Source organism: Harpia harpyja, chromosome 1 (genome assembly GCF_026419915.1).
Source record: "Harpia harpyja isolate bHarHar1 chromosome 1, bHarHar1 primary haplotype, whole genome shotgun sequence".
NCBI lineage: Eukaryota > Metazoa > Chordata > Aves > Accipitriformes > Accipitridae > Harpia > Harpia harpyja.
The window spans coordinates 36013543-36155860 of record NC_068940.1 but is presented as its reverse complement, the minus strand read 5'-3'; the positions used below and the strand labels follow the sequence as shown (position 1 = coordinate 36155860).

Genomic DNA, 142318 nt, shown 5'->3' with positions numbered 1-142318 from the left:
ATAGCAGTGACAGATCTCTGGACACCCTGTTAGCACATAGTCTCTCCAGACAGTCCACACAAACCTCTCAAGCTGGCATTGCTTGGAGGAGGAAAGGCAGCATTGGCTCACATAAAGAAAATCTTTAGTAGTATTATGCCTACATATTGTTAATATATTGTGTTTAGACACATTTATTATGTATATACATAAAAATTAATTAATAACAACCAGTCCAGAAGACAAAGAGAATAGAGCACAGACTGGAAGTGACTGCAGTCAGGGGAAGCAGGAGGGGTTTGAAGGTTCACTCTGCCCCTCTGCAAACATTTTTTGGGTAGTGACACAATAATCTTCAGATAACTATGAATGAGGGAGCTCCTGAGGTCAGGCTTTATTGGTTTAGGTTTCTGGCACCTGCATCCTCTGAGGCACTGGCCTAGAAGACCAAGGTTACAAAACATCTTGAGAAGTTTCTAAGCAGTTAAAGTGCCTTTGGTAATTCAGCTGAAATTTAATTATTTCTACCATCAGAAGTTGTGTAAGACGATCAATAGATGTAACCTTTCCATGCCAACACCTTTTCTTGTCAAGACAATATTCAGGACAAATAAAAACTTAAAACGTCAGCTTGTTTTCTTGTGTTAAATGGGAAAATGTGCTATTCAGAAACACCTAACCATATGTTATTTTAAATACAAAGAAAGATATGTAAATAACCTTGTGTACTTGAACTCAAAAAAAAAAAAAAGGAAGGAACAAGAAATGGTATGAGACTAACTACTTGTCACTTCTGTTTTCCATAATAAGTGGATACAAGGTTTCATGAACCGTATTTGCTTTCCAAATATATTTTGCTTTCAAAATGAAGAAGATTCTGTTTCTAACAGAAAATAGTCCATATTCACACTCTGTAGTTTGACATTACTCGAAAAAACTGGCTCATATTGCAAATTTCAGAATCTAGAAAAGGGACTCTCTCTAACCCTGAAGAGCATTTAAGTCCCATTTTACTGTTGAAGGACAACATAAGGGCGGCAGTATGATTGTGCACATGCGGTTGGTTTAATAGATGGACACGGGCCTTTGCTACTCCTAGTTAGCCCTAAAGCCTAAGAAATAAGTAAAGATTGCCTCACTCTGTTCGAGAAGTTATTTGCAAAAAGCAATGCAGATAAAAGCACTGAAGCTGAATTTTTTACAACCGTAGGACAGTATCTTCCAAACACAAGGAGCAGAACAGGAAATCCTTGGACCAAATTAACAAGCCAAAAGTTAGACCTAACCGGTAATTAAAATTAAAGGATAGGTTCAGATAGCTCTTATCACTGTCTTTGAGAGAGAAGCAGTCTTATGGGAGCCCTCTTCTGCAGCTAGAAAGAGGAAAGCACCCACACCATGGCCTTTCCGACTGATTTCAGGAAAATCCCATATGCTGAAATGTGAACTGACAACCAAGTAAACACTTGTGGGACTTTCTTCCCCACCTTCTTTTTCCTCCTTCTTTTTTTTTTCCCCCTAAGATGGCTTAGTCAGCCAAGGATGTTTCCTTTGCAATCTTCACATGGGGCTACACGCAAATAGGCAGACTTGCAAGTAGACATCATTTTAAACAGCCTGAAACTAGTACTTCTGCAGATCTAGGAGTGGCTGGTGACAGGCACAGCATTTCTAGCATGTAAGGAGTGGCAACATCAGGGAAAAAAAGGTTCAATTTTCTGGTTGGGGTGGGGGGGTGGGTCTGTCCTTCTTGTATGAGTATTTTGTCTGCAAGGAAGCAACACTGGACTCCAAGTACAGCAAGAAATTGAAGTGCACTAAGCACCAGCAGAAAAATTTCTCCCAATATCCATCCACCCACAGCATCTGACAGCTCAGTAAAATCATCTTTAAAGCTTGCCAGTCTCCAAAGTCTTACAGTAATCTATAGTGCCAGGAATTAGGTCAGTCAGCAGCATTAGGTTATTAGGCTTTAAAAGGCCAAATGCACCCACTGCTCAGCCCCAGCACCGCAGGGCAATGAGATTTATGAAGGCAAGGGAGATGAGAAAGATATTCCAGGGATTGTTGGCACTGGTGAAGCTGAACAGCAGAATGCAGCTGGCTCAATCATGTCTGCTTGTCTTTCACTCTGTAAATGAGAGGACAAAACTGATACTGATTATCATTAGTCTAAAACACTTAAAATCTCTTGAATATGACAACATACCTGCAGGTGCTGGTAAGTGTTTTGCAATCAGGTCTGCTTTGTCTCCTTTTTACCCTTGGATGAGAAGGGAAATTGTATATAATGTCCAAAAGTTGAGTCCGTTTAAATTACCATGTTAACTGGCTGAAATTATAGAAACACTCATTTGAAAGCCACCTCATTGCAACCACTATTACATATTCCTTTTCCTCACTCAGCACAAAGGTTGGCAGGCCGCCTCTTCATTTGCAGTACTGATGCTTTTCACTCCAGCCAGGGTTGAAAGAAAATTCAGTGGGTCAGATCCTAAATGATGCAAACTGCTAGTGCTTCGCTTCAACAGGGTTTCAGTTGGTTGTATCAAGTGAGGACCTACTCTTCTAACATGAAAATCTCTTCCAGTAATCTGGTACAGACGTATGCAACTTCCACTGACCTCAGCTGATGCCAGATCCATTCTTGCCTCAGATCATAGTGAGCCTCAGACTATAAAGTAATGTTATTATCTAGGGATATAACTGTGAAGTGTATGAACTACAACTTCTTGGAAGGACACAATTGAAATCTTTCCAATTTTGCATCTGATATCTAATATTGCAAGTGATTCTGCAGTCTGTGAATGTGATAGTACTAAAAATGCTCTTAGAAAGCTGTTACCCTAAGTCATTCAAGAAAAGCACAGCATTTCAGTAGACAGCGCTTGATCATCTGAGTGTTTACAGCAGTGTCATTGTATGTCCTCTTTGACAGATTCTTGTGAGGCTTCTACTTCCAGTTTTGTTGGAGTTTGATAATCTCCAAGTAAAAAACAGTCCAAAACACACTTCCACTATTTATTATAACCAGTGATATCTTCATGATTTCAGTGAAAAATACTAAACAGTTTTTTTTCTTGAACTAAGTCAGTACTTGAGAGGTTTATGATCTACAAGTCATTTCATGAATAAGATATGAAGTTTAATTTATTGCATTTGTCAAGTATTCTATTATCAAAAACTAAAACTCTACTAAGGCAGCTCTTCAGCATAGAATAACTCTGCATGTCAGTAGAGAGCTAAATAACCATCATGAAGTGCCCAGATGATGAATTAAAGCACGTGTTTACAGATATTTCCAAATCAAAGCCTGTGAAGTAATGGACACTCCAGAATTCAAAATGGGCACAGAATTCAAACACCATGTACTTTGCTTTGCTAAGATAAAATATTTTATCTGTTAAGTCCTTTCCTGTAAAGAATAAAACTGAGGAGAGGTCTTCAAGAGTATTTCACTTACTATTTTGGCTACTTGGAATCGCAGGAGAATAGTAATTACCTGCTGCATGGGAGCAACCATCTGTTTATTATCCTCTAACTTCCTTTAAACTTTCCAAATTTGTCTGACACAAACTAGTGTTGAAAAAGACTTAAAATAAAGCAAAATTATGTGCATTTATTAGCTTGAATCTCATGACAAGTGTTAAACAAGCTTTTTCATTCAACAACCTCACAAGGGAATTCTCTCTAGAAAACTCCATTATCCACACTTAGCAGTAGATGTTACTTTCTCTTTACCTTTCCCTGAAGATTAAACCGTTTAACTAGTAAAGAAAAAACTGAGCAATAATAACATAAAAAAAAAAAAGAAAACCTTACAATATTAACTGCTTTGTAAAACATGACTGAGGTTTTTACCGAAGAAAATGGTTCATTTCTGCTGGTAGTTAAACTAGCCAAATCTTTTTCTTTGACTTCATCACAGCCAACATTTCATTAATTGTGCTGACATCCTCTTATTTACAGCTTTTTTTCATAGAAAGAGAGGGTTTTTAGGGTAAAATGATGAGATAATGAACATGAATGAAAGCCTCCTCAGTAAGAGACATCCTGATAGATCTAATTTCCACATTTTACCCATTTCATCTTTGTGGGTTTGGGGTGGGTTGCCCTGACATTTTAGAAGGGCTTCTCATGATCCTTCTAAGGATCCATCTGCCTGCAATGAAGCATACATAACATTCATTACCAATATTACAGGTTCATGGACTAGATAATAATTTTAAGTTTGGAAGCCTTAGGCAGTGAAGGACAGCCCTGGCATTGGCAGATAAATAAGGTGATGGCAAGTGTATATTAGAGGATACTGTTAAAGAAAAGAAATGGTCTGCTAGTTCACAGAGCTCTATGCTGCCCTGAAAGTACAGGGCAAAACCCTGACAAATCAAGGCTTATGCTGGTGATATGTGAAAACATGAACCTGAAGATAAACTGTCTCATCTTTTCAGGCAAAGAAAGGAATGGAAATTAGGTCTTGCAAATCCTGGATAAGAGCTCTAATCAGTAGCCCAGAATACAAAACAGCAAAGAGGCATTTTCCTTTGAACCCATTCTAAAAGGAGATGGCCACTGCCAAGTATTGTCAAATCTGGTCACAGGTATAGAGTGTAGTGAGGAGAGAGTACCTGCAGGTGTCTGTCCAGCTGGCTTACAGATCTTCATCAGGCTTAAGCACAAGGAGCTCTATCGGCCAAATCTGAGACATGCAGAAATCTTTAGTGTCTTGAAATCTTCAGGGTCAAAATGCTGGTGCTGATTGAGTTCAAATGCCTCCACGGTTAGGGAGGTATTTTCATAATGAAATTCAATGCTTATTTTTGCAATCTGGCCTTCAAGCTGCTAAAACTTTTCATTTTTATGGGTTTTTAAATTATTTTTATAGAAACACAGAAGGGTGTTTCCCTCAGTAAAAACTGTCTTAGGTCAGATTTGTTTAAAGAATTGGTTTTAACTGTAGCAGTCTACCCAAGTGCTGGTATTTGTGTACAGAACCAATACAAGTTTTGAACTCCAGGTGCATTTTGAAAGATTTCTATTGCTCAGCTAAGCGAGACGCTGAAGACCATCTCCACAATCCACCTCCAGTAAATCACTCTGGAGGCTGAAGAGCACCGCTATGCTCAGAATCATAGTATAGGAGGTTAAGTTCTCATAGTGAAACACAAAGTAAAACAAGCATAAAAATCAGCCCTTGCATCTATAAACTTTTGGGTGTGTGAAGACGCATCATAAGAAATATACTAACAAAAAATCAGAAAAAGAGAAGGGTAATTCTGGAGGCCAAAACCAGAGATTTTTACCACTTATTTGATTACAAATATGACAGTCTAACTGAATCAAAGTCATGCCAATTGGTGAAACACACAGATTCCTCTCCATCTACAAGGAACAGTACAGTTCAGGGATGTGGGGCTAGAAGCTGAAAGAATAAAATATGAGAAGGAGGCAATTTAATTATCAATGATCGCTGACACAGCAAGGGACTGAACTTAATGCTGCAAGAGATGTTTTTCCCTTCCCATGCACCTATTCTCCTCTGACCCATGGCCCCAGCTGCTGCCAACTTAAACATGGCATCAGGAACTACAGAGAATAGATGACAGTTGCATAGCAACTACAGGGACAGAAACCAACGACTTCTCTCATTTAGCACACCACAAGATTAAAAAACAATGTCGATAATTTCAACAGTGAGTTTGTTTTTTGAGTCCAGGGAATAAACAAGAACACAGCAGAAAGATGACACCGCTCCCTGGGTGTCAAATAAACATACTCTCACAACACTTGGAGAGAAGGCTATGAAATGTAACATTAATCATGGACTGCAGAGCCCAAGACAAAAGGTGAGAAGGGTATTTTCCTCATTGATTTAAAACAGATGACACTTTCTGTACTTTAACAGAGTTTCAATGAAACATTCAGATGTGCCGTGAGCTTACCAGCTCACCATGACCCAGCAAAGCCCAAAGAACCAACAACTTGGCTCATCCCACTCAACCTGCATGACTTCTATCATGGATCTCCTCTGAACAAGAGTCCTGAGCACATCCCAGGCAGCAGTTTAAAGTTTTCCCTTGAGGCCTTGGGTATAAGAGGTAGGAACAGCTATGCACAAGGCAAAATTTGGGGAGTACACACAGACGTCTCACATCTCTAACTTTCCAGTCTTCTCTTCACCAGGTTTTAGTGGAGGGAGGACCTAAAAGTATTATTTCATTTTATATGCCCTGGATTGCAACAATCGCCATGGCTCTGCTCCCCTACCCAAGACAAGTGGACTTCACTATCTAAGAGATTGAGGATATGAACGCCTACTGTCATTTTAGTACATTTTAATAAGTTGCCACTCCTCAGACGTAATGTAGCAATTGCCAGGACAGAAATGCACTGCAACACTGTGTTGGATGTTAAAGCAACCTGTCTATTTTGCACTGCAAAGGACACGATCACTAACTGTATCTCTGGAAATGAAGCAGGAACTGACAGCTGAGGGGTCACAATTTATATTTCATTGCAAAATATATTGCAAAATTTCAGACCACGTAGGTTTTCCAATGCTGAGCAGAGACATCCCCTTACACCTTTTGAAAATAAGGCCTAACATGTTGCTGTCTTTTGTGGAAGCACAGCTTCTTCCCATTTTTGCAAAGACATTAGAGTCAGTTGAGCTTGCAATCAGATACATGAGGCTCTAGCCCACTATTTTTAGCACTTAATGGCAAAGTTAATAGTGCCATTAATCCACTTTGGTATATAACATTCAATTTCCACTTCAAATTGCATCTCCGTGCAAATGGTAGCTTGATTCCTGCTGTCAGATACATTCAGAAATTCACAATGCAACATATTTAATGACTTATTCTCAGATGCAGCCTAGGGGTGGGGAAATCTGTAGTGGTTTTTTGAAACAGTGTGGCAACAAGGAATGGAGGATTCTGGAGTTGATATTTACAGGACTAATGCAGTATATTGCTGAGACTTAACCAAATGGGGAAGACAGGACTGGAATGTAAATGGCAAAGCACTCCTATGAATTAGTTTATATGTGGGTGCCTAAAATACAAGTACCCCTCCATCACCAGGTAATCCAGAGCCAAGCCCGGAAGGATGCTCTTCCTCCAGGATGAGCTCTCCTCCATGAATGGGAGCTCTGCCTTTGATCCTGTCCTCACCCCAAGAGGATACAACCTCCACCTGCCACTTCACAAGACAGTACCCAAGGACAGAGCTGGCAGGGAGGGAGATCTGTCCAGCCTTGCAAAGGTGGGCTCCTCCTCAGTTGGAAAGACAATGTTTACAAGGCCAGCGATAGTCATTATGTCTTGAAATCACTATCTTGAGTGCACTCCATCGGCTCGAGAAAGCTGGCAAGAAGCAACTGGGGCTCACTGCACAAAATAAAGATAGCCGCTCTAAGCTTAAATCCATAACTGCTACACTTGAACACAGGGAATATCTTTTCCCTGCCATGGGATTAGAGGCATGGGAGAGAGAGTTTGTTGGTTTATGTTACCTGCTTTCAACTACATCACTGTGAATTTAGGGAGAGACTTTGAAAGACCAATTAGGATCTTTAAAATGTTTCTGGACAATTTGGTGGGCAAGTCCCCAGCTATTTTTTCAGATCAAAATTACTGCACTGGATATCAGCCTTGTAAAGGTATCATCTGGAGTTTGAATTTGAGATTTGTTGCCTCTTGGTATTGAATTATGGGTGCATGATAATAATTCTGTGGGCTCAAAATGAAACTGGAGAATATTTGTGACTTTTTGAGCTAACAAACCTGTAATAGAAACCCCAAACATTGGTACACAAGACATTGTATGGCTTTGATTCTAAAGTACTTCTGCAAAAACATGAGTCATGAAGTACACAGACATCAGTGAGTGCTTGCAAAAAAATGAAACTAAGAAAATTCACTACAGAGATATAGTGTGAGTGAATAATGTGCAAGGGAAACCTACCTTATGTTTGCCTGTTAATATATGATAACTGAAAATCTCCCTGGTCCTGCACAGACTTAAGATCAGTACAATTCCAGTTAAGATCAGTCATGGTGGGCTCCTGTGAGAAAAAGCAGCTGCTGGGGAGAAGGATTACTTTTGAAAGAGTAAAGAAAGGAAAGGGCACATGGGAATTTGTTTCATTTCTCCAACAGAGATGTCTAGCCGGGCAGCTCTTCTAGTACAGGTGCCCAAGGGTGCATGGGCCTGCTGAAATGCTGGAGACAGACCCAGCAACACGCTGGGTCAGACCAACTCATTCCACAGCTCTGTGTTCACATGAACTGCCCATGAAGGTTACTAGACGAACCTTTGTTCAACTAGGTCTGATATCAGAGCAGTCCCATGTACCCAGCATCTACTCTTAGGAATAAAGGACTTTCCAGAGATTTAACGGATGATGAGAAAGTTCAAGAGCAGTTAGATCAGAAGGCTTCAGGCTATTGGAGATGCTACCAAGGAAACCAGACCAACATTAATTGTCCATTCTCATGAACTGGGCAATAGTATTAAAAAAGAAAATAAAAGAGGAAAGAGAGAAGAGAGAGGAAAGAGAGGAAAGAAAAAAGAAAAAAGGGAAAAAAGGGGGGAAAGGGGGGGAAAAGAGGGGGAAAAGGGGGAAAAGGGGGAAAAGGGGGGGAAAGGGGGGGAAGGGGGAGAAGGGGGGAAGGGGAGAAAGGGGGGAAAGGGGGCAAAAGGGGGGGAAGGGGGGAAAAAGGGGGGGAAAAGGGAGGAAAGGGGGAAAAAGGGAGGGAAAAGGGGGGGAAAGGGGGAAGGGGGGAAAGGTGGAGAAAGGGGGGGAAAGGGGGGGAAGGGGGAAAGGGGGGGAAAAGGGGGAAGGGGGAAAGGGGGGAAGGGGGGGAAAGGGGGGAATAGGGGAGGAATAGGGGGGAAAGGGGGGGAAGGGGGGGAAGGAGGGGAATAGGGGGGAAAAGGGGGGAAAGGGGGGAAAGGGGGAAAACAGGGGAAAAGGGGGAAAAAGGGGGGAAAAGGGGGGAAGGGGGAAAGGGGAAAAAGGGGGAAAAGGGGAAAAAGGGGGGAAAAGGGGGAAAAAGGGGGAAAAGGGGGGGAAGGGGGGGAAAGGGGGGGAAAGGGGGAAAAGGGGGGGAAAGGGGGGGAAAAAGGTTTAACTGAGGCAATTCAACTTGAAGAACTGTCCTTGAAACCAATGCTGTCAGAGATGGTTTGGAAATTGAATTCAGCTACAGATTAACTTCCATGTAACTGGTTTAATAAGCAGCTGAGCCTCTGGCCCTCCTGGGACGACCCTTCTCTGCCAATACAACATAGTACACTTCTGCAGACAGGGAGAAGGGGGGAAAAAAAAAAAAAAGATCAACTTGCAAGAGCTGGTTAAGCCTTTAGGCTGACTAAGATCCTTCAGCAGAGGTGGAGAGTCATGATGCAGAGAGAGTGTGGTGTGGAGACTCACACCTGCAATTTGCTTCACTTGTGAGCAAGGAATTTAGGAACCAAAATAAGCAAACGAATCCCAAACCATTTCTGGGCAAGGAATGAAATCCCTGGGAGCTTGTCTCTGATGAGACCAACGTTATATAGCTAACGGCAGCCTTTGGAGCACCTCAGCAACTATATCGCGGGCGTACGATTTGCACCCACATCCCATCTGTGGTACAGCTCACCCTCAGGTGGTTGTCTTTAATCGCGAGGTCCAAAGCCCAAGTGAGCCCAGGACGTCCTCAAGGGAGGCATTGCCTGGACTCAGCTCAGGGCTCAGCCAGCTCGTTCGAACCAGGCAAGAGGAGCTCTGGCTCTGGGCAGGAGAGGAGCAGAGGCCAGGAGAGCGTATGGGCACCCTGCCTGCCCCTGAACACCCACCCCCCTCAGGTGCCTGCCCTGCTCACTCCCACGGGCAGGACCCGGCTGCCGAGAACAGGCATAAAGTTTTGCTGGATGAAAATCCCTTTTTTCGGACGAATTTTAAGGCAAACCCATCCTATTCGCTATCTGCAGAGGGCGCCAGACCGTTTCGGATCTGCTGGTGGAGCCAGCGGTGGGGATGCGGTACCTGGTGTTTGCAGCTGTCAGTCAGAAAGGTGCTTGCTCTCTAGTGGCCAATGCTCTGCACGGAGGATGTAGTAGGAGTTGGTTTTTCTTTCATGCATGTATAAATCCCTTAGTTCTCTTTGCCTTTCTTGCCACTGAAATAGCAACAGATGCTTCGCTGAGCTGCAACATGCTGGCAACAAACCTGCACTAGCCCCAGCAGCGGATAGCAGATGAGAAAACTCCCTGCTTTTAATCATCAGGAGAGCTAGAACCAGCAATGTGCTGCTGCTGCTTTTTCCCTTCAGAGAAAATTCTTTGATGCCTGCAAGATTTGAAGCTTACTTTCTTATAAAGGAGAAGAGCAGCCTGTGATTCATGCAAAACTCACTATAAATGCTGATTTTTTTTATGTTTCTACTTGTAAAAGTGACTAAAGAAAAGTCCTGCTCGATTCCCTCCCATGTGCACAGCAACAACTTGGAAGGACTCCTTTTCCTTTTTCTTTTTTTTTTCCTCCCCTTCTTTTTTCTTTTTTTTAAACCTGTGCTCTATCAGTCCATAATCACTTGTGAATTCAACCCCTTTGCTGACAATGAATACCACACACTTTGCCTTTTCATTTCAGCCTGTGCTGCTTAATGTCACTGAAGACTTCAATGACTCAACTCTGAGCAACAGAAGCAGCGATGGATTTTGTGAGCAGGTCTTCATAAAAACTGAGGTCTTCTTGACTTTAGGGATCATCAGCCTCCTGGAAAACATCCTTGTCATTCTTGCAGTGCTGAAGAATGGAAACCTACATTCTCCCATGTATTTCTTCCTTTGTAGCTTGGCTGTGGCAGATATGTTAGTGAGCATGTCAAATGCCTTGGAGACTATCATGATTGCCATCCTGAGCAACGGCTATTTGATCATTGATGACCACTTTATTCAGCATATGGACAATGTTTTTGACTCAATGATTTGTATTTCTTTGGTAGCCTCAATTTGCAACCTCTTGGTTATAGCCATTGACAGGTACATAACTATTTTCTATGCTCTCCGTTACCACAGCATCATGACTGTGAAGAAAGCTTTAACCCTGATTGTGGTCATTTGGATTGCTTGTATCATCTGTGGCATCATATTCATTGCCTACTCGGAAAGCAAAACTGTCATTGTCTGTCTCATCACCATGTTCTTTACCATGCTCTTTCTCATGGCCTCCCTCTATGTTCACATGTTCTTGTTTGCACGCCTGCATGTTAAGCGGATTGCAGCCCTCCCAGTGGATGGGGTGCCCTACCAGCGTACCTGCATGAAGGGAGCTGTCACCATCACTATATTACTTGGTGTCTTCATTGTTTGCTGGGCACCTTTCTTCCTTCACCTCATTCTCATAATTTCTTGCCCAATGAATCCATACTGCATCTGCTACACTTCACACTTCAATACCTATCTGGTCTTGATAATGTGCAACTCAGTAATTGATCCACTCATTTATGCTTTCCGGAGTCTGGAGATGAGAAAGACTTTCAAAGAAATAGTGTGTTGCTGTTACGGCATAAGTGTGGGACAGTGCATGCTGTAAACATCTGGCTTTGTGTTGACAATAGAGAGGATACACACAATAGGTGTATAAATATATATTTATCTAGATACGTAGCAGCTCCACTTTAAAAGCAGTATCTGAAGGAAGGACACAGGAAAAAAATAACCTTCTACTTGATGCCTTGATTCACGCTTTTCAAAATGAAAACCAGATTCAACCAAATTATTTGAAATTATTTTAATAGTTATAACAGAAGGAAATCCAGAGTGGCTTAGAAAATAGCTTAAGAAACTTACTGGAAAAATTAATCCTGAAAGGGAATACTACCTTATAGAGACTGAAATAATATTCTCTCTACCATTCATTTGTACCTGTTGCTTTATCTCTGTGCCACTATCAACAAGTCAGTATTTCCTAAAAGATTCCATTAGTTACCTCTACGGAAAGCTATTCACTTGCAAGACAGATCCAAACACCAGCAGGTAACAGCATTGCTCTACGCTTACTCCTATGCCTCCACCTTTTATTGAAAGAATAGATTGATATTTATGCTGCTTGCTGTAAAGCAACCTGAGTAAAATTTTTGAAGGGTGAAAGTAAACATTCCTCTTGCGCTGAGATATTCTTTCAATAGAAATCGCTTAAGTGAAAAGGAACAGCTACTGTATCAGTGATAGTGCAACTTAAACAGCTACCTGGTAGAAGTGACTCTATGAAGAAGGCATTTACATTACTTATTGTGATACAGGAGTATTATATCCTCAAATTTTTAATTTTTTTTTAAACTGGAATGCACTGATTAATGTAGTGTTTTGTATGTTAATAAAATAAGTCACAGAAATCTCCTTTTGATAAATCGTCACCAATGAGACCCATTCTTAGAAAATTTTGAACACTACACAGATCTGAACATAATGAATAACTAAAATGCAAAATAGTTTGAATTTAGCTTTGTGTAAAAGCTGCATGGGGTCTTTAGAGATATCCATTTGGCTAAGTTAGTTACCTGAAAGAAATAAGATGCCTATGGCAGATACGACTTCTAAGCATTGAGAAATGTATGTCATGGGTCAGTCACTTTTTACTTAAAGAGCTTTACACTGAGTTCAGTGGATGGACACTCCTGCACTGGAAACAAGAAAGCACTATGCTGTCTGCAATCATTTTCAAACTCTTTGTGCAAGTTGGTGGCATGTAAAGCATGCAACTTCAGCTACAATAATTTAGGTTTTGCCTCTGCTTTTTATAGGAATAAACCATGTAAGTGGCCTTCAAATAGCATATTGTAACTGAGCGAAGGCTGCCATGATTTGTATATAATACAGCATACAGGCAGTATGACAGACCGTGCCAGACTAAGAAAACTCTAAGCCATTCTAAAGTGTATTTAGCACCTTTCTGGTATCTCACTTTTAGGAGGGGCAGCAACCCGAAACCCTCAGGGTTGTCTATTGCTTTCAAAAATCCAAAAGATCTCATTTGACTTCAGACTATTATTTTTTTTTTCCCCTCATTTGAGTGGAGTTGCTAGGTGGTTGTTATTTCTGGGGCTCCACTCTGTCAGTTTAGGAAGAGTTATCCAGACCAGAGTTTCCCAATCTACTCTGCCTCCAGTTCTGCCTTCACACACTAGTCCTGGTACAACCCAGGCTGATGGTGTTTCACGGCTACTGGCTCCAGAACCCAGCTCTGACTGTCTGTGGGGAAGACATGTCCCACAGTTTGCAAATACTGGCCCATGTCTGACTGTGTTTTATTCTCAGCATCCTACAACCTTATGGAGTGTATAATTTTCATGGGGCCAAGAACCATCTCTCCCTGTGCTCTAGCCACACTCTGCCCACCAGCCCAAACCAACCTCATGCTATTTCCCTTGCCCTCTGATCACACCCTAAATTACCTAACCGAGTTCTCATTTCCTCCCATAATCCCACCCTCCAGACTTCCACCTTCCCAACACTCCCACTGTTTCAACACTGACCTGATCTCATAACCCTTAATTTTAAAAAAACTAAACTAAAAAAAACCAGACCAAGGCCACCATGGAGCATGTGGCAGAACAGGCACAGATGAAAACTCTCCCATGTTTCAGGTAGAGACCAGAGAAAATCCCAACAACTGACAAGTAAGCTAAATCTGACTGCTTTCAGCCTTATCTGTCTCACAACTTACAGTTCGGCAGTACTAAGATCTGTTCTGTTGGTTCAGCCTGTCTTATTTCTGCAACACCTGATGTGGCGCATTAAGATGAACTGAAACAAATCAGCATAGGAAACCACACAAATGGCCTTTCGTGCTGTGGAAAGACTGTACCTACCTGTGGTGAAAAACTCTACCTGTTGTCAGTGTTACGTACCTTTATACACTCGAGCATGGTTTGCCATAATGTTCTGCCTCAGCTTATTGTGTATTTAGCTTTTATTGCACCTGATGTCCTAGTTATTTCTCTTTTTGAAAGTGATTTTAGATGAGACTGATTTATACTGTGCTTTGCCTTTAAGCAAAAAATACATCTGTTGAATAAAACAATCTGAAGACATCACTCAGCATTGTGTTTGCTTCTGTCAGAGCACCATGCCATGTCAAACCACAGTCCTGGTGGTCTGGGTCACAAAACTAGAAATAGAGTCTAACACTGGGCAGAAACCTCCTAATTCTACATGCTGTCCACAGAGCTACACAAAAAGGAGCAAAAAAGCCAGACTTCTCCATCCCACATGTAAACATCACAGAAAGAGAATCCATAAAATCCCACAAAGTTCTCTCATACTTTCTGGCACCAGCCAGTGAAGGTGCAGCTCCTCCCCACAGGTTATCCATGGGGATGGATGGTGGGTTTACCCAGCCCCAGTTCCAGATTCACAACTCGTAACTCACACTTTGGAAATCCATGGTGCAGCCTTCTGCATGGAGCCGGGATGGTAGCCATCACAAGCCTGTCTGTGATGGGAAGGGAAAGAAACAGTCTCCATGGGACTGAACCCCACAATAGGAGGTAGTAAATGAATACTAATAGCTACAGCTCCAGGTGTGAAATGGAATTGAAGGGAAGAACAGGACTGCGCTCTAAAGAAATATCACTGCAATCAGTTGCTGTAGGACAGATCTTTACACTCTACTGAGAAGGCAGTCCTGGAACAGGTGTTCAGCCATCCTCAGGCCTCAGGGACAGAGCTGAGGCTCAAGTCAAGACTCATCTAAGAGACACACAAGGACTGGAATGTCAGCAGAAGCCCCCCAAAACTGTATCATTTCCCAGCAGCAGTGCACCCTATAGATGTGTATATACAGCAGAACAAAGACATCACAGCACACACTGGTACGGGGCAGCAGTCCTTAACATATGCTAGTAACCAGAGCAACATTTCTATCTGCTGAGAATCTGCCCCTGTTTATAATTGCAGTGAAATGTGAACACTTTGATTTGTTACTATTAAGCTAATGTATAAGACAGTCATAAGAAGTGTTTCTTCCCTGGTAAGAGTGCTGGGCTGAACAAGATAATGGCAGTCTGAAATAATACCCTTTTCATCTGAAGGTGCCATTTATGTGGATTTAATGATTCAGTTTTTCTGCAAGAAAATCAGGCAGTTCATGAGCACTGTAGGATTATCTTTTGCTCAAAGACTTGTTAGAAAACCTTCATATATTCAGACAAATATTTGAATTTGCAGGGGCATGAGTTATCCCGCTAAGTCAACTCAACACAGCATATTCTGCAAATTACAGCCAGGTTTCTTCTTTCATATAAGATTCAGCACTATGCATGCAATTCCCATCAATAAGTGTCTAAATAGTTTATAATTGAAAGCATTTGTCTTAATGGATAAATAACAGAATTCTGCAGTCAGCCAAGGTCATCAGTAGGGCCATTAGTACAAATACCTTGACTACCTCTTCACTGAAATAAGATGTTTCTATTTGTTGAAGCCTAGTTTGGGACCAGGGTTAGCTGTTTGGTTTGGTAACTATACCTAAACCATTAACGTGATTTTGAAGCTCACCCACAAAGGAATATTGCTTCACAACATACACTGGAAATCCCTTCGCTGGGCAGCCCAGCGCCATCTCAGTTCCACACCTCTGAGACAGTATGAGAGAAACCAGGTAACATGGGCACTGAGACACCCAGCATGGGTACAGCAGATGCAACAGTTCCAGAACAGCTTGTTCCTTCCTGTCTCCACCATCCAAGAGTACAGGCAAGCTGCACTCAGGCTGACTAATATAAGATGATCCCTTCTGAATAAGGCATAGAAATTTGGACAGCATTCAGCGGGCTACAGGGTGCAGGGCAGGGGCAGGAGGGCTCACATAGCTTGTATTAGCAATCTGAAGGTCAGCTCCAGCTATCGCTGTAAATGTTGCTACCAAGTCACAACAGGGCTCTCTGGTGTTCCCTTTTCAGAAGAGCTCTGGGTACAGGCATGGATCTAACTTTTTATCACAACTATAACACAATGCCAGTGTTCAATAGGATTTCAGGTGGAAGGCAGAGGAAAGAAACAGCTTTCAAAGAACACTGCAAAGACTAATAAAAATTCCTGTCCATACATATCTCTGTGAAGAACATTCAGATGGTGCTGTTCTGCTCAGTTTTGAAGGTTAAAACTTAAAAAGTTAAAATACAGCCTTGTTTTTAAGCAGTTCAGTTAATAATGTACATTAAGCGGACAGAGGCATTGAGGAAGGAAGGTAAAGCAGATTCTTAAGGCCAGAGCTACGGGTGAAGCCTATTTACACAGTGGAAGCTCACTCAACTGGGAGCAGCGCAGCATCACAGCTGCACATTTCATTGTGTTCTTTCCTAAGCTTTCATGTAATGGGGTCACAGCTCAAGTCAGACTTTACACTGATGAATGAAAATAAGCTCTATCAGATTCACTCCAAAGAGAAAAACATAGCTTTTGATGCTTTAAATTTGCTTAGAAAAAAAGCATTTTTTATTCTTCTTGTTTAAAATTAATTTTTCCAGAAAGAACAAGCATAGGGAAGCTTGCTCCAAATCTGCTTTTCGTAACCATCCACAACCTTAATATCATCACAGTAATTATGTATTTCATAAGCAATTTAAATTGTAGCACAGGACTATGCTCATTCATCACTCTAATAATATACACGTGTTAGAGTCAACCTAAAATCACTGGGTAAGGTACCAAAACAGGACCTTGCTTCTGGCACCAGTGCTGATTTGAACAAAAGGCCTATTTCCATCACACTCATGGATTCAGTCCTATGCAAAGTAGCCTGAAACCTGCCTGATACAAGGAGGCTTGCATATCACAGGCGAGTTAAAAATGTCTCTGAAACAGAAACTATAAAAACTGGAACACAGTAAATTTGGTGTTTGTGCAATGCTATATTGCTCAGTGGGGCAGAAGTTCAGAAGTATATACTTTATTAGGAAGATTTGAACCAGGACTTTTAAGAGTTAAGATGAATTTATGCAATATTCACATCATTCTGAAAACACTAATGACAAAAGTAGATCTACTTGGTATTCTTACCTATTTAAATGACAGTGCACAAGAAAAGGACATACCTCCTTGTTCTGGGACAGTGATGGAAATCCTACTTATTATCTGCTGTTTTGCTGGTATGAATGTTCATAGTGTCACAGCTAAGCATCCGCCCTAAGCAGTTAAGAATTTCCAAGGGTTTTTTGGTCTTGTTTTACACTTTTCATTTCTTTAAGAAAAAAACACACACCTTTTATCTGAGGCTATTCCTCTCTTGTGATTATAAAGAAGGCACCACTAAAGTGAGATTTACTTAGAAAATCCATGATTCTACTCTGAAACCCTCTGCATTGGTAATAAACACAGTCAGTATTCACCTTTGAGCCTAACTGATGCAATTTTGGTTTGTTCTATATCTATTACTGATTCAAGGTCAGAAATGAACATTCTAGAAAAAAAATTAAAATATATAGATGAGTCCTCATTCACTGTAATGGGTATAATAAGCAGCACAACACTTTCAACACATTACTGATATGATCACTACAATGGTAAGGACACATATTGGGAATACCTGCAACTGAGCTACAAAGCCAGAGGCCAAACATGATGGACTTGAGACTACTCTGTATTAACATATAAATATTATAAACAGGTATTAATTGATGTAACAATGAATCTTGTTTAAATTAGCAGGATGAAGTCTTGCTTTTTAAAAACAAACACCCATACACAGAATAAGAAGCACTTCCAGCTATTCAAATTCACTAACTTAACTTGAATTAACATTTAAGCACAGGTAAACCTACAGACACCCTGAGAAATTAACATTTCTTTAGACTTACATATTTGCAGAGGTACAAGAAACTGTAGGTGAGGCAGAACAACTACAGACCTCCTGCCTACATGCACCTGCTATTACACATGTTCCCATTCAAGTTTGCTCACTCAACACAATCCCATTTTATACAAGCAGTTGAGTAGCAATTGCAGTGCCTCTCCACCTTCAAAAGCTGCGCTACTAGAACAACCTACCCCAAAGGGGCCATTATACTGAGTGCGTTGATAATCGAAGCAGTGAAAAGGTGCAGCTGGGAGAATCAGTCAAGACACTTATTTCCTGTGATGAGAAAAAGCAGTGAGGGCCTATTAGCACTCATTTCATTAGGGGTTCATATTACACCTTAACAGAGTTTTGCATGAGTGTTGGGTGTGTATGACTTAAAGCTGCTTAAATGCACACTGAGAAAAGCATCCAAGTGTGATTCAGAATAACTGCATTAAGAAACAGAGTACTTCCTCTGCCATTAGCATACAGCTGTGAGGGTCATCTCAGGGCTTCTTCAGCTCAAAGTGTATTTAACTCTTTTTCTCATTTTATAATACCTTATTGCATGGTGGTGAGTATTCCCAAAGGCTAATGTTGCAGGCAACGAAGCTCCTCTTCAGCAGTCACTGAAGAGGATGAGACTCTTCTACTCACTGTCTAGAATAGTCAAATTAGGCCACTGCTTCACCATATCTATGCCAGGAACAACTTTCTTCTTCAGCTACAGCAGGAGCTGACAGGGACTGCTAAACCTTAGCACACTAAATGTTTTCACCTAATTCCTAGTTTTGTCAAGGTGAGTGGTCATGCAAAATTCTATATTCAGGAAAAAAAAAGAGAAGGAGCAAGATTTTTTGAAATAACTTGCTTGGGGAGCTAAGGAGTCTTTTTATCTCCACCTCAGTGAAAGACAGTGAATTTCTATCCAACCTTGTAGACCTTGACCTTCCCAAATTTGAAATGAAATAGTGAAAAATTTACAAAGTCGCATTTTTATGAAATGTGTATATGATGGAAAGGGTCAGGCAGAGGCATCTCTATCCCTTCCAGTTATGCCATCACCTCTGAGATCATAGAGAAAAACTGGTTCCGGGATTGCCCAAACGCTGGGAGACCTGGAGCTATAGCACTGCCAGTAGGCAGGAGTCCCAACATGCAGTAAGCTTATTCCACGAGTCGTTGCAATTCAGATTTTCATCACCACCAGGATCAACACCTCTAAGAAAACATTAGGCAAAAAAGAGAGGCAAGAGAAAGCTGGATGGGAAATTGAAGTCTGAACAGCTGTGCAAAACAGCTACTGGAGGCATGTAGTGGTGTTCGAGACACGGGAGAGGGCAAGATCTGAGGATGGATTTCTTTGGTGCCTATCAGCAGATAAGAACCATTAACTGTGAAATCAAGAGTCTTCAGCTAATTAGTACAGACTTCACCTGTATCATTGTTACTGTCTTATTTCACAAAGCCTACATGCTACTCCTCTCTTCAGCCTTTAAGAACAAAGCACCTCTTCACAAAACACTTGTCTCTCAAAATGAGGCTGAATTTATACTTCATTTTGGCAAAACACAACACCAATCCTTGTAGCCTTTTATTGCCTGCCGCTTCATTGAAGTCAATTACATGATACCTGTGAAAAGATTTGCCTTAAGTAATCTTAAAATTGTACAGCATGTACTTGGAAATGTGCTCTAAATCAAGGACTCTAAATTTAAAGTTCTTAAGTGGTATATGGACAGCAAATAAAGATAATCTTTTGTTTTCAGATTTCTCTGCAGGAAAGCAATTTAGGTAGACTTGGCAATTCAAAACTTCTGATAAGACAAATCAGGAGGCAGGAACAAACATGAGGCATGCAGTAAACTTATCTTCATACACAAGAAAGCAATTAATGGATTTGCATATACAGCTTGACATACAAAAATTAAACCAAACACTGTACTACTGTCATAATAAAGTGTACTGCATTATATTTTTATGTTTATGTAATAGACCATCTATTTAATCAGAAAGACATGTTATGTAACACAAAGGTTCTTCTTTAACATATAAAGATGCTCCTAAACTTAAAAGAAAGTGTTGTTATGTAGACTCTGTTACTAGATTTCCAGGTTTGCAGCCAGGTATGAGGCGGGGGGCCTTAGTTCTTGCCTTTGTGACTATACAGCTTTTCATTTCCTTCTGAGTCAAGAATGTGTAGTCAGTAGCTGTGATCATGTATTCCACAAAAGCTATCACAGGCACCATTAACCAGCTTCATATTCCTCATTTGAGAAACCAGCTATCACAACTCTAGTACAATTCCAGTAATGAAAAGCATTTGCATAGAGTTATGAAAGTCTAATGATTAAACAAGCTTTAAAGGGTATTAAATATCCAGTTTTTCTAAGAGATCATTGGCAAAGTAAATCAACATACGATTTAATTTATGGTGATGAGCCATGTAAATTGCATAAAGTTTGGGGGAGCAAAGAAGAAATTTTGGGTAGGCCTGGCACAAGCTTTTGGATGTCCAAACAGATTGGGTGTATGTTAACAAATGTGTTTGGGTGGGGTTTTGGGGGCGGGGCGGGGGGGGCATGTTGTTTAGTTTTATTGTGATTCACAAGGGAAAACTGTTTAGCCTAGGAAAAGATTGGGGGTTTAAGAAAAAGGTATTCGCCAACCCGGTTGGTCCTGACATTTTTCATTCAGGAGTCAGAGCATAGGGAGACAGAGGCCACAGGTCTTCCCATTTTAAACAGATATGCATGAGCCCAGCCTGTTTCCTCTGAAAGGCACAAGTGTCTTTCTCAGTACCAAAACTGTGAAAGCAGGTGTTACTTAAAAGCACAAAACAAGTGAGAATACCAACTCCTGCATTATGCAATGACCTGAACATTCAGTTCCAGGGGAGGGGAATAGCAAAGAGGGGCAGAGTGTCCATCAGCAGACACCAAAGCAGTCTTAAAACAGATTTTTTTAAGCAGAATCAACTACAATTCTCTAAAATCAACTTTCCTCTCTCAAGTTTGTTTAAGGTTATGGGGACACCATGCTGCTCCCTGTGACATCTATCACAGCAGGCAGTCACAAACAAAATCTGACAAGAAGACGCTCTTTTGGTCATTTGATTGCTATTCTGTGCCTCCTTGCCAGCCATGCCACAGTGTTTACAACCCTGTGCATCAAATGCACTCTCTCAGCTATTACCCTTCTCCTCTGTACTGACGGCTATTGTTACTCAAATGATAGCTGAACAGACAAATAAATCACCCCATTTCCTAAGTGCTATTTGGCACTACTTCCCTGTTTAATGCCATGCGTAGCAAATGGGAACTTCAGAGGATGAAGTCTAAACAAAAAAAATCAATAATCCATGTATACAACTACAGCAAACCTGCCATTTTTATAAATAAACCTGTAACTGTGTGGCTAGAGTTCATATGCTGGTGTGTCAGTACTGCGCGTGCAAAAAAAGCAGGTGTGTGCACAGGATAAACTGAGAAACTTCCTATAGGCTAATACACTTTGGACAGTACAGAAGTAAACATTTAAAATCAACTTAGGTAAATGCAATTAGTCAATAAGACACCATATTGGGTTATTTATGAAATCAAAGAAGTTCCCATTGATTCAAATCAGGCTAGATGAAGCAGAAAAAAAATGCACTTAGAATGTTAAATTTGGAAGCATGTATTTGTATACTTTGTGGTTTAGCCCCAGCCGGCAACTAAGACCCACACAGCCACTCGCTCACTCCCTCCGGTGGGATAGGGGAGAGAATCAGAAGGGTAAAAGTGAGAAAACTCGTGGGTTGCGATAAAGACAGTTTAAGAGGTAAAGCAAAAGCCACGCACGCAAGCACAGCAAACCAAGGAATCCATTCACCACTTCCCATGGGCAGGCAGGTGTTCAGCCATCTCCAGGAAAGCAGGGCTCCATCACACCTAATGGTGACTTGGGAAGACAAACGCCACCACTCCAAGCGTCCCCCCCTTCCTTCTTCTTCCCCCAGTTTTCTATTCTGAGGATGACGTCCTATGGTCTGGAATATCCCTTGGGTCAGTTGGGGTCAGCTGTCCCAGCCAGGTGCCCTCCCAACTCCTTGTGCCCCCCCAGCCTCCTCGCTGGTGGGGGGGGCGAGAGAAGCAGAAAAGCCCTTGTCTTTGTGTAAGCACTGCTCAGCAGTAACGAAAACATCCCTGTGTTATCAACACTGTTTTTAGCACAAATCCAAAACATAGCCTCATACTAGCTACTGTGAAGAAAATTAACTCTCTCCCAGCCAAAACCAGCACAGTATACAAAGTGACAGTTGCATATTTCGATAGTAAAAAGCTTTTACTAATGAGCAATTGTTCTCTTCTGCTAAAAGCCTGGGCTTTTTTCTTTCGACTAAACAGGCTAAGTTGAAACTGAAATCATATACAAGCATATACAACTGAAAGCATACACAAGTTGACTTGTGGGTGTAGTGACAATGCAAACATTGTTTCCACCACTGATTCATATAATTTAGCCTTATTATGGATGATCTGGCATGCAATTTGATAATTCTATCATATTGTTATTGCCTAAAATGCACATATTCTTTTGTTGTTAAAAAACATATATTAAAATTTTAAACCAGATATGTCATAAATTGTTACAAAGTTAATAACTACAAAAACCTAAATTTTAAATCAAAAGCTAGAAGGAATGGGAATGACATTGGAAACAAAAGCAAATTTTCATAGGGCAGTGACTTTCTATCAAAAGAAAAAAGATTGTAAATTTTTTTTCCAGAATTTCTACAAGTAGGTAGTAATTAGTTACAAAATCTATTGAAATGAAATCACACATACATGGAATCAGATGGGGCACACCTAAGTTACCAAATATTCTTTTTAAAAATGAATTTGCTAAGTGGAAAACATGTTCTCAGAGTTTCAATTCATTGTTTTCTTCTCTCATCTCATATAATATTAATTCAAACTGTTTGAGGTTAGATTTCTACCACCTCTGATTATTTATTTTGTAGTGTCACTAGGAGCTGACATGTCACTATGACTTCACATTGTAAAGATTTTTTTCTCTTGTATTAAAATACCTACTTTGCTGACTGATGAAAAACTATGCACTTAGCAGTTTCATATATTTCCAAAGGCAATTGTATAAATGAGACAAGGGAACACTTGCCTCCACCCAGTTCTGCTAGCAAGGAGACTTTATATTATTTTATCCAGGAACAACAGCTTCCAGCTGGCTTGATGAGAATTAGTCCTAACCTCTGCTGACTCCCAAATGGACAGAAGGAGAAAACCTCCAAGAGATACATGAAAATTTTGACCTGTAGCTTTGCCTCTCTATTTAGGTATTCTTAAATTGTGTTAGCTAAACACATATTGTACTTGTAAGGGTTAAATGACAATTAAGCCAATAATATCCTTTAAAATTTAAAGCCTACAAAATACAGACATTTAAGGCAACCAAGATCAAATAACAATGTTACTTAGAGTGAAATATCCACAATCTAAATTCCATACAAGTACAGTGAAAATCAATGCTCTCTCTGTTAATGAGACAGGGTAATCAAAATGGAACTAATTATTTCTCAGATATACTAGAAGTTAAATATCATTTTTTGACCTAAGTGCAGCTCCTTGCCAGAATCTAAGAGTAGTGAAATTACTGACAGTCTGCACGTATGAGAAATATTCAAAACCAGCTCAATTATTATCTGAAAAGCAATATGTGAAGAGTTATGGAATATTGTACCGGACACTTTTGATTTGCTTTGCTTAAGGAAAACTAGAGTACGAGGCTTTGTTTTTCCCTTGTTGCTGGCTAACAGACCAGAATACTGCTTAATTGGTACCGTTGGCAGAAGCATCTTTTGCTTACTTCCTTGCTGTTGCCCCCTCTTAAACAAACAGGATTTCTTATTTAGCCACCAAAATATGCTGCTTAAAAGTTTTCATGTTTGAGGGTTCTGTAAAGCTTAGGGAAGAGATTGGAAAAGATGTAGGGGACCATTTCTTAATTAATGTCAAATACTGAAGCTAGGAAAGTTGGCAGGGAGGATATTTAGTTCAGGGAACAGTATTTTCCAGATTGTAACAGCCAAGAGACAGCTCAGGGAACAGAATTTTCTGGGATAGCTGGAGTTATGTGACAGTTTTGTGTTTTGTTTTCTTAAACGCTGTCCCTTTGGTAGCTCTCCTTAATTAAAAATTATTCTGATATACTGAAGTAATACTTTACTTCTAATGTGACAGTTACTCCCAATTTGTTGTATAATTACTAATCAGAAAAGGCAAATCGCTTCCTAGGCATATGCACAAATATTGCTATTTAGAAAATTAATTCACTGATATGCTACCCACTTTCTTGTTTTATTGGAAGCTGGTAAGAGCAGAACATTCAACACAAGGTTTTAACATTACTTTTCCTGAAGAGATAAGTATATTAAGACAACTCTGTAAATGGTGAGTGAAAGCTCTCCATGATCAAAACCACCACATCAAAGAACTTGGAGCAATCAGATTTTCTGAATAAAGGAAAAGATGGAACTAAGAATACAGTTCCTACGTTGATACAGCAATGAATACAAGATCATTAAGCCAGCTGAATAATGAATGAGCATGTGTTAAAAGCAAAAAGTATTTTCTGTAAGGGACGAAAAGTCTAGAAACATATCTTAATGAGAAATTGTCATTACAAAATATGTATTTGTTTGAAAAATATTGCTTAGTATGATCATGTTAATGTTGTAATAAATTCATTTTCAAAAATCTTTTTGTTTACAGAGTGAATCCAACAGTGCCTTGCCCATTGTGTCGGCACCTCTGTAATCAGACCCACATTGGCTATACCTTCGTGGTGTCTATGTAGCTAAAATGTGTACTTTCACATCCCACAATTAGTAGTTCACAGTAAAAAATAGCAGTTTGTTAAGAACTTTCCCATCATCATGAATTATATATGTATATTTATATATATATCTGTGCATTTATATATGTATATGTACAAGCCATATATTCATTTTCCTTATGAAGGCACACTTTCAATCAGTCACTGACAATTCATAGAAAATCTGGAATTAACTGGTTTTTGCAGTCATGTTTGTTCTTTGCATGTATGAAAGTGTTATTTGTTTGTGTTCTTTTAGTAAGAATTTAAGCATCCTCTGTTCTGCTGCCTGTCTTACATCTAGCTAGTTCAAATTAAAATCCGAAAAACAAATGAGATCCACAGATTTACAATGGTCATTTTAAGACAAACTGGCACAAAGCAATCTACAATTTACTTAGAAAGATTAACACTACCTACTTCTTGTGGGAAGCTTAAATCTCAACGGTTCTCTTCTAGACCCTCTGTCAACTTAATCCAACTGCCCTTTCAATTTTTATCATCTTACTTTGTGGAACTACAAAATACAACTGTTCTAATTGAGAAATTAGAAAACAAAAGCAATTCCTTTTTTTACTCTCCCTTTTAGTTCCTCTGTGTATTTAAAGGCATGCTGGGGCCAAATTTCTTCAGAGAGCTGGGAACACTGAGTTCTGGAAGAGTATAGGATCTTGACCATAAGCACCACAGAATGTGAACTGCTAAGCGTCCCCTGTGCAAATCCAGCCGAAGTTTGATTGCAAATCTAACTCAGCAGTCAGCATTTCTGAAGAGCTCAACATCCTATTTTGGCATAACAAAAAAGTGACAAGCCTTTCAAGCAGCTTGGCACTGCTCCACAGCAGAGAGCAAACCTGCAGTTTAAGCTCAGCGGGGTGACTTGGGCAAGCCAGAGAAGGATGATCTAGCTTTCGGTACGCACTGCATCTGAAGAAGGTTTGCACATCTTTTCCCCAGATTGTCAGAAATCAGGCCATTCACAGATGGCCACCACAAGCAGGTTGATGCTGCGAGCAGCTTGCTGTGCCACACCATGGGCAGGATCAGAGGCACTCAGCAAAAGCACTATCTTGCAGGAGTGCCTGAATTCAAACAAACAGATCTAATCAGCAGTTCAGACAGGGCTGCCTTCTCCACCTGGCCAGAAGTGTTTATAGACAAAAACAATATGCTAGTGTTTCCCTGACATTCATGCTAATAAACTGTGGAAGGAAATCAGCATTAGGAAGCCAAACAACATATAATTGCCATAGACGAGTACTGCAAAACAGCCAATTTGTCTGTGATTCAAATGAAAAATTACTATTACTCTGCCTTCATTTGCTAACTTCTGTATCAGAACCTGTTATTAATCATATTCCCAGTCCAGACTCCAGGAATAATACAGTTTAGTACCCAGCAGGAAGTGGGTATGTTGACATCATAACCAAAGTGTATATATTTTGGTTGAATAATTACTGTCTTTCAAGGGAGGAAGGTTATGGAGCCACCGTGAATCTAGCTGACAAAAAACTCAGTTTTAAACAATTAGACACCACCATGGGAAGACTTATTCAAGTGGAAAAAGATAATCATTGGATGCAACAGTGTACATTAAATGACAATTAGAGAAGTGTCTATTAAAATCTATTTAAAAAAAAAAAACAAACAAATAAACCACAAACTCAAGACAAACTACAAATCAATTACCTCTTACTGTCAAGCACATGAAAATTAAGGCTTTCTTGACACCACACTGTGAGATACTGGCAGGGTCTTTTTCTATTCTGTATAAGTAAATGCTTCAAGCCCTGACTCATTACACTGGCCAGCTTCAGACCTCCAAATAACCTTCAACAACAGTAACAAAAATGCTTGAGAATGTCACCTAATCCCAATAGGGTGAATTATTAATCAAGGGGAAAATCCTAATGATCAAAAATCCTCTCCAGAAAAATTATGATGGTCAGTGCTCTTGTGCCTTGCTGTCAGGGGCCTCTCCATCCCATGGCCAAAGAATCTTGTTCAACAAGTTATTTCTGAAAACTCAGTCTGGGGCTGCTCCTTTGCCTGAATTTGGGATTGACCTGCTCTGCTACAGAGCGAGGCAGTCAGCTGCCTGCCTTCGCACTCTGCCCACACTGAGCAGCACAGCAACTTCCACAAAGAAAAGGAAACTCTACCTACAAACAAGTTAGGCTCCAGCGGTGACATGGACTCACATCGTTTAACCACCTGCGACTGTCCAAGACAGCAAAAGACAGGAGCAAGAGTTTAGAGTGACACATAAAACTAGGGTGCCATGATTCAAACCAGGTGATGCTACAGCATCGGGAGTCTTGCCATTTAGACTTTGCTGAGCCAGATTTTTCAAAAGAGATCAGCTCCCATCTAAGCATCTAAACAGCAAGTTCACTACTAAAAATGTCACTGCTCCCAAAAACTGTCAGTGTGCTTTCCAGAGGGCTCAGCCTGCTGACTGCTTCTGTAAGTCTCACTGGCAGAAGAACCCTCCCAAAAATACTGACCAGTGGGAGTGGGACCAGCTAGAAGACACAACAGCAGTACAGGTGGCCCATTTCCCTATAGACTTTTTTGAATTTTGCTGATAAAATGCAAGTATCTACAACTGTTTTCTCAGAATAAAACTAAACTGCCTGCAGCTGATTGCCAAGTATGTTGAAGGAAGTGTCCATGGAGAATGAATGAGAGCAAAGACATTTTCAATGCATCAGCATTTCTTATCAGTAATTCCTTTTCATGCAGCTTTTACTCTCTTGGTTGATACAAATTGTACCTTTCCTGTACTTTCTTCAGGAAGCAACGATTTGTGCATTGGCTGTCTCCTGGCTGCTCTCGTTTATAACATGCTGCCATAATTCCAGATTCGTGCTTCTAATTCCACTGTTTGTGTTAGAAAATGTGTTACTTTTTGACAACAGATGATCATCTTCTCTCTGTGGTGCTCCTGCAAAGTAAAAAAAAAAACAGATGTGAGGCTCACGGTGTTGTTTCTGAACAATGGGAAGAGGTCATCCAAGCTCACTCCAATTTACTCAGACTGCACCAACCTGATAACACTCTTGTCTCAGAGATGCTGTTAAAGGTTTGCCATGATGCACTTGAAAGGGATTTTTTTTCTCCGGATAATTAAAGGAAGAAAGACTGGAAAGATACTGCCATTTCTGTAGACAAAACCAGACTTTGTACACTGTTTTCCAAATGATATGATACTTTTTAAAATAAACAATACAGAAGGACTTTGTGATTACTGCTACCAACCAGTAAAGCCTGAGAATAGTGTAGAGCGGGGAGACCAGCAGAACTGTCAAGTGGATGTGCAGGATCTGACCTTCAGGACACTGGTAATTTAAAAGAGGAAGGCCTGTGTCATAGCTGGTGAATATTTCACGCTGAATTTGTTGTAAGAGACCTGTTTTCCTCAATATCTTGTTCCATCTGCCATTGCAGAACAATGGCAGGAGCTACAATGCATTCAGGGGTTTGGAGGGGGGAGGTGGGTTTGGGGGTTTTTTGTGGTTTTGGGTGGGTGGGTATTCTGCAACACTCCTAATGACATCACTTGGTAGACTGATCAGTTAAAGATCAGCCCAATTTGATTATCAGTTTTCCATAAGGGTTCAAGACAGCTCACTTTGAGAAGAGCTGCAGGAGAGTTCCTGTTGCAGTAACTAGAGCAAACGGAGAGGCACAAAGCAACAGGCCTCTCTAGCCCCTTCAGAAACTGAGGAATTAACCATTTCCCTGCCCCTTCCCAAGGCTTTTGATTGTCTTTGACATCATGAACTGCACCCTGACAGCTGTCGTTCCATTGGTTTATATCCTACTTAGAAAGCACGACTGTTCCCAGTCTACCATTAATGGTGCAGCTCATGTCAAAGATGCGGCTCATGTCAGAGCTCGTGTCATGCCATGATGCAGCTCATGTCAAAGACCAGCAGTTTCATATCAGGACTGGATACAGTTATAATGTAGATAGGGACAGTTGCAGGCTACAGATCATGAATGAGCATGAAAAGCACATACACTCCCTTGTAGTAGACTTCTTAATGCTTCCCTTTCTTCTCACTCTGTTTCCTTCTCACCCAGGAGATAAATTCATGTTTTATGAAGATATTTCTATGCTACAGGGATAAGGACATAACTACAGAGTAGAATAGTCAGGAGAGGCCAAAAATTCAAAGAACCATGAAGACTTGGTTCCCTTCTTTTCTAGGACCTACTGAAGCAAAATCCCGGAGTGTTTGTTTGATTTTAACACCTCTACTATCAGTGGCAAAGATGTTTCTCCCAGCAGTTTCAGCAGTAGGAGGTAATTGAAGGACATAATATAGCACAGTGTTTTCAAGGAAAACTTGTTTTCAGATACCTGCTGAGCACCATAAATACATTCATTCTGGTTATGCTGACGCAGTCAGTAAAGCACAGACCTCCAGCAGGGACTGTTCTGCTCACTGACAGGTGCTGAGGATGCAGCATCTTTGAACATAACTCAAAGCAAACATTTCTGGTTTCCTGCAGAAAAACTTGGTTTGGAGTGTCCACTCGGTGCCAGATTACACAGTTCATTACCAGCATGCAGGAAATAGAAACAAGCAAAGAAAAATCATTTGTGTAGATTGTTTTTCATTATGGTGAAAACATGATTCATCATGGCAGTTTCAAGTCAAGCACTACTTCAATAATCATGGAAAAACTAAAGGTGGGTAAATATTTGCAGCCATTCAGTTCTGTTGCACAGCACAAGTAATTGACCTCCACAACAAGAAAATCGGGTGAGTATTCGCACTGCCAGGTGCACATAAAATGTACTGAAGACATTCCAGCCTGACCAACTCTGGATGACCTCGTTCATACCGTGCCAGAGCTCAGTTTTGGTGGAGTTTTGGAACGTGTCCGGACCTATTCTGCAGACTACATCTAGGCAGTATGTGCATCATTCTATACCAAAGAAAAAGAGAGGTGGTTACATGTTTCCTATTGCTCTGAAAACCTTCCAGCTTATCTTGCATCAGCAGAGGCCTCAACAAAAAAATGGCCTTGTCACTTATGTGAGTCTCCTCCTTTGAGGACTTGAGAGAGAGAACCAGGAGGAGTCCTTGTCCTTGTTCTCTTCCAGTGACAAGCCCACTCACTATAAAGTGACACTATAGTGTACCACTTTACTGTATCAAGACATGGTACTTAAAATGTTAGCCACCAAAACTGAGGAATTTCTGTTATTTTGCTCAGGGTTTTTACTATCTAATCTACAGTCCTTAAGTACAGCTTTCTGATGTCCTTCAGAAGCATGAATACATTCTAAGAAAACAGCCTTTTTCTGTTTTGAGCATCTAAAGATAAATAATTTTTCATGTAAAAGTCAAGTGCTAGGCCTTCCCAATGTCTTTTAGATGAATGGAAACGTTCCAGAAAATAACGCTTTTTGTTTCCTGTGCAGATGACGTAGATGTTATGGCAGACTGCAATCTAAGCCACTTGCAGTAACCATTTATTGCTTTAATTTTTTCCATTATATGTAATTTGGGACTCCTGGCCAGGGAAGTAGGGAGTGCATGGACAACCAACATAGCTAAAAGCTTTGCAATTAGCCCAGTACGTAGTTCAGTGCAATTAACATTAGAATGAGTTTGGATATATAGTTTTTTAAGCCAGCTAATGAAACAGCATGCAGTACTTCACTTCTAAAATAATTTAAGCTTTACAACAGTCTCAAAATTCCCATTGCAATGGGGAACTCTGAAGTAGGTTTCTTTCTGCTAGCATCAGTGCAATTATAGTTGCCCTGAAACTGCCACAGCAAGTGTGGGGAGAAGAATGTGGACCTTTGATTTTCTATTTGAAACCAAGGTCAAGTTATGAGGCCTTTTCTCCCTCTAAAAGCCTCAGGATATTAGGAATTTTTACAAGAGAAGTGAAGTAATAATATGGAGACTTGTTAATCCTCTGACCCACTACCCTGCGCCACCCACAGAGATAAAAGTCTTAAGAAGAAAAGAGGTTAATACATGCCAAGGTGGAACATATGTACACACTTCTTCTGGGCACTCCTACCTGAGGTTTTCTTCAAGATGGTTCTGCATCCAGGGTGCTAGCCACTGCTGGCAAGACAGCAAAGCTCCTTGTACAACATGTGGGAAAATCAGATCTCTAAACAGGACTGTAGATTATTCTACAGGAGCCCTGCAGTTTCTAAACTCAAATAGAAATGATCAGACCATCCTTTTTCTCTTACTGAGGCTAACCAGTCCTGCTAAAAGCAACAAAAGTTATCAGCAAAGCTTATCAGCAAAGCATCTAAAAGCAATGCTAGATACTGTTTAAATATTTTGCATTAATGAGGGGGGAAAAATAAGTTTCATTAAATGTCATGGCCCAGTTAGAAAAATGAAGCAATACACAAAGATACAACAAAACTCATACTGCCTGCTGCAATAGCTCATAAAAGAATGTGCTGTGTCCTGATTCTGAGCATAACACGGAATCTGTGTGCATTTGTATAAACTGCCTTTTTTCCAACTTGTCACAGTATCCATTATTCTTTTTTGCAATACAATTGATCACTTAGCTGCAGCTGATGCTCTGCCTTTATGTGCTGTCCCCTGGCTGCTGCAGCCTTCTCTTTTCCCCACAGAGCATCCTTAATTAAATTACTCTGCATTGTATCCAGACTGCAAAGAGATGGGGAGCTAGAGCTAGTGCACAGCTCGCGTTCAAGCAAGGAGGAAGCCAGAAACAAAGACTGGCTTGTCTGGAGAATGGTGCAACCCCCATGCAGTAGTGGGAGAAGACAGCCTACAACCACAGAGTACCTGGCTATAACTAACCTGGAAGCAGGACCAGACTCAAGATATCCAGCCTAAACCAAAAAACTCTTTGTTTATCTGAAGCTTTTTTTTCATATACAAGCAATGCAGTATTTAATCCATTTATTGATTTATTTAACACATTATTGTTGCTGGTAGTTAACCCTTAAGCTAGTGGTTCACCGAGAATGAAGAAGTTAATTGCTAAATACATTTTTCCTCCTTTTTTCCTACTGCATGTGCAAAGGTCAGACATGGAGTGTGGAAGGGAAAGCCAGTGTAGCTGTGTCACTTTTCCATAGTATATTGCTAGTGGGTGCTCCAGACATCAGAGCCAAAAAGAAGAGAGCCCTGGCAAAGCTCGGAAGCAATCAGCAATGTTTGAAGCATTTTGTTGGTGTTACAAAGCAGAGTAGCACCAACCCAGTACAACAGTAACACATAAAGCCACTGCCCTTTAAATCTGCAGTACCATCACAGGTAGACCACCCAGCATCACCTCTGGTAATCTGCCTCCAGTTAATAGCACATGAAGCTCTATACGGCCCAAACAGCAGTTATGTACAAGAGCTGTCCTTTACCCATAACCATGTCTGCAAAGCTTTAGCTTAACAAGTACAATCATAGTACTTACAGTCTAACTAGAAGATGTGCAATGTGGGAAGGTGATTGGGTACAGTCCAAGCAAGTGACCAAGTGAGCTCTAATGCTCAGCCACAATTCCCATAATTCCTAATTTGTTCTTTAGATTGCTGTACTGCCATTTTTTTATTATTACTTAGTAAACAAAATGTTAATGAGCCTTATAAATGGATCTGGAAACGAAGAGCTGAGTTACCTCTTTAGATAAGACAAACACACTATGTATTGATTGGAGAGTCTTCTGGCACTCAGCTTCATTCTTTGTTCCCTACCGACCACATGGAGCCCTTATTCATATGACGAGAACAGGATAAGAACTAGCAGGAGTGCCTTGTCAGCCTCGCCACTTCTGTGGCAAGAGCCCACCACCAAGAGCTCTAGTTAATTCTGAAGGAACTTGTGCAATCTTTCCCATTATTTAGGAAATGGCCTCCCGAATATGTCAAGTGCCTCCTTCAGGAGACACAGCCATTACCAACTAGAACATCAGTCTCAGGAAATGACATACATAATGGAAAATAAAAATCCTTGGAAAAGAATTTTTCCAGACTTGGTAAGGACCTGCTGGAAAAAGGCAGCTAATCAGGGTGACTGTTAGCACAAGCAAGTTCAAGTCTGCTAGTTCAACCCACTTATTGGGCTTCTGGATGCAAAGCTGAACTGATTTGCATTGATTTCCATTAACTTAAACTGCTTGAGTAATGCCCAAATTCACTCAGGAATTTCAGTTCTATGACTTAAAATATCCTGTCCCATTCTCTTCTGTCGCGTCCTAAAGTTGGAGCGACTCAGGTTCGTGGATTTCCTTTGTCAGAATTAAGGTGAAACGACACCAGGGGAGTTCAAACAACAATCAACATTTATTCAACCTAGCTAACCTTGCCCAAGTACATGTGAACTTATCAATATGAACCTTGCAACATGTCATTAAGCTGCTGTTTGAGAAGAGAGGGGAGGTGTAGAAGAAGAAACATGAAATGTATCAGGAGGAGAGCCCTCCCGTTGAGTCACGAGGTTCAGAGCGGACCCCCTTGCTTTCTGGACTCCTTCTCAAAGAGGAGCCCAGGGGCGGCTAGATCCACTCCTAGTGTCAGACTTGGTCAACGGTTTATGTTTAAAAGGATGAGGTGTAGGGACTGTGGAAAAGAGAGAAGGAAAAGAGGGAGAGAGAGAAAGAGAGAAAGAAAGAAAGAAAGAAAGAAAGAAAGAAAGAAAGAAAGAAAGAAAGAAAGAAAGAGAGAAGGAAAGGGTTTCACCAGTCCTGGGTCCAGCATTGGTCCAGCCAGTGTAGAGATCCAGTTCCGGAGGGCGCGCACTGAGGACTCGTTCTCCCTTCTTTTATACTGTGTTAGTCGATGGTCTCGACATGTGCAGTCCCATTCCCGGGGTTCTCTGGAATCGGTTGGAGAGCTTTGGGGGGGGGTTCATCGCAGAGTTGCCTCTCTTTTTCTGCTGGCATGACCGCTTAAGATAGAAGCACAGTCCCATCCTCCGTGGGGCCTCCTCCTCCAAGCGCATATGCTGTGCTCCTTCTCCTGGTCACTTAAGATAAGGAATTGCGGCTTTGGAGAAGCGCAGTCCCACCCTCCAGGGGGGCCCTCTCCTCCGGCCACATTATCCTGTTCACAAAACTCCAGCATTTTTACAGAGGCCGTTTTCTCCACCAAAGTTCTTTAATGAATGTTTGAGACATTGAATGTGTCAGACCGTCACATCTTCCTCCTCCCAGTTTCCAATAACTCTGCCCTTGTGAAGAATAGCACTGTATTGCTTGAACTTCAGTGGGAGGCTTCTCAGAGTGGGACAGCTATGTAGATTTAAAAGGTTTCTGAATGAAATAAATCAGAATGAAGGAGATAAATGAGAATGAACTCATCAGTTTAATCAAAATAATAATTTAGCCACATTACAATTCAGACAGAAATAATGCCCAATATGTGAAGCAGTATATAATTAGACCTACTTTGAAGTAATATTGATGTTTCTAACAATCCAGTTAACATAACTGCATAGTCATTGATGTACGTAAATTTAATGGTTCTATCCTCATTAATGAATTTTGAGAGGAAATGAAAAATATGTTAACATTAATGATATACAAGGTAAAATATATAGCATTGACTGCACTTTTACCAGCCTACATCAGAGCAGACACACAGATCCAAGCGAGATCAGTCAATTCTTGCATATCTCAGCAACAGAGCTTTAGGACTCTTGCCTAACCTAGGAAAATGAATGGGGTTTGGCTGTCATTTGCACTGAGTGGAGTCTGAACTACCTGTTAATGGTTTAAGATTCCTGCTGAAGCCTGAATACGGTCAGGATTTCACATCAAACACCGCTGCTGGTTTTCAGGGAAGATAGGATTAGATCTACAGAATATGATGTTTACAAAGGGTGTTTTAAAATGCAATAAAAGAAATCCTGCATATTTTTAAAGAGCAGGGGAGAATAGAGGAGAAATAAATTCATCAGACCTAAGATGAATTTACCATACATGTAAAATAAACTTCACAATCTGATCATCCCATAACATTCATCACAATGAAAAAAAAAAAAAACAAAATAATTAAGCCAATGCACATATCAGATTCTGAATCAAGCAATTTTGCTGGACTAAGTCTAGAATTGAAATGATCTTGTCTGTGTATGACTAAAGGTTACTGCTCTCACAGTTCAAATGGAAAAATGTATTCATCAAAAACATATCTGTTAGCTTCACCATAGTAAGCACTCTGTGAATCCAAAGAAGTTTCTTAGGAATAAGTAATACTGAAGGCTTACCCAGAAACTGGATAGCTGCCAATTTTCAGAAACAATTACTCAATTTGCTAGCAAACATGTCTTCCTTCAGTGCTTTGAAAGGAGAGGCTTGGTTGTACTCACACTAACGTCTATGTTTGCAGCTCTATATACTTAGGTGTTTTTAATTTTCTGGTAACTTGCCTTGATATAATTTTAGAGATTCTATTAAATATTTTATATAGCAACCCATTACAAGTCAATCTCCAACATAACATACTATTATTTCATAAACATCTTCTTCTTCAGCTCAAAAGCATTTCACTAAAGCTCTAAAAGCACTGACAATGACAATACACTGTGTTGTGCATCACCATGGTAATGCTTCAGAAAATAGCTTTGATTTGGGGTCAGAAAGATCAAACATTGTAATAGATTGAAAGTACAGAGTTCATCTTGATACAACCTAAAACTATCATGCTCTAACTATCATGTTCTCAGTTCTTGAGATTTGCGCAGAAGGTAAGATATAGACAAGAAGAATGCAGATAGATGCTAAAGGGATTTAGACCTTCAGTAAACAGGACACATTCAGAAAGTCTAGGAGTAGGGTTAAGGTCCAGTTTCCCACAGCCAGGCTTTTGAAGTTTGAGCCAACCTGTATCAAAAGGCAGGATTATACTTCAAAATAAGAAATTCTTATGGTTCATCTGTTGCTTCATGTAACACTTAATCCTTCACTTAATCCTTAAACTATCCAGCTGGACTACTCTTAAGTTGTTACAGTAAAATCTATCCTACAGCTAAGTATACTGAGGTAACTGAGATCAAGCATTTCTCTCAAGATAGTGAAACCTGCAAGAGAACTTTGATGCGTAAACCTGTAAGCTCCCTGTGAAGAGCACTGGCCTGAGCCCTGAGGATCTGCCATACTGCAAGTGGATAGCTTACAGAGATGCTCTATGTATGGAGCTGGCACAGCACTAGCTTCATGTTGTGTTTTAGCTAATAAGCCCTGACCCTGGGCTAGGATAGCTAGATCACCCAGCATTCAGGCAGCTTCATGTCCTGCCAGCTCAGAAAAGCCTGGTGCAAATGATCCTGCACTTGCAGTTGGAGGGTTAACATAACCAGAGCTACCTCACATCTATCTGCTCCTGCCAGTGTTGATATGTTGATATGTCTTCAGTCCAGCATCCAGAATCCCACACTTGTACCTGCAGAATAGCTTTAGGATTGGATCTTCTGTAGGGCTGCCCTGCTCAACACCCAATCTCAATAACAAAGCCAAGCCTTTATCACTTAATACGCCTCCAGCCCCCACCTGGTTTATCAGACAACATGGCAAGGTTTTCAAAGGACATTCTTTCAGTGGGTACAATCTCTGCCCACAATTCAAATGGCAAAAGTAAATAGTGTAGTGCCACCTAATTAGGCATCTCAGTTTGAGGACTGCTCATGATACATGTTTTCACTCACTGTAAATCCATACAGGATGATGATTTATTTTGTCAGTTTTCCTGTGCTGGTGCTTCTAGTCTCATTAGCTGCAACTCAAATTTGGGTGATTCACTGTCTTTACTACAGATCTATAGTGTATCCCAAGCAAGCTGCTTAGCTTTATTTGCTTCTCCATCTATACAAGAGGGTTGAAGATTTTACCCATCTTTCAGAATTATAGGTGGGAAAGGCTATTAAGTGTTGGTAATAAGCAACATTACTTTGTGTCGTGGTTTAACCCCAGCCAGCAACTAAACACCACGCAGCCGCTCACTCACTCCCCCCCACCCAGTGGGATGGGGGAGAAAATCAGGAAAAGAAGCAAAACCCGTGGGTTGAGATAAGAACGGTTTAATAGAACAGAAAAGAAGAAACTAATAATGATAATGATAACACCAATATAATGACAACAGCAATAATGAAAGGATTGGAATGTACAAATGATGCGCAGTGCAATTGCTCACCACCCGCCGACCGACACCCAGCCAGTCCCCGAGCGGCGAATCCCTGCCCCCCCACTTCCCCGTTCCTATACTGGATGGGACGTCACATGGTATGGAATACACCGTTGGCCAGTTTGGGTCAGGTGCCCTGGCTGTGTCCTGTGCCAACTTCTTGTGCCCCTCCAGCTTTCTCACTGGCTGGGCATGAGAAGCTGAAAAATCCTTGACATTAGTTTAAACACTACTGAGCAACAACTGAAAACATCAGTGTTATCAACATTCTTTGCTCTGAACTCAAAACATAGCACTGTACCAGCTACTAGGAAGACAGTTAACTCTATCCCAGCTGAAACCAGGACACTTTGGGAGAGGGCTGTGAAATGGTGTTTGCTTTGGATGTGAAAGTCATCTTCCTCCCTCAGAAAATAACATGTTGTATTTGAAACTTCTGCTGATCAGTGCATTTTTCATTTTTAAAAAAGGGCAGGTTTGGGCTCAAAATAAAACGAAGTGTTTCTTGATCAGGAGCAGTCTTGTTTTGCACAGTTTGCTCAGCATCCCCCTTTCCTCTCGGTCGCACTGGTGAGCTTCTCCACCTGGTGGAATAGAGGAGAGTGACGACTATGTCTGCCTGCAGTACAGGAAAGCTGGAGTTTTTCTTTCTAACATTCAAGATTTGACAGAGAACAACTACACCATTATTATCACAAGTTGTTTATCTGGCTACCTTCCAGATTAATTGAGGGAAACACAACATAAAAGACTAGTGTATCTTGCAGACCTTTCCATTAAGGAATTAATTTAATCTTGCTGCCAAATTAGCTATACAATTATATGGTAATACATCTCATCATTAGAGGACTGCCGAGTTATTTGTACAACTGAAATGACATGATGCCCGATGTTCTGTGCACATACTGACTGCAGCACTGAGTCATTTAGCAGCTATTCTGTTTTCATTCTGCTCACCCACTCGTGTCACCTCTTGACTCAGTCCTCTCTGGATAGCCCCTGGCTGTTGTAAACAGCCCTGCTGTGGCCTGGGCAGAGCCTGGATGTAGTTTCTGGTCCCTGGAGTGCACTGTCCTGAGCAGATTCCAGTCTGAACACTTCTGCAATTCAGCCCTCCAAATTCTCAAACCCACATAGATCTCCCCCAAGTTTTCAGCTGCACAGTTAATCTCAGCCCTAGAAAAGCGTAACAGCAAGAAAGTAGGTGTTTTAGTAGAGGGGGTCAGTTGAGAAGTTTTGTATGTTGTTTTGTTGTGGGTTGTTTTGTTTCTTTAAAATCACAGATACTTTCTAAAAAGGAAAGTACAAAAAAAAAGCCCTGTTGGTGGGGTCGGGGGGGGTGGAAGAACTCCAGAGAATATTTCTTTCTTCTTTCCTCCTCATCTCTTAGGTTAACTTCACCCCTTGATTCATAGAAACGGTCACCTTTTAAAGTTTAGTGAAATTCCCTTCTGCCTTCTCTCTCCAAGGCCATGGACTGATCTCTCTTCATGGGAAGGATCCCTCTTCAAAATCTCTTCTGATTCTTCCCTGCCACATCCAGGGCACCAAAATTCAGTGTGCCCCAGCATTAAAGAGGCTGTTGTTTTGTACAGACAGGCTGGTAATCAAGGAGTCGCTGGCATAAATTTCTCTCTAGTTAGTCATGCAAGTGATTTTTAAGCACTTTTCCAGAACTGGCAACCTGCTGAGGTCAGTTTTGTCATCCTAGGGTACAAAAGTACAGGCAGCACAGAAAATGGGAGAAGGGTACAAAAAATGGATGTGGAAGAGGCAGGGAGTCATCATTCTACAGTTATATCCTACTTGTGTATTCTTTCATGGCTGTTAAACTTAAAAAACAGCAAATATGTGAAGTGAGAAGAATCTTCTGTTTGTTGGTTTGGTACTGGGGTAGCCACCCTTAGAGAGCTAGTGCAAGTTTTCATCAATGCAGGATGAAAATCAAACACAATAGACAAAGAAGCAAATGATCTACAAGTGATACAAGGGAGAATTCATCAGTAATATTTAACTTCAGTTTGAGGGTTATTCAGAGCCAGAATATGTAAAAGAGCAATGTCAAATTCCTGGGGAAAAAGCATTATATTAAAATAAACACTGGTTCTTCCAAAAGCTTATAAAGTTTCTCATCAATGTATTCCTTTATAAATACAAAAATAACTAAGATGATAAGAATTACCTTCAGCAGTATGTGAAGCTAGGAAGAAGAAGGAGTTTTAAGAGCACTTTCCAGACTACATTCTCATTTAGATACATCAAGTGAGACATGAAACTTCTCATCCATTAATGTCAGCTCTGTAACATGAAGAGATGATTTATTTATTAATACTCTGTAAGACTATGACTTCTTCACAGAAAAGCTAGGACTTAATATGAGCTTTGCTGTGAAGAGAGTTGCAGGATCAGACACTCAACTTGTTTCCTCCCTCAAGATATTTTAGGTGCACAGAATATGTAAACAATTTCTTTGCCTTACTTATTCCATTATAAATGAGTGGCTGTCTGATTTCTGACAGGATGGGAAAGCTGACAAATCCATTAAATAAAACATGTCTATCTAAAGCCAAAAGTGAAAGAAAGTGAGAAATCCTTGAAAATAAATGTCAGGGTCCAAAGCCACATAAAGTCTAGTAATTTCCAGTTAAAGCTGTTGCACCAGTGCACAGATTTTGCTAACTGCCCTCAGCACTCAGGCTACTAGCTCTCTCTGCTTCTTGGTTTATCGAATGTTGAAACCCAAGAGATTTTACAAAACTTAAGTTCTAACATTGAACATCAGAAGATGCTCCATGCCATTTTAATCAGGATACAACTGATGAAACAGAAACAACATTTAAAATCAATAGATGTCAAGCCATGTTAGGTGGCATCTGCTCATTTTAAACATTAAAACAAGTCCAAGAAATGTTCATTCCATAATTACTATATTTAAATGGAAAAAAGAGGAAAAGTTAGATTAAAACTAACAGCCAGATATACCAGCCTTAGCCTGCTATTTTGCATCTGTTAACAACAAAGCTGGAAAGCCCACCTAAATGCATGGTAAATCAGAATTTCCTTCTGCTTTGCTTCCACTGAGCAGTACAAAGCAGCCAGATTCATTTGATTTTGAAAGCATTCAATTAACTTAAAATACTGCTCATTTCTACATGAAGTTCTCTCTCTCTACTAGGAGGTTGGTTTTTTGGCTTCAACTCACTGTGTTTAAATAATTTCAACTAAAGTCAGATTATCTGATAATGGATGAATCACCTCTAGGTCATTAGCAACTATATCTCCTAAAGTTTGCATTGAACTCCAAGTGAATTTTAAAGGAAATTGATGTTTTCTCCTTCACCTTCTGGGCCTGCTGGTAACAAGAGTGTGTGTGTTTAAGCCAGGACCTCAACAGATAAAACACAGCGTGAAAGTGGCAGCTGTTCTGTAGAGGCTTGAGTCAAAAGCCTGAAGGTACAGTCAGGCTTCTGAGGCTCAGCCACTACCAGATAATTAGTCTTTCATTAAAGCTCAGGATCTGCATGTTGAATTAATTCCCTGAAGCAGCTGGCCAGCAAGAAACTGTCCCACATCCCCTTGTTAAAGCAGCAGGTTGAAAGCAACTCAGCACTATGAACAGCCCAGAGTGCACATTATAAAGCCAACTTGTTTTTTTAAATAAGAATAAAATTTCATATGAATGAGGAAGCAACTAAGTTCAAAATATTTTACAACAGTGGACAAGTATTGTTTCTTTTTTTACAGAGCCCCAAATACTGCTATAAAGTACTTGCTCACCAATATAATTATTTTTATCTTACGTACTTTAAGAAATGTGCAAAAAGTCACCAAATTCTTCTGAGGTACAATGAAACACCTGCCTGAGAGCACACAGTAGTCTTACACTATGGTTTGAGAAAGTGAGGGAAAAATCTGAATCCTTTTGAAATCAGAAGACAAATCTGTTAACCAGACTTTTCCTCATAGTCACACACAAAAAACCCAGTATTCATTACAGGCTATTCATCTAGTTTTGTTTTCTAGTTGCCAAGGATCTTAACCTGTGAGCATGGAAATGTGCAATCTTCAGGTCCTTTCATATTAAGGAAGATATGGGGATGGTAATGTTACAAATTCTGTAATATTTATTAAATGTACAAATATTTGTTTAGAAGAGAAAAATATTTGGCAGTGTTCCATGATCTTCAACAAATTTACAGAAAGTTGAGTATCTTCCCTGCTGAACATTCCTGTACCCTACTAATATATAAATGCTCCAACTGCAGAAGAAAAATATAAAGTTGGCACCTCGTAGTCTACACCAGGAAACAACAAGCTGGACAAGGTGGGTTTTTTTAATGATCATTAAGTATTTTACCTAATAACAAAGGTTCCTTCCTTCATTTGGAGCATTTCTAACTACAAAAATAAAAGCAGGCAATACGGGTCCTAATTTGTGAGCACATATGGTTGCTGCCTCAGAAATGCAATTCAGATGTTGATAACAACAAGTTAAACGTAATGTAGGTTCCGGAGGAAATTATTCCAAATTTTATCTTCAGTCAGTTCCATTTAGAAGATTTCAGGAAATTATTTTTAAGCATTTTTTTTAAGCTCCAGTGGCTTATGCAAGAGCTCCTATTGTTAACCTAGATGGAAACTATTTTTCCAGCTAGCATTTTACATCATTTAAAAAAAGAATCTATTGCTGAGCATGAATACACAGCTTAGAGTTTCAATTTGATTGGTATTGTCCACTGAAGTACATCCTGTGAGCTGATTATCACCTCATTCCTCTAAATAAAGATCTGAAAAGTCCCAAGGATTTTTAAGCATCTCTTGCAGCAAATGATGAGTTTGCCACAAGGTCAGGCCCTAATTGCCCTGCTGGCAGCCCTTACAGAGGCAAATGTTAGCATGTGCTTCAAGGGTCACATTTTTATATCTCTTCCACAGTAAAAGGGAAACTTTCTGAAATGAGTGAATTTTCCCTGACCCAGTTCCAGTCTGATGGAGGTGCCCAATGCAGAACAGTCCAAACGAGCAGGCAGGAGATGCTGCCTGCGTGGCTGGTGCGTGGAAGCTGGGCATAGCCAAAGCTGCACCTCTGCAGAAGCAGTCCTGGACCTGCACCCTTTGGTACCTGAGGAGAACATCCTATTCCAAGGGAACTAGCTGTAAGAGAATGGGGTATCATAAACTTAAGACTATTTCTTTCCAATCTCACATGTGTACAGTTGCTTGTAGGTGGCTCAGAAAATGTATTAGGTATGGTATTGATCTGGGGCCTATCAGCTCCTAAAAATTAGTGTCTGCCAATGGCGTGTGAGAAAGTCTATTCAGGTATCGCAGCTGGATGGACACTGTCACTAATAGTAAAAGACAGCTGACCTGGTTCATAATTAACATTCCTAGTTTCTATTAGTTTCATCATATCCGGCACTGATGACGATACTGCACTGGAGCAACAGTGATCCAATTCAAAATGACACTGACAAGGCATTTTTCAGATGTTGAATTAATCATTTACATTTTCTGTTAGCCACTATACCCTGGCAGCCTGTAACAAGATTCTGCTTCTCGAATTGATTCTGCCCCCTGTTCCCACCCTCTTCTTTCCCTTCCTTGCACCCTGCGGTTACCCACTGTAAAAGCAGAGTTACTCAGAAGGACTGCACAGGCTGGTTTTCCCCCTTTCTGTTCGCTGTCAGTTTATGTGCTGGTTTATTATTCTAGGATATCTGTGAGTGCTGAATGCCCTAGTTTGTTATTCCAGTGCCATCTCCTCAACTTCAAAAAAGACCAAAAAGTTCATCTTTTCTTTTCCTCCTAAATTCCTGACTTCATTCTCATAACAAAAAAGAAGAAAATAATCTGAACTAAGCCCGAGCTCTTTCTGTTCACTGCGAATTAAATACTAATATCAAATACTGGCTTAGGAAAGACTGCAGTGTTCATCAATACAGTTCCTCTGCACATAAAGTGAAGATAGAGCAGAATTATAAATGTTCATATAACTTCCGTCTGCACAGTGTTCACTTGTCACAAGTAATTATAAATACTTCACCCCTAGCAAAAGCAGAATTAAACAACTCTGTGCACCATTGTGTCAGTGTGTGAACTGCTTCACACTAGCCTTTAGGATCAATTATTTTGGCATAAAAATCTACAAAGGATGTGTTCATTTTTCTTTCATTCTTTAAATAGCTTTTAATGCTATTCCCATGGAAACTGCTTACAACCACATGCCTAATGTTTGTGGGTTCAAGCATTATCCAGGAACAATTCCAGATCAAAAAGGCTGCATCAAAAAGCTGAATTCATATGGACCGTTACCAGGAATTGATAAACACTGATGTTTATTTACTTCATGAGTCAGTACAAAACAGAACTGCTTAACCAAGTGAAGTTTTTAGCAGACAATGTGTATCGTTAGATCTTTTTCTCCAGTACAGTTACTTTGCCTGCAATCCTGTCAGAGGCAGCTGAAGGCTTTTCTAATAACAGGCAAAATTAGGTTTTGTAACCTCAAGGATGAGAAATACCTTATTTTCAGGCCAGCAAAATTCGGTTTCACTTTGGCAGCAGAACAGCTTCCCCAAAACCATAGTCTCTTGGTTAGCTGTGGTGCATGTTGCATCCACTAAAAATCTGACACTTCACAAACAACTAAAAAAAAGCAGGTAGCACCACAGAATGCTGGTTGTTTCTGATTATTAGCAAAACCTTCAGATTTTCAAGGGTTCAGTATGTCTGACCCCCAATTAGAAGTGAAATGGTCTACCAATTTATTATTTTTCTTAATTATCTTGACAGTATTTCTAGAAGGCAAGTCACCTATTAGTATGTGGGGGATGATGTACCATGGAAACCACTTTGGGGTTTCCACAGGACTGGATCTGCTGTTATGGCAGACTGGTAATTAAGGCACAGATCACTCTCTGATTTATGTCAGTTTTATACTATTGCAACATTATTCATCCAGCTAAAAAAGAGTGTTGTAAGGTTGCGTTTCTTTAGGAGCTTTTGGAATCAGGTTATTTTTTAAAACTCATCCAGGCTTCTGGAATAAGAGGATCTGTTAATAAACAGCTTTTCTTCTAACCTTTCCCTTTTGGGGTTTTTTTGTTTGTTTGTTTCTTTTCTTTGAACGCTTAATAACCTTTGTACAACATCCAAGATCCTTATTTTTTTCCAATTTTTCAGGTCTCCTTTCTGATTACCCATTTAAATTCACATTGCTATATATCCTTGTTCTTCTCTCCCATTTTACAAACTCTGGGTTTACAACAGTGTAATTAAGAATTTGCCCCAGTAAGCTCAGAGAGAAGGAGTAATAAACAGATAAACTTGCTAAATCCCTGAATAATAAGTGAATTCTCATGTACTATACCATAGGATAACAAATAATGAAGAATGTCTTACTCATTATTAGTGTGAAATAATGAATAATGGGAAGTAATACAGCAGAACGGCTTTCCTCCCTCTTTCCCTAGTGCTGAGGATACCTGCTGAGCCCTCCTTCCTCCAGACTTGCTACTGTAGCAGATTTTATACAGTGGTTCTTGAAAGCATATTTTGGCAACTGGTTGCACATCTGAAGAACAAGTAAAGAACCTTCTGCAGCAGTTAAGAATATTCAGCAATTTAGTCAATACCTGTCCCTATTCCCAGCAGATATGCTCATACTTGGCAGCGGCTCCAAGTTTTATTAGAAGTCAGGTAACCACATTAGCATACCATCGGGCCTGAAATAATACAGTTTTTTCTCAGCAGAGCTCATTAACTCAGCACAGAACAGTTACATGACTTCTGGTTATCTCAGAGCCGAAGCAGATTGAGCTCCTATCAGTAAAATGTGCTGTAGGCCTTCTCAATAAAAAAAATCCCACTCTGTTTTCTGCCCCCATGCAGGATGAGGTGCAGCAAGCCTTTTTCCTGATGAGAACTAGGGAGTGATGAATGAGGACTGGCTGGGGACTCAGTTTACCTAATAGACCTCCTCAATGGCCCACAACATCTACTCCCTCTTTGTTCCAAGGGAGTTGGCTGCATGACTCCTACTGAAGTAACCACTTTGCAATAGCAAGTTTTCACACATGGTTTAAACTGAGTCATAAATGCATTGCACAAGCCAGCTCCCAAAACTAGCCCAGCTGCGAAAAGTCAGCAGTGCCATCCATTGACTAAACTTTGTAAGGCATGTGCTTGACAGGGGAGAAATATCTAACAGTGAACAAGCAATATCCCTCCATTCCGCCTTCTTGCTATTGCAGATAATTTGCCAAAGAAAGTCTTTATATGTTGAACTCTGATCTCAAACAAGTTCCTACAATAGCTGCTCTCAAGCAACAGCTGCTAGACGTGTTAAAAGACTTCACTCATACAGACAGAATATCCGCGTTCGCGCTTGTTGACTCATGATGGATGGGTGCTTGTGCCAGCTAACTAGTGTCACAAGAAGAGCATGACAAGTTGCAGGGTGATCACATGCCCAGAGTCAAAGAACAGGCTCTTTTCTTTTCTCCTACTGAGATCATATAACAAGCACGACCATAGTGCAAGATCAGAACCAGGTACAGTAACATGACGCCAGTAATACGGCTAGTAACAGGGTGATCACATGCCCAGAGCCCAAGAAAAGGCTCCTTATTTTGTAAGATCTCAAAGTTGACAACCCTATACAGAATTACTCTCTTTATAAGCGGTCCTACTTTACCCAACCACACTTGAAAATATGACACAAATCTTTTGTAAGTGATAGGTTAGATGCAACTGTGGTTTGTAATCTACAATGCTCTCTAGCTATGGGCTCATATTACAAGCTACTCTCTTCTATTAAATGCTTGTATCAATGCAAGTAGTATTATTATTTAAGGTTTGGTCATTCAAAGTAGTTACAATTTTGGGTGTATCTCAAATTCTGCCTGAAAAGAAGAGCAGAAGACACCAAATGAAGGCACAGTCTCCTCCTGCACCTGCTCCTCTTCTGGTCTCAGGAAAATTACTGATGCAATTCTTCTGATGCAAGAACAGACATAAGGTACAAGCATGGGGACCTTATCTGCAAAAGGCTCTCTTGTTGCACTGCTCCTAGGTGCTGGCTCTGCAGAGCAGACAGAAGTTAAGGACCACCTTGGCCCCTTTACCCATGCCTTTAAGGAAGTTTACAGGTTTTTTTTCCTTACGGCCAATCACATCAGAACCTCTTGGCAAATTAAAGGTGTATATTCAAAAGCTGCAAGGTAAACCCACTTGCATGTATTATAGTACAGACTGGGTGCGTCACTCACTTTGAAAGGATGTGTCCCAGTGCAGCAGCATAACCAGCTGAAAGATGTGGTAACAATTTCCAGTAACCTCATACAAATAAGGGCTAATGACTGTGTTTAGTAATTCACATCAGCCTTTTCTGAGTACACTGCAGATTGAATATTGCATTGCACTGAGTTGTTTGGCCAGAATCCTATTATGGCATTATGCAGTGAGAGGTAGAAAAGAGGGAATCTGGCCTTGACTGTTACTTGTTTCAGCCAAATAGGCTGACAAATTGTTTTATAGCAATATTGGTAAGGAGTAAAGGGCAGGAAAATTTGCACTTGAGAATCTGAGTCATGGGCTGCTACAACAGAATGTTATCAACTATTTACATAGCTTTTAAGCCTGAAGGGGAAGAGGACAACCTGCTTTTTTATTTGTGAAAACAATTTGAAATTGCTGAACATTTAGAAAAACAAACACAAAACATGTCTCTCGCCTAATTTTTCCTAAGTTCTCATGAAGCTAAATTATGATCAGTACAGCAGTGAGACAAATGGAAAAATAAAAGCTAAAGGAGTCTATGTGGATTTGAAAGTCCATGGGAATCAGAAGAGTGTCATGGAGTCTCTCAAAACAGATGAGGCAGCTACTCAAAATGAGATTTATTCTCATCAAAATTGTTTAGCAGTCCAAAAAACATTAGTAACAGGTTTGGATGCTTGTCAAACAGAACCAATACTACACAGCCAGCTTCAGAATTCCCAAGCTTTAGAACGATGACCCAAAATGCGCAATCACTCACCCAATAAGGTGAGGGCTGTCAACCTCAAGGAGTTTCCTTAGCCAGCAGCCCAGCCTAAGGGGAGACTCCCCAACTGCAGACCCACTGCTCGGAGGAGGACCGACTCAATTTGCCCTCCGACGGGACTCCATTTATAACTTAGTCGAATCTGATCTGTGGTCACATATGGTCAGTGGTTTAGAAACATCTCTCGACCGAGGTGCTTCATTGGCTGTGGGCTTTGTCTGTCAACCGAAGGGCCTTGCCTTTCCTATCCCTCGACCGAGGTGTGTACGTGACCATAGTCTCCATGCAGCAGGGCAGCTTGACCCCCAAACCGCAGCTTCTAGAACTCTTTCCTTTCAGCGGTCAAGGAGTTTTGGTCTTTATCAGGGCAGGTACACCTGCCACAAAGAGGTGTAAAACAGCTTGAGGAGGCAAAGCAGTTTAAACATTCAGCTTCCAAATTTGGCCCCATAATTTTTCACTTCACAAAACACCACTTTACCCATTTTAATAGCAGCAGACTTTAAAAAGAATTCACTAAATAGCACTATTTTGCATCCCTCTCTGTGTTATAGTCATCAGCACAAGACACTGCACTTTTGCTGGGCTACTTGACTTCATCTGTTTTAAAAGTTTGATAGCTTTTTTCCACAGGTACAGGTCTAAAGCAGACACCTCTTCTCAGAGTGGGTTGCACTGAATGATAAATTAAATAGCCATCTGAAATCTTATCCAAATACCAAATCCCAGTTACCTGAATGAATTGTTTGCACTTCACTGCAAAATAAATATCAATCTAAGGGTAGAAGATGGTAACTTCTTCACAGACATGAGGAATGGAAACTTTGCTGGATACCAAAAAATGTGACTTGAGTTAAATGTTAAAGCCTGTCTTCCAAACTGTGAATGGGTACGTGATAACATCTCAAGAACTAGCAGTGGGCACAGCAATTATTGCTGCTTCAAATGTAACCCAGGTTAATAGTTACTGAAAGGTGACTTCTATGAAGTAAGTGTGTGTCCTCAGTGCAGCATTATTACGCAGAGCTAGGGCAAAAAGGCCAAGAGCTGTTTGGACGTGGAGACTGAGTTACCCTCCACATTAGGGTGAAACACGTTAGTGGGTGCCAAGGAAGCTGCTTCTGCTGCCACTCCCTGTAGTTTATCTGTTCTGTGAAAAAATAACTTTCTTGCTTTGCTGGGGCTATCAATCCTGCACCTAGCAGGAGACATCAGATGTGATTTTCACTGACACATCCAAATGGCTATACAGCACACCATCCAACTGAAAAAACATCTCATCAGAAGATTACTGGAGAGGACTCTTGTGGCAAGAATTGCTTGCTGACTTGTATCAACTAAGACACAAAGATCCTGAAAGAACTATGCTTCCTCCATGAGAAAGAGAGGGACCTTCATTGCTCGACGGCAACAGTCTGCTCACTCACATGCATGCCAAGGACGGGCACGTGAAATCAGCAGCAGGTCACATAAATACAAGCAATATGGATGTTTTCACTTCTTTTTTCTTCTATTTTTACTTTACACCCCTTTTTCTCAACAAGACTACAGGGTCAAAGAGCAAGACCTGCTTAGTAGGTGAAATTCATCTTTGTGCAGAGGCTCCCACAAGTCAACACATAAATTGCCAGATTAGCTTTTGGAAGGATTTGGGTTGAAGCCATACCTCCCCTTCCTCAGACAACCAGAGCTCTGCAGTGGAAGTTCCCACACTTCTCCAGGGCACTGAAATGACACAGGGCCACACAGTCCCATTCTTCAAGGACTTGCAGGTAAATAAAGCAAGTAATTCCTTCTTTGTTGTCCTGTTTGGAGATTTTTCTCACCCTAAATTCCTCTCACAGACAAAAATATCTGGACTGGCTTCCTTTGGATTTAGCTATCCTAGCAGTGCAGTCTTCTCCCATTTGAATACAAGATACCAAGTTTTAATGATTTTCCACTGGTTTTGCTTGAGAAGGAAGATGTCCCTGAAAGTTACCTGCATGTACTCGAGCATTCATGACACAGAAATTTCCTACTAAGCATGTTTATAAACTGCACATGGATTCCTCAAATAATAAACAGGCATTGTGTTATACTTTGCACAGATACACATTTTAATTTCAAGGAAATAAAATTTCCTGATATTCTTTTCCTTATATCATTTTAATTCATGTTCATCTTATCAACTACCCACATTATCTCATCTTCATAATTTAGGCACCCTTGGAACATGATGTGAAAAAGCCAATGTACTAAAGAACTAGGCCACTTAAAACTAGTTCACATGCCATGCCCTTAATTTACTATAATATAAAAAAATTTACTTTAGCTTCTTTTCTGAATGAGGTTCATGATCAGTTCCCAACTTCTCTCATTATATTTATGTACATAGCATTACTACATTTGTAATAATACTAGATGATACAGCTTCCATCACGCATAAGCAATTGCATCCCCCTCTCATACAGGAACCAATTCCTACTTGTCCATCAGAAGGCATTATATTTTGGAACTATCAATCACATTCACGATCCCTGAATTATTTGTAGATTAAATGATTTGCAAAACTTGCAATGAATTTGCTCTCATGGAGTTTATAAAACTTAGAAGACTTCTAAGATTTCTTCATTATCAAAACATCACTGTAGTTTGACTAAGACGTTATTAAAAGTAAGCTGTTACTGAATTACTAATCACGTGTCCTTACAAATGAACTTAACTCCTGAACTAGCTCATTGCAGAGTCCCACAAGCATCAATGGCAGTACTTAGCTTGCACTCTTGGCAAACCCCAGATTGAACAATTCTGCAACATGGATTTCTAGTTGCAGAAATTGCATGTTATAGCATACTTCAGTTCTGTCACTGTTTCTACAGCGCTGTAAAATGAAGACAGATTTTGACTTCAAAAAGTCAAATTATGGAAGGGAAAGTGTTATGTAAGGGGTTTATAATAGATATCTTGATAAAGGGTATCCCCTATGCTACTTCATTATAAATGCTCTGATAAAAGCATGACAAACATTTCTGACAAATTACATGAGAATGGTCATTATGGAAAAGCCTTTGCCTCATGGGAATCCAATTGCATCTTCTGGCGACATTTTACTTACTGCCTCTTTGGCAGTCTCTCATCTTAATTCCCAGCTTTACTCTTACTGATGATAAACAGTAACTATGCAATAATAACATGAATAACACAAAACCAGAGCAGCAGTATCTGGCTATTGGAAAATTACAAAAGGAAAAGAATAGTAAATCTACATAGCAACAGGCTGAGAGATGAAGCAGTGGTTCAGACAGGACACAAATGCAGTGAATCAAGTGCATCATCAATCTAAGTCTATTTTTAAATAATAGATGCCTAAGCCATCTTGATTTGGGGTTCACATCTCGACATGCTCTTATTTCAGGACTGCTGAACACGCTTTTGAGGTCTGTAAATATTTTAGCATTTTGTAGCATCCACTTTTTCAGTTTATCTTATATTTAGCATAGATACCAAAACATTTAGATACATGAGTGCTTGTGAGAAAATGCATGACGGAGAAAGAAGTACATTTATATAAGATAAATTATTAAAGTTTTGCTTGGAAAATGGACACGTTTTAAAGACTGATATTCTAATTATCAAAGAGCAATAGGACAATTTGAGTTAATTTTCGAAAAATGAAAATTACTAGTCAGTCCTGCTGACTAACAATAGCAATCATCTCAATTTACATGAAAGATAAATGCACTGTATGAGTGTAATAGAGAAATTCAGTAACCAAAAAGTGAATCTCTCCTTCACATTCAACTGCTATTGCGCCCACTCTGGTGGATACAACGTCACATCTTCCCATGGGATCTAGCATGTTAACAGCTAGTAAATACAAGTTCAAGGCAGTTCTTTGTTAGGTCTAAAAGTCTTGTTCTCCCACTCGCCCCACAAATTACGTTAGCAAATGTGACACCCATCTACAAGAAGGGCTGGAAAGAGGATCCGGGGAACTACGGGCCTGTCAGTCTGACCTGGGTGCTGGGAAAGGTTATGGAGCAGATCACCTTGAGTGTCACCATGTGGCACACACAGGACAACCAGGTGATCAGGCCCAGTCAGCATGGGTTTATGAAAGGCAGGTCCTGCTTCACTAACCTGATCTCCTTCTATGACGGGGTGACCCACTTAGTGGATGAGGGAAAGGCTGTGGAAGTTGTCTACCTAGACTTTAGTAAAGCCTTTGACACTGTTTCCCACAGCATTCTCCTGGAGAAACTGGCTGCTCATGGCTTGGATTGGGTGCACTTTTCACTGGGTAAAAACTGGCTGGATGGCCAGGCCCAAAGAGTGGTGGTAAATAGAGTTAAATCCAGTTGGCTACTGGTCACAAGTGATGTTCCCCAGGGCTCAGTATTGGGGTCAGTTCTGTTTAATATCCTTATCAATGATTTGGAGAAGGGGATCGAGTGTACCCTCAGTAAGTTTGCAGTCGACACCAAGTTGGGTGGGAGTGTTGATCTGCTTGAGGGTAGGAAGGCTCTACAGAGGGATCTGGACAGGCTGGATCGATGGGCCAAGGCCAATTGTATGAGGTTCAACAAGGCTCAGTGCCAGGTCCTGCACTTGGGTCACAACAACCCCATGCAATGCTACAGGCTTGGGGAAGAGTGGCTGGAAAGCTGCCTGGCAGAAAAGGATCTGGGGGAGCTGGTCGACAGCTGGCTGAATATGAGCCAGCAGTGTGCCCAGGTGGCCAAGAAGGCCAACGGCATCCTGGCTTGTATCAGAAATAGTGTGGCCAGCAGGACTAGGGAAGCGATCGTTCCCCTGTACTCGGCACTGGTGAGGCCGCACCTTGAATACTGCATTCGGTCTTGGACCCCTCACTACAAGAAAGCCATTGAGATTCTAGATGTCCTGGCAATGCCTGAAGATTTCAGGCAGTAAATAACAACTTGGTGGAACTTGCAAATGGAAGATGGCCCCAAGTCCTACTGTTGCAGGCAAGGAGAGGTAAATATAGTGATATGCAAGGAGTAAACATTGTTGTACATATTACAGAGACACCTGCATATCCAGGATAACACATATGTGTGTCTGTGTGGAAGCATTTTCTTGAGCTGTCTTTGAAAGTTGTACCTTCTCCCCTTTGTGTTAGTTACAGTGAGCAGGATAGAGCTAATGTCTTTTTCCCTGCACTTGTAAACTATCTTCACATGAAGGTATCTTAAGCCCGGGTGTTTGCTTGTTTTTCAATAAGCATATATCATTTGTTGCTTATCATATTGTTCCTTCCTGCTTCTAAGCAATATCTCCCATGGAGATTTTGGAGACAGCAGACAGCCAGACTGTACATATAAAACTGCCAACCCTAATGCTTTTATGCCTCATTAACTGACCTCCTGCTCTTTTCTGCACTTGCCCAAGATTTCTAGATGTCCAGTAGCAGCATAACACATACACCACAGAAGAGCAGCTCTGTGATCTCTACCACGCAATGGCTCTAATGGGTCTGCCAGACAAACACAGGGAAGTGTCCAGTGTATATGTGCAGAGCCCTGTGGTGGTCCATGCCAGTGGAACTTGACTGACAACTTCTTTACTGAGATCAGAATTAACTCCTGGGATTTTTTATAATGCAGAAAAAAATTGACAAAATTGTAGTGTGCTATGATTAGAGCATTGCCATGTTAGTATCATCTGTCTACTCAGGTGGTGCTGGTCTATAGTCACAGAAAACACATTAACAAATTGCTTTGGAACAGTAATAAACATAATAAATATGTGAAACTGTGTTCCGAGAAACTATTCTTCTACAAAGCATTCAGAGAGAGACTAGGCTTATGAAGCAAGAACTAAAGGAAGTGTAAAACACTAGAACTGGCAGTGCTGTTTTTTATGCCCAGAACAGACTCTATTTTAATGCATGTAAAGCTGTCCCCCTCTCTTCCTCCAAGATACTCCTTGAAACCCATCTGTTCTGTCGTGCACTGCACTTAACAAGAGCCACCCACCACGCCGTTTCAGCATTGTACCACTCAGTGTTGTCCTGTGCAGTTCCAGCTTGTGCTCCTAAACTGCAAGCTCTTCTGGAGGGAAAAACCTCCTATTTATCTGACATAATTCTGCTATTGTACTCAGCCCTGCATGCTTACATCACTGTAAAAACAACAACGTGCCTGAAGAGGAAAGGCTTAGCAACTAGGAAAAGAAAAGTATTTCATTGCTGGAACTTAGCGTTCAGACACATTGTTTCAGTACGTTAATATAGTTAGTGCAATATCTACCCTTTGCCCCGCAATGAGCAGCCTTGTCTGTGATGGGAAGAAGCCACCATTTCAGAAAACTGCAGCGATTGCAGTTATGAAAAGCCTTGACATTGTGCAGGATAGTGGTCAACTTGCAGATATTAAACCATGTTCGGTAGCAGTAACACTGAATGGTTGAAACACCACAAAAGGTCTGGAAATCACCACAGCTATGCACTGATCCTGAAAATTACCCAGCGTGGACAGATCTTGCTCATCAACCAAAACCCTACTGGTCGAAATAGGTTGAAATAACGAATCCCAGAGCTCCACAAGGCACTGGGATTCACCTGCAAGGAATATCCCCCACACATGCCCAACATCTACAATTCTCCCACAGTGATGTTATACTTCAATGGTATTTTTAATTCCTACTTTTCCTGTTGTGGTTTTAATAGAGAAACAAGGCTATAAGTGTGAGACCTTCTCAGTGTTGGTTGGAAGGCCTCTTCTGGTCTTGGAGACGCTATGAACCCTTTGGGACTGGAAAAACTCTGCGTTTGCACTCTGCCCTGCACCATGAAATCTTGGCAAATTACTAGAGCTCCACAAAATAAAGTCAGTAATTAAGTAAACAGCCTGTACTGTAAGCCCGTGCACCAGAACTGCAGCAGCCATGACATTCTAACCACCTCTCCGCTTCAACGTACACTCTGAAAAACGACAGCCATCACCTTCCCTCCGCGCTGACAGGCCTAAATACCGCCGAGGACACTGAAAAGGCAATTCTCCCCTCTTAGCGAGCTACCTGGAAGGCCACACCATAAAGCTGCTGTGGACACGCTCCTACAGCTCCTTCCAAAAGAGCGCTGGAGGGGGTTTAGCCCGCCAAGAAGAGGCAGGGGACTGCCTCATACCGTCCCAAGTGGCAACACACGGCCCTTAGAGACTTTTTTCCCCTCACACCAAAAGCGCGCACCGCTCGCTCCCCCTCAGCAGCCAGCGACACCTGCAACCGCCCTCCAGCAAAAAACCGCCAACCCGCCCGGCGGCGGGCGCCCTCCTCCTTAAAGGGGCAGCGTCCTTAAGGACGCTGCCCCTTTAAGGAGGAGGGCGCCCGCCGCTGGGCGGGGTTGGTGTTCGGCTTGTCAGGCCTGGTCGCCCGCCCCGCTCGGTGCGCAGAGTTGTGGCTGCGCTGTTATCGCGCCGTTGCTATGTACCGCCTGGTGCGCCTGGGCCCGCTGCGGCCGCCGGCCGTTCCGCGCAGCCCCCCGCGCCCGCTCCCCGCCGTCCCCCGCGCCTTGGGCTGCGGTCCCCGCCTCGATCGGGTTGGCCTCAGCCCGCCGCTGCCCCTGGTAACGCTGCGATCCGCCGCCGGTAGCTCCGCCAAGGTAGGTAGGTGGGCGGGGGGGGGGATGTCTGGCAGCCCCCCGTGAGGTACCGAGCTGTGTGAGGGGGCAGCGCGGCCTCAGGGCCCGCCTCTGGAGGGAGATGTCTTGGTGGGGAGCGGATGGTAGCTTTGGTTAAAGCCCAAGTGGTCCTGTTCTGGAAGTGTTTTCCAGCTTTTGGGGGTATGTTCAAGATCAGGGGTTCGGCTGGCCTGTACTGCCCCCGGGGAGGGGGGGGGGGGCATGTTTTCCCTGGGGGCTGCAGAGTTTGAGCACTTCGGGTGAGTCGTGAAGGATTAAAAAGAAGGGGGTTTCAGTAATTCGCGCAGACACCGAGAAGCCCGAGTGTTCAGGTGGCGGTGGCTGAAAGGGTTTTCTAAAAGTGCCGGGGGTTTCAGCCCCTGCAAATGGCAGCGGGTGGCAGGCTGGCGGAATGCCTGCAGAGTCTGACTCTGCGCCTTTTCGTTAGCCGAGAGATAAAATACGAACGTGCACCCTCTTAATTACGTGTTTCGCTGTGCTTTCACCGTTCAGTTGATTTTTGCGGAGATGGGAGGGAAACATTTTTCTGAATTTGTATCACTCATTGTTTTGTATTTGAATTGACTCAGGAAGAAGAGCAACTGATGGCCTTACACATAACTGTTGTTTACACTGTAGTAGATTATTAAATCGTGTTTATGTTGGGTTTCTGTAGGAGACAGGGACCTGCTTTCCAGCTGCTTGTGCCAAGATTGTGAACATGAGCTTTCCATACAAAGCCTCATTTACATCTTAATTTCTACATCTTAATTTGCAGGTTAATTTCTGTAGCCTCATTGCAAAGCATAACGTGATGTTTCAGGTTTGTTTTCATGCCTTAGTTCATCCAGAAGCTGAGTCTTTGCCTAAATTATGGGAATAAAATTGGCTTTCTAGCAGAAATATTGTAGCAGCATTATATGGAAAACAGGTAGTTTTCTTTGCCAAGTTGTACGTTATTCAGGACATGACCGTACTGATAGTCCAAATAATATCTGCTGAAGTGGTACTTTTTTTAACATCTTCCTTCGATACCATTCAGAAATTGCCTGGCATGTGAGCCTGAGAGCATGAGTGAATTAAAATGTACTTGGATGGTGAGAACAAGGTACTTTTCAATCCTTATGCTCCATCTTGCAAGCATGGCTGTAAGACCCAGAGTTCCTCTGAGGCTTATGTATCTCTGTAGGCTGTCAGCTCCTGTTTTCATGGCAGCTATCTGAAGAAAATCTTCATGTTTGGCTCCTTAAATAGATAATGATCATCTTTGTTTGGATGAAAATTTCACTATAAGCTATTAAATCTTAAAATACCATTCAAACCATGCTTGGCTTTTAAGAAAATCACACCGTTGAATAAATGACTATTCTTGACTAAGCATGTGATGTTGATTGCATTGTTAGGACAGCTTCTGGCAGAAGGTATTACGAGCCAATTTTGTTCAGTTTATTCAACTCGTTCCATTCAATAACTCAGTATTTAAATTTTACAGACTGGGAGTTAAAACAGAATTCTTCCTTCCTCCCCCCAAACTCCCCTTTCCTATAACAAAACTGAAGAGTAGGAGAATGAGTACTGAAACATGGTGAAGTAGCAGCAATGTAGTACAGCTATGTATGGAATCTGAGTACATCCAGTGGCTGAAAGTAATTAGATTAAGCAAAAGAATGGATTCATAGTTAGATAATGTGCTTGCTTAAAAAAATATATATTTGAACATTTTTTCCTCATTTACCTTCTAGTATTAAAACTGCTTGGTTTAAGCAATAAAGGATTTCTTTTTCTACTGGCATTTTTCTTTCTTAGTCAAGTTTCAGTTTCTATTCAACTATGGCTTTGGCTCATGAGCCAAAAAAAAAATTTTAAAAAAATCTAACTTTATCCATTATGTTTGAAAATTTTAAAAATACAAGAATCAGAGTAAGTTTAGCTACACGATTCCCTAAATATGTATTTATGGATCAGCATGATTTCCTGTCAAAATGAAATGCAGAGTAACACAAATTTTGATTAAAAAAGAGAAAAACAGCAGCAAACATAGGGTTTGGGGGTTTTGAGGGGGTGGTATGGTTGGTATGGTTGGTCTGGTTAAAATCACTGATTAAAGCGAGTTCATCCTACCATGAGTGTTGTAAGAGGAGCCTGTCTTGTATCCTAATTTACAATCTCAGCAAGCCCAAAGATTAATCAAAAGTATTTATCTTCTAATTTGTGTGCCTTGAAACCAATCCACGGTAGGACAAAGTGGTGCCAGGCACTCAGTAGCTGTACCTGTCCTGTGGGCAGCAGCGGCCTTTAGTGTGGCTGTCATATTGTCATGACTGCTGCTGAATTCAGCTGAAAAGAAAGGACTCTTCTAATCTTTCCTGACAGCCGCTCACTAATTAGAGAAAAATCCTGAGGTCTTTGTGGAAACATTTTCTTTTTCCAGTTAGTATTTCTTCTATGGCAAGTATGAGGAGGTATCCAACGGCTGTCTTGTTACTAGCAGCGTATATGCCCTTCTTTGCCGGCATTGCGCTATCAGATTGCTTTGGGGTATATTTTAGTATGAAGTTCTGCATTTTAAATTTAGTGAGATAAAAAGCTATCAATAAATTTTACTGTGACAAACATTTTCAGTGAAGTTAGGCTATTTACACCAGCACTGGCATGTCTGTATAGTTACTGTCTATACTGTGGCAACAGTATTGTTTGTTGCTGTCAACAGTAGCAGTTCCCTGGTTCTTCCTTTTTTCAGCTGATCTACAGAGGGTGATTTACAGGAACTTAAATGTTGGACCTCTTATATCAGTAAGTTGTTAGTAAGCCAGCATCAGTGTGGTATCATGTAGGCTTCCAGTGCCATCAGCTGCTTAGCCCTTGACCAAAAGCTCTTATAAGAATGCACTGTACAAAGCTGAGCAGTGGGTGTAAGCAAAGATCTCTTTGGCACCTCAGTGTCACCTCTCAAGCAACTGTGTGGGTGTGCCTTGGCACACATTTGGATCAGATGGAAGACTGGGACTACGGTAACTCTTTTTAATGATGAAACTTGCATTGTGTAAGAACTTGCACCAAGCTCAGTGCATCCCTTTGATATGAATAGTTGGGAAAAGGGAGTTTGCATGGGCTCTGCCACAGGCATCTGCTATCATGATGTGAAAGAGCAAAAGCATGTTACTATCTTCCCAAAGCATGCTGAACAGCACTGTATGCAAGCCACTTCTTTCATTATTTCAGATTGGCTCAACTGACTGGAATATGATATTGTGCTTAATGCTAATAAATATTTTTAATTGTTTTCTTTTTAGGATGCAGGTGGTTCCCCCGAAAAGGCAGTCACGGATCCCAGTGGTGAAAACAAGAAACTCAACAAATCCCAGCAGCTGAAACAAGTTTTTAAAGAATACGGTGCTGTAGGGGTTTCATTCCATGTTGGAATTTCATTAGTATCTCTAGGAATTTTCTACCTGGCTGTGTCAAGGTGAGGTTTGCACAGTTGTCTGTAGCCTCTAGGTAATGGTTTAGCCAAGAAAAATATCTTACCATTGTGCTTATTTCTGGAAGGAGACATGTACTCTATGCCTGTTTCATCTATACACAGTAATCTTCTGAATTTTGGGCGTAGATGGATCCATTTATAATGGAGATTAGACCCATGCCTGATGAGGTATGAGAGAAGATAGATGTACATGGTCTTCTTGCATAGGTTCACGATCCATGGTGGTCAGGTGAAAACAGCAGAGTAGAGACTGCACCAGAGTAACTAACCAAATGAGAGAATTTATTTTTGTTCTGCAGAGATATCTTTTCTTCTCAAACAGTAGTATGGTCTGCAGAGATAGAGCCATACAAAAGTGCTGGAGCTTAGAGATAAATTTGTTTTTCTTCATGTTGAACTCACTTTCTGTAGTTGAACTGCAGAAGGCAATGGCCACTAAAACAGGATTAGATTAAAAAAAGAAAACACTAGATAACCGTATAGGAGTCAGGTGGGAAATTGTGTATGTAGCTTCTGGTGGGAATGCATCAGTTATAAATATGTCTGTTGAGCATGAGGTATTTCAACTGAGGAGATGAGGAAACACATTGTTTCTCAAAACATTCCCTGCCCCTTACTTTTGCCTTCAGTGGGGATATGTGAATGCCCGATTTCTCTAATTTACTACATCATGGCACAGGGTGACAATGAAAATTTTTTCCTTCAGGTATGATTTAACTCCCAGTTACAAGATATTATACTGGCAAGTGAAGGGGGTTGCGGCAACAACTTACTTTGGAAAATTACTCCAAACATAGGAACCTTGATGAAAGCTGCTATGTCTGTAGAAAATTAAAATATTGATGGATTTGGTAGATAATGCTTATTTGAGATCCATAATACTTCCTTCGCTTGCTAGATTTTAGATAAGATACTTGTCATTTTAGCAGCTTTATACTCCTCTGTTAGAACACTCTAAGCCTAACAACAGGTACCTTATTTGGTTTGGGTTGATCTATATGTGATAAATTTCATCAAGACACAGAGTAGGCTTTATTGTAAATTTTGGGAAGATGAATTTCCAACACAAATTCACAAATTTCTAACTTTTTTAAAATTCAAAAGTAAAGAAATAGATTATTTTATCTCCGAAGGTTGAGCATGGAGCCGAGTATTCTCCATGCACATGCTGCAGCTATACAGCTGTAAAACTAAGAACAGACTTGACTTCACAGGGAACTTGTCAATTTAAGTAAAAAAATGTGCATCTGAAAATATTGCATGTGTTGTTGCTACAGAAGTAACTTAAACTGTTACTGCTGAAATAATTAATTGTTTTTATTATTTAACATCTAATTTGAACATAAATTCCAGAGTTGGAAGTGTGCCATGTTAAATTCCCTGAAAAAAATAGCACTGTATATTTTTTAGCATGCAACCTTGAAATAAACTAAAGAAATCTTGTTTTCTTTTTCCCTAGTGGTGTGGATATGACTGCAGTTCTCTTCAAACTTGGTTTCAGTGAGTCATCATTACAATCTAAAATGGCTGCTGGTACAAGCACATTTGTGCTGGCATATGCAGTTCACAAATTGTTTGCTCCAGTACGAATCAGCATCACTGTGGTTTCTGTGCCATTTATTGTCCGATACTGCCGGAAGATTGGTTTCTTCAAACCTCCTGCCCCAAATCCATGATTTCTTACTGTTTTTTACTCTTTTTAAATGCTCTATATCCATGTAGCTTTTTGGATTGCTAAAGTTTTTTAAAAGACTTACTTGGATTCATGTTAATGCTGACCTCCTCTTGGATTTCTTACTTGTTCTTTCAGGTAAATGTTACACTGTGAAAAGTGCTGTCCTCCTTTCCCTTTTGCCACCTCTTCTTTAGAAAAACCTGTTAAAATGGTATCTGGTTTCCACTGCAAGTGGTAATATAAATGCTTAACAATGAGCAGTCTCTTTAGAACACACAGTTCTGGGTCTTTATAATCTAGCTTTTTGGGCCTTAACATTTCTCTTGTCAAAATAGAGTGGCCATGTTAGTTTATTACTGTGTAGTTGGGAAACAGACTAAGATTCTCTTCCTAATAGTCTGTGGAATAAACAATATCCTACTGTATGAATAGTTCTTTTGGTAAGTGTGTATACTGGAATCTAAGGTGGTAGGTGAGTGTTTCTTTGTTATAAAAGGCATGTATTAGAGTCCAGTCTTGCAGCACCACACACATGCTGAACTAACCTAAGTGGCAGTACCTGTATGCTTACTTATTACACGGTGATAATTGTTTTAGCCAGAATAGGTGATGCACCATTCTGAAACTACAGCTCCTTTGTGGTACTTCCATGTTTCAAGATTTTATTGTTTGCAAGTGTGCTTTATTTATAGGCTAGGAACTGGCCTTACTGAAGTCCTCTTTTTTTTTTTTTTTATGCCTATAGACTCAGAAGGAATCCTGAGTCTACTGAAATCAGTGTAACCAGAATTACCTCCTATGTGAACATATTCCAAAGACCATCAAGTCAGAGGCAAGGTATCTGTGGGTTTTTAATCTATTGAGATCTGGCTTTGTACTGGAGACTTTTTTTTTTTTTTAATCTGAAAACTAACCCTAGCAGCTTTCTGCTCCTGTGGATGAAACTCAAATCTGCACCTGAAGTCCAGACATTACAATTCATAGCTTCTCAAGAACAATTCTTATGCTTTTGTCTGACAGACTGTTGAACGTACCAGTTAGAGGTGCTTTCCATTTCCTTATTTGGACACTGTTCCTATTAGAATGTAGTTGCATATGCATTATATTCACATACCACCTTTCAGTTAACCTAAAGACTGGATCCCAAAACTAGGTAGTCAATGTAACATTCTGTGGTAAACCTAAGTTTCAGACTTAGGACTGTGCTTCTGTGAGATAGCTCAAGCCAGATCTATCAGTCTTTTGGACCTGTTCCTCCTTCTAGGTCTGCTCTTTGTATGTTGTCTTGCTCTGTCTTTGTGCTTACGTTTACCCCAAGGTGGCTCTGACAGATCTGTTCATGCAGGAATCTGATTAAAGTAAAATAGCAGGAAATTACCCTGGTGATGACAGTAATTTTTTTTTTTTTCCCCTGAAATATAGTGAATTGAGAGGAAGGAATCATGTGGTTAGGATGAGAGTTGGCTGAGGGAGGGAAAGAGGAGCAAGTAATTTCTGTTGTTACAAGCAACCTATTAACTCTACTCAGCCATAACATTAAATTGCACCTTAACTCCTTTCCCATTCAGGAAGTCCAATCCATAGGCTGGTTGGATGCACTGAGGATTCTCAGGCTCACTAGTGAGCAAGCAGCACTTGTGCTCTAGGAAGATGAGTCACAGCCACATACATCCTTGTACCTCTGTATTATTGCTACCCCTTGGTTAATCAGAGGTTTTCTCTAAGACAGGGAAAACTGGAAGAGGGGTAGTTTACCTCCTCTGCTCTGTGGAAGCAAGCAGATACTAGAGATTGCCACCTGAAAACAAAGAACCCATTGGTAAGGGCTTGGTCTCAGGGGGCTGTGCTGTTAGCACAGATGAGGGTTTAGCATCTTAAGATGGAAACAGTTGCAGCAGTGAGTAGGTACACATGCAAGATAGAGGCTTGATGTATAATGCAAACACAGCCATACGTGACATATGTAAAGATGCATTATATAGTTAAACACTGCTCAAAATACTGACCTTAGGAGCAGGGCATACTGAGAATCAGCCTTGCAGTGTGGCCTGCTTCCATGAGCTATAAGCTGTGTCACTAACAGAGCTTATATCCTGCACAGCTGCTTGGCTTGCTTGTTAAAATATGGAGCCAACATTCTGCTGCTTCATGTACCCATGTGTGCAGAAGGAATGGCTGTCAAGCTCATTTTGACTAGCTGCTTATTAAAAAAAAAAAAAAAAACCCACACAACATACTGGACTTCACCCATTTCATGCCTGCTTTGCAGTATGGCTGCTGAAACTGGCAGCTTGTCCTAGCTTCAGCTTGCTGCTATCTAAGCCAGCTCCAATAAGAGCACAAGTTTCAAATCAGCTTGTCCCTCAAGGAAGCTCTGCCTTTACCCTTGACTGATCTGTGTTATTATACCTGTTACATGGATGGAAGCTTATTGCTGAGTGTTTGATAGGTAAAAACTGCACACAGTTGAAGGGTTACCACATTATGACAACACGCAACCAATACTACTGTAGCTTTCTGGGACCTGCTACATTCTAGAACAGCTAGAGTCTTTGAAATTTCAAGTGGGCAGTCAGTATTTATTAAGTGTAAGTTTTACTTGGGCTTTTTTTTTTTCTGTTCACAGAAGCCTGTGGGTTTTTTCTACATGCCCTCTCTCTTTGCATCAGTTTAGGGCAAGTTCTGTTACCAAGGCTAACAAAAGAATTCCAGAATAGTCACAAGGCATCCTTGTTTTCTTCATTAATCAGTCATTTCCAATAAGTATGTTTTGTCCTGAAGTTGATAGAAAATTAATATTCAAGCTTTTTCTTTTTCAAAAAAATCTTTCTGTAAAGCAGGAATCATTTAAAGCAAATGCACCTAAATGTTATTAAAAGTCACCAGCACTAACTAGAGATTTTCTTGCAGTAAAGAAACAGAGCTTCATTTAAATTATGACCAGAATTGAGATTACCTATTAAGATAAATATGGTTGTATAAACTACTGGCAATTTATTTAGATGAAGTTTTTTGCAAATTATGTTTTAAATTAATTTGAGAATATATTTTGAATTCTAGAATCCTTGCTTGTAAAAGGATCATTTTTTAAAGTGGTTTGTAAAATAGTGAAGATGACCTTAAAGTCTTATAATGAAAATAAAGTAAATTGCTTTCTCTTAGTTTGCTTGAAGTGTTTTACTGGAAGAATAGTTGGTTTGTATGTTTTGGTGGCGAGTTGCCTGACCCTTGCTACCTTTTAGGGAATAACACCTTACAACACCAGACATTAACATTAGTTCCTGTTACATATCCTGTTTGATAACAATACTTTCCAGACCTTTCTCTTAGAAGTGCTTTCAGACCATGTTGTCTTTGAATAACTGCATAAAAAAAAAAAAGGAAGAAAGCAGCAGGCCTAGGTTTCAAGGGTTGTAGAAAACCCATAAGGTAAGTAGCAACACATTTGGTACTTACCTTGTAATCCTGTGTTGTGACTGCAGAATTGTAAGTGACCACACATACTTTGTAGTACCAGCACTTTGAGCAAGAACTTTATACCAGCATCGTTTTTGACAGAGGTGGGAAGCAAACTTATTTTGTGATCACAGATGAGGAGTCAAGCTGTACTGATGGTAAAGACAAGTAGTTAGAGAGACAGCCAGTGGAAGGATAATGCCATAAGGAATGTTACCATGCTGGTGGCAGTATATAACAAGTCTTTATTTTAAAAGTTGAGTGCTCACATTTAAGACAAAATAGAGACAAAAATAATGCACACATCATTTTTAGGACACTTAGAGAAATGCATTCACCTTACTCAGTTTCAGATTACACCACAGTTATGATACCCTTAGCAGCCCAGTAAGTTAGGAGGCAGGTATCTCCAGGATATTGCACTGTCCAATAAGGTAGAACGACAACTTCCTCTTGTTGTTAGAACAATGAACCATTACCAGGACAGACCACATCATAAGAGCTTTGAACAGCTTAATACTTACATCAACAAACCTGGCCCACATGCAACTGGATTTCAAGTATATTAAGTATTCCACAACCTCCAGCTAGAAGTCAAATAATTTTACATTGCAATTAGAGTTTAAGGAGACGGCCAATCCAAAGATTTGCATTCCAATTGCCATTAGATTCCAAGACCTGCTTTTCATATCGTAAGTATTACAGTAGTCACAGTACAAGACTCCTCTTGTTGATCCCTGCTATGACTATGTTCTGGATGGGGCAGCAACATCACTCTTTCTGCTGTTGGGCATCTTTGTAGAGTTTGCTGTAATCCAGGGATGAAGTAGTACATCCTTCAGGGGCAGTCGACAGAATGGGTTATGCTTCAGAAGCTTTGAAATTAAATCCCTTGCACCTTCTGTTACAAATGGAGGAAACTTGAATTCCACCTAAGGAAAAGGAAGAACACTAAAGATAATGCAAAAGTTCTTTGGTAATAACCAAGTCAGAGAGACAAAGGGCTCTACCTTCCAAGGTAGATCTGGAAAGGAAAGCTGTGTCAGCCTTGTGGGCTATGCACCTTACACCTATCGAGATGAGATTAAGTAATTCCATCATAATCCTGAAGAAAACAAGGTTCTCACTACTTGTAGAAGTTAAGATAATGTATTTTTCAATGTACTTCAAACAAGATTAGCTTGCTGGAACTTTTCTAGGGTATGCAGCAGGAAGAGTTCAGCTTATGTATTTTTAGTAATACCTTAAATGTTAAATATACATTTTATAAATTAGAAAAGGAAAGATGTGGAGAAGAGCAGTTGCTTTATGAAAGAGGTAGAAGTTCAGATGCAGGCAGAAACAGGGTAGAACCAAGGAAGTAAGGCAAGGTATCTTAAGGTCTCAGTCATTCTACTGAATGACTGAAGACAGTTTTAAGGATCTAGTTTTATATATATCATTGTGTCTTGCTACATTTCTAGATATGATACATGCCCTTTTTCAAAATGACCATTTGTTAAACTTTAAGACAATAGAACTGAAAGGCAGAACAATTCAACTATTCCAAATAAGTGTTGGCACATACCTTGGAAATAGCTCTGTAGGTTTCCTGATATGTTTCTGCTTCAAAAGGTGGTTTCCCTACAAGGAATTCATAGCACAGAACTCCCAGGCTCCAAATATCCACCTTTTCATCATGTGTTCTTCCCTCAATCATTTCAGGAGGCAAATAGTCAAGTGTCCCACAGAGAGTTGTTCTCCTGAAGAAAAGTCTAAGTTAATCATTTACTGATTATGGCAATTGTAAGATCCATTTCAAGAGCCAGACAGAAACTAATGCTGGCAATCATCTGTACCTCAGTGCAGTCTACCCTGGATAGAGTCAGCACCACCAGAATACCTGGTAAAGAAGTTCCAGCAGTAAGTTTTCTACTTTTGCTTTAAAGCATCTCAGTCACTGCATTCAGTCTTATCCTTCCTTTTTTCATCCCACTTGCTAGATCAATAGTCTTCCTTTGTCAGGTGCAATTCAGACTAATTGAGGAAACGTCTTAAGTATATTGCTAGTGTGATGTTTGAACACAAGTGCTGGTCTGTCATCTCAGGGACCAATATAACCCTACAACAGTACACCAGCCTTCTTCACTTGTTTCAGGTTCAGCAAGTTTTGAACTATACAAGTTGAAAAAAAGAGGGTAATAACACTCCCTCTCTGCTACACCAGTTGACTATAAGACCTTTGCTGCAGTGACCCTGTTCTTAAAGAATTTTCTCCCAGTATTTTAGGAAGTTCACATCTACCTCCATTCCACAATTGTAAGTGTGACAAGAAAGCTAACATTTTCACTATGGAAGTATTTCACTGTGTAAGATACATATTGCATTCTCACCTAGAAGATGGAGCATGCACAGACCATCCAAAGTCAGCAATTTTTAATTCTCCGTTTGAGCCAAGCAGCAAGTTTTCTGGTTTGATGTCTCGGTGAATCACACTCTTTGAATGACAGTATGATAGGGCATCTGCTAATTCTGTTATGTACTGTATTTAGAAAGAGAACAAATCTTTAAAGACATTGTCACTCTAGCTTATCTGGCTACAGTATAACCTTTTCTAGGCATAATAGAAGTTTAAGTTAAAGCCATTATTCCTTAAACCCTTGTAGTCTGGCAATACAGACTCTGCCTGAAGCGACCAAGCACTTACAATATTAAGCAATGCTGAACATGGTTATATTCATGCTGTGCAGTAATTTGTCTTCCCAACTTATTCCTTGTTACAAGTGCACAAGCAAACTAGCATCTAAGGAATCTCAGTTTCACAGAACTTTAACTGAAGAGCTAGCTTTATGCTGCAGATATTCCAGATAAGAAGAGCAAATAATGTATAAGAAGCTAGAACAACCTACAGTAGCAGTTCTTTGCTCATCAAACTTGGTAAGCTTCTGAAGTTCTTTGTAGACTTCTCCACGAGGTGCATATTCTAGAATAAGGTAGACTCTTGTAACATCATGGAAGTAGCCATATAATCTGAGAATGTTGGGGTGCCTGCAAAAAGATTTAAATACTCTTCTGAACAAGATATTTGTCCATGTAACTTTAATTTCCCTTTCCTGCCTCCACCCTTTCAAGGCAAGCATGGGAACTTCAACATCTTGTAAGTGTTCCTTCAGCTCACAACACATACATTAAGAGAGTTTCACAGCAGATAGATGGTGTTTATCAAAGCAGCAGCTTAGACTCCCTACTAGCAAGCAGCTAGCCAAGAGTTTGGCTAATTATCTTCTTGAACACACCTTTCTATAGCAGCTGGAAGAGTAGATTACCATTGAAGGCACCAATTCCTACAAGTTTTGGAATTTAAGCTTAAACACTTTAAACAATTTCTGCAAAAACTATTTTCTTCAGCAAGCTAGGCTTATTTTCCAAGAAGCAGAAAACCAGAAACAAGCTCAGACCCTTGAGAAATTGCAGTTACCCATGTAAATCCAAGCAGCAGACAAGGGGGTTTTTGTAATAGGAAGAGTTGTTAACAGAGGTTACTTCATTGCAAGGTAGACAAAGAGAAATCTTGGTCCAGAAAGGGAAGAATCCTAATTAGCAATTCCAAGGTGTCATGTGTTTAAAAAGACACTTTTCTTCAACAGGTTTTGTTATCATAAACAAGGTTACTTTGTTTATTTGAACACAAACAAAGCAAAGAGTGTAATTGGTCACTAAACTTTACCTAAGATGAGACTGTATTTCAACTTCTCTTCGTAGTTGATGTTCTACACCAGCTTCCTCAAGCTGTGTTTTAAAGAGCACTTTCAGCGCGAGAATAAATTTGCTCTGCTTTTCACGTGCCAGGTACACATTTCCAAATTTTCCTTTCCCCAGAGGACGACCAATTTCAAAGTCATCAAGAGACCATTGCCTTCTGCAAGAGGAAAGAGAAAGTTACAAAAGCGAGATACTTGTGTGGGCTTTGACTCCTACGTTTACAGTCTCTAATGTTTCTGTTCAATAGATACTTGGTAATCTGAACTAGATTTTGTTCTTTAAGACAACACCAAGAGAATAAAATATGCATTGAGACTTTTCAAAAGAAAGTTCTGAAAGCTAGTCTCTTCCTTCCTAAAACTTATGCACAGAGATACTAACATCAACCACACTACTACAAAACTGAGACTCCCTATACCAAGCCAGGCTCATTTCAATACACTCAATACAGACCTATTACTAGTGCATGTCAGAACTGTTTAAGGTAGCCATACTACAAACCTAACTTCCTCCTTAGTTAGACTCCAGTCTCTTGCACACGTGAAGGAGGCTTTGTTTTCAAGTGTACACCTTGTGACTGGAGCAGTGGCTATCAGTGTTCTCTCACGGGAAGAGCTATTACTCATTTAGCAAAAGTTTTCTTTAGATTACAGGAAGTCCTTGTTCCTGAGAATTATCAGGTCAAAGTAAGCTTTCCTGGAGTTTCATGTTGTCTCTGTGAAGTGTAGGGCCACTGGTCTCCGCAACCAAGGTGCTCAAGCAGCCTTCTGCTTAGCTGTAGCTTAGTTGCAGCACGAAGTCCTAGAAGTTAAAAACAAGCCTACTGCAACAGGACTCAGCCAGAACAATTTAGGCATAAAACTTACTTTTTAGTCTCTTCATTTTTCTTTTTAGCCGTCTCTTCATTTTTCTTTTTAGAGGTGCTTTCTGCTTCAGAATTTTTTGCTATGTATAGAGAAATAGATCAGCTTTATGAACCAGACCCATGAACACAATACAAAAATTCACATGAGAGCAAATCTAACCTCTGTGCAGTATCTGAAACAGAATACATTCAATGACATTTTAAACAACCTAGCATAACTTACTATTGGCAAAGCAGCATAGCAGTTATCAGTGCTATCAAAATGTAATTTTAAAAGCTTTCTTAAAAAAACCATTAAGCTTCCCCCCCCAAAATACAGTGTTCTTCTATACAAGAGATTAACATGAATACAGGAAAAACTGTGATGTATGAGTGCCAATTACATTAACTCACAACTGACTAGTGAGCATCTGGAAATTTTTAAACACCCATATAGGCTCTAAATGGGTAATCCTGGCAACAAGGATAGTGCAGTAACATCTATGCTGAAGTATATGCTGCTACTCTCTGTCAGGGCACAACCAAGTACTTCTCTACAGGACTGTCCCACATCATCAACATCAGCTTTAGGTTTTCTGCACTGCACTCTGCTTCATAGAATAGAAGCATCCCAAGTGTCACAACTGTATAAATACATGTACATCATCTTCAGAATTACCAGGTGCTGGAGCCTGTTGAGGTTTTTCATTATGCTTGCTTGGAACTTGAGGCCTAGCAGTCGCTTGGACCAGAAATTTTGGTCGGGGGTGCTGCGTTGTCTGGTTATTAGACAGTTTTTGGTTTGACTGTACAGATTGTTGTGATTGCACAGGAACTCGCTGGGCAAAGTTTGAAGGACACAGAACACGTTGTGCTTGAACTCTGCTGTTCAGCAACCGGCTCTGGGCAGAATGCTGAGGCACAGGGACACGTTTTGGGCCATCACCAATGGGATTAGCAATCTTCAAAAAGAAAAGATTATGTATTAATTGTAGAATAGCATTATGGCCCCATTCAGTAGAGCAGGAAAAAAAACACAAAGCACATTAACAGGAGATGTTAAGGTATTCTGATCTTATGTTTTATGAATGAAAACATTCTTAAATTTCTACATTGACAAAAAAAAGCTAGCAGTTTTGTACAACAGCATACTTATTTATAGCTAGCAGAGCTTTTCCACACACATCTGAAGAACAACAACCAAAGGTATTAGGACAGCAGATCTTTACTATAAAAACATACACTGCTTTGAGTCATTGCTTCCTTTATTGCGCTTCATCTTGATATACCTTGCACTGCAACAGGAGTTCAATGGAAAAATGCAAGTTTATTTAGTAAGGTTCAGCAATCTGCTTTTAATCTTTTGTTTCCAGCAAGGGAAGGTAGTTGAGGCTTATATTTAAGAAATTCTTAGTTGTTCTGGGATACTTTGCCTATAGTTAAGTTCAAATGCTAATAATTAGCTTCTCACATTTTTGACCCTCTAATGACACCTATGCAACAATTGAGACTTTTTTCTTCCCCTAGATATTATTTAGTCTTCTGGTTCAGTTCACTGAAAATAATGTACTCACAGCTTGATTAAAAATAAGCTTTGCTTATGCTATTCTGAAGCTTTACCAGGACTTACTTGGTTTTAAGTTAAGATAGTGAGAATGTGCCTGTGTTTCTATATAGAAAAAATATGAAATCAGGGTGATCTCGAATACTACTGCATGGGCATGTCAACAGCAATATTAACACAGTGCTTGCTTTTGGGAGCCATATCTGGAATAAGCTGACTACACACATTTGCTCTCTCTTTAAAGGATGTTATACTTGAAATACAACGAGGATTTCCCAATTCAGGTATAACATACTAATATCAGCTATTAAAAAAAAAAAAGTAAGCCCTGGCCACTGTTCTCTCCAAGGGAAAGCTACTGAAAGACAAAACTGGCAATTGTTTCCTGCACATTGGTTCAAGACGGTTTTTCCCCTTTTTGCTATTTAGTACAGCTAGTAATTATCACAGGCGGTTTGAAACCTGCAGCTCTTGCGTGATCGGGAGACACACACCCACCAGCCTAATAAGTCATTTACCTTCGCAGCGCGACCAGGGTATCCAGAATGGTTCTCTTTCATATTCTTGTCCATAGTGCCCGAGAAGATCAGCTACATACAGCTTGGCCTGCGGATGGGACACAGCGAACAGGGGTCAGTCCCGCAAAAACCACTACGCCCTGGACCTCTTCTTCAAAACCGTCCCTACCCCCCAATTCGAAGGCCAGCAGGCCCGGAGGCAGGGCCCGCCGCATCCCACCGCCTCACGCCCCTGTCCCGCAACAGCCGGCCAGCCTGCCCACGCCGCATCCCACCGCCCGGTCCGGTCCGGTCCGGTCCGGTCCGGTCCCGTCCCGTCCCGTCCCCGACCACCTCCGGCCGGCAGCATCCCACAGGCCGCGGCCCTGCCCGCGGAGCCCGCCCGCTCACCCCCGGCCTCCGCTCCGTCCGGCCGACCGCGGCTGTTTGAATTCAAACCGCCCTCCCTTAAATACCCTTTAAACTACCGCCTCTCGCCATTGGCCCCTCTCCCGCCGTTCGCGCGCGCTGATTGGCTGCTTTTCAACCGGCCCGCCCGCCGATTGGCTCTCCGCACGCTCCGCTCGTTGCGAGGCCGAGCCTCGTCGCCGTCGGCCTCTGGGGCGCATGCGCAACGGCAGCCTGCTGCGTATCCCGAGTAGGGCCAACCCGCCCGCCCCCAGGGCGGTGTTTGCGCTACATGCGTATTTTACGTACCGTCTCTCCGCCGCTGCCTCCTTCCGTACTCCAACTGCGTGGATCGGCGCCCCGCTTACACACTTTTCTCCGCAAAGTCCCTGCCTGGCCGGGTCTTCCGTTACGCAAATCGCGTACGCCCAGACCACCCACCTGTGGCAACGCTACAACTACCATCCTTCCCTCGCAGCCGCCGAGGCCTCGGAGCGCGCCGCCGCCGGCGGGGAAGGGCGCCAGGTTAGTCCCGCATCCTGCGAGGCACCAGCCTCTTCCCTCTCCTCCTCCGCACACGCACCCGCCGACCCGGGCCCCGAGCGAGGGAGAGGCGGTGCTGCCACCTCGCGTGGAGCCGAGCGCGAGTGGAGCCGGGGGCCATTGTGTCCTAGCCGGCGAGGTAGGTGCCCCGGGTGGCAGGCGGCGGCCCCGAGGAGCGGGAGGACGGGCGGAGGGGCGAAGCAGGCCTCTGCCTCGCGCTCGCCCGCACGCGTGGCCCAGGGCGGCGCTCCACGTGCCCTCGGCTCTCGAGGACGAGCGCGAAGGGGACGCCGGCCCCAGCACAGCGCGCCGGGGGACGCCTGGCCCGAGGTACCTTCGCCGGCCCGCGGACCCCTCGTGTCGCAGCAGCCGCGACCCCGCGGCAGCTTCCAAAACCGCGCAGGTTCTCGAGGAGACGCCGAGCGGCGGCGGGACGGCGCCAGCGGAGGACGATCTGTGAGTGCGGTTCGTGAGCGGCAGCGTGAGAGGAGCGGGAGGCCGCCGTGCTGTCTCGGTTGCCAGCTGCCTGAGTGGTCCTGCTCACGCCCGTGAGGGGGACCTCGGCCGCTGAGTGACAAGCGGCAGCCGAAACTCGGTTCAGTACTTCGGGCCTCTGAAGAACCGTGTTTGAAGGCAACTTTTAACTGTCTCTGCGGTGCTGAAAACAAGTGCGAAGGCGACCCTGGTGTGTGTGTTGGTGTTTACAAGTGATACAGGATAGGTAAAAAGAAGATGTCAGGTCGTCGTGTCGCTGCAGCATGTGACAGACGTCAGCTGCCACGGGGCATGGGTAGCATGGCATCCCCCCTCCTTGACCCGCGTCCACTTCGACTGCCGTTTCTTGAGGCTGACGTGAGTAGGGCTTTTGGGAGGGTGGTGGTGCGCTCTCGGGACAGGCTCTCAGCCTGCCAAGAGACCGTGCGGTCTGGCAGTGCGAGATGCTTGCGACTGTGCTGCCTGAGCGGCTGAAATCGCCGGGGAGGCCTGCAGCGCTGAGCGGCAGCGCCAGCAACTTGTTATTTCACAGCCCGTTCACCTCCCCGTGTTTGGGGATCCCGGTGTCTCAGCGGAAGCAGCGTTTCGGAGCTTTGCAGCTGGGACACAAAAGAACCCCGGTCCTTGTCCCGTCCCGTCCCCCCTCCCCGCCTCCATCAGCCGCCCTCCTGCAGGGAGCCGGCCCCCCGCAGCTCCCCGGGCTGCTCAGCCAGCGGGGCCTGCCGCCCGCATCCCCGCCCTGAGCGCGGCTCTGCCGGCCTCGGCCAAGGCCCCGACCGCCCCGGAAGGGGGAGAGGGACCCCCGGACGCGGCGGCGGGCCGCCCTGCCTCCCCGCTCCGCCCGGCCCAGCCCGCCGCGCCCCCCCCCCCCCCCCCGCCCCTGCGCCTCCCGGCCGCTCGGGGGCTTCCTCGGCGCGTCATCCGTCACGTGACGCATCGGGGCCTGCCAGGGCCCGGGCGCGGGCGCGGGGTGTCACGGTCATGTGATGCTGCCATTCTCTCCTTCAAGAGTCGCCTCCAATCGATTTGCGGGCGCTCGATGCAGCAGCCTTCGCGGAGGAGCATTCTTCGGTCCCGGCCGCCGCCGCCGCCTCCTCCCCTACCGCCGCCGCCAATCGATGCGCTCAGGGCTCCGGTCGCCATTTTAGGGGGAGAGCGAGGGAGGCAGAAGGAAGGGTCGGTAGGTATCGGGGCCGCTCCGCGCTGTCCCTCCGCTGTGGGCTCTGCTGCCCGGGCCGGGTCTCGCCCTCGGCAGGTCCCGCCCGAAGGTGCCTGTCCCCCGCCCCCGGCGTTCGAAGCCCGCTTTCTGTGACCGCCGTGCTGCGGCTAAGCACTCCCCGCCCTCATTCAGTCCCTTTCCCCCACGCCCCCTCCCTGCCCGGTTATTGGTCTTGCAGCCCGGGGCTGGGAGAGGGTGTACAGGCGGGTGACCGGCATCTGCCGGACGAGGGGAGGATGCGGTCTGCCCGGATGGAAGGGAGGGAGCGGGTTTGGGCTGTGTGAGGGCGGCCAGCCGTTTGACTTCTCGGCACGTTTTATCTTCATCGCCTCCCTGGTGCCCAGGTCTGCCCGCTCTAGCGAGGCTGAGGGAAAGATACGGGCAGAATCATTTTGCTAACTAATGGCGCGTTATTTCGGTCTTTGTTGCTCCTTAATACAGTTCACGTTTTATTTATTGGCGAGGTTTTCATTTCGACAGCAAACAAGTGCAACAGGTTTTTCCTTTTCTTTTTTTTTTTTTAATCCTTTCATTTCTGTGTCTGTGACTTGTACCTAAAATATGGTAGTATTTGGTGTCTGCGCTGAAATGCGGCAGGATGTGTTTGTTTTGAAGGTTGCGGTTGTTTCATGCAACTCTTGTATGTGATTTTTCTTCTTTTTTTCAGGCCCCTCCAAGGCATTCCTTGCTCACAATGTATAGAACAAAAGTCAGTTTGAAAGATCGTCAGCAACTTTATAAACTGATAATTAGTCAGCTGCTATATGATGGATACATAAATATTGCCAACGGCTTGATAAATGAGATAAAACCGCAGTCAGTCTGTGCACCATCTGAACAACTGCTGCACCTAATTAAGTTAGGTAAGCTGGAAGAAAAAGCTAACATAAAAGTCTAGTTTCTAAATCCCTAGCTTAATTCCTTGTGAATTAAGAGGTTAGTGTTACTGAAAAGACATCTTTTATGAAAAGGTTATGTCTAGTAATAGCATAGGACTTTGTATATTTAGATACAGCCTTTTACCTCCGTGGCTTTTTTTGAAGGGCATTCTGGATCTGTGTTTCAGTCTTTAGTATGCATTAAAAGCAAAAGAGATAACTGAGTGTTGTCAAAATCTGTTTGTTTGAACTTCTGTGACACGTTAGAATACATGCTCAGGGTCCTGGGTGACTGGCAACCATCTAAAAACAGGCTACAGTAAACGGAATCATGGAGTCCACAGACCTAATAGAAAATTGACCCACACAGTTCTCTGCCAACTTTAGAAATGTTTTCTATATAATTCTTCCTGACAGTATTGGAAAGGGAGCAAGCCCTTCCATTGGCAATCTTCGCTAGCCTTTATATATCAGTCTCAAGAAAATAAGCTGCACGGTCTAGGGTCTCAGCAGAGGTATCTTCTGTTCTCTCTCTGTGTATCTTTCTCTCTGAAAGTACATCTGTGCCGCAGTATGTAGTCAAAATACTTGAGCTGCTGTTGAAACAAGCTAAGTTACTGGAAGAGGTCTACCCATAACATCATGTATTGTAACTGAACTGGTTCTGCTGCCTGAACTAGTTGAGTTCCAAGGGTATAAATATGTGAAGCCTTGTGTCTGTCTGAAATAAGAATGCCAGACTTGCAATTTGTAGATGAAAGCAACAAAAACTTTTCCCTTGCATTTGATCGGTTGCTGATCACAGTTGGGCACATATCTGAAAATTCTTGTGTCTCCCTTGTTACCACTTCCAGTGCTGAACTGTCTTTGTTCTGTAGATGCATCCTGGAAATAAAAAAAAAATTAAAAATCTGTAGAGTGGGTGTGAAGAGGAGTAAAAACTTTCATTTGCGATGCTGGGATAGTTGTTTGTGGAGTAGGTTTTTTTTTCCTTCAATGCAATAAAACAGAAAGGAAAAGAATTGGTAAATCCTTCAGTTTTTTACTTTAAATCTCATGTAATAGTGTTGGGGCTTGTTTCTGCCTCTAAAAAGCTGACTAGAGGCCTGTTGATGGCTTCAATAACTGATTGTCAGTGCATTTCTTAGTACTTAACATTGTACAATATTTGTTGGCTGTATTTCCACAGTTAATTTTAAGAGCTTTATTCTGCTCTGGTGTAGCCAAAGTACCTCTCATTTCTCACAAGAAGTACTGCTGTATAACTAAATCTGCTCTGCTAGCTTAGCTTTGTTCAACAGGGGCTGCCTCTCTTAAAATCTGACTCATAGCTGTTACGGAAGCCTGTAGCATAGATCTGGCCACAGCCTATCTGTCTAAGAAGGTTAACCTGGTTTAAGTGCATCAAATTCTCTCTTTTCAGGAATGGAGAACGATGACAGTGCTGTTCAATATGCAATTGGACGGTCAGATACGGTAGCTCCAGGCACAGGAATTGACTTGGAATTTGATGCAGATGTACAGACCATGTCTCCTGAGGCTTCTGAATATGAGACTTGTTATGTCACATCTCATAAAGGACCATGTCGTGTAGCTACATATAGCAGAGACGGACAGTTAATAGCTACAGGATCTGCTGATGCCTCAATAAAAATTCTTGATACAGAGAGAATGTTGGCCAAAAGTGCTATGCCTATTGAGGTAAAACTTGAATAATAACCACTTTGTGAATTCTTGAGGTGCTGTCTGTTTCATGCCATGTCTGTGCCTTGTGGCTGGCTCAGTGGGTTGGACTAAATATCTGTCTCGCCATATTTGCTACTCCCAACAGTGGCTCATAAAGTACCCTTGAAGAAAAGGAAAAAGAAATAGGGCAAGTATACCTGTGTAACTTCTGGCAGCAGTCTAGAGAATTGTGCCAGAATTTGCTTCTACTAGTTGCTGATAATTGCTATATTGTATGAACACAGTTTATTTTTGAGCCCACTTATACTTTTGGCCCCTACAGCCTCCAGTTTCAGAACTGTTGCACAGAATACATATTTATTTGCTTCATTTTTTCTCCAATACAGTTATTGGGTAGCAATTTAAAAGTGGGGGGGGGGGGGGTGTTGCAGAGAGTGTACACCAAACTCTTGGCAGTATCCTGCGTGAGTAAAAGCTGCAGTTTTCCCAGTTGGTACGGCTTCTCTTAATTCTTATAGCAATACAGTATTTTGATTTGGACTGTTTACGAAGGTGATACATTTTCTTGCACCAGTTCTCTGCTACAGAAACTAGTTTGTCCTTGAGCAAGTCAGCTGACCTTCGTAAAGATACAGGGATCTTATAACAATATATAATTGGCCTTCAAATAATTAAGAGAATAGTGATTATGTGCCTAGTCACGTGTCAGAAAGGTAGCTGTTGTTTGGCCACTCTGGCAAGCATAAAACTTACTTTTCCTGTCAAAAGCATGTTCTGCTTTCTAACACTCTAAATTGTTGAATCTTCTTTGTAGGTCATGATGAATGAGACAGCACAGCAAAACATGGAAAATCACCCTGTTATTCGGACTCTGTATGATCATGTGGATGAAGTTACGTGTTTAGCTTTTCATCCAACAGAACAGATCCTAGCATCTGGTTCAAGGGACTACACACTTAAATTGTTTGATTATTCAAAACCTTCTGCCAAAAGAGCCTTCAAATATATACAGGTTAGATACAATATCAGTTCAGAGCAACCAAAGCATGAATGTATAAGTACTGAGGTATCAGTGAGCTGAATTGTGTCTGAGTTTATAAGTGGTTAGGTATGTAGGAGTATGCAGCTACAAAATTTGCAGACATGACGGTAATTAGGTGTTAAAAGAGTTTGTGTGTAATGGATATTTATACTCTTTGAATCTAGTGCCTGTCTGCTGTTGGTTAATCTAGACCAAATCTAATATGGGTAACTTTGAAGTCCATTATATTATCTTCGTTTTGGAGGAGAGTTCGGGATTATGTGGTGGTGGGCTTTGGGGCGTGTGCCTGGCTGACAAAGCCTCCTGTCACTTGTGCGATATGCCAAAAGTGAGCAGGCACTGCAAGCTGCTCTAGGACAAGAACTGCGATACATTTAAAGGTAGCCTGTCATTTTAATCCTATAGGAAGCATTTTCTATTTTGCAAAAACAGAACACATTGTGCTAACTGATAGTTTAACTAGTTTTTTAGCACTTTAATGCCACCAGAATTGACACTCCCATTTCAGATTTTTTTTCTTTCTTACACCAATTATGTATTTTTGATCAAACAGGAAGCAGAGATGTTGCGCTCAATTTCTTTTCACCCTTCTGGAGATTTCATACTTGTTGGTACCCAGCACCCTACTTTACGACTGTATGATATCAATACTTTCCAGTGTTTTGTGTCTTGCAATCCTCAAGATCAGCACACTGATGCTATATGTTCAGTAAATTACAACGCAAGTGCAAACATGTATGTGACAGGAAGTAAGGATGGATGCATCAAACTGTGGGATGGTGTTTCAAATCGCTGTATCACTACTTTTGAGAAGGCACATGATGGAGCTGAAGTCTGTTCTGCTATTTTTTCCAAAAATTCAAAGTACATCTTGTCAAGTGGAAAAGACTCTGTAGCTAAACTATGGGAGATATCCACTGGTCGCACACTGGTCAAATACACAGGTATGTGGCAGGTGACCTTCCAAGTACCTTCTTTTTCAGGTACCGACCCACGGCAGGGGTGGTAATGCTGTCAGAAGAATAGTAATTCTTAAAGGCAATGGCAGACTGCTGCTTTGAGGATAAATTGCCCCAAATGTTTGAAAACACTTGATGTAGACTAATTCCAGAAGAGAAGCTGTGATTCTTGTATGTCAGTCACTGTAAACGTATTTAGTCTGAGTAGATTTTGGAGACTTTTCTGACATCATTACTTCATTGCTTTGGAGGGAAGTTACCCCTAAATTAGGGAAAAGTAAAAGGGAACACTGCCCTAAGGATTAGGACATTTGTGCGGAGGGTTTTGTTCTCTAGTTCTAATTCAGTGTGTTTTAGAAACAGTGATTATTAAAACAAGACAGCATCATCACTTTTCTTACTGGTGATCATTTTGATTTTGTGACTTCTCTATTTATTGCTAGACTAGGGGCACAGTTTAAACTGGAAGGGTCAAAACTAACACCTAATGCATTTCTGGCTAGAGTAGGCCACTTTCTTGCAGAGTACCCACCCAGGCAGGGGGAACTGAACATACTTTGGGGCAGTTGTTTTAACCATTAGACTCTTGTGCAAAAGATGGCTCTAGTAAGCCATGGCAATATTCTGAAAAATAGCTACAGCTGGTTTGTTTTTTTTTTTTTTTTTTTTTTTTTTTTTTTTTTTTTTTAAGGATGCAGTTGTGTGCAAGGTAGTCATACTCAGAGCATGCTGACAATGCCATGCTTTGATCTCAGCAGGACTTAAGAAGTGGTGAAGGATGTAGAAGCTTTGCATATGATAGCAGCTGTGATGGGGGAAGTTTTCAGGTCTAAGCAGTAGTGTGCTTAAGCGTTAGGAGTCATAGCATAAAAGAGGCGAGAATGTTGAAAATTTTGCATATCGGTTTTTGGGATGTGTATGGTCCTTTTTTGTACGCTAGCTCTATTTTGCTCTCAACCAGCAGGGTGCAGCATCTCCTTGATAAACTTTGGCACACACCTGCATCCTACCCGGTATTTTGCATTGCAAAGTAAAGGACTATATGTGAAACACACATTTTTATTTGAAGGGTATGGAGGGAAGGTGTGGCCAAGGCAGGTCATACAATGTGCCTTATGATATATACCTTAAAACCAAAAGTTGCCATTGATAATGAGAATCTGTGTATTCTACTCTCTGTGGTCTTTCCCCTTGGTTACAGCTGTAAGGCTCATACAAAAAATAGAAGGCAAAAGTGCTCTTAAAGTTAAGTGATTGCACTCATACTTAGTGGCTGGACTTGACTGACATGAAGTAGTTAATCTTTCTGTCCTCTAAGAAATTTTAGAATATACCGTGTATATAACTACAAAAGAATATTCATTACTGATTAACCTGTCGTTATGTGGAAGTGGTAGACTAACTGAGAAAATAAGGCTCCTTTGTAGACTGCAGAAATTGATACTTATGGAAGGTTTACTCTTAGGTCATTGGAAACTTCCTAAAACTGATCCTATTTGGGTTAATATTTTGCTGCATATATTTAGGAGCTGGTTTGAGTGGACGACAAGTACACAGGACACAAGCTGTCTTCAACCACACGGAAGATTATGTGCTGCTTCCAGATGAAAGGACCATAAGTCTCTGCTGCTGGGATTCAAGAACTGCTGAACGGAGAAATCTTCTTTCTCTTGGGCACAACAGCATTGTCCGTTGTATTGTCCATTCTCCTACCAATCCTGGCTTCATGACCTGCAGTGATGACTACAGGGCTAGATTTTGGTACAGAAGGTCAACGACAGACTAAGGACAGCTTTATAAAACAGTGATTATCCAGATTCGTTATATCATCATGTATTGATTGTACTGCCAACAGATGCCTAGATGAAAGCCGTGCTGTGTCTGTTCTTTAATTCTGTCAAACATGGCAGAAAAATATCAAAATACTGAGACTAAGTTGTGCCCCACGCTAATTTTTTTATTAGTGTGTGTGGCATTAATTTTTGTAAGTCATCTCTAATTGTACTCAAGGAGTGTGGGGGGGAGAATAAAATGATCCTTGCAAGAAGGATTAAACTTGTTCTCCTGTCTTTCTAAATCCCGCAAAAGTTAATGTGACTGTATCTTGCTCAAACTGGGCAGTATGAGCCAGTTTTGCTCTGCATTGTATCTGTGCAATCCCACTGAAGTCTGTTTAAAGAATGGATTACACAAGTAACAGCAGAACTTGGCAAATATTTTAATGAAGCCTTAAGCTGCCTTCAGTTCTGATTCATTCTTTGTAAAGCTCTGGTTTGTATCTTTTAGTCTGGGGGTTTTTTGGTGGATTTTTTTTTTTTTTTTTAATTGGCCAAGTGGACTTTCAATTCTGAGCCAGTCTTGTGCCATAAGAATTTGAAACAGAATTTTAAATTGTTTGGATGAATTCTTGAAATCATGTTCTAGTTCTGGTATTAAAGCTCAGACTTGAAATCTCTTCTTTTGAATTTATCTTAACATGTGGGACTTCAAAGTAAATTCACAGTATTTTCAAGGAATATACACATTGCAGTTGTAAAATATGACAGTGCTGCAGCATGTGAAAATGACAATAATTTTGCCATAGAGACCTTTAGTATCTTCTCAAAGACAGAAACTGTTGTGCATATTAATTTTTGTATAAGTACCTCAGAAATGTCACTTGGCTTCATTTTATTGAGAAATTTTCATTCTATGTCTGTTACGCAGCACTTGAATTACATTCTTTTTTTTTTTTTTTAATTATTCAAAAACCCAGACTCACTGTTTCTTTTCCCCATTATCTCTAATAGTCTGGTTTTCCCAGACCTCATCCTATTGAACAGAAGTACAGATGATTAAGAAACTCTGTGCTTTTAACCCTTCAAGTTTGAAAATCCACTACTTATTTCTACAGATAGTTGCCTGTGCAAAGTTTTAAATGTGTTCATTCAAGCATCCTTGTACAGTGCTCTTGGACTTCACGTTTGTGAGGCTTCCTTTAGTCAAAATTTCAGCACTTGCTTTCATGAGGATTTTTAAATGTCAGATTGTTCTTACTGCTGCATTAACTTTCCATTACCACTGATGAAGTGTCTTGTCAAGGGCTGATGAGGGTACAGGTTTTCTCTGTATTTAAATAAAGATTACCTTTTAAAAAGTTATTTAATATATAAAGAAGGAAATGTATTAGTTTTCTATATAACAAAGGAAAAATGAATATTGGAAGGCTGTATCTTTGGGGACATGTTAAAGCTTGATGGATTCGTTTGTTGTGTTACATCTGAATTGGATACAACTATAGATTTACAGTGTAGAATGTGGGATGGTTTTTTAAAAGAGGTAGAGAATGAAATTTAATTTTCTCTTAAAAGCTGCTGCTATGCAAAATATTTCTTGGCTTAGCAATCCTCTTTGCCCCTCCTCTGCCTCCCTTCAAGTTTCTAAAACTTTTGAAACATGGAGGCATGAGATAGCAGTTCTGGTGCCTTTTTTGGTGGAGAAACAAGGAGAACCAGAGCTTGGTGGGAGGCAAAAGGGAAGTCCTGACACACAGTTATTAATGCGTGCTGTACTTGCTCAGCAGCAATAGCCCTCTGCTATTACAGCCAGCCTGCTAAATGGATAGCAGTAGCAATTTTTTTTTGAGTGCTGCATTTGTTCCAGTTCTGTTAAAGAAGCTGTCCATAAGTAACACATTTGCTACTAGTGTTTGGACTCTTCTATTTCTGAAACACTATTTTGGTGTTTATGTATTAAACCGCTGCTGTGGTTGATAAGTTTGCAGCATGCTAGCCTTCACCTCGAGCTTCCTTAATTCTGTGGTCTTAACTTGCGGTGTAGAAATAGAGTTTTATTCTGATAACACAAAAACATCCTGACATTGGGACCTTTCTTTCTTTTCATGTTGCTTGAGGCCAGAAGTTTGGAGTTTTTCTGTTCAAAAAATAAGGGCTGGAAGAAACTTAACTCATGCTATTTAGGTAGATGATGCAACCCCAGAGTGAAATAGTTCAGTACTACACTATCCCAGTGGTACTCTGGTAGGTAAAGGTGGTTGATGGGGGAAAATGAGAGGGGGCAAGGCTGCTATACAGCATTCAGAGCAAGAACGCGTGGAAGTACAGCAGGGAGGAGCCATAGCTGTGTCTTGAAGAACAATATGTTGTGCACACACGTAGTCATCCTGTTAGATCTGCATTTGATTGAAGGGGAATACATCTTTTCACTGTGCAGGTCTGGAAGAATCTAAACTAAACTTTCTTCATGTGATCATGCTTACTGCTAGTCAGAGAAACGTCACACCTAGAAGCTGTATTCAATCAATTAAAATTCCAGTGCAGCCGCTTGCCCTTCACAAGTTTTGCAGTCTGTACCTCTTGGTAGCTACATCCCAGTGAGCTGCTCCACTCAGAGAAGCACTGTCATACTCAGGATTTATCACCTCAAGAAAGTCTCCATCACCTAAAGGTCTGTTATACCTGTCTGGCATGTAACCTGCTCCCGCCTCTCCTCGGAAGAAGCTATCATGGAAATGTGGCAAGGTGATGCCAGAGCTAACGCATTAGGCCAACAAGCCATGCCGATGTGAAAGCAAAGCACAGTTATGGGTTTGTATCTTCTGGCCTTAGCGTTCCTTGGCATGCTGACTTGGCAGTAATTGACGCTAGGGAAAGTCTTTCCTAATAGGCCATTTCTGGAATGAGGGTTGTTTGCCACCCATTGGAACAGATTTCAAACTTTCTACTTAAGAGGGGGTACTGGTCTGGGATAAATATTTCCTGGACACACAGGCTGTCTTTCCACCAGAGCTGCCCTGTGAGACTGAATCCCAGGAAGCACTGAAGTGCAATAAAGGAAAAGTAGTTTTGAAGTTCAGGTTAGGAAATTCTCTGTGTGGCTGTAAGGGACCCTTCAAACATGCTGCAGCATAACTGCTCTACTCTCTAGGTAGGATATTGTGGGGCAGGAGCCGAAGCCCACGCATTTCCTTGCGTACACATTTAAGCCTTGGTGCAGCCGGGAGGAGTCTTTCACACAGCATTCACCCCCAGGTGTGGATGGTAATACATAAGGTTTTTGCAAAGCCCCTTTATAACAAAAAATTGTATTGGTGCCTTAAAAGTTGAGACAACTTTGAAAGGTGTGAAAAATGTTGGCTTCAAAATCCCGAACTGATATGATTGTGGCAGTCTTATTTCTGTCAAGCATTGTGCAGCCCCTTGTGGTACGTAGTATTCTTGTATTCATTACATTTCTAAAAGAGGAAATACAGGAACATGTAGCAAAACAGAAGGGTGAGACTTCTGACTGCGGTTAATTGCGACAAGTTGGTGACAGAGAGATCAAGGAAAATTCCACTTGCAGACAGACTTTTTTTCTCACTTTTATATGCTAACAGGGTTTTTCTGTTTTGCATTCTGTTCTTTCTAATCTTATCTGTTGTCACAGAAATTATCGTTCCTGAGAATCTTTTCTACAAAATCCTAAATGCTTTTAGGGGTAGAGCAAAACTGAAGTCTCTTCGTCGTGCCGTAACTACCTGTATTGCTCAAAGTGACGCTGCTGGTGAATGACAACAATGGATAAAAACATAAGAATCAACAGAACTGCAAAGGTATGTCTGTTTTTTTGAGTACAGCATATAAACAATTAAGAAAAAAGGGTCCTAGAGTAGGGTTTGATGGTTGAATTCAGCCTGATGCTTGGTGATGTTGGAAATGTTTGGTATTCTTGAGGTGGATGGAAGTCGTCTTACGATGCTTATGTACCTAATGTCTCCCTGCGCTTTTTGTTGCGACAAAACTATTAACTGGAAGAAATGTTGTCTTGGGGAGGACTCTGAATAAGGCAGAATTCCCAAATAACAAATAAAAAATATGTAACTTCGAGGTTCCACCTGTCTTACTGCTATCCTGTAGTAACATTAGAAGACACGGTTATATTGTCAGAGACTTTCAGTGATAGTCCAGGTGACCTGTTGCATGATAGATAATTTCCCTACATTACACACAAAACAAAAGAAATTCTGAAGGACTATATTTGTTTCTTTTGAAAGACTGGAACTAATCTATAAGGTTTTTTACACTTTTTTTTGTATTCATATTGTATCTAGTGTAATTTTATATATATACATAGAGAAAATAACCTGCTGTAGCAATAAGAGTTAGAGAATGCTGAAGTCTTGATTCAAAGTCAGTGCCTTGGTTGTCCTACTGTCTGCAAGTGTAATAGGCAGTGTAAGGGAATTATTATTTTCATCCAGGGTAATGATCTCAGTGTTTACTGTAAATAAACTGCCTCCTGGAAATCTGATACAAAATATAGTGGGGGAAAAAACCTTAGTACTAGCTCGATGAGTCACCCTTTTGCACTCAAAATTTTCCATTGAGGCATGGAAAGATAAGAGGACTATTTTTCACATTAAGTCATCAGAAATTGATGAAGGACATTTTAAATTTCTATACAGAGAAGAGAGTTTCTATTTCTAGGTATGATATTTTCAGTTTTCTTAAATGGATTGCCAATGGCTAAATAAATGTAGTGGTAGCAAGCTGATTTCCCATTCTGCTGTGAGATCTTTAGACACAGCCATAGCATGCCCAGTCAAATTCAGCTGAGTAACAACTGAAAGTCAAATTTATTTCTTCTATATAATTTATGAACTGTTTATAAGGTTCCTACTACCCTGGCAGTACTGTTTATTACAGTATTTGAATGTTATACTTAATATGAAAATACTAAGGATGTGGTTTTTCTACTATCAACTGGACTTCTTGAAGCACCATGTGCCAACCATCAGTAGCTTTACTGTGACAGGTAACGCTTTGCAATTATCACTGTGCCACAATTATTCTACCTTCACAAGGAAAACCGTTTCTGAAAATGAATTCAGTATAGCAGTGCAGCCAAAGAGATGATTTTACTTCTTTCTTGTTGCATATACACCTGTGGCATAGTCTGCACAGGAAACGTTGCATGTCTTGGTGCAATCTAAAACAGTTAACACGACGGGCTGCGCTTGGGAAATAGTTCTCGTACTGTTTGATAACATTTTCTGTGCTGTTGCCAGAGAAAAAATAGGAGCGTTTTTTTAAACACATTAAGCTGATCTGAAGTTTGTCTCTCCTTCCAAAATGCCCATCTTGTCCACAAGCAAGTGCGTGAAGAACGACTCGAGATTTGTTTCTGTGAGCTCTGCACCTGGGGATGCCTGCACCTACAGCCCCGTGGCTCTAGGGTGCCTGCTGTCACCACCCAGTCTCCATCTCAAACACTCTGGGAGCAAATAGTGGGTTTCAAAATAGGATTTGCCAGAGCAAGGAGTTACTTGAACAGCCAAGCGGAAATACTGGAGAGAACGATGAAGTCTCCATTTTCCTGGGTCTCAGACAATAACTGTGGGGCTATTCTCAGGGATACAGTTGGGTGGAAGTGGACTCGATGCCCAGCTTTCCTTAAGAGGTAAAACTTTAGTTCTGTCATGCACAAAATGGTCTTGACCCAGGGAATTTTCACCTCAAGTAATTTATTGCCAGTTAACACAAACTTTTAATCACTGGTTCGGGTGATTGCAAAAGAATAAACCATGAACAATTAAGCAAGCACTTAAGTAAACACCTTTCCTCCCCCTTCCTATTCTCAACTTGTCTTATTTTTGTGGGGGGTACACTTAGTCCGCCCCAGTTCCTTCAAGGAGGTGACGGCAGCACAGGAGGTTGGGGCTGGGGGAAAAGCTCTCTGGCTGCCGCTGCTGCTCCTCTGTGATTATTGCCCCTTTTCCTCCACTTTTCTGTGCCTCTGTCCTTGCCCTGGGGTGGGACACCCACGGCCACAGCCCCTTGGGGGGTCCCTGCCCCAGCGTGGGTCACCCAGGGTCTGCGAAGGGTGTCCCTGCCCCGGCATGGCAGGGATCCTGTCTGGGATTAATTCAAGAGAACATTTAATTGTATTTGAAAGTAGCTTCGTGGCCACAAGTTGTGGCTTTGTTACTTGTATTTCTGGATCATTTCAAATGCTGGTAGCACCTGAAAAATTCCAGGGTAGTAAGTGAATGGCTGTTCTCTATCTTCTGTGTGGAGTGTTGAAACCAGTAAAACTGCTGGTTGTAAAAGAGGAAGAGAAGAGAAGAGAAGAGAAGAGAAGAGAAGAGAAGAGAAGAGAAGAGAAGAGAAGAGAAGAGAAGAGAAGAGAAGAGAAGAGAAGAGAAGAGAAGAGAAGAGAAGAGAAGAGAAGAGAAGAGAAGGAAAAAGAAAAACCCTGCAGGCATTCAAATGAGCTGCTTTGTGCCAGGAATTCTTTCTCATTTAGACAACTGCATTAGCTGCTTGTCTGCTCCTAGTCCCAGCCCAAAGGTGTAGATTTTGTTGAGAAAGCATTTTCAATTCAGCATTTCTATTCAAGATGCATTGCTTTTCTAGTTCCGTGATTGTGGGTTTGGGAGCGAGTGTCTAATTTCATCTTGAAGCTACTGTGGAAAGAGGAAGGAAAAGGCTTTTGCCAGAGAAAAGGCAGCATGTACAAAGGCAAAACCAGTAGAAGTTGCAAACCCCAGGATGCTCACAAGTACAAAGCTGTAAAACCTGTGCATTTGCATAAGCGTAACCTGGGCAGAGCTGTTGCTGAGCAAATAGCAACTATGAATAATGCTAAATAACACAGTTGTTAAATAATATTAAAGAATTTTAAAAAATAATCAAAGACACAAAACCCTTCAGCTGCAGTTAATATTTAGCTTTCCTCCTCAGGTTTTCTGGCTCTGAAGAGTGAGATTATTTTGCAGGGATTTCTGTAACTACAAAGGAGATCAGTTTTCTAGAGACCTGAACATGAAAATTTCAGAGAGTATCAAACCACTTTTTAAGTACAAAAAGAAAAAAAAATCAGGAGTAGAAAATGACGCTGCAAAAGGTGCAAAACCACTTCAAAATCCAATCCTCGCTTTCTGGCTCAGCCCCACTGCCCTGTGTTTTCCTGCTAAAACGCAGTTGTAAAGCAGAAAAGGCATTTCCCCGGGGGTGTCTGCAGGAGGGACATCTGTGTGTCCTGCACCAGGCCCTCATTAGCATCAGCAGCTGCAGGCCAATTGCACCGTGGAGATAATTTTGCTACGTAATTAGCTCCCTTCGTTCCCAATAGCTGTTCCCCTTTGGGGCTCCCCCTGAATACAGCAGGAGGGGCAAGGAGGCTGGGCGTTTGCTCTTCAGGCTTCCAGCCAGACCCTCCAGTGCTCTGCCTGATCCACTGGACTGGACTGGGTGAGATCTCATCCTCCCCCTTAGGTGATGGAGTAACAGGGAAATAGGAGACAACAAAATGAAGGTCAATGTAAGTATTAGATTATTTTATTTCTGTTGCAGTTAATTTAATGGCTCCACTTATTTCATTTGTAGTGGAAGCGTATGTAGTGTAAAATCTGTATCTGGCAGAATCCCTTTTCAAAGCATGCTGTTGATCTTATTTGCACATTACTAACAGAGCACACGGTCTTAATTTTTAAAATACAAGTTGAGCTGAAAAAAATGTTTTATCAAGATGAACAGTATGGTTAAGAAGGGTAAGGTTTTGTACCATCCGTATGAGGCAATAGTAAGCCTTATTAAAAAAGTTACCATGAATGACCCTGCCTGGCCATTAGGATACCCCTTGCTTTCCATATTTTCTTGGAAATAATGAGCTAAATGATTAACCCTTGAGCCATACATTATCTCAGAAAAGATTATGGTTTTTGCATAATTACTGGAAAATTAGTAATGGAAATGTTTTAACAACTTGAGTCACTCTTTGATGAAGAAATTGTTAAGTAATTTCGAGTTATGTGAGCCTGGGAAAGCCTGCACTCTAGGATAACGATTGACCACGTCCTGCAGGGCTCTTTGCAGAAAGAACTGAAGCTCAAAAGAGGAAAGGAGTGGTGGCAGTGTTCATTTTTAGGAAATACTGCTCTGCTCTGGGAGGACGGGGGAAGAAGTGGATGGATCGAATCCATTTTATAGTCCTATGTTGATGGTTTTGCCCAGACTTCCAGCACAGTGCGCATGCAGACACTTAGCATTAGCTTGCTTTGTGCTAAGCAGGATTTCTTTGGCTGTGAAACTAACTGAATCGTTCAGCCTGACATTACAGCTGACTTCTGGCAGCTGTGACTCTGGGCAGGGTTTGCCTGGTCACCATGTGCCCTGTGGTAATGATGGGGGACAGGCAATGTACAGCTGTCACATGGGAGCAGTGATGCAGGCTGGTGATTAGGGCAGGTGAAAAATCATCCACTTTTTTTCCCAGAAAAATACTAAGATTTCGGATAAACGCAACTTTGTCCAAAAGGGGGGTCTTAAAAAAAGAATTAATGTTTTGGGGCAGATAACTGCAATGAGAGAGCTGGAGGAAGCGGCAGCCTTTGGGAGTTGTGGTGTTGCTGCCGATTCATTATGAATCGGAGAACACCCACCCCTGAGCCTCTGCCTTTTCGGTTGCTGTCACTTCTGCCACGTCCAGGGAATCAGCAGAAACTCTGCCACAGGTCAGATGGGATGCAGGGAGAGCATCCCGTCACGCTTGTGCACCCGGGAGGAAGAATGTGTAGCAGTCCCTGGAAATGAAAAATTTGTAATTTGCTCCTGACAACATCTTCTAGGAATTTTTTGCCTGTTCCCTGGGCAGGCAGAGGAAAGAGAGCAAGCACCCTGCTCTGATGAGTCTCTGTGAAGCATCTGTTGCTTAGGAGGCAGAAGGAGAAAATTGTACTCATCATTAAATCCATGTTTGGAAATAAATGTTATAATAAAATACAATTAAGATACTAAAAGGTTTAGAAAAGTGAAAAAAGTAAATTAATTTGGTGCATATGGGAAAACACCTTTGGAAAGTAGAAGGAACCAAAACCCAGAAATATATACATATTCAGTTTTAAAATACCAGTTTATTTTTCCATTAACTTGGGCATGAGACCACACATGTGAAAATGCTGTGAATGGGAATGAAATCCTGATCACACTGAAAACGCTGGGGGTTTCTGTTGGTTTTAACACAGCTAGAATTTGATTAACTACATTTATGGAGAAAAGAGAGTTTGGAGAGAAGTAACAGAACCAGCTTGTAATTCCCAGCCCTACATCACTGTCTAATGTGAAGCTGCACAACTTCCATCGATGTGGTTCTGCCTGAAGTATAAAAACTGGTTGTCCTTTATTTTATCAAAAATTGACTTGACCATTCAGAATTTAAAACCTGATGATTAGCACCTGGTTCCACCCTCAAAAAATCAGTTAACCCTTTGAATAGGCAATAATAGCAAGTCCTGATATCCATTCCTTGTTGAAACTTGTACAAAAAGATCTGAAACTTCTGTATAACCAGAACACTTATTTTCCAAACTATGCAAACAAAACAAAAAATACAGTAGAAGGATCTTCTGCAAGTCAGAGAAAACATTGCACATCAAGTGGGACGTGCAAACCCCACACCTAGAAGGAAGGCACATGTATGTAGATGAAAGATCTGAGCATTTCAGGTAAATTCCGCTTTCTTCTGTGTATGTTGACCATGTGAACTCTGCGTATAATTAACTGAATTGGGCAAAACTTAAATTGACTCAACTTGGTCTACTATTTAAACGAGACTCCTCTGGGAAGTGTGTTCCCAGCTAACAGGGCAATGGAGAATGTTTATTTCTTCAGCTTTGTTCCGAGGTGGAGAGATTAACTGGAAACAGTTCTGTAAACATGTCAGAGGGTGTCACTGATGCATGTGCGTAACTGTTTAGCAAACACAACCCACTGTCTTTAGCTGTATCTTTTCCTTCTCCTCAAATATTTTAAGTCCCATTTTCCTGCAGTAAAAGTGCTTACAAATTTTTTTTATGTGCAAAATCCAGCTAAAAATATTTGTCTTCATCCACAAAAGAAACTCCTGTGATTAAAACTACCTTTTTTTTTTTTAGATTATTTTAGTAAGTTTTTTTTAAGAAGCAAATTTAAGACAATAGATGAATTATTTTTTTACTTTGAAATGCTGTGAAGTACTACAGTACTTACGTATCATGTGAAATAGTACATAGTAGTGAGCTGGAGTTTCCAAATACAAACTGAGTGGGAAGGGGGGGGAGTAGAGAAATGATTTGGGGAGACTTGCAGGGAAGATGCTCAATTTATCATTTGATAATTGTGAAGGATTTTTCTAGAAACATTCACATATATTTTATGAGGGTGGGGTTTTTTCTGTTGCATAGTACTGTAGGCTGAGGATAGGGACTGGGATAGGAGAGGGATCAGGAGATTTTAGTAATAGTGGGGGTCTTTTACCTTAGCACAGATATTTATCATGTATATCAAGCACAGATACCAGTCTATGTGAGTACTCCCATTTTGAGGTTATAGGCTTTTATAATAAGAAATGTATAATTTTGTACAATTATCAGCTTTACTGACTCTTGCTTAAAATCTTCCCTCTCTTCATTAATAAACATGAGTTAACAGCTTTCATTCTGAAGACTCCCAAGGGCTGCTAGGTTTTATAGTGGGAGCATGGCTGGACGAGGATACACAAAGAAAGATGTAAAGTCCAATTTGTAGGGAGAGTTACTATCTTAACCTCTGACCTACACTCCAGTAAAAGGAGACACACTTCCTGCTACACAAGAACTTTTCTTCACACCTAAGTTAACTGAACCTGTGTTACCAGAGGTCTTGTACTGTAAATCCATTCAGTATGGTTGGCTCAATATATGTGAGTAATTTGCATCGCTCTAACGAGGTCATGGACTCTGTGTAAGGGAGAACAATGTCTCAGGAAGAGGTTGCAGAGGATGCAACCTCTGTTTTCTAGGTCTGTGCTCTGTCATCGTCTTGTTAAAAATCTGTCAGTGAGAGGAGAGCAACAGCACTGTCTGCTGAGGTGCTTTCTCATGGGACGATGAACTGGCTTTTAAGATGTTCTTTATCTTAGGAGATTTTTTTTCAGGGCTGCTGATGGGGAAGAAGCAACAAATGTCCAAGAAGGAAAAACACTTTGATCTCATCTGTGTTGTGTTAGTACTTATTACATGTTGGTTATTGTAAGGACACATTAATGAGAGCGCCTAAAATAACAAAGAACTATACACAGCTGGCCCTAGATGGCATTTTGTGGATGATAGTGTTAGACAGCCAGTTTCCGCTCCTCTGGTAATAAAGAAAAAATGCAGATCCCATTGGCCCCAAAGCACAGCCTCCTCCTAGCTAAGCATCCCGTAAGGTCTCTGCGATCCTGGGAATGCAGTACATGTTTATAGTTAATGGCAGGTCAGAGATGCTTCTGCTTACATTATAGAAAGGGGCTGCCACAGTGATTCTTCACATATGTCCTAGACAGCTGAAAGTGTAGATAGGGCCCCATTTCTGACAAATAGCCCCACATTAGATGAGCCAGAGCCACATAACTGGAGATGGCTAAGGTCTACCAAGTCTATCTGTGATGTTGGATCAAGCGCTCACCTGCCATAAACCTCCTGTAACTTTTGTCTATAAAATTGTGATCACAATAACAGTAGGAGCAAAATCAGTTGGCGGGCATGAGTTCTCTTAAAAGTGTCTCAAAAAATGAGAGATCTGGCATTTCTTAACGTGAGCAGATGGAGCCTGTAGGATGCGGAACTGGCTGTGGGCTGGATGCTGGTAAGGGACAGTGCACAGATGGGAGAGTGGTGGTTCCTTACCCAACCTTGCAGTGCTTTGGTTTACTCAGTGTGGCCATACCCTCCTCATGGGAGTATTGCGAGGAGTTTAATTTCAGTGGAACATGGATATAACCAACCTAGCTTTCATAACTGACCCAGCTCAGTGGCTCCAGCAGGTTTTTTCTAGTGCCATGGATTCAGTACCACTTCAAACTCTACTAGAAAATCAGCTAACCTATAGCAAGCTCTTTGCTGTCAGAACTACAGCACTTTCCAGTACCAAAGCTAGCTAGTTCAATGCTTGCTTGTATGTGTATCCTATAAAATAGCTAAACACATCAGCACCTGTGATGCTAGGCATTGCTGTGAGTTTAATACAGTTTGTTTTACCAGTATTAGACTGATCTTCAACATTTGCTTCAGCATCCTGGGCTAATACTTGTTGAATCCACAGCTGGGACTCCTAAAAACTAATGGAGCTTATATGAACAGTATTGCCTACATTCCTTTGGAGATAACACTGCATAAAAGAAATGCCTCACAGTCTCTTCCACACCTGGTGCAGTCAGGTCCTGAGAAGCTGGGTGAGCAACCAGAATCCTTGGAAAGGAAACAAGAAACAAAGGGGACTTACTAGTCCTGTAAATAAATAGAGGAGCAAAGGAGAACACAGAACAAAATAGAAAGGCAGACATGTTTGACATGTTGTTTTTACACCTTGTGAAAATGTTCCTTCTTCTGTGTTTCTGTGGAGATTAGAATTCAGCAGAAATTAGTTACTTCAGTGGTGTGGTGCTGCTCGTATTGGTTTTTCAATGTACTGCTGCAACTTTCTGCCAGGCTGTGGGTGCTGAAATTACACAGAAGAGTCTGTTCAGGGAAGATGTTGGTGGGGGGGTTTTTTTGTCTTAGTGGTTTGGATTTTTTTTTTTTCTTTTTTCATCCTCATATTGCACTGCAACAAGAGGCTGTCTTTTGAAAGAGTTTTGCCTGGGACCTACCTTCCTGTAATTTGCTAGTTACAAATACTAATATACTCTGTTACACATGTTTCTACCTCTTATAAATTCCTTCAGAGACTAGTTCCAAGTCAAAAGGATAAGAACTCTTCGTTGAAATACCTTCCTAAGTTTCTCTACCCTTTTTAAAATGCACTGAAAAATATCACCAAGGGCTGCAAGCCAGTTAGATCACTAATGCCTTTCACTGTCACCTGGAATTGTATCTGTACCAGTGGCTAGCCTATTATGCCAGTGATGGGCTGGTACTCCTGAAAGAAAATAATGAAAAATTGAATTATGTTGCTGTGCACTTAACGCAATACTGAAACTGAGAGTGGATGGAAAAGATGTGCTCTCCAACTCCATAGTACTGACCGTGTGCCCTGAAACTTGAAATTTAATTTAGCGCTGCCTCGGATAGAAGAACCTTTGCTTTTCTGCCTTTTTTTTTTTTCTTTTTCCCACTCCCCCCTCCTGTTTGAGAGCTCCACTGACCTGCAGAGGTCTGATAATCTCCCAGTTCATTCATGTTCTGTAGTCTTGGAGGTTGGGGCCTGTCTCCATGACTTCTCTATTTAAGGTTTTAAATTTTTCAGTTCCATCCCTAAGGATGGCATATTAGGTGATCTATGAACAGATTTGTTGTTCTAGCTAGGTCAGGTTTCCCAAAGTGTCCTATGATTATTTTTTTTTTTAATCCCCTGCTTGGCTTGCAATTGAGATGATTTCAAAGGTGCCTGGGTATTTGTGTTGACCACAGGGGTGAGCCCACGTGCCCTAATCTGAGCTCTACAAATTGGAGACCACCTTTCACAATTTGAACCACTGTGTTCAGCTTTGAATTGGTATCTCGCTGTGGGCTACTTGCCCTTGGATGTTTGCACAGCTTTATTGGCAAAACCAAAGGAATGTGTGCTGTGCTTCAAGCATAGATACCCCTCTGTTGAAAAGGTTTGTGACTTTCGTGGCGTAAGTTTAAAATTTAACTTTTTATTTAGTGGGGGTGCCCCTGAATATACTCATCTGACTTTGCCAAATGAAGTGTTGGTCAGCTGAGTTTTGACAGCCTTTCTGTGGAATAGCTTGGCTGTTGAATGGAGCATAGACCTCCCTGTTGCTTTCACTGACCTGGCTGTTCTCTTGGTTCACTCGTTTTGCAGCAAAGCAGACCTAGCAATGTTTAGGAAAAGAGATGAGAGAATAGTTGGAATAATTTATCCTGCCAATACATGCTGCAGTCATGTTTGAATGTTGCTGAGCGGGAGGATTATCTCCTCGCTCTGCATAACTTAGGTTGTAGTCTACAGTTACTATTTGCAGAAATTCTCACTGATGTCTACAGGCCAAATTCTGACCTAGTGAAAATCATCATATTTACTCTAAAACAAATGAGATTTGAAAAGAGATTTGCGTTGTTTCGTACATTGGTTGATAATAGAATTAGGCCCAACAATGTGTTTAGCATGGTATTTCCACAAGAAAGACTTACGTCGGGAAATGTCAACATTTAGGTGCCTTTTAAAACCATACCGTGAACCAACGTTTCCTCTTATTTGTGTTGGTGCAACTAGGAAGGACAGTCTTGTTGTCTAATGCACTGGGCAGGGGCTCAGTTCCTGAGTTCAGGCTTCCTGGCTCTGCCACCGATTTCCTGCGTGTGCCTGGATAAGGCTCTTCACATTTCAGTTGCCTGTTTGCAAAAGGGGGAGAGTGTCCCTCTGCCCATCCTCTTCAGGCTGAAGAAGAGGGTCTGTCTTTCAGTGTGTCTGTACAGCATCCAACAACAAGGGGTCAAATGTTAAGTGGTGCTGATGAATAATAGAAAAAGTTGGCTGTTTTCTTTTTTTTTTTTTTTCTTAACAATTGCAATAATGCGTGAAGCCCAAGCCCACCCCGGGCTGTGCTCTGTGGTGGGATTCCTGGAGGACTGACTTCAACACAGGTGGTTCAGAGCATTTGGCATTGTCCAAATAGAAAGTGGACTCCAATGTTCAAGGCAAGAAGACTGTTTTAACCAGGCTAGGACATAAGGTAAATGGGACTGTTGTCCATCTCTGGCAGCTGCTGATGGACAAGCCCACGTATCATAAAAAGGCCATTGTTCATGGCTGCCCTGATGAAGAAATGTGTGCTGCTAACAACAGGCCATTTTCATCAGCTGAGCTGACAAATTGGTTTTCTTCTGCTGCAACTTCAAGCCAGCTGTTGCTTTTCAGCAAATGCTCTGGACAAAAATAAAAGGCATCACGTTTCCTATTTGGGTACTATCTCTTTGGACATTACTTGCACTTTCTGATAAGAAACTAATGCTGAAACACAGCCAGTGTCCCACTGACTGGGAAGCAGTCAGTCTCATTTTAAAGCTGAAACCAAATAGTATCTTCTACTGAAAACCACTATGTCCACAGCTCGCTCTACCCTTTGCACAAAGGCCTCGAGTGAATAAAGCTACCTGCTGCTACTACTTTCCATTCTTTTAACTGTCATCTTGTAATGAGTAAGCAAATGCCCAAAATAAATACGCTAAAAAAAAAATGTGGTGACCTATGCACTCATGACTGCCAGAAATTTGTAGGCTTCAGCTGAGACAGGTAGGGCTGCCCTGTGGTGAAGAAGCTGGGAAATATGAATTTTTGCTATCTCACAGATTTCCTGTGATCTTAGGAAAGCTGCTTACTCTATTCCTCCTTGGTTTCCTGTCTAAAAAAAACTACAGTAAGAGCACTCTCTGAAGATGCTGCAAGATATACTGGAGATGACAGTATTCAGATACAGGTGATGTCTGTGTGATGGAGAGAAACACAGACACTGTTTCAGGTGTGCTTACCTGAAGATAAGCTCATGAATGCACTGACCTGCTGTGAAGACTTAGCAGACAGCAGAGCTATTTGCTTGGTGTCACTGTGTGCACAATTACATTTTTCCCTGAGCTAATGCGTCCCATAAATCTTAGCCTGGGATGCTCTGAATCAGTAGGATCCGACTTTCCACACTGGGGTGGACATGGACACAGCTAGCTGGAGTCTGGTCTTCACAAGTACTGCAGCCCACTGCTGCTCTTCAGTATTTCTGCCACCGGTGTTACCGCTTGGCACTTATTAACCCCCTTAGCGTTGACATCACTGAGAAGTCTGTCTTCATAAGGCTCTGAGAAAAGAAAAAGTTTAAAGGAAAATAAGCAAGGTTGGGTTTTTTCTTTTGGTTTTTTTTTCTCCAGGTAAGAAATAATTAGTCTTTTTCATGTGCAGTTGTAGTCCTCAGATAAATTGGGTAGCAGGCAGGAAAGCATGAGTTTTATTTTTGGATGGTTGATGCATTTTCTCTGCAGCTTCTGACAATTCACAGAATGCCAATGGGGAAAACCACCTATTTTTCATATAGGGATGTTCATATGTAATAAGTCGTAAGTAGTGAATGTTAGCAGTGCTCTTCAAGAGCCTCAGAGGAAAAGGTGATGAGGAAATACATTGCAGTATTATTATTACGTATTTCTTTACTGCACTGAACATAGCAGACACAGGCTGCAAACATTTAACTCTCTGAAACCAATGCTCTGAGAAATGTTGTTTAATATGAAAATGGGTGGACTTGAATTAAATTGAAATTAAGGTGGAGATAAACACCAAACCGGAAACAATTAATTAACACTTGTTGGTGTAACTGTGCAATGCCGGTGTTTTTCCTCTCTCCAGAATACCTTGGCGAAGGCGCTATACGACAACAAGGCAGAGTGCTCCGATGAGCTGGCCTTCCGCAAAGGAGACATCCTGACAGTTCTGGACCAAAACGTCATTGGCAGCGAGGGCTGGTGGAAATGCTCCCTCCATGGCAGGCAGGGCCTGGCCCCCGCTAATCGCCTCCAGCTCCTCGCCGCCTCTCAGGCTGTCCTGCTGCCTCCTTCCACCCGGAGCAACTCCGCAGAGTCACCAGCAGGCCAACAAAACATCTACCAGGTTCCCTCCGTCCCCAAGCCTACTGTGTCGTCGTCTACCTATGAGAAGATGGAGGGGTGGGTTAAATCTCCAGCTAAGGTTTCTACCCTACCTGCCCAAGGAATATATCGGGTACCAGCCTTGGCTGCACAGCTGCTCAGTGAAAGGACCCAAAGCTCAACAAACCAGGTAAGAATATAAACAGCCATAACAGTAACTAATGTTGTTATTAAAACAATCATTGGGAGTGGGAAAATAACAAAGGCTATTGGCCTGAGCACTTCAGTGGAATTTGCAGCAAAGCCGTTCTAATAAATGGTGTTTAGGAAACTGCCATCAATTCTACTACAATTTATAGCATTATGTGAGAAATGCTGCTCTGGGCAACAGATGAGAGTCTCTATATTCTGTAGTCCCTCACTTTTTTTGACAGTGTAAAGCAGCTGTAAAATAGGGCAGGAAGTAAAAGAATATACCATTTGTTTGGAAGAATCTAGAAATGGTTTACAAACCTACCCCAAAGTTAAAATAACAAGACACAGAACTTGCTCCTCTGATGGTCTAGAGCATGCGTCCATCCAGAGTCCTCTGGGTGTATGTGGGGTCTTTTCATCCATCTGCACAGGAACATAGTTTTTAATTAAACAACAAACAAATCACCCTTTGCTGTGTGATTGCTGCCTTTGGTCTAGTTTCTACTATTTCCAGTGTCTCAGCAAGCTCAGAGTGCTGCTACCTTTCTCTTCTGCTACTCAAGGTTGTCACTACACTTGCACAAACTAGAAGCACCTACTTTAGACATGCTGGAGGGCACAGGGTTTGGTTGTGTGGTCTGAACCAATTTCTCTCCCAGCTTGTTTTTGCTGCTGCTGAAACAGTGACCAGGGTGTAGGGGATGAGAGCAGCTGCCAGTCCCTCCAGTTAAGGAGGAGAATTGCAAACCAGCTTTTCCAGGGTTTCATTACAGCTGCCTGGCCTGGCCGCTTCTTTCTCCCTGCTCTTTGTGTTTGGCATTCAAATGAAACATGTATGTGGAACTCGTAATTTGACTAAATGTTGCATCAAATGTCTTAACATCAAAAACTTGTGCTTTCTGCAGCATAAAATGAATGGGGAATCTTTTATAATGAAAGGTAAATAGAGCAGGTGGGGAGGGAGTTCAAGTTTTTGTTCAGTCCCATGAGCTCTTCAGCCCTGGGTGGCTCTTTGTTCCATGTATGAAATTCACATTAGAAATGTTAATTTAAAATGGAAAAGGAAAGAAATTCAGCCCTGAACTGTATAGCCTTTTAGGCAGATTTAATGATCATTTGATTTATGGGACTCAGTCAGCTTTCATTCCATTGTGCCAAAAGGACAGTTATGGAAACCAAAGTGCTGGTTCCTTCTGTGTGGCAAATGGGTGCTGGAAAATGGACAAGATTGGTGCATCTCTGGTGACTGAAACCTAATTTTCAGCACTGAAGCTGCACATTCAGCCTTTGTGTACAGTTACCATAACTGCAAGCTCAAACTGAGTAATAGCTACAAAAGACCCTTTTGCACTTGCTGTGATCTGTTGTCTCCACATTCCTAACCCTAAAGAAGGCATTTGCAAATTGAATGCGAGATTGATAGAAATTTTCTGTGTTGTGCCAGCAAATCAGGCTGAGAATGTCATCTGTTATTCTTTATCTGAATGAATGGCCCAACAGAAGAGCTCCTTGGCTATTCCTGTCTCTCTGTCATTTTGTGAGTTTATATACCTAAGCTTGTTTAACAGAGGAAATAAAAAAAAGAAAAAAAAAAATGTCCTAGCCTGTTTTTATTATTTAGAAGTTCAGATTTGCCTGAACTGCCTCCTGCACAACATCACAGCTGTTACTACACCAACTGTACCGCGGTGGTCACAAGCCATACACAGATGCATGGGGAGGCTCAGGGGTGAACAGCCTGTGTGAGTGCAGAACAAACTGCAGCGCTCCAGAACGCCCTGCGTAGATCCTATGGGACAACTGGCAAAGTTCCTGGCATACTCAGCTGTCCTCTGAGCAGCTGGGTTAAGCCACTCTAAGTCTTTGAGGGAGCTGATTGAAAGCAATAAACCAAAACTAAATCCCTCAAAATCTGTGTGCTTTCACCCTGTTAGAAAAGCCTTGTCACTTCTGCCTAATACACAGGGCACCTCCTTGCTTTACTGTGACTGAAAGTACTTTAAAAAATAGTAAGATGTGATATTCAGCAAGTTTCGTTTTTGCTGTATGCTGAGTAAGATTTGTCCATCTGAAAACAGACCTGGGCTAAGGATGGCTTTCTTGATACCACTTATCTTTTACCCTTTCTACTCAGGAAAGTCTCTTCTGCATCTGTTTGCAAGCAAGGCGGTCTCATATCACAGAGCACTAAGGGGATTTGTGTTCACTCCTCGTTCCCTTTCTTCAGCTGAGAGCTAAGAGCTTTTGCAAAGATGAAGCAAGCAGTTGTAAAGCTGGAGTCTTGTTCCTCTACCATATTTCCCCTAAATTTAGTCACTACAACGATCACTTACCTGATGGAGAATGCTACCTCCAATTTTAAATAACTTATTGTAACATGGTGGTGTTTCTGTGGGTCAGTAGTTTACAATACTCCATTTATAAACCAGCTGTGGAAAGCTAGGCTAAACCCATGCTAATTGAGCAAAACTCCATGTTTTGGGGGTTGTTGTTAAAAAAAGTCCTTTCCCAACATTCATACTTTGGCATCTTAACTAATTGTCCCACAAATCTGGTCATAGCTTTTAAAATTATGTTTAAAGCAAACAGGAGAACTAGTCTGCAATTGAGCTAAATAATGTAATTCCCATATCAGTCTTCTCTGTTTATGGAGCTGGACAGGACATCAAGGTAACTATGTTTACCCTTACCAAATGAGTAGGTCTTTCATAACTACTGAATAATGCATCTCAGCCTGTACCTTCTTGCTGCTCTTACTCCCCATAAATAAGGCTTGACCTAATGGCTCTGTGAGACTGGAGAAGTAGAAATTCCCCCCCTTTCTTTTTTTAGTGGTTCTGCTTTTGGACAGTATAAAGATTTAAGTGATAACTGAAGCTGGATTTTCTGCAAATCTTTTACTTCCCTTGGTTGGTAAGGCAGGTTGATTTATATGTGTCATTTCTTATCTTATCTGAAATAAAGCAGAAATGCTATCAAAGGAGAATTATGGGGAAAAAAATACCATGCCTGCTTTTAAGGTCAGTTCCTGTCTATCACCATCAATGAAAAGCTGAAAGGTTTTTAATTACTGAAGAGTGATTACTCTAACGGTGGCCTATTCAACTAACTGAGTTTTCAAAGATGTCCAGAGTTTACTGCTCACTGCAGCTTTCTCATTATTGTGTTTTTTCCTCCCTAAAAGCACCTGCTTACTCTCCCAAGAGCATGCCGGGCTTCAGTCCCAAATATCAGGAGTGAGGTGTATGATGTTCCATCCACACAGCGCCGGGAGTCCTTACTCACGCAGGTGAGTCCTGCCATGGTCCCCCCATGCAGTTAGGACCCTGTAGGACCTCAGAATAGATTTTAAGGTAAATTCTAGTGTTTCCCTGTTTGCTTATTGTAAAATTTGGCAGAAAACCATATTTTTTTAGGGAAGTTCAAGACCTAAAGCAGTTTTCTTTTGAATTTGTTAGACATTCAGAGAAATGTGTCTTAAATTTGGTACGTTTCTAATAAGTGTTTTCAGTTTTACCATTACTGAGTTCCAGAGAACAGATGAATTCTCAGTATCAGAGTGTCAGCCACTCTGCCTTGGTTTATCCATTGGAAGATGTGCTTTGTCTGTGTGTCATTTGATCAGGAAGATTTCAAGATGTTTCTAGAAGAGTCACTAGTGCATGTTCAAAAAGAAACTAAATGTCACCTACCCCACCCACCTACTGGGCAACAAAATGCAAGGGATTAGATCATGTAACCATGACCCATTCAGGGTAAGGGCAACACATGATTGCATCTACGGCTGAAGTGTCCTGTTACATGATCTTGCTCTTGATACCATCCTTCCCAGGGGAGCGTGAATGTCACCACATTTCCTCTACATCTCACTGCAGCCTGTGCAGGTCACCAGGATGGGACAGATGCCAGGCCCCAGCCCCATCCCGTCACCTACCACGCATAGGTGTGTGTGGGACCGGAGCATGTCCACAGAGCCTCCCTGCGCGCCTTATGCTCCCTGGCAGCACCTAGCAGCGCGGGGTTGAGCCCACTCTAATTCACTTTTTATCAAGTTATCCACGAACTTCTTTGTGTTGCCCACTTTGTGTAAGTGGGGTGATCCCTGCTCAGACCCAAAGCCAGGCGTGTAGGTGGCGGCTGCCTCGCACCACCAAGTGCCCACCGCCCTCGCGTGCAGCGCTGCGGGACGGCGCTCCAGCAGCTCTCTGTCAGGTTGAGTTTGACCCACGCTGTCCGAACTAGGAGCGACGCAGTATATGACCCAAAAGCCTTTGATACCACCGAAGTCTTCAGTGGGCTCTAAAAAGGATTGAAGTCAATCTGGTTTTTTTCCCTTTGACCAGAGGAGTGCCACTCCGCCCACCACACGAAAGGGCTCTGTGCTGGTCAGATCCACCGAGTGTTTCCAGGAAGAGCAGAAGCAGCTTTACAACATCCCATCCAGCCCAGAAAAGGCAGGAGCTGTTATCCAGAAAGGCTCACTAGTGGGCAACGTAAGTAAGGTTTGTTGGACACAACAGAATAATCTGTCATTACTATGACATTGGGCGTGTGTGCTGAACCTCCCTCAAGGTGATCGCGGGGACGAGACCAGTGCATCTTCAGTGCAGTACTTTGTCCTTCATGTTAAAGAGACAAGTACTACCCGACTCCTGGATAGTCAGGGTACCTACCAGGACTATGAGTACCACTGTGTTTGCATTTGCTTTTTAGACTGCAGGCAACAGGATCTCTTGCCTTAACTTCTTTTTATCACAGCATGAAAAGCAGACTCAATACCCTACATTCTTGAATGTCTTTTTGTAATATTTAAGCAGATAGAAACTAACTGTCCCCATTCCATGCGGCACTTTCCTGTGCCTTTTTTGGGAGTCGAGCACTCCTGGCTTTTGGGGTCAGGGGGGTGGTCAGGCTTCCCATCTCTTCCCCACTGTTTGACAAGTACCATCCTTGAAGAAAGGGCTGATCTCAAATATCACAACAAAGAAAATGCCTCGATGGAAACTCTTAATTTGTTGAGTGCCAAATATTTTAGGTTTCCTGAACGGTTTTAGGATCCAAGAGAATTTTGACATGCTCCTTAGCACACATGCCTAGGGCTGAGGTGCAGGATCTTGGGGCAGACCATGCCAGCACAGGAAATCTGAGGCTTCCTGTTTTTGTGGATTTAAAGAGAAGTGCTGTAGGTTCACAGCTGCCCCACTACTGGAGAATGCAGTTTTGCACAAAGACTGTTCAGCAGTGACAGTAGGACTGGTGCTACCCAGAACTGGGGTGCTGGCATATGAGCAGTTGCTCATTGAAGCTGGCATTCCTGACATCTTCATGGCTGTTAGCAATTGTACTGACAAGCTGCAACAGCCTGGGAGCAGATTTCCTTGCAGAGACACAGTTTATCGTTGTTTCCAAAATCAAATTTTCTTAGAATTCTTTGTTCACGGGCAATTTGGAAAATTCTGGCTTTGGTCTGAAACACCCTTGTTTGGGCTCCCCTTCTCACGCACATTTTCTGCAACCAGGGAAGTCTGACCTGGCCAGTTGTTTTTAAAATTTTTATTACATAACAGTACCTTCAGTTGTTTCTTGTTGCTGCACACTCCTATAGTTCCTTGCACTCCCTCGTGCTTGTGCTTTATGCTTGTAAAGCATCCAAGTACGATCTCTCCTGAAGTGCCTATTAGTATTAGTCTGGATTTTCTTATGCAAGAAGTGGTCCTGCATTTGCATTTTCCAGCTTAGGCTTCAGCTGTACACACATGTATTTTTAAGGCATTGGGCAAGATCTGTATCTATCTTAGCAAACCTGTATCAAGTAAAAATTTAAACTCATTGCAGTTATTTGAGAATAGTCAGCAGTGTCTGTTGGTGATTTATTTTTTTGTCATGGTATGCATATGAATGGGGGTGGGGATACCGGAAAATCAAGTGTTTTCTTAAGCAGAGGCTATTGAAGTCTTACCTCCTTCATTCTGTACAACTGAGTATTTAACATTGCCTACTAATAAACTGGCATTTCACTTGTAGCCATTCCAGAAAACTATGAGTTTCCCACCCCAAAGGAGCCAGGGAACAGCCTACAGATTTCACTGACTGAGAACACTGCTGTACAATTTAATCACCTGTGCTCAAAATATTTTAACCTTCATATGTGCAGCTTGTGCATTTCAGAAAGAAAATTAAAATTTATGGGCTAGCCTTTTTGCAATGCAGTTCCATTGACATTACTGGAGTTGCGTGCGTTTACATGCTCTGAGAATTCAGTTTTGTTTATCTTTTTTTGTTTAAAAACATGGTTTATGAATCCTGTGTGCTCTGTTGCAGTTATATGACGTCCCTCCCAAAAGAGAATCTGATGTTTCAGAAAATGAATCTCAGAAAAAGTGCTGGGGCCATTACAATACCTTGCCAAATCCTCGAAAGTCAGAATGGATTTACGATATTCCGGTATCACCTGAAAAAACAGGATTAAAACAAAACCCTTCTGGCCATTCCTTAGAGAACCAGGTGCTGTACGATATACCACCAGCTAGGTACAAGGCGCTAACAACAAGTACTGAAGCCAAAGTTGTAAATCCACAATTATATGATATTCCACCAACACAACGGAAATTAACATTTCCAGATATCCATCTTTATGATGTTCCATCCTCACGGGATGTGCTCCTTTTGCCACAAAACGGTAGCTGTGATGTACCCCCAAGTCTCCTGGCTCCAAAGGCTGAGAATCAGATCTCTGAAGAGAATGTTTATGATATTCCAAAAGGTTTGCCCACTGCTGTGCAGTCCAAGAAAGAGATGGAAAAACACAGCGATAGTTCCGGAGACCAAGCATACAGTGCTCCTCCACAGCTCTCAAGAGATGTCAAATTAGAACAAGACAGATTATCTGTTTCTAGTGTGGATAGCAGAAGCAGTACACTCTCTACATCCTCAAACTCTTCTGCTGAGTCTTTTTCTATGTCATCATCAGAAGAGCCTGCCAAAGAAATTAAGCTGGACCTTGAAGTAGCCATAGAGACAGTGACTAGATTGCAGCACGGTGTATCCAGCTCGGTTGCAAGTTTAATGATCTTTGTGAGTAGTAAATGGAGATTACAAGAACACCTAGAGAAAAGCATTGAAGAAATCCATAGGGCAATCGATCACATAAAAGTATCACTGGGAGAATTCTTGGCCTTTGCTCAACTTGTGAAGGTAAATGCCTCTTACCTCACTGATAACAACCTTCAGACCAGAATTAAAAAACAGCTGGAAATTCTTATGAACTCATTCAAAATTTTGACAGAAACAAGAGAAGCTCTAAACAACTGCAACTGGTCACTAGAGGCTTTGGTCCTCAGGAAACCTCAGAACAACCCAGATGATCTGGATCGCTTTGTTATGGTAGCCCGCAGGATTCCAGATGATATCAAGAGGTTTGTATCCATCATCATTGCCAATGGAAAGCTCCTCTTCAGAAAGAATGAGAAGGAACAAGAAACGAAGCAATCAAAAGTGAACCCAGAATACAAAATGGCAAAACAAATCACAGTGCCGAGAAGAGTAGAAATAGATTCGCTGCAAAGAAATACTCCTGATAAACCCAACCAAAGTCAGGTCTCTCCTGAGAAACCAAAAGAAGATGCTACTGAGGACTGTGATTATGTTCAGTTACAGGTTAGTATAACTGGATTTTACCATCTATGTTCTTGATTGTTTGCAGATATTAAGCTAATAGCACTATTTTATCTTTGCACTAGTGCCAGATTTGCCAAATTCAGTTTGCACTACTTCCTATTTTCCAGACTTCACGTGAATTCAGGATTTTGTTAGTCCTAGATGGCGCATGTAGAATGATCAGTAATTTTAAGTAATAAAGAGAACTGCCATTTGAGAATTTACCCAGGGAGCCAGCACTGAGAAAAAAAATTGCCTGTTTAAATTCATTTGAGAAACCGCTTTTAGCTGGGGGTTAGCAACTTGTTTCTTCTGATTAGTAGTTCTCTTCTTGCCAGTACATTTTGTTTGACTCTGACACAACTATACAAGAAATGTTAACTTTCTAACTTGAGATATATTGGAAAGCATGCTTTCGTACAAAATTTTGATTTCACAAATTAAACTCTTACTGCAAATTATAAAATTTGTTAGAATAATTTTGGATGTTTGTTAGAATCATTCTCCTTAGACTTACTGAAATGTCTACTAAGAATATAACTCTTGGTTTCATAAAGAAATGCTGGCTTGTCCTTAGAATTTAAGAAATGTTATGTTTTGTTGATGTTGGTTTCAGTCTTAGATCTTGCAGGATCACACACTAAAGTTTTAGTAGGAAAAAAACTACAGTTGCTTCTAATAAATGTACCATTGCTGTCCATAGTAACATGAAGGCCACATAGCAAGGAGTTGTTTACCCCTGAAATAAGAGAAAAAACACATTTATATTTAAATATTTTATGTAAACCATTTCAACTTTGCTTTCATTTTGATTTGTAACAGGCACAGAAAATCATTTCAGGTAAAGAAGTAGCAAAGAAAAGTATGGATTCAAAAGCAAAGGTATTTCTGATTTTGAAAACTCTTACTTATGAGGACTTCTAGTTCCTGGTTTCCATGCTTGCTAAAATTCAGAATAATTTGCATTTGGACACACATGTCTATGTATAGAGATCTATTTGTTTTGTCATAGTTTGTTTTACCAGAACTAGTTCTTAGAATTAGTGCTGAAAGCCCATGCAAAACATCTATTTTCCTCAAATGTAACAAACCACTCTAGTTTAAAGTCATACTATTTATTTACTTGCCTTTGTGTATCATTTGGGATAAGGCTGGGAGAGTTAGTACTTCAAAATATCTTGTCATGCACTGGTATAAGGATTGACTCTCTTGTTATCGTACAGTTTTAATCATTCATAACCCTCATGAAGTCAGTACCATTACAGATCGAGTCTGAATGTTTTGTACTATCTGAAAGCTTGAAGTCCAGACTGTATAAAGGATGGTGTTTAGCTACAGCACTTTGCGTGCTATCCATTATTAAAATCATATTCAGTGAAATTTGTTTAGGGAAAAAAGGCAATTGGGAGAAAACACCACGCTGAGATCCAGTACTTTATGGAAGGAGAAATGATTGTAAAAGACTCCTGGGCTGGGGCAAGTTGGAGACTATTAACTAACAAAACTTCCTGTAAGTGAAGAAACGTGAAGAATATAGGGTAGAGCAAATAAAGAAACAATCAGTGTGCCACCAAGCTGAGTCTATTGGTTTTTTAACCTTTTTCCAGGTTTTGCCATCTGCAAAAAAGACTGTAAATCAAAGCAAGCAGGACTCTGCAAAGAAAATCACTCTCCCAGAACACTGTAAGCTGTGTTTCAGTGCACTTCACAAGGCAATTGGTGTATTCACTAATAGTCTGAGCAACAACCAGCCACCTGAAGTCTTCATATCCCACAGCAAATTGATCATTATGGTGGGACAAAAATTAGTGGATTCTCTCTGCCAGGAAACTCAAGAAAGAGATGCTCGGAGCGATGTTCTCCACAGCAGCAGCCGGTTTTGCAGCCTCTTGAAGAATCTGGCTCTCGCCACCAAAAATGCTGCAATACAATATCCAAACGAAGATGCTATGAGGGAACTTCAGGATCAAACTGAGGAGCTGTCTAAGTACACACAGCAGTTTAGAGCAATGATGGAATGAAAGACACTTTGCTGTTTTTACAAATTCTCCATTGTTGTTGCTCCTTTGGCATGTGGTAGCCAAGGGGGGCAAAAGCAGCTCAGTGATGCCAACTTTCAGTCACCTCTAAGAACTCATGCCGGGCAGTTCCCTGGGTGCTGGTGCACTTTTAGCAGGTGAAGATCCACACAACAGCATATGCAGAAGAGGATCTGCAGAATTAAATCTGTACCTCTCCATTGTTCAGATCCTGCCTGGAAATGTCATCATCTTAGTGGCTGAGCAGGAATGTTTGCTGTGTATTAGAGCCAAATTATTTTATTATCTGGCTGATTTCTTATTTTTTAATTTCTATATAGGTCAGATAAGTATATTTTCCTTTTTTTTTTTTTTTTCTATTCGGGTATGTAAAGTCTCTCTTTAAATTTTGCTGTACAATGTTCTGTAACTTATGATATCCCATCATTAATTGTTTCCTGAGGACTTTACTCAAAATTTGTAATTACAATTTTTTTTTAAACAGCTGCAAAGCTAACTTTTGTTTTTAATATACAACTGTGATAAATATATTATGGGACAAAACCTGGCAGGTACTACATGTAGCCTAGATGTTAATGGGAAATGCTTCACCCAGTATCTGAGCACAGAGGAAAACTGACTTGGAGGAGTCCTGGCTCCTGATAAATCCACGTGGAGCAGCACGTCTCAGTTGTCCTCTGTCGCATCCTGAAGCCGTTCAGAGCATTGCTCCAAGTGAAACAGTTTTAGTCACTAAATGTGCAGAGGCTTTGGACAAGCTCTTCCTACAAACTGGAAAGGTGACGTTATTTCTTGCTGGGCACCCAGAGCACCCGTGCTGGCGAGGCTGCGGAGGGCTTCTCAGAGCGGCCCTTACTCTCTTGGTCTGTGTAGCTCATTAACTTTATCCCCACGTTTGCTGGATCTGCAATACAACGATGAAGGCCCTGTAACTACACAGGTAGATTGTTTGTACGCCCGTGTTATCTGTATTTTTCCTAATTAATTTATTTTAAAGTTTTTATCTGAAATTTCAAAGAAATTACCCTTCTTGGTAATGTTGTACCTCTGTCTTTGCCCTGAAAGTGGACAATTTTGTGAGTAGTTAGAGCTAATTTGCACTGCAACAGTGCACATGCTCCAGTGGTCTGTGGAAAAACCAGCTCCCTTGTCTTCCTCTCGGTTTTATTTTCACTTGGCAGTCACCATGTTTTACACCGTTACTTAAACGTCGACATTTGTAAATATTACTGTTTGCACGGTTAAGTGCAGTAACTGCATTTCACGTTGGCTTTGTATGTTTTGTATTAAACTCGCTGCTGGCGTTTCCGAGTGTTTGTAACCTGCCATCGCCCCCTCCTGCCTCAACTGCCCGGGCTGAGGGCGGGAACGGCGAGAGGCGTCTTCTCAGCGGGAGGCAGCCCCCGGCCCAGCCCCTGCTAGCCCGGCCCAACTCGGGAACACCTCATTTGTCTACAAATCCCCCAGAGTGGGTGTCCCGTGGGGGGGGGTTCCTCACAAAAAAAGGAAATTTTCTTGCGGCCGTGGCGGGGCCGGGTGAGGGGCAGGCAGGGGAGAGGCGCCGGGTGGGGGCGCTGCGGAACCTCCTGCGCGCGGTGGCACGTTCCGCGCCCCTCCGGCACCGGCCCGATGGAATCGCCCGCCCTGCCCCGCCCCTCCCGCTCGTCGCTGGTAGCCACGCCCCCAGCCTGCTGGTTGCTATGGCACAGCGATGACGCTTTCAGGGCACGCCGGAAGTACCTCACTCGTCCCCCGGAAGTGTGCAGCGTGTGAGGGGAGGCGGACGCGGAAGCGTAGCGCTGCGGGCGGCGAGATGGGATGCGATGGCGGCACCATCCCCAAGCGGCACGAGCTGGTCAAGGGGCCCCGCAAAGTCGAGAAGGTCGGAGGGGGCTGCGGGGAGCGCGGCCGGGGGCCGTCGGACCGGCTTTGTGAGCCTGGGTCCGCGGCCAGGGGGGAGAGAGAGAGAAGCCCCGCGGAGGCCTGGTTAGCCCTGCCCGTCACGTAGTGCCTGCGAGCCGGGCATGGCGCTCCGGCTGCTGGCAGCGTGGGGGAGAACGCCCTTCTGCGCGGCACCGGGCCGGTCTGCCGGTACCGCCGCAGGATTACTATCTGTGGCGCTGCCGGCAGCAGCAGTGGAGATCCCGTTGTCTTCTGGAGGGCTTTTTTGGACATAAGTCGTTCTGCTGCACGCATGGGGTTTAGCGGCCTCCTTCACCTAGGGTTATGGTGTCTGCCGGTAACACTCTTCATAGGTCGTTTAATAGTGTGACCAGACTGTTGGCCATTTCTGCATTCCATTTGCTTGCATTCTGAATGTTGCTTGGGTTCTCTTTTTAGAATGTTTTAGGGTAATGGGTATACAGTGGCGTCACATGTGTGGATAGGTGGATGAAGATTTGGAAAAATCTCACAGCGAGTGGTAGAAAACTTAGGCAAATTACACTTGCTGATGTAAAACAAGTAAATAAAATCCACTTCTTCCCCACGCCTGGCTATCAGGGTAGCTGCGAACCTTGGCCCTTCTTTTATGGCTTAATCTGTCACAAAATTCATGAGTTTTAGGCTGGAGGTTCAGGTAGCATCCTGACATCCCTAGATTTGCTTTTCTTGTTATCTTGTTCCTTACAGGGAGTGGAACTGGTAGTTGACCCAAGCAGGGGTGAGATGTAGAACTAGAGGGAAGAGGGTAGTGGAGAACATGTGAAGAGCAAAAAAGAATAAAGAGCGAAGCGAACAGGTGGAAGTGGCAAAAAATAAGAAAACTGAGTTAGAGTTAGGAAGATGGGTCCCAAGGTGCAGAAATGTTTTCAATAGATAGAGGTAGATCCTCAGAACTGGTCATGAATTTTGCTAAAAGGTTTTGCTAAAGTTATTTTACAGATTAGCTTTGAATGCAGAAAGTAGGTTTGGTAAGAGACCTAGGGATTTGATTAATGCTTCAAGTATTACTTGAATTTTATGTTCAAAAAATTTGCAAATGTATAAGCTATTTTAAAATCACGAGTATTTTTTTTCCTTCAGGTTGACAAAAATGCCGAGTTGGTGGCAAGATGGTACTACTGTGCTCTGAGTCAAGAGAAATTACGTCGGCCAATTGTAGCTTGTGAGTTAGGCAGGTATGAATGTTTCCATATAGACCGCTATATTAAAAGGTACTAATTTCTAAATAAAAGAACGTTATGTGTATCAAATATGATACTAAAAATTTTATGTTACAGATTGTATAATAAAGGTGCTATCATTGAATTTTTGTTGGACAAGTCAGCTGATAAAACTCCTATGGAAGCTGCATCACATATCAAGAGCATTAAGGTAAACAGGTTGTCTCTTATATTAAAGAGCATCATGAAAAGTAAAAGATGCTACAAAACCTCAATCTGTTTGTGTTCTCACTATATACTAAAAGTGTTAAAAATAGTAAACCACAATGAAAAAATCTTAGGGATTATTATGGCTGAAAAATCATTAGTAAACAGCTTAAGGCTTGCATTTTTATTTTTCAGAATGTAACAGAACTAAATCTTGCAGATAATCCAGCTTGGAGTGGTGACAAAGAGAGTATAAAAGGTGACAAATATGATGACATCCAGTCTGCACGCTTTATATGCCCTGTGGTGGGATTGGAAATGAATGGAAGACATAGGTCAGTAAGCTTCTGGATTTTGCTCTTGGAAGCAAGTACTATGCTAAACTGAATATAGAGCAGGTAAAAATGCTTGAATCGATAATGTTGCAAGTAATGTACTTACTCAAGCCTTTCTGGGGAATATTTGTCCTCATTTCAGAAGGAGGGAGTTCAGGACATGACTAAGGGTCCTTTCATTTCATGTTCTAGAGGAAAGATAAAAAGTTAACCCTTTCCTAAATGAATGTATGTGTATAATCAAGAGCAGAGGGCTATGTTTGCAGAGAAAAAGTGACTAAAAGTTGTTTGGGGGCTAAACCACGGGAGATTGGATGAGGCCTCCCTTTGTGTCACATCAAGCAATTCTACCTCTCCCTGTGTTAGGATCAGAATGGAGATGGATTGTATATCTCTTCTAATCCTGCAATGCTATCTGTTTTTTATTGGGCTGAGGAAGGACATTTCTTTGCATCCTGGTTTGGGCAAATTAGCAATTTCTTTTTCTATGCATGTTAACCCTGATGAGTGAGAAGAGGCCGGGTTCACAGCTTGATAGTTGCGAAGTATTTCTTTCTTCAGAGAGTGATTAGCTGGGAAATATTCAGGTGGAATCAAAGAGAGAACCTGAAAAGTAAACCTATTTTTACCAGAGCCACCTTAGTATTTTTCAGTTCAGTTGAGGGTGATGGACAGGAAAGGATTAACAGTAGCTCTCAGGAAAGGGAGATTACATCAACCGTGCACGTAATTGCTTCACATAGTCTTGCAAGAATCTTCTATGTGGACAGGAGAGACGTGGGAGAACAGACCCGGGCTAGGGTCGCTTGTTACAGCTTTGCTGGAGAGCTTGAGTCAGAGTAAGTGAAACCAATAAGCTTGGTGCAAGGTGGAACCATTCAAATAGTGTAACTTTGTAATAAAACAGATCAAGGTGATGATTCCAGAGAAGCCTGTGTGGACCTGTAGCAAATGTACAAAAACATCTCAAGAGCTTCTGTTTTGCTAAGATCCCCTTGAGAGATTGTTGTAAACCTACGCTGAATTATACAGAGAATAAAATAACAAAATACATGTTGTGGTTTAATGTACACAATATTTTTCATTTGGTTCATACATAATGCCTACTTAAAGGTGCTGATACCTTGATTAGCTGCAAGAATTTGTAAGGAGAAAGTTAGCTGTGTCCTGCTAGCCCATTGCAGTGTTGTTTCTGTGACAAATCAGAACTGCGCATACATCTTTTAGACACCGGGTTTCTTAAAAATGATTGTACGTCTTGTCTTTTCTTTGAAGGTTTTGCTTCTTGAGAAACTGTGGCTGTGTGTTCTCTGAACGTGCTCTCAAAGAAATTAAATCAGAAGTTTGTCACAAGGTGAGTTTTTCTTCAGCTTTAGTAGCAGTGGGGTCATGTATGGCCTTCACAGATAGATATATAGATACAGGTACATACTTGTGTGTACAATTGCATTCACATCCACTATCGTAAAATGGGTTTTTTTACGTGAAGATGCGAATTGAAATGGAACTTGTAAAAGTTTTGTTTTATGATGGCCTGAAGTAACTTTGTATGGCCTTTTTAAATAAAAATGTGTTACTAAGTAGTTGTAAATACGAGTATTTTTGTACTCAGAGACAGTTTGATTTTGCAGTAACTAATTTAGAAATTTCATTTTTTCAAATATTTGGTTATAATTTCAGTTTTAAAAAAGGGTGATTGTTTTTGGTTTGGGGTTTTGGGTATTTAGTTTGGTTTGGTTGGGGTTTTTTTCCTGAAAGCATGTGGTTTGTGTTTTATCTATGTGTTGAAACTGATTACATTTTCAGGTTATGTTTTGATCCCTGTATTTTTAAAGGACACTGTTGTCTTTTTTGGGGGGGGAGCAACTCTTCATAGAATTTTCAGCAATTACATGAATTATTGTAGAAATTGACTGCATTTCATTTTACAGTGCTGGTTTGATCTCATTATATCAGTTTCTTTGTAGCTAGGGGCAATGATAAAAGTTGCAAATACTCTTTTTTTTTCCTATCACTACTTTTATTTATTACCAGTGAGGTTTGTGGTGATAGTTGCTACATTTAGACAGAGTTATTTATCAGCAAACACCCTGATATTGGATAGAACATTTGTATTAAACAAGACCTGTGAAGGAAAAACTTTCTTGGTAAGTTGTTGCAGGTGATGTGGAATATTGTTAATTAGGTTTAGCCTCATATTGCTGCATTCAGTGCTAATTTTGTTCTACAGAATACCAGTTTAGTCCTAATGGCTCTGCTTTGCTGTTGGCAGATACTAATTTATTTTTAATGAGTTTTTTTGTTTTCATCTAAATTTTTGTTGATAGATGCATGTAACTGGACTATTAAATGCAGGAATTTAAAAGTTTTGTCCATGGTTTGGCCAGTCTGGTAATCTTATAAAAACTAAATGAATCCCACATGTTTTCTGGATTTTTTAATAATCAGTATTTATCATAGCCTCATATTTGCAAGCAACTATTTTCACATACATGTGAATTCTTCACAGTATTCAGACAGATGCTTCTAGAAATAATGAGGTGGATATAACACAATCTAGTCTGTCATCATTTCATTATTGGATTTTGGTGCACAAAGACAATGGTAACCAGCTGGGAGAATGTGTTTTAGTCCAGATTTCCTTTGATTAAGGTCGAAGAGTGATTTGGTAGATTTTTGGGTATATACCGATAATGTTCTCATTCTGTATTCAGAATTAAGAAGGGGACCAGAACTCTTCTGAATAGGATCATGAGGAACTGGTTGCCATGCTTTCTGGTAGCTAACAGTTTGTTTATATCCAAAGCATTAATTAGCAGCATTCCCCCAGCACGTTCTATCTTTATGTACCAATGGGGCATGTAGTAAAATGAACTAGAACTAATGAAGAAGGAGGAAAATGAAGTGTTGTGTATTGTACATATGCTGGGATTAGAAATTGTTTATTAATAAATAGAATCTTCTTCTGGTACATGTTTTTTGAAAATGCAAAAAATTTCTGAACTACAGAACGTTTGAATGTTGTGGATTGCCATACATATGTTTCTACTGGTGCTAACTACTGTATTTTAAGAATTACAATATGTTTTTTGAACCGAAATCCAACCTGTGGGATCCATGTGTGCCACAGCATTTTTTTTTCATGGCCTTGCCACCTTCTGTCTGCCAGTGTGTGCCCAGATGCCAAGCCCTGTGTGCCCTGCCATGTCTGTGTGTGTGGAGGCATTGTTACGTGACTTTGGAGACTGACGTGATGAGAGCAGTTCAAAAAGAACAATCCTGTATTTGCTTGTTTATGCTGTGTATTCAGTCTCTCTTCAGCTAGCAGAATCTGTGTTTTCACTTCATCCCAGGGGACAAGTTATAGCATGGATGTAAACTGGAGAAGTGTCAATCTAGGAGCTGTGTGGCAGTTCTTTTCCCCACTACTGTGAAATTCAAGAAAGGTCTTTCAAAACAAGCTGCTATTGTGCATTAATTTCGCCTGTGAGCCTACAGAGCAATCTTGATAGTCTGCTAAATTGTAAACAGCAACGGCTTCCCAAAAGACTTTGTCAAACAGATGCTGTAATGGTGCAGTGAAAACATTCACCAGAGAATACAGATATCCAGCAGCCCAAACAACAATTCTGCAGTCCTCACCTTCATGCTCATATACTTCAAACTAGATTATCTGAACTAGATAATGAATGTGTATTTACATACTACAAGATGGATATCACAAAATGTTGTGCTTCATGAAACTGTACGAAATTACTTTCCTGTGCTCAGAGCAGAGGATTGCTTCCTTTCCATGCCTTCTGGCTTGGCTCATGGGAATGCTTACCACTTTGTGAGAAGTCCCACAGACTCACTGCTCGATTTTCTTCGCAGTTTTTTCTGTGGCAGCTCATAAAAGTAGAGCAATCCGTTTGTGCAGTGATATGCAGATCATGAAATAAGTGTTTAGGAAAAATTGAATGCATATGCAGATTTTGTCTAATTCAAGGAAATAGAAAGATGAAGAATTCAGCATTCCTTGGTTTATCTCGACAGTACTTGCTGTAGTACTAGATTTGAAAGGCATTATGGAGTCTAGGTACAGGGAGGATGAAGCAGTCTTTCTATCGGAGTTCTCTTTCAAAAAACCATACTTTGTCTCAACAGAAACTTTACATGAAGAGCTGACAATATTAAATCCCCATATATTTATCTGCTTTTACTGGAATTGTTAAAAAGACTGTATTGGTACTGGGGAAAGGCACAAGAATGTGAGAGGAAACTGTCATGGATGGAGGACTTCTAGTAACGCAACTGTAATTAATGTGTGAGGCCTGTTTTTAAGTGACTTACTTCCCTTGGAAGTAAACTGTTCTTTCTTGCTTCACATTTTAAGTAGCAGTATACTGAAGGATTCAAGTTAAAAAATAACATTAAAATGTGAAAACTCTTAAGGCAAACAAACAGTCAGACACTGTAGCAATGTTGAGAGAGAGAGATTGTCTCTTACTGCCCGAATGGTAAATGCTTTGAACTGTCTTGCCAAAATATAAAACTCCCTGGCCAAAGATTTTTTTGAAAGACCAATGAGAATTTTTTAGTGGTGGTTTATGTTGGAGAGCGAGCTTGTTAGATGAAGTGTTTGGGATAAATTTTGAAGCTTCTAACTATTTAGACTGAAAAGAGTTGAAAAAGAGCTTTGTCTAAAACAGAGCAACTATTTACAATGAATACAAATAAAACTTACAATACCTTTTTACACAAGTGTATTTCGTTTGAGCCATATTTTTGAGGTTTTGTACAGTAAGAAGAGAAAATTTAAACTATCAGTATTAAGTCACATGCTAAAATGTGCAGCATAGGACTTTAAATCAGCAGGCAGAGAAACAACTTTGCTTTCAGATAACGGAGTTTGGTGATGTAGCAGAAGCCCTGAAGATCAGGAGTCTTCTGCTGCCTTCTGCTTCCTGTTCTTTAGGAGGAGTTATATGTGACGTGGAAACTGTCAGTTTAAAATTTGCACTTTTGAATAGGATGTTCTCACCTATTGTTGTGTTTAATTCTCCAACAGACTACTAAAATTAAAAGAACAAGCAAGACCATTTCTACTCACTGTTTTTGTATTTGATGGTATCTTGAAGGTTGTAAGTTAGTGCTAATCTGTGTTGGTCTGCAGATTTTGGTGGGGCCCAAAGTGATTAAATGTTTTGGAACTTCTGTTCTGACTGGCTTCCTGATTCTTGCATGGGCAATCTTTGGTGCCTGCTTGTTTGGAAGTCTGCTATTTGACAAAAATTATGCTTTTAGAAATGATGGAATAAAAGAATCACCTAGCAGTGTATACCACCTATTTAACTTCACTTTTGGGGGGTTGAAAAAGGCACCATTACCGATTTTTGATGTTGACTCTCCTGTCTGAGAAATAACTGTTGGTGTAATAGTACGCTAGAGGTAGTTTGGAGACAGGGTGGTGGTTATTGAATCTGTGGTGGAAGTCCTTCTGGGAGTTCAGGTAGTCACTCTGGAAGTTAAGGACAAGATTGCATTTTTAAAATGTAATTTCTTGTATCCCTTTAAAATTTATTTTGCAATTGTTTTCAGAGTCAACAGACTCTAATACACACTTGAAATAGTATCCTAACTATTAAAGTCTGTGCCATATTAAACACTTGATCAAATGTTTAACTTAGATACAGAGCTATTAAACATGTGCCTTGGGCTTTTTGAAATAGAAATTGTGCATACATCTTTCAGATACAGAGTTAATGTCTGTGCAGTATGTTATAGAGCATAGTGTTTCTTTGAACAAGGTCACATTGACACTATATGCTCTTAGATCAACAGTCACCAAAAGTTAGTAAACATTGGTTGCTGAGATCTAAAAGTTGTGATCGATCTACTCATAACATGGTAATGCATACAGAACTTAATGAACGCTTTTTATGTATGTTTAAATGCTCTCAGCTTCTGCAGTTTTATTACTTAATTTTTTACTGTTGTTAGAAGTAAAAAATCATTCAAGAATATAATGTGGTTATGGTCACTCAGAACAATGAGTAGAATACTGTTTCTTAATGATTGAGAATGGGGTGTTTTAATTATGATTTTCCTGGGGGTTTTATGTGTGTAAAATTTTGTTTAAAATACTACATCCTTTAAGGAAGGAGGATCACATTCCAATGATTTTCCTGGATTGATGTGGGTAAAGTCATACCTAAATTGTATTTTAAGAGGGCTCTTTGTGCAGATTTTTTTTCCCCAGTTTGACTGGTTCAGTTTCTCCAAAACAAGCCCATGTTATTTAGCACCTTGCTATTGAATTTATCCTTTTAATTCAATTCAGAAGCGATACACAACAATAGTTCTGAGTGATGGTGACGAAAGGTGAAAGCAACATACTGGATTTGCTGCAATGATGGTAACAAGGAACATTCCATTCACGTTTTAAAAGAGAACATGGAGTGGATAAATGCTGGCAATGCCCTACAGTGGATTGGGTGTGGTTTGGAGAGAAATTAATTATGAATATTGCTATGATTAATACATGCCAGAGACCCAGTAGCTTCAGTAATGGTTTTCAGAGGGACTGTCAACAAGCTCAGTGTGAGCATGCTGCATGGCCTTTTTTTTTCCTGCTTTTTTTTTTTTTCCCCTTTATTTTCCTCCATAAAAAAGCATGTCCAGCAATATTTAGCCACAAGATAAGTCCTGTATTGTACATGAAACTGAGTACAGGCCTTTGGGTTGCATTTGTAAGTTTCTGTAAATAAATAGGGACCAGATGGTCTGTCTTTAGGTTAAAGTTCATTTGAAAGAAATTATGTTTCCAAGAAACTCGTGTGGGAAAATGAGCAGTATGGTTCCAGGAACCTGGGAATAAGTTTGTAATAAGAAAGTTTCATGTTCTATTGTTGGCTCATTTGTTGATTCATTTGATTTTTGGGGGGAAAAGCACTTAAATCTGTAAGTCAGTTTTCTTGTAAAAACTGAGTGATATTTTGGGTGCATATTGCAGCTTACATCTAAATTGCTCCTAGACATTTATTTATAATTTGTAGTTTCTAATCAAGTGAGCTTATAAGTAACAAGATATATCTTGTTAGTTCCCATCAGAGTTCATGCAAAATAATTGGGAGTTTATTTGGGTTTACTGGAATGAAACTTCCATCTGCATTCTTGCCAACATACTTCTAAAGGAGGATGGATGAACAGTCTGAAATCTCACAATTCAGGTTTCTCCTAGTCTCTTTCTGTCAGTAGCACCTAACTAAAGACCTCTGGAGACAGGGTGTAGAGATGGTCTTGTAAGACGATTAATCCCATGGAAGAGTTGTCGTATTCTATGAAAAACTACCACCTATATCCTCTCTGTTCCCTTATATTCCCCCAGTCTTTTTGGTTGTAAGAGTCCTGAAGAGGAAAGAGCAACTCTTGCCTGGAAAAGGGCTGGATCCTTGTTCTTTTTTTATTACTGTTCCCTGGTTTTGCCTGTGTTTGTGTTGTGTTGTGTTGAAAGCCATATGGTAGACCAGTGAGTGCTGCATTTGGTCTGCAGAGGGTTTGGGAAATGAGATGCTTGTCCTGGTTGCTGCTAGGTGTTATCTCTGATTGCTGCAGACTGTTGCAAGGTTCAGGGAAGTTCTGTTTTCCCTCAGTCAGGTACACTGGGATTGAAAGATGGCTTTTCACTCAGTTTTCCTTTGTTCCCTGGCCTCAAATTTCCCATGTCTCCTTGCCCTAAACCCCTGCAGAGACTCAGAAACAGGGACTTAAAGGTAAACATGCATTGCAGGATCCCTACTACTGTTCATGGCACACGCACCCTTTTCATTAGGAGCCAAGCCTGAGTAGTGCAAGAGTGATGTTGCCATGCTACACAATGAAATTAGAAATGCAGCTGGCCATGGAAAAAAAAACCCCAAGAAAACAAACAGTGAAATGGACTGTCTGAAACTGGTTTTCACTTGCTTATCTACAAGCTCTGAAATTTTAGCATGAACTTCCATTACTCAAAATAATCTATTTCATAAGACATACACTAGACATAACTTTAACTTGTGCTCTTCATATTTTATCTTTGTTCAGTCATTGCTTCCATTTTATTATTTTCATACCAGTTAGTCCTTTTTCTGGCTGCAGACATGAGGAATATGTATTTTTCCAGTTAAATAAGTCACTTAAAGGGTTATGAACTTCCCCCATGTCTTCAGTAAATTATAGACTTAGACATGTCATTTTCTTTGAGAATTAACCCATCAGTAGTCATTGCTCATTATCTTACTGTAATAAATAAAAACTTTATTTCACTGGCAGACTGGTAGTACAGTATTGTGCTTACTCTCATGCTGTAATGCACAGACTGAAGTCTATGGCTAAAAATGTTAATGGTTTCTGTCAGTGTTTTGAACACTTGTTTAGATGTTAGTTAGGCTTAAACATTCAGCTTCATGTTGAAGTAGTTCTCTTCCTGAAAACGCCAGTGATCTTCAATTGGGACTTTTGCCTGGTGCAGTACTTTAAGCCTGTAGCGTCTCTCTAGGCAGTCCGTAACAAGTGGATATGTTGCAGGCTCAAATTTGTTCGCAAACAGATGAGGTGACTCAATAATCCACTGCAAATCCCCTAGTCCATAGACACAAATGTCTCTGATGTAATGACCTGCAAAGACAAATTGAAGGTATCTGAAAACAGCAGAAAGCTGAACAGAATCATTTAAAAAACCAGTTTCACTCTCTAGTGTTACTAACAAAAATTACCTTTAGATTTCACATAGAAGATCATTGAAATATATCTGGAGGATAAAGCTAGATTTTAAAGATAAAGGCGAGGGTTTGGTTTTATATTTTACACAAGTGAATGCATGTTACCTCCAGCTGCTTCATTGACATGTTGCTCTGCTTAATATTGTGTCTTGTAGTTGGGCATGCTGAAGTTCTGATCTCCTACTTCTATTTGGATACCTGTGTAATCGTGCAGTACTTCACTGTGCTGAGTTTATAGTGTTAAATATTTTAAATTTTTTTTGCGTGCTTTACACATGGTCAGCACTATTCTCCTTTTTTATCTCTATCTCCTTTTTATCTTACCTTCTTTAAATTGAAGAGATTTAACCCAGGGTTGATGAAAGTGACAAACATGCTTGTCAAGTAAACCCCCTACTCTTCACTGAAAACTGATCAGTCAAGTTAATGCATTGGTAATTGGAGGTTGAAAGAACGGTTGTCAGTATATGGATACTGTGATGATCTATGCAGGAATATATTGGAAGCTATTTAGATTGTATGCAGTGGAGTAATTTAGTAGGGTGGCTTGCTGTTTTACTTGATACTTCCAAAATAAAATATATATGACCACTGAGGCACATTTCATAGCTAGTTTAAAGCATAATATATAATTTGCAATGAATGCCAGTCAATGAATCAAACCTGAATTCATGATCAAAATTCAAATTACCTTTGCAGCCTTTGTGTGTGGTTCCTTCTTGATCTTTCCATTTAATGGCCCGTATGTTTCCTTCCCAGTCTGCATTGGGTGTAGCCCCTGGAGCATCTTTAAAAACAAGGTTCTGATAAGATTTCTTTCTACTTATTACAGGGAAAATTTTCACTGCTGAAGACTTTTTAAATGTAGCCACATTAAGTATTTATTTACAGATATTTACATCATATGAACAGGCATCATTCCCAGTTTTATTGCTTTTTTTATTCCTTGAGAGCATGAGCTTTCATGTAGCAAAAAAATGGTACTCTTTAAATCAACATTTTTCTAGCCTCGTAGCTAATGGTCTGCACCATAAGTAGTACTTTTCTGGAATCAAGCTTTGTTTCTCAGCCATCAGGAGACGTGACTTTTTGAAACAGCAGCATCAAGGCTGGAGAAATTACTATATTTATGCAATGCAACTCAATTAGGTGGTGGTGTTAAGCTCTGAATTGGAGCTCAGTAGCTCTCCGTGTCAGAGACCTTAAAACACTGTTGGTCCAGCTATTCATCTGGAATAGTTGGTCTACTATTCATAGTAGAAATAACATACGTCTTACCATTTAAACGATTCAGTGTGACCCAGTAGTGTTCATCCGGACTGTACGTGTCTCTTGACCATTCAAGCAAATCTTTTGCACGTGCATCAGTCAATATAAACTCTACAAATTCTTTAGTGAGTATGTAATAGGCACTACCAAAATATATTGTCAAATTATATGGAGGTTTAGCTTTTATATTCTTTGTTGGATACACATATGACATTCCAGAATGTACATATTCTCTGTAACTAACCTCTGTCCTGTGTTTCATGTGAAGTGGTTGGACTACCCCAGGAGTCATATTTTTACCATTCCATTTACTTTTGATGTATTGTATAATGTCTTTGTTTGTTTTAATGGGATAATCTTGACCACATAGATTAATAACATAATTCCACTGAATTTTGGAATGAACTAGATCTCTCATGCAATTAATATCAGCTTGTAATCTTGAAAATCCTGCATAAACAACACTTTCTCTTTTTGAGGGAATAAAAATATTTTCAAAGCAATTAACAATGTTTTGTACAGCAGCTTTATAATCTTTTGGTGACTTTTCATCAACATGTATGCAGTAAATATTCTGAGGCATATAAATAGCTCTTAGCAGCTTTACAAACATTTCCAGCTCCTTGTGAATTGTGATAATGTATGCCAATGAGAAATTTCCCTCTTCATCTGACAGTGGTCTTGTGATGAAATGCAGAGTCTTCAAAACCATGGAGCAGTTGCATGAAGTCTGAATGCAGCTGAGTGGTTTAGGTTGGTGGGTATTCTGACAAAAGTTTCCAATTTTAAAGGCAGCAGTTTTCCCCATAAAAAGAGCTGAACAAAGTTCATCTGGGTAAAAACCACACTCTGCTATATTTGCATTAAATTTTTGTTCATTTGGCTCTTCAGAAAGCGTATCCTTTAGGTAGATAAAAGTGTAGATGAACATACAGACAGCAATGCACACTAAAAATCCTGATTTTGTTGCATCAAGTGGGTTCATCTTTTATTTTCCAGATACTGTCTTCTCATCATAGTTTAATTAAGCGTTCAGTCTGAAAGGAAAAGTGAGATAAAGAGAGGGAGAGAACCTTTTTGACTTTTTAATAGATTACATGTTAGTGATGCATTTATGAATGTTGAGATTACTCTCTTCCCAGTTACTAGGAGGAACTCTGTGCTCATGCTCATGCTGCAGTGTACTCAACCACTGAAAATGGTACTTGCAGAGCCACAAAGCAGTCTTTCTAGGACAAACAAATTATCCAAAGAACCCAAAATGGCTTTGTACACTTCATTACTTGAGCAAGCGGGGGCCTAGCCCATCAGATAGAAGTTTCTTCTACTTTGAGGCAATGTATGTGCCAGTAGGTGACACCAGTGCCATAGGTTGGTCAAGGTCTAGCTTTAGAATAGGGAAGGTGTGTGAGCACTGTGTGCTGAGGGGTGGCTGCTGCTGAGATTTCCTTAAGGCCTGGGAAACCTTAAGTTCTGCCAGAGGACCAGAATTCAGTAAATTAAATCAGCAGAAAATGTATTAAATAAACAAAAAGAAGAGACTAAAACGTAATCCACAAAATCCACTGGTTTTTATCCTTATAAAGTCAGCAAATGCTTCTAACTCTGAGAGATTTTTTTTTTCTTTTTTTTTCCTCTGACATCTTTGTATTAGTGCTTTGGAAAACAGAACATGTGGACAACGCTCATTTCTTATTTTTAGCATGTGTGCATGGCCTGAGATAACTACAGTACTGCCAGTATTAGCATTCAGAGATAACTGTGTAATTTACATCAATATCGGCATAGGCTTTTTTCCATTGTGATTTTTTTTGTTATGTATACCTTGTTGAAAAGTCAGAAGAATGAGTGCAGCAGTCCTGAATCCCACAGCAATTACATGAAGTCTTTATCCTTGAAGCATTTGGTATAGAACTTCCTAGAGAAAATATCAGGGCTTGGGGAAGGGTCCATCAACTGCCATTAAGCTTAACAGTTAAATTAAGAAAGATTTTATTTTTATTTTAAAGAGAATTTTCTCTTCTTTAATGAATTTGGTTTTAACAAAATTTGTGTTTCACCTGTATTTCATGCTTTGCAGCTGTCAACATCACAACATATTTGGTTTTACATAGAAACAGAGAACAAGCATATTTTTATAAAGGTAGTTTCTTTATAGGAATGCTATTGTGGTTAGAAGGCTCTTGGTTTTCATTAGAAAGAAATGGAAAATACTTTTTAAATGAAAACTCAGTACGCATCTGTCCTAGAAGCTTGAAAATAAAGAAGGCACCATAGTTAAAGTAGAAATGAGGCACAGAATTTAAAAAGCACTAAGAATACAGAATTTGAACCAAGAGAATGGATACTCTATATTATCACAATTTAAAAATCTTATTAGGCTCTTGGGAAAGAATGTATTTATCTTACTGTCCTTACTGGTAAGCACTGGATTTCATGCTGGAAGAATGCCTCTTTTCCACTTAGCATTCCAGAAAGTGGAGTTGTATGTTAGGTGGAGGGTTCATCCATTTTGCTTGTGTGTTCTGTCAGCAGTGCTCTTCAGTCTGCATTGAATGCACAGGCCAAAGAAAAATATTAGGAAATCAGGTCCCAGGAGGATATTTTTTCTTCACAGCTCCTAAGGGATACGTTTACTGCATAAACAAGCTTGATGTGAGTCTGTCATCCATTTGAACGAAAAGCTTCAGCAAATCAAATCCATGTCAACCTTTAAATATTGTGTGGAATGGAGGAGAAAAGGGATGCCATAGAAAGGTGAAAGCCAGGATTTTCACAGTAAAAATGAAATACGCCAGTGCTGTAGCTTGCTGACAGCTGACTACCAGACCTGAGAATAGATTTGCATAAGGGCCATTATGTACCCAATAGCAGAAGTTGGGGAGAGGGAGTGTCTGTTAGGGAAGCACTGATGTTTGTGGACCTGGAGTCAGAAAAACTGTTTTATTCTGAGTGAATAATTACTAGAGGAGCATTGAGGTTGTTCTGAATTAGTGAATGTGATGAGATCTCTATGGTATGTCATGGGGAAGGTTCATTCTGGACATAAGAATTACACTGAAGACACTGGGCAGCTATAGGAATATTTGGGACTTTATACCTGCTTAGAATATAGAACATCTGTACAGAATGAGTGCACTCATCAGGTTTTTTCCTTAAATACATCTTTGTGGACAGGTTGCAAAGGATAGTTCCCTAGGGAACCAAGCTACAACCTGTTTGTTTCATACACTTAAATTTTTATTACCCTTCCAATAATAGGTTTTGGATTGTTAAGTGTTTACTATGGATTTTTTTTATCAAACTGTGTGGCACCTAGAAGCTGTATTTTATAAGGTAGCATAAAAGTACACAAACACCCCATTATCAGGTAAGAAGAAACGATTCCTTCTCCAGTGTTAACATCTTTTTGGGGAATGACTAAATGATGAAGTCTTGCCTACAAGAACAGAATTTGACATCTTATAGCCTCAGGGTATATTACAGAATGAAAGCATTGGCTTTCTGGTAGTGTTTTACCGGATTTAGAGCTAGAATTGCAGCTGTTAGTCCCATTGTGTATGAAATTTGCCACTTAGAAGAATCCTCTAGCCCCTATGCTATTGTCTGCTGTCAAGGACTGTGCTACCGTATTTCCTCCTGCCCTTGAAGAGCAAGATGTCATACTGTTGAGAATATCCACTGTCCAGGCATAACCCAGTCTTGCCTTTTAGTTTTATTACGCAAGAGTGTTGTTATAGGCATTTATTGTTATCGGAATGTCTCTCTGAAACTCAACCTTTTCTACGTTACGGATAGGTTTTCTAAATCTGGAGGATGAAGTTGTCTTAATTTTTAGGAGTGCTGAGAGTAGTGTTTGACGTTCTTTGAAAAACAACCTGTTTGTAGGGATTTTCAAGCACCTTTGTGGCTGCATTTATGGATATTAACAGAAAATTGTTTTCGTAAGCCTAAGCTCCTCCACCTCAATTAAAAAGGTAAACTCTAGAGAAAAGTGGAATTATGTTTATGCCTGAAAATAAGCCTGTGAAGAAATATCTCAGGTCATCAAGACCCCATTAGCTATATACTTTGCTGTGCATTTCATAGTAACAAATCATTTTACAATTCACTGTTTCTTCCTGCCATAGGATTTTGGACTGCATCATTGCACCTCTAAATATTCTGTTTTGTCTGTACTCCTTCTATTTGCTTAATATTAAAGTTTAGATAAAATTTAGTCTGTATGACTTCATAATTCAGTGAAACAAATGACTTGGGAATACTTCATCTTCTAATAAAATGGTTAAAAGGCATTAACTCCTTATTTCCAAATCTTTTTATGTCTTTTTTTTTGTCTGACAGGTGTTTATGGAGGCATTAGTGTAGACATTTTATGAACAAGTGAATACTAATTCAGTCCTTTAGAAAATTAATGTTAAAATCAGCACTTTTAACTGCTTTTTACTTTGCTTTGCTTTTTGCTTAAGCCTGGGTAGGTATGCCAAGTCTGCTTCTGTGTTGTGATATGGATCAAGTAAAAGAAAAAAATTTATCATCGGACCAAATTAATACTGCCTTAGAAATTTTAAATCATTCTTACTTAAAAATATTGCATTGGCATTTACTGATATATATTCAACAGATTTATGGAGGTTTAGCTGTTCATCTTTGCTATTTTTTGTTTTCCTCTTATTTTTTTTTTTCCTTGTGTATTTGACCTCATAACAATTCAAAACAAATACTATGAAAGCTATTTAAACCCTTAAGTTATAGGGCTGTAAAAAAATTAAGTTGCTTGCAACAGAGCATAACAAGTATTTATAAGTATTGTGATTTTTATAATACAAACAACAGCAGTAGTAATGACCTCCATCCTACTGTACGTCTATGACAAAGTAAAAAAGAAAAAATTGCAGATTTGAGTATTTTTCTAAGTGAAATGGTCTTTCCGAAGTGAAAATATTTGTCACTTTACAAAAATTAAAATGTGTTTGTGTTTTAATAAAGATAAAGCAAATACCTGAAGTCCTACAATCTAATTTATTCAGTCTTACCTTATACAAAATTAGCCAGGAGACGGCAGCATAATAAAAATAGAGAGTCCCATTGTCCTTCAGCAGAATTCAGACAGCATTTTTCATTCTGTTGCTTGTGTGGAGATCTCGCATAAGTAAAAGGGGTTAAACATTAACGTGAATGTTTTCATTTAAGACTTCGTCTGGCTTCCTGCAATGCTTAGCATATTTATTCTGCAGTAATGCTGTTTGGCTTCAGAAATGTCCTCAGCTTCACAATAATGAGAGAAAACTTGAGCTTCTCCAAATTCTGTTGCCACTCTGAGACAGCCTTTAAAGGGCTGAAATCAGACTTTCAAATATGTAGAGTACATTGCCGATGATTATAAATAGTATTGCTTTACCTCACAGGCTTTAACCTCTGCACTGCTAACGGAGCATGCTGGATGATGAGAACTGGAAAGGAAACAAGCCCTCTCCTCCTCTTCCTCCTCCCCCTCCTCCTCCTCCTCCCCCAGTTCTTAACTGTTTGCCTGCTGAAACTTTCCAATTTGCAGCAAATAAGTATAGCAAAGAATTGCCTCTGGTCATTTCTAGTAGCTGGAAGTTTAAAAGATAATAAATGAAATATCTCCTTCCGAAGCTGAATGTTTACTGTGTTACTGCTGTTATAAAGGTTCTTGGGGTTTTTAATAAGTGAAAAGTTAGCAGCTTAAATTTACTGGAATTAGGAAGCTTTGGGGTTCTAGAAATGAGTAAGAAGGCTGGTGTATTTTGGACACATTCAGATGAAAACAGTGTGCTGGTCAGAAATAAATAGAAAACCTCGAAGTAAATTAAGGCACAGCTGCAGGTATGGCAGATACAAAATCATCACTGACTGTAAGGGAAGCTCTGTAAATAGAGGCTTCTGCTTGGACAGTATTTTTGTAGTAGGTGCTACAACTTCTGAGTAAAAGTTCATGTTCTGTGAATTAGTGTGTAGGAGACTTTCCACTCTTCCCAAGTTATCATTTACTCTTTGACCTATTGTATGTCTGAGTGGGGTGGCACTGTCAAAAATTGTGTTCATCAAATCTTACGCTACTGAACTTCTAATGAATAAACCTCTGGAAGAGTACCTCTCTTAAAACATGTTTTTAGTCAACTGTTACAAGAGACAATCTTTAATATATGAGCTTGTGTGGCTGGTAGATGAATGGTGATATGGTCCTTGGTTGAATAGGATGTCTGTTCAATCCTCTTTCTAAATACTACCCTGTTTAAAGAGGGACAGTCAGGTTGTGGTCATAGATGTTCCATAATCTGGTAGGAATTGTTTTGGAAAAGTATTCATGTCTCTATGCATTTCCTAGTAGTGGTCATATTTAGGAGGACTGCAGGAGTTAACTTACTGTTGATAATTTGGGAGAGAGGTTTCAGGTTTCTCATAAGACATTAAACTGTAACATTGATGTAAATATTTAGATATGAAAACATGTTTGTTGTTTATTTGTATTATATTAAGACTGGAGTAGTCATGGATGGAACTACATTTCAGATGCTGTACAAAAAAAAAATCACTGTCAGAAGTAGTTTACAGCAAGAAATACAGTACAACCATATTCTTAAGTAGCTGAAACTTAAGAAGAACCATAAACTTTAGAATTCAGGAAATCATCTTAAACCAAGATTTCATTATTACTAAAAAAAGTCTTGTATTTTATTCTCTAAGAAAGAGAAGAAGCTATCCTACTATATTAAAATTACTTGAAATTTAAAAGGTCTTCATTATTTGAAAAAGTGATTTCACTATTTCTTTTACTAGTCTGTTTAAAAGATCATATTTATACCTAAGCTAATATGTCTTTTACAGCTCATAATACCTTTATTGTTCTAATGATTTTAATTCTTTGGGTTCTTGGTTTTGGTTTTTTGTAAAGCTGGTTTTTGTGTGTGTGTGTGTGTGTATTTATGTACATACACATGGGATATGTAGGGTACATAATTTTGAGTATCAGATTTTGAAGACTTTTTGATCATACCTGCACACCCTTTAAATAATTATTGATGCAAGCATGTTAAGCCATTTAGATATAAGCAGTTTTGAACACGCTTTTATAATTGGACCCTGAAAGGGCTTTTAGACAAAAATCAAGCCGCTTGTCCAGCATCTCCTTTGGTTAATGTCCCACTCTAATTACAGATTGAATCTTGCATTCAGATCTGCCAGCTGCTGTTCCAGTGCTTTTGTCTGTTTCAAAGTAATTTTCAAGTTCAATCTCATTTAGGAATGTCTTATGCTGCAAAAACTGCTAGGTGCTGCAAAAACATCAAGGAACTACAAGAAGTACCTTCATATGTATTTAAAGTCGCAATATAAACAAGGTACAGCAAGGGGAGACCCTGTGATAATCATAAAACAAAAATCTGCCCCAGAACACCTTAATCTGAAGGAACAATTCTACTGAAATTGCAAAACTGAAATTTCCTTCTGCTTTTTATCTCAGTATTTCAAAACGTTGAGATAGAAATCTTCCTGGTTTTGCATGAAGTGTTACTGAGCTTTTTAAAAAATCAGAATTAAAGCTTTGTATCCAACAGTACCAACAATTAAAAAATGTTTGATTCACATGTATGATGCAACAACAAATCATACCTACTGGAGTTAGTGACACCTGGGAATGTGGAGTTGGTTCTATGCCTGTAACTTGCTGTACTTAAGGTATGTTTAGAAGGGTTTGGTCTCCTGTAATATAATCTGGCTGTTGTCATGGCAAAAAATTATCTGTTTCAGCGAATGGAAAGAGGACACTGTGTTTATTTCCCCATTTCTTGTAAATACCTTTCATTTTAGAACAGTTCCACCTGTGTTTTCCAGATGGGAACCTGGATTTGCTTGCTTTTTTCAAAATGCAACATTTATTGAAATTAGAGTCCTTTGACATAAACTTTTACTTGGAGGAAATTTCCACTTATTTTTGTATGCTTAACAGAATATGTTTTAAAAAATTATTGCAGAAATTACTTTTTAAATCACTGGCCTGTAGGAGGGTGCTGGTCTTTCATGCTGTATTCGGAAAACACCCCACTAGAAATGAATGTGTAGGGCTGCTTCAGAATCAAGACAGCTGCCAGTCACTCCTGCCGCAGTATGAAGACTGATTATCTGTCTTGATTTTCTAGACTTCTCACTCGCAAATGTCTGAGATCATATCATACCAAGCTGGTATTTCTAACACTAGCTCACTGAGTAGCAATGGAAAAATTTGGGCTACTCACCCATTTCTCATGTGTGACTTATTCTGCCTGACTCACTTAATATGCATCTCTATAACCCTTGCTGCTTCTTCATAATGTCTCTGACCACTTGGGCTCAGATTCATTTTTTAAACTGTGTTCATCACTTGAGCAGACTGTAGTCAAAGTACTGTCCGTATGTCCTCTCATTTGTTTAATTCCTACTGCAAATACATACGTAACCTTTCTAAACCTTTGTTTAGAAAACAGAAGAGTAATAACAGAGGTGGGATTATAAACTAATCTTGCAGATTAACAGAAAGCTGCTTCTGGATTTAACAAAATAACAAAAAAAAAAAAGGAAATTAAGGAAATTGAGATCTTAGGAAAGAAAACATAGTCAATGTGCTAGCTTCACCAAATGATTGAAAATGTGCACAGTGAAACATCTGCGTCTTCAACCAGAAAACAAATGTGGAATTACATGAAGCACATTACATGCATTATCCAGATTAATTTATAAATGTACTTTGAAACTTGGTAGTGTTCAGTAAATCAGATGAAGGACAATGAGATGGGAAGGCTGGGTTAATGAATAATGCCACTTTTATGATACCTTTTTATCCCCATAGTCATTTAAAAAATAATAATAACAAAAAAAACCCCAAAAACAAAAACCCCCAACCCAAACAAAAGAGGTTTTCCTGTCTAGCTGTTTGGGAGAAAAATTTCCTGGTGCTGCCTGTTCTACACGTAGAGGAATAACAACTTTGGTGTTGTTCCTAGTCAGTGTAAAGGAACTGCTCCTATCAGTTGTTGTTTCTTGTATTACTAAGTTGAAAGACAAATTCTAGAGCAGAATGGCATAATGCTTAAATCTTAATCAAATGCATTTGTAACTTAAAAAATCAGTTTTGTTTCTTAGCTATGGCGTTCAGAAAATTGAGTAGATTCTGGTTAGGACTACTTTTTTAATCTAGTCACTGTACATTTTATGCTAGTAAAACAAGGAACCCATGAACAGAAAATATACAATGGGACCTTTTCTTTAAAGAGAAAGAATTAGTTAAGAGTGTTGTTTATAAGGGACTGATAGTGATATAAATATGCAATTTCCATAGCCCTATTGCATGGAATAGGGCTTTGAAGAAGAACAAAGTATTTTCATATTTCTGAAATTCTTTTAGAATTTGCTGCACAGATTGATACGCAAGCTGCTTTTAAATGTGGTTATCAAAAGTTCGCAATTCACTAGTACGATGAGTATTTTCCTTTTCGTGAAGAGGGATGCTGTCAATCAGTATTATTTTGCTCAGTGGTAAAAACAACTGAGATTTTTCCTTTCAGTGTTTTAGGTGAGAAGACATATTAAACTGTATTAAAAGAGAAAGAACTATTGGAAAAGACACAGCACCAAGGGAAAGGATTGGAGAGTTCCTTGGAGAGCTTACACAGTGTTAATTCTAAAAAAAGGTTCAACAGCATAAAGATCTTGGAAGAAAATACTAGTTTTGTGCTTTTTTTTTTTTTTTCCTTGAAGTGTGGTGTTCCCTTTCAAGAGGAAGATGTAATTATCCTTAATGGTAATAAAGAAGATGTGGAAGTATTGAAGAAAAGAATGGAGGATAGAAGACTTAAAAGTAAATTAGAAAAGGTAATCTTTTTATACATTGTTTAAAACAAAATTAAAAGAACTCTTGTCTGTAATGCAATCTGCTCTTAGATCGCATAGCTTTGCTAATCTTTATGCAGACTGGAGCATTTACTCAATAAGCTGTGTTGTACTTCAGTGCTACTTTTAATGAGATTGTGTGCATATTTGCTAATGGCATATTTAAGCTGTATGTACTGAAACTTTTTTTGACTAGCAAGCAGTGCATAGTGCTCTGAAAATCACCGAATTCAATGCTATGGGTAAAATGGACAGTGTGACAGCTGTGTTTTAGGGTTTTTTTGAATCAAAGAGCTTGTGTTAGTCAATTCTAGTATTGAGCAAAGTCTTCCCTGTATTTCATATGGTAGTTCCTGTTTTATTGTGATGGCAGGTTATTAGTTTTTTGATCTCCAAGTATCCTCTACTGGCCACTGTCAGAAACACAGTATTGGGATATGTAGATTCCTGGTCTGATTCTGTAAGACCACTGTTTGGAAATTTTGTCATTTCCTGAGTGATTACTGGCGATGCTAATTTCCACCATACTATTGAGGTCTTCTCGTTTCACTTTTTTGTTGTTTTTGTTTTTATGCAAAGTGCCATGGAAATAAAGTTATTGCAGCTCTACTATATACTCTACTGTATACTACTACTCTGTGAAGTAGTACTTGTTCTGTGGTACTGTACTGTCAATGACAGTTCTGCACGTGGGATGTTTTTCAGTATTGCTATTTTTTTCTGAACTGGCATTGCTATTCTGGAGGATGACAAAGCAAGAAAAAACTTTAGTGGTGACTCAGTCCAGAGTGCAGACAGATTTAGTTGAATCTCAAGAGCATGAATCATCATTGTCTGACACTTCCAGCAACTGAGACTTTAGGTGGAGGTTGATCATCTCGCCCCTATTACTGCACTTGATTTTGTCTGCCTGTAGGATTAGATGGCATACAAATGTTTTCCTAGATTGTTTTGAAACAAATACTTGTTTACTTACCAGCGAGCATATGATTCCTTCTCATCATCGGGTCTTTATTCATCTGTGCCAAGACAGCATCATTGGGCCTGGGCTATACAACAAAAGGATGGTTACCTGTAGAAATCCTGCTGTTCTGTTTCCTCTCTGTTCATAGCCTCTGCACTTTGTGTCCTAGAGCTTCTGGCATAAGAGAAATACTGTAAATCTTATGCTGTCTCTTCAGATGTTTTGGGGTTGTTTTTTTTCTTTTTTTCTTTTTCAGTATTCTCTAATTAAATGTTTGAAAGAATTTTAAAGATAATTTGATGATAGAATATTGCAGATCTCAGCAGATGAATAATCAGCCCCCAAAATAGTGGTTGTTTGCACTTGATTTTCATTAGGAAGGTGGCCCTAACAAAGCACCTATAGCTTTGGTTCAGATAATTTGGAATACTCTGAAAGCTTGTGCTGTCGCCAGCTTCTGTGCAATAAAGAAGTGCCACCTAATTGACCTACTACGCCATCTGGATACTCACAAATCTATGGGACCTGATGGGATCCATCCAGGAGTACTTAGGGAACTGGCAGAGGACCTTGCCAAGCCCCTCTCTATCATCTATCAGCGATCCTGGTCAACAGGGGAGGTCCCAGAGGACTGGAGCTTGCCAATGTGACTCCCATTTATAAGAAGGGTCAGAGGGAGGATCTGGGGAACTACAGGCCTGTCAGCCTGACCTCGGTACCGGGGAAGATCATGGAACGGTTTGTCTTGAGAGCACTCACGTGGCAAGTCCAGGATAAGAAGGGAATCAGGCCCAGTCAGCATGGGTTTACGAAAGGCAGGTCCTGCTTGACCAACGTGATCTCCTTCTATGACCAGGTGACCTGCCTAGTGAATGAGGGAAAGGCTGTGGATGTTATTTTCCTAGACTTCAGGAAGGCCTTTGACACTGTCTCTCATGTCGTACTCCTTGAGAAGCTGGCGTCTCATGGCTTGGACAAGTGTACTCTTCACTGGGTGAAAAACTGGCTGGATGACCGAGCCCAGAGGGTCATGGTGAATGGGGTGAAATCCAGTTGGCGGCGGGTCACGAGTGGTGTTCCCCAGGGCTCGGTGTTGGGCCCTGTTCTGTTTAATATCTTTATTGATGATTTGGATGAGGGGATTGAGTGCACCCTCAGCAAGTTTGCAGACGACACCAAGTTGGGAGGCAGGGTCGATCTGCTTGAGGGTAGGGAGGCTCTACAGAGAGATCTGGACAGGCTGGATCGATGGGCTGAGGCCAATCCTATGAAGTTCAACAGGGCCAAGGGCTGGGTCCTGCATTTCGGTCACAGCAATCCCATGGAGCGCTACGGGCTTGGGGAAGAGTGGCTGGAAAGCTGCCCGGCAGAGAAAGACCTGGGGGTGCTGGCTGACAGCCGGCTGAAGATGAGGCAGCAGTGTGCCCAGGTGGCCAAGAAGGCCAACGGCATCCTGGCCTGTATCAGGAACAGTGTGGCCAGCAGGAACTGTGGCCAGGGAAGTGATTGTTCCCCTGTACTCGGCACTGGTGAGGCTGCACCTCGAGTCCTGTGTTCAGTTTTGGGCCCCTCACTACAGGAAAGACCTTGAGTTGCTGCAACGTGTCCAGAGAAGGGCAACCGAGTTGGTGAGGGGCCTGGAGCACGAGTCTTATGAGGAGCAGCTGAGGGAGCTGGGGCTGTTCAGTCTGGAGAAGAGGAGGCTGAGGGGAGACCTTATCGCTCTCTACAACTACCTGAAAGGAGGTTGTAGTGAGGTGGGTGCTGGTCTCTTCTGTCAGGTGGCTGGAGATAGGACGAGAGAAAATGGCCTCAAGTTGCGGCGAGGGAGATTTAGGTTAGATGTTAGGAAAAATTTCTTTACTGAGAGGGTTGTCAGACATTGGAACAGGCTGCCCAGTGAAGTGGTTGAGTCACCATCCCTGGAGGTATTCAAAAAGCGAGTGGACGGGGTACTCCAGGGCATGGTTTAGTGGGCATGGATGATGGTTGGACTCGATGATCTTGAAGGTCTTTTCCAACCTAAATGATTCTATGATTCTATGAATTGTGCTGAGCACTTCTGTTTCTTGCGGTGTCAGCGGTCCCTCGTGGTGGCAGACAAAAGGAAGTCATGCCTTGATCTTAGGGCTCTGTATGCCTTAGGTGAATATGCAAATATTTTTTGTTAGTTTAGTGGAGACTTACATTACAGGCAGGTACAGTATTTGCAAATCTCTCAGCAGACCTCTTGCATTTCATCCTTAAGTTCTGATTTTATTTTTTTTTTCAACACTGCCTTGCCTTGCTGCACCAGCTGTTCTTTTTGCAGCTAGAACCAGTCTCCTCTGCTGTCACTGGCACCATTCATTCTAATCTGAGATCTGTGAGCTCCAGTCCCAGCACCAGAAGACAATTTCTAGTTTGGGATCTGTTGGCACTGCTATTCCAACCTCTTTCTCAGTTCCTCCTTTCAGCTAGGGGAGCAGTCTAAGTGGACCTACTGTATTTGGAGCAGGAAGCACAAACTCCTTTTCTTTATACCAATGAGACAAAGCATAAGGAAGATACAGCTAGCACTAGTATAAAAACTTACTCAAGCTCAACTATGCCATATGTGCCCATGATTAAATATGTATAATATATATGCATTATGTATAATATATATGCATACATATATTTACAAACATCTCATAATTCAGATACCGGGAGGTAACTTTTCTTTGTAAATCCACCCATAATAACATAAGGTGGAAGCACCCTGAAAAGAGGTCTTTCATGTACAATGAAGGGCACCAGGAGAGCCAAGTTTGCTTTTAGAATAGTAACCCTCTGCCGCCACCTTCTGGCTAAGCTTTGCAGCAACTTGTGGTACATTTTTTTCCTGAAGCATGAATCATATGCTAGACAGCATGGGTTCTCCTAATTTTTATAACACATTTAAATATATTTATTTTTTTTGAGTTTGTGTAGCTTTCTTGAAATACATACACCATTCTGAATGTATACAGAGTCATCTTTTGTGATAATAAAACCAATGACTGTTTTAATACATCTTTTCTTTTTCAGCTTGGCATTTATATAATCAGAGCCAGTAATGGGATTCTTGTTGCTGCTGTTTGGGGTTTTTGTTTTGCTTTGTTTTTTTTAACCTAGACAAACAAATTAACTTGGAAAATCTGGTCCACAGATGTTTTTAAAAAATTTGGATTAACTATTTGCATCTTTTCTTCCCAAGCAATCCTGCAACAAAAGGCCCAGTTATTGAAAGGTACCCAGGAGGGATTTTTTTATTAACTAAATAAAATAAAGTGGATATGAGATGCAAGATTATTTTGAATTTTTTATTGAAAGACATCTTTACTGATTAGAGTTAACTGTGTCCTGTTTAATGTCGTGCAATTTACTGTCCTGCTGTGTGGGTTCAGTATATCAGATTACCTTAATGATGATAACACACACTCCCCCTGCGAAGTATACAAACTAAAATACCGTATCCAGATAGTTTGGTTTTGGCCTGCACGATTTTCTTTAAGGTACCTTTAAGGTTGCCAAGGTTATTATTTTTCCATATAGAAATAATACCAAAAGTGTGGAGCAATATTGTGAAAGGAGGAGTTCCACTGTATAAGACATAAAAATGTACTAAATGGAATTGTGTGTCTATCAAATACAAGTTGGGAATTGTTTATCCTTTCAGTACGTTACCAGATTTCTGCTTGTGTTGTTTCAGAAATCAAAGAAATGTAAGCCAGCAGAATCAGCTTCTCAGCAAGATACCACTGAAGGTAATGTCACAGTTACAAATTGTGTGCAGCCTTCTGAGTCATGAAACAGATTCATTATTTCATTTTGTTTCTTACATAGAGTCTCCGGGTCCATCAAAGGCTAAGAATGGAAACGATTGTATCAGTTCCACCTCTGGGGAAAAGAGGCAGATTATCTTCACCAAAAGTTCAGGTTGGTGTTTATTCTTTAGTCTAAATGTGAAAAATGTGAACAAATAGTTCTGCTTTGGAAAATATTGTAGGAGAGATCCTTCTCTAGCTATTTTGAACTATAGTTTTCAGAAGCTACCCTCTCATTTCGTTTTTTTTATCTTTCTCAGTAATAAAAGGTCAACTCCTGTCTTCAAGGGAGCTTACTTTTTCAAAGAATCCCCTCTTTCAAAAGTCTGTCCTAAAAGGCTGTCTTTCCAAGCTGGAGTAGGAAGCTGCCTCATGAACATGCACAATCTCCTTGTTCAATAGAAATTGTAGTCAATTTAACTTTTTAATAAAACAGAGCTTTGCTTTACAATCTGCAAAATCTACAAAACTGACGTAGAGAAACTGTGAGGGCTCCTGTTTGTCCATTTTCTCCTTATTCTACCCAGTTTGCCTTTGTCCCATCTGCTATCCATCATCCTGTACTCTGAGAGTAGGGACTGACTTATTGTTCCACAAAATACCTAAAACAACAGGGTCTGTGTTCACGCTTGTGACTGGCAAGTGCTGTAGTGATGCAGGTAACTAATAAAAATAATAAAACACTTTTTACCACGTTACATTTTTTTTCACTGTGAAACAAGCCAGATTTACTTGTTTATGTCATTCCAATATTGCTTTAAATTGGTGGGAACCAATTTGAATGAATGAGATTAGGGATTCTTATTCACACAGTGATATAGTCAAGGGTTTGGTATATCTGTTTTATTGACTAGGAGGTAGTGTGAGGAGAATTAGTAGTTGTTTTCCTGAAGTACAAGTGGTCAAGAAATCTGTTATGGCAGTTTATTTCAATGAAGTGTATAAACATATCCCAAGCTGATGACTTGACCTCTAGTCCTCCGTTTTAGTTGCTAATTTGCTGTGTGTCACTGGGAGCAGTGGAATATAACTTCAGGATGTACTGATGTAGGTACATGTAGCTACAGAAGTCATGCAGCTATGAGTAAACTTGGCAATCCTTTAGTCCAATGGATGGTGCCCTCTCTTTATGTAATATACATTATGTTATTTAATGTCTCCAATTCATACTGATGTTTTCGTACGGAACTATAAGAATGGATACGCTTTAAAAGTCAGTCGGAGGTTTCTCTGTGAAGTATTCAATTGTGTACATTACAGCCACAGAAAAAGTCAATATGATTTGTTTGAAGAATCTGAGAGTAGTTAAATGATGAACTGTAGATAGACTATGTGAGAAGCTGGGAGAATTTCCGTCAGAAATGCCTTACCTGCCCCCTACTGTCTGTTTTCTTAAAGGATAGACTTTTAAAAATACTTCATTCCAGACGATTATAATTGCTATCGGACATTTAGGAACCTAGTAATTCTAATAATGTTTGATGTATTTTTCTTTTTCAAGAGTGTAAAAGAAAAATATGCTTTTTGAAATGTCAGGTCATGGGTTTGTGTTTCTGGAAGCAGTTATATTGACCAGCAAGAGACTGAGAGGGAAAGTAAAAGGAAAATCCATGGACTGGGGAATGCCAGTAGCATAGGAGTTAATTTGTGAACATGGCACCCTAAGGTTTCTGGACTTGCAGCATACATATTCATTCTTTCAAATCCAGTGTTTGGTAATTCTTTCCAGACAACTATTGGTGGCATTAAAAGCAGCATTCTCCAAATATAAAAAGGGTCTGATCTATGATGGTTTAGGATTGCACATATAATTCCTATGACTACGTGCAGAAATCAGTTAAGTGCATTTTCAGACAGGCTCCCTACTAGCTATTTACATGCCGTTGTGCCCAAGTTAAACTAAATGTGTAGAGTTTCTGCGGACATCTATGTATCCATTTCTTTGCACAAGAGACTTGGCACATGCTTTTTAAAATACTGTCCTTAAACTTTGGAGAAGATTAAATAGTTGTTAGAAAGGAGGGGGGCAGGTTTGTAGCAGTAGGTATAATACACTGAGAGAGTATCAGAAACAGAGGGATGGGCATTTTCCTGTCCCAGATGTAAAATGAAGCAGACCATTGTTATTGGTCATAAATGACTTTGCAAAGAATAAAGGGAGGAGATAGATTCCCTACGGACAATATGTCACAAGTTTAGCTTTTGTCATTTGATAGCTAATTTCTAAACAATACTTCAGGGTGGTGGAATACTTTCATGTTTCTTTCTTAAGACTAGAGTTCAGAGCCATTTTTCACTTAGAGGAATAAATGTTGTCAATACTAAATTACAGTGCAAGGGATTTACACAAGTAGGAAAGAATTCCCCTCTCTCCAAGATTTCTAAATGCATTTTGAGCATAAATTCTAAAAGCTAGGAACATGTTTGCTGTTAGGAACATGTTTACTGTCGAGTACAATCATGGGATATATTTGCAGTAGCCCTGAAGAAATGTGTATACTTCATCTGTGTACACATTTTTAAAATACTTTTTTCCATCTTTATCTAAATACTTACTAATTGTAAGCTGTTGTGCATGCTTCATTCTATTCCTTTTTCTCTATCAGATAATGGAAATTCGTCTGTACCAGGAAAAGTCAATAAGGCTTCTTCTACTACTACGAAGAGATCCATTGCAGACAGCGAGGAGAAATCTGAGGCGTACAAATCTATTTTTACATCACACAGCTCAGCAAAACGTTCAAAGGAAGAGTGTTCCAATTGGATTACTCACACAGCATACTATTTCTGAAACAATGATGAGCCTGATTGTAACATTAATTACTTCTTTCCTTCCCTAAGGCTTTTTCTGTACAACTCTGATACAGAACTTTTGTTGTAATCTGATGTTATCTGGAATTGTTCAGTTTATAAGTTGTTTATAAACTTGTGAATAACTAATGAACTTGCGTTAGTCGCAGTTTCTGTTAAATAAGAAATAGATCACCAGAACCCATGTTGTATCAGCTGATATCATTCTAAAATGATGGATTATTTGCACAAAAATTTTTCTTTTCTTCTCCCAGTTGGATGCTGTCATTTTTAGTCACGCTAGCTAGCGTCCTCAGTAGTAGGAGTGAGGTTAGAAGGATCTGCCTACTGTCCTCTTCTATTGCTATTTGCCACAACTGTAATTATAGTTTTCAATGTATTGGTACAGAAATTCAAACCTTTTGAAACTTTCTGACAGTAAAAAGAGCAATAATGCTTTTCTTTTGTACTAGCTAACCGGGCACTCAGTAAAACTAGTATATGTTTCTTAAAAGTTCTGTAGGTATTTTCAAGTAATTTACCTTTAGATGGAATATATGAAAGCATAATAATTAAAATGTTTGTACAACATTCTTCTTGTACATATTGTTGTAGCCTGTTTTTAATAGCAGAGTATTCACTTCTAAACCATTATCTATAAAAATGAGCCTGTAATAGTAAGGCTGTTTTCTTCCCAAAAAGGTTTTGGGAATTTTCTTTGTGGGTGTGTGTTTTAAAGTTAGAAGTATCGGGTCAAAGCTTGCTTTCTTTTGTCAGAGGATCAGAATATAGTGGAACAAAGGTATGAGTTTCCTTACTTTTCTGCTGAAACAGTAAGGTTCTGTGTACATCTCTGAAGGAGCAATTTTCCATTTTTAATTTAGCAGCTTACATGAAAATACAAGCATTTGCACAGGGTGAGAGAAAAAAACAGGTGGTGACAGAATAGGAGCAGGCAGATCTTAACTGGCTTTTTAGGGAGAAAGGATTGAGCACCAGTGTCATGCGAGTCAAACCCATTGGTGGCTGATGGAGGGAACGCTGCAAGGCTGGAGTTAGCTTCTGAGAACGTTTCTCTTTCACTTTGTGGGCAACTGAAATGTGCTGCTTTTACAACATTTGTAGTACACATTGTTTTATTTTCTGACATAAAAGTCTTAACAGCAAACAACTCTTTGACTTAATTGCTTGTTACAGAAAGATGCTAAGCACAGTATGTCACTCAGTCTTGCTTTTATATTTATGCTTTTTATCCCTGTGATGTTGATTTAAATAAAACTTGCTCTTGTCATATGACCATAACACTTCATGTTCAGTTGAACAGATATACAAATGCTTATTTTGTTGGTGTTAGAACAGAATAACTTTTTATGGGCTTTCCTTTGGCCCCTTCATTCTTAGCTTTTTTTCCAAATGCAGGAATCCTTTTAAAATGTTAATGTTCCATAGCAATGATTTAATGGCTGAATATTTGAATCCAATAATATCTACATGAAATGACCAGAGGGAGGGATGGAAGCTTTTCACCTTCTTCTCTTCCTCTTTTAAAATTAAAATAAGCTTTTATAATCTTGGCACAAACTAACCAGAATAGAAATGCAGAAAGTAGGAGGCTTTTAAAACCACTGCATGATGTTACATTGTTACCTTTGTGTGTGAAAATGATTAATTATCCTCATAACTTATTTTTAAAAGTGTCCCCATTTATAATTGACAATAGTTAATTGGAGATTCAAATGTTGTGTTTATATTTGCGTAGGTGGTCTCCATGATTCAGGCATGTTAATGCAATTGCTAGAATTTTATTATTATTTTGATAGGTATAATTAAAAATTGGCTTGTTGTAGAATTTATATAGTGGTAAGCATTTTTGTTTTCCAAACATGTGAATGCATATATACATCACATCAGACAGTTTGAGGTTTACTTGAGCTTCCAGGAAGCATTCAGCCACGTTTTGTGTGCATGTGTGCATGTCTAGTAATCAGCTTTGTTCTCCCCATTCGGTATTCTTTTCCTCTTCATTATTATCCTCTATTATTTCTTAGTTACAGATAATGAAATTACTGCACTGAAAGATATACTATAGTAGGCCCTTTATTTGCAGTCTAATTCTGTTTTAACAATATATGTTAAAAGTCTTATTAATGTTTTATAGGAGTGCATTTTTCTTCTATTTAAATCAGTTATAATTCCTAAGGGAAATTAACGTAATGCTTTTGATTTAACTATTACTTTGCTAAAGAATATGAGAAAACATAATATGCAGTTTTGCTTCCCTTTTCTTGATAATGTTAGGCAAAGTCCAGCCTGTTGACGTGGTAACAGGCTTTCTGGCTCATTGGGGCATAATAGTGACTTTTTTTTTTTTTCCTTTCAATCTGGCCTGTTCCTCTATTAAAACAAGTTAATGACTACCGTGATTTGGTATAATGTACAGATGCTTCATATACACTTGGGTTTATTATCTGGAATTGATAGTTCATGCTGTGCCACTTTGTTAGGATTTTGTTTGGTAGTTTACCATCCTGACTTTGTGGATGGAGTTCTTAAAATGCCTATGGTTTATAGAAGTGTTGTCAGTGACTGATGAGGTCTTTTCCTTCCCATTACAAAAAACAGCTGTGAAGGAATGTGATATATTGTTGGCATGTGATGCAATTCATCGCCACAATTGACTTTTGTTCATGTAAAATAGAGGAGCAAAAAACTGACACTTCTGTTGTTGGCAGGCTGGGTTAGGCAGTTGAGACTGGAACGTTGACTTGGCAAGTTTTAATAGATTCAAGAGAATAGTTTGCTGGAGGATGTTTGCTTTGTTGTGGTTTGCTTTTTGTGGGGGAGGGCAATTTAATTTTCTTTTAATGTAGGTGAATTTGAATGTTGGTGAAAGTTGAAGACTGCAGAAGTCTTAGAATCTGAAACCTATATTTTTTGAGATGCCACATAAGTCTCCCACAGCATTGCACCCATGTGTCTCTCTTCTGAGGAGTTCACAGAACAGTTAGTTTTGTTTCCATGATGTTCAAGCCTTGGCCTCTCTTCTGAAGAGCTTAAAAAGGATTCAGTTAGTGTCAGTTGTATAATAGGGGGACATGTTTTGTGGTGTGGAACCTGCCCACTGGGAACTGGACTGAAATTCACCAACTTCCTTCCCATAGCCCAATAATCAAATGCTGGTCATGAAAAGTGGCCCAGATATGCACTAGCGAAAAGGGACTGTAAAGCTATATATCCTGGTTTACAGTCCTGTGAACTGTCTGTCTTTCTGCACACTTGCAGAGCATTCAGTCCTTTCGATACTGGTACCTCTAAACTGAAAACCTGAGGGTGTTCACACATTCGGACTCAGCGGAGATCAGCCTGGTATCAGCGTTCAATACTGCAGCTTTATTCCCTAGTCACACCAAATTGGTTGTGATATTTCATGTTGTTTCACGGGATATCCAAAAACTACCTTTTCCCCTTGTCCCCAGTGATCCGTAACAGTATCTGTAGCCTCAGACGCTGTGCAGCAGCTACGACGCCCTACTGCGGCCGATAAACCACCTTGTGCTCGCCTGTGCCATGCGCTGATCTGCGAAGAGGACCGGAGGTGCTGACACTCTGGCTTTTTGTCTTCGCGGAGAACAGTGAACTTTGCACACCTTGAGCCTTGCACGCCAAACATCCTGGAGCTGGCAAAGGTGGGTTTGGGGTGGATTGCTCTTTCCTGGCTCCTGCCCACCGCAGTAAAAGGTGACTTCCCTCCTTTACTCCCTAACCTCTAGTACCTCCATTCTTTGCGCATCTCCTGACCTCACCATGTTGCTGGTACCGTCAGCTCCTTCCTATGTGTTTTTAGTAGCAGTTAGGCGGGAGGTGTGTGCTGATCAGCCTGCTGACAGGTAGTGGCAGTTCTGCAGCCTGTCCCTTTGTAAGGGCATTGCTGTTGGAAGTCTTGTCTCTCCAGGCGTTTTTTTTCCCCCAAGACCTCTAAAAACGGCATGCCTTCAAGGGTTTTATATCTCTGTGAATCTTAGTTGAAATTAAACAATGTTTTATAACGTTGCTGGTACAAGTGAGGGTGTAGCAGCCCTGAATCTCTAGAAAATTAGACTAAAAGCCTTCTGACAAAAAGAGTACCCCCAAGAGCCATTGGGAAGACAGAGTTGAAGAGGAGGAAGGTGTAGTATCTGTTCTGGAAAGACTGGTATTTAATGACATCCTGCTGATAAAATGTAGTTAGTGAATAGTAAGCTTCAAGGGACAGAGTTCATTCTATAAGGTTATGTTAAATTTTATTTCCCTTGACTATTTTTGTAGAACTAATCATAGAACTTCTCTCTAATGGGAATAAAGTTTGAGAGGCGTGCAGTGGGAATATACATGTGGTTTGCAAAGATGGTTGGGAGATTTTAGTGGAGTCTTGGAACCTCTCTGCTTCAGTCTCCAACTTCCATGCCATGAGATCATCACATGCCTGTCAAATTGACTAAAAAAAGCTTAAAGTTCCCTTTAAAACATGATGCTTGTTAGAGTAAAATATTTCTTATTAATGTCCTATTCTTAGCTAAGCTGAACGAACACAATTGTCTTTAAGTGTCCTGTCTTGCTTGCTTTGCAGCCTAGACGCCAGTTGCAGTTGGCATATTTTGCTCCAGATTCAGAACTGCGGTGACCCTGCCAAATAGTTTCTTAGTTGCATTTAAAAATAAAAGGGCTGTTTATACGTTACAATCCACAGAGGGTCTGAAATCAGTATGTCCTAAGATGAATACAAATCATAGACAAAAAGTGTTTTGTTGGAAGGCTTCACAAATATGGAACTGATTACTGCTAGACAGCGCAGATTTCCTTCTGTAGGACGGAACTGACATAATTCCTTCCTGACAGCTAGAAATTATAATTGAGTTGGGGTTTTTGTGTTTTAAACTTTATCAACCTTCAAAATGAGCAAGTCGGGTGGAATTCTAATCCATTGGCAATTGATGGGAATTCTGCCTATAAGCCAGGATTTTAATCTAAATATCCATCCAACTGCCCAGTTACTGTGGAGGTACTGCTAACAATTTCATAGCTGTGGTTTTGTCAAACATTTAACTTCATGTGGATTAAAATATCTCTTACAGGTCAGTGACAGAATTCAATTTGCAGATTGACCACAGATCTTTTTTGGGGAAGAACCGATTTCACTATGACATCGAGTAAAACAAAATTAGCTTTTTTAAATGTTGCCCTACCAGCTCTTTGTAACACATCCAGCAGAGCTCAACCTTGGTGTAGTATTCGTGACATCTCTAAGAGGTTTTCTCAAAAGTTAAGAGTTTGTGAAATACAACCTCTTCCCCTTCTAGAAGCATTCATCTGTCAGACCACACTGCTACTTTTTCCCCCCAGTTTTTCCCTTGTTCCTTCTCATGTGCCTCCTCCTTTCTGCTGCCTACAGAAATCCGACAGTGCTTTGCTTGATGATGGTCGGGAGAGCAGGGAATAGGGAATGATGAGAGTGATCAATGCTCTGGTTTTGCAGCTGTTAGCTCTTTGGGGCTGATTTGCATTCGTTATGCAGCCAAGAGAGGCTGCCTCACCCAGCTGAACCTTCTCCATCTTCCAGGCCACGTCCTGAATTTGATGGCAGTTTGAGTCAGGACAGGCTCGTAGCTTGTCACTGTACGAATTATTTACTTTGCTTCCTGCGTGGTGGTTTTTAAAGAGCAGAGTTGTATCCACAGTGGAGAACATTAAGACGTTCAATCTCTTGCCTTT

At 40.7% G+C, this 142318-nt stretch overlaps 7 protein-coding genes across 16 annotated transcripts; 5 read left to right on the top strand and 2 right to left on the bottom strand.

Annotated features, from left to right (window-relative positions):
• Positions 1-10286: 10286 nt before the first annotated feature.
• Positions 10287-11566, top strand: MC3R (melanocortin 3 receptor). Its single transcript, XM_052785746.1, has one exon. It carries the CDS (start codon positions 10589-10591, stop codon positions 11564-11566), a length of 978 nt encoding a protein of 325 aa, XP_052641706.1. The 5' UTR covers positions 10287-10588.
• Positions 11567-54258: 42692 nt separating this feature from the next.
• Positions 54259-62825, top strand: FAM210B (family with sequence similarity 210 member B). 4 transcript variants are annotated; one of them, XM_052787034.1, is made up of 5 exons: positions 54259-54487; positions 57799-57971; positions 59449-59489; positions 59800-59875; positions 60410-62825. In XM_052787034.1, exons 1-4 carry the CDS (start codon positions 54311-54313, stop codon positions 59856-59858), a joined length of 450 nt encoding a protein of 149 aa, XP_052642994.1. In that variant the 5' UTR covers positions 54259-54310; the 3' UTR covers positions 59859-59875; positions 60410-62825. The 4 variants fall into 4 exon arrangements, 3 of the variants coding, with proteins under 3 accessions (XP_052642994.1, XP_052643005.1, XP_052642978.1); XM_052787045.1 differs by lacking the exon at positions 59800-59875 and having other exon boundaries at positions 54260-54487; XR_008235187.1 differs by having other exon boundaries at positions 54270-54487; positions 59449-59875.
• Positions 62826-62921: 96 nt separating this feature from the next.
• On the bottom strand, positions 62922-70686 carry AURKA (aurora kinase A). 2 transcript variants are annotated; one of them, XM_052786993.1, is made up of 9 exons: positions 70484-70686; positions 69788-69875; positions 68385-68667; positions 67728-67806; positions 66827-67018; positions 66009-66147; positions 65493-65641; positions 64688-64862; positions 62922-64052 (listed from the first exon to the last, which is right to left on the bottom strand). In XM_052786993.1, exons 2-9 carry the CDS (start codon positions 69839-69841, stop codon positions 63867-63869), a joined length of 1257 nt encoding a protein of 418 aa, XP_052642953.1. In that variant the 5' UTR covers positions 69842-69875; positions 70484-70686; the 3' UTR covers positions 62922-63866. The 2 variants fall into 2 exon arrangements, with proteins under 2 accessions (XP_052642953.1, XP_052642963.1); XM_052787003.1 differs by lacking the exon at positions 70484-70686 and adding an exon at positions 70178-70219.
• On the top strand, positions 70494-80136 carry CSTF1 (cleavage stimulation factor subunit 1). The gene is made up of 7 exons (XM_052786983.1): positions 70494-71569; positions 72222-72392; positions 73099-73294; positions 74733-75010; positions 75810-76007; positions 76591-76981; positions 78523-80136. The coding sequence occupies exons 1-7, from the start codon at positions 71450-71452 to the stop codon at positions 78780-78782; spliced, it is 1614 nt and encodes a 537-aa protein (XP_052642943.1). The 5' UTR covers positions 70494-71449; the 3' UTR covers positions 78783-80136.
• A 2075-nt stretch (positions 80137-82211) lies between these two features.
• On the top strand, positions 82212-106751 carry CASS4 (Cas scaffold protein family member 4). Of its 5 annotated transcripts, none has more exons than XM_052786970.1 (7): positions 82217-82589; positions 95317-95745; positions 98935-99039; positions 100094-100243; positions 102072-103406; positions 104229-104288; positions 104630-105003. In XM_052786970.1, exons 1-7 carry the CDS (start codon positions 82545-82547, stop codon positions 104633-104635), a joined length of 2130 nt encoding a protein of 709 aa, XP_052642930.1. In that variant the 5' UTR covers positions 82217-82544; the 3' UTR covers positions 104636-105003. The 5 variants fall into 5 exon arrangements, with proteins under 5 accessions (XP_052642921.1, XP_052642930.1, XP_052642913.1 ...); XM_052786937.1 differs by lacking the exon at positions 104630-105003 and adding an exon at positions 105014-106751 and having other exon boundaries at positions 82221-82589; XM_052786944.1 differs by lacking the exons at positions 82217-82589; positions 104630-105003 and adding exons at positions 86117-86299; positions 105014-106751.
• Positions 106752-107181: 430 nt separating this feature from the next.
• RTF2 (replication termination factor 2) lies at positions 107182-138423 on the top strand. Of its 2 annotated transcripts, XM_052786925.1 has the most exons (9): positions 107182-107327; positions 108470-108564; positions 108667-108760; positions 108952-109091; positions 110367-110445; positions 128858-128971; positions 133666-133720; positions 133800-133892; positions 136387-138423. In XM_052786925.1, exons 1-9 carry the CDS (start codon positions 107259-107261, stop codon positions 136569-136571), a joined length of 924 nt encoding a protein of 307 aa, XP_052642885.1. In that variant the 5' UTR covers positions 107182-107258; the 3' UTR covers positions 136572-138423. The 2 variants fall into 2 exon arrangements, with proteins under 2 accessions (XP_052642885.1, XP_052642886.1); XM_052786926.1 differs by lacking the exon at positions 128858-128971.
• On the bottom strand, positions 117343-120348 carry LOC128141776 (beta-1,3-galactosyl-O-glycosyl-glycoprotein beta-1,6-N-acetylglucosaminyltransferase 7-like). Its single transcript, XM_052786915.1, has 3 exons — positions 119111-120348; positions 118524-118619; positions 117343-117728 (listed from the first exon to the last, which is right to left on the bottom strand). Exons 1-3 carry the CDS (start codon positions 120084-120086, stop codon positions 117502-117504), a joined length of 1299 nt encoding a protein of 432 aa, XP_052642875.1. The 5' UTR covers positions 120087-120348; the 3' UTR covers positions 117343-117501.
• Positions 138424-142318: the final 3895 nt, after the last annotated feature.

Excerpts from the sequence above, each read along its gene's own strand:
- CSTF1 (XM_052786983.1), top strand. The coding sequence starts at position 71,450 with ATGTCAGGTCGTCGTGTCGCTGCAGCATGTGACAGACGTCAGCTGCCA. Across the intron at positions 76,008-76,590 it reads GAGCCTTCAAATATATACAG|GAAGCAGAGATGTTGCGCTC; the intron begins GTTAGATACAAT and ends TTGATCAAACAG. Across the intron at positions 76,982-78,522 it reads CACACTGGTCAAATACACAG|GAGCTGGTTTGAGTGGACGA; the intron begins GTATGTGGCAGG and ends GCATATATTTAG.
- RTF2 (XM_052786925.1), top strand. The coding sequence starts at position 107,259 with ATGGGATGCGATGGCGGCACCATCCCCAAGCGGCACGAGCTGGTCAAG. Across the intron at positions 107,328-108,469 it reads GGCCCCGCAAAGTCGAGAAG|GTTGACAAAAATGCCGAGTT; the intron begins GTCGGAGGGGGC and ends TTTTTCCTTCAG. Across the intron at positions 108,565-108,666 it reads GTAGCTTGTGAGTTAGGCAG|ATTGTATAATAAAGGTGCTA; the intron begins GTATGAATGTTT and ends TTTATGTTACAG.
- LOC128141776 (XM_052786915.1), bottom strand. The coding sequence starts at position 120,086 with ATGAACCCACTTGATGCAACAAAATCAGGATTTTTAGTGTGCATTGCT. Across the intron at positions 118,620-119,110 it reads CACACTGAATCGTTTAAATG|ATGCTCCAGGGGCTACACCC; the intron begins GTAAGACGTATG and ends TTGTTTTTAAAG. Across the intron at positions 117,729-118,523 it reads CACACACAAAGGCTGCAAAG|GTCATTACATCAGAGACATT; the intron begins GTAATTTGAATT and ends TTGTCTTTGCAG.
- FAM210B (XM_052787018.1), top strand. The coding sequence starts at position 54,311 with ATGTACCGCCTGGTGCGCCTGGGCCCGCTGCGGCCGCCGGCCGTTCCG. Across the intron at positions 54,488-57,798 it reads CCGCCGGTAGCTCCGCCAAG|GATGCAGGTGGTTCCCCCGA; the intron begins GTAGGTAGGTGG and ends TTTTCTTTTTAG. Across the intron at positions 57,972-59,448 it reads TTCTACCTGGCTGTGTCAAG|TGGTGTGGATATGACTGCAG; the intron begins GTGAGGTTTGCA and ends CTTTTTCCCTAG.
- MC3R (XM_052785746.1), top strand. The coding sequence starts at position 10,589 with ATGAATACCACACACTTTGCCTTTTCATTTCAGCCTGTGCTGCTTAAT.
- CASS4 (XM_052786937.1), top strand. The coding sequence starts at position 82,545 with ATGACAACAATGGATAAAAACATAAGAATCAACAGAACTGCAAAG. Across the intron at positions 95,746-98,934 it reads CCCAAAGCTCAACAAACCAG|CACCTGCTTACTCTCCCAAG; the intron begins GTAAGAATATAA and ends CCTCCCTAAAAG. Across the intron at positions 103,407-104,228 it reads GTGATTATGTTCAGTTACAG|GCACAGAAAATCATTTCAGG; the intron begins GTTAGTATAACT and ends GATTTGTAACAG.
- AURKA (XM_052786993.1), bottom strand. The coding sequence starts at position 69,841 with ATGGACAAGAATATGAAAGAGAACCATTCTGGATACCCTGGTCGCGCT. Across the intron at positions 68,668-69,787 it reads ACCCTGGTCGCGCTGCGAAG|ATTGCTAATCCCATTGGTGA; the intron begins GTAAATGACTTA and ends TTCTTTTTGAAG. Across the intron at positions 64,053-64,687 it reads CCTACAGAGCTATTTCCAAG|GTGGAATTCAAGTTTCCTCC; the intron begins GTATGTGCCAAC and ends CCTTTTCCTTAG.